This window comes from Brachyistius frenatus, unplaced genomic scaffold, assembly GCF_029030835.1.
Source record: "Brachyistius frenatus isolate BFR_SWC_R1_liver_20210118 unplaced genomic scaffold, ASM2903083v1 Contig_40, whole genome shotgun sequence".
Taxonomy (NCBI): domain Eukaryota; kingdom Metazoa; phylum Chordata; class Actinopteri; family Embiotocidae; genus Brachyistius; species Brachyistius frenatus.
In genome coordinates, this window is record NW_027210639.1 from 2283273 (window position 1) to 2401970 (window position 118698).

The window sequence follows — 118698 nt, forward strand, 5'->3', positions numbered from 1 at the left end:
GGCGATCGATCGATCGATCGATGGTTGACTGTCATCTCCAACTGTATCTTTGGGTTTTAGACCGTTGCACTGCGTAACTTATCTGTGCTTTTATATTTCAAATGAGTCAGTCGGTTTGGATTTGAAGCCTTTGTGTGTTTTCTCTGTATTTATGGAGCGTGTGTCAATTACAACAAACTGCTTTTACGTTGAGATTTTTCACAAATCCTCGTTTTTGTTGTTGTTGTTGTTGTTGAAAACATGCCGTCAGTGAATGCCTGGTGCACGGACAGCTAATGGTCTGTTTCTTTTCAGCACGAGATCCTTTTACAGTTTTCTAGCAACTCAAATCAACATGTAATACTTAAATTAAAGTTTGAAATGAGGCTGTCTTCAGTTCACTGCATGCAGTAAAGCTCCTTTGTTTTCACCTTTAAAGCTCCTTAAAACACGACAGCATCAAGTAGGATTTCTCATGTTTAAATCAAACTGCCAGATGCTGCCAGATGCCTTCGGTATGACCTTCATGGATTGTATTAAAGCAGCCCAATAATCTTCCACATTCTTACAAGGCACTGACCAAGGCCCTGATCTTTATCATGTGACTTTTCCAGTGAAGGTGTGTGTCGCACTTTATGTGTCCCTCTTTGTTTTCTTAACACAAATGCTGCTTTGTTTTCGTGTCTTGCATTTAGTCCCAAGGCATATTTCATTGCCGCGTGTTGTTTGGCAATTTAAATATCGTAGGTGGTGCTTCATATTCTGGGAGGATGTAGCAGCTTTACTGCAACGACCCTGATTTTAAGTGCCCACGAAATAACCCCCCCCCCCCCCTCCAAAAAAAAGCAAACCCTTCCACGCTCTTAAACCCTGGGATTCGGAGTCTGTAGTTATTTGTGTTCAGTCAGTTAATCCGAGAACCTCCTCACCCCGTCCCAGTGCTTTATGTACTGACTGCTGAAAGAAGATCTTGTCCGTGATACAGGCGAAAGCAGGTCTGCAATCTGCTCCAGCCTCTGACCTGCCTCTGAATCACTTTGGGGCAGTATCTGCTGACGAGCGCCTCGCTCCACCCGCCGCCTCTCGGCAGTGAGAAATGAGACGAGGCTGGGGTCACTGAGTGAAGCTTTTCTTGATGGCAACTTTGGGGAAGAGGCCGGAGAGCTCTTGGACGACCCGCATGTCTATCTGCGAGCAGAAGGAGACGTCCAGGAGGAGGAGCTTCGGACACGACTGGAGGAGTTTCTTCAGAGAGGCGGGACTCACCAACCGTGTACCTGACGAGACAATGTGAAAGCTGCTTTACAAAAACATAACAGAAACACAGAGAAATCAAATCATCCCAATCAGCAATTTAAAAACATCCTCTGCAACATGTAACTTAGTTATAATAATTACAAACTGATGCATCTCGCAGACTGCAGATGAATAACGGCCTGGTGTTTATTACTTGCTGCACATTATTAACAGTTCAGCATTCAAATGAACTGCAGAAGCATCTGAGACACGAATCAGCGCAGACTGTGTAGACTGTCAAACCCATCAACTTCCACAACTGGAGCTACACTGCTACTGCTGTCACAGCTGTGATGAGCTGCTGCAACTTTTCTTACTGGGCAATATTTTATTCATATCAATATTAAGCGGTTTCAGTATACAGTTAACTTGGGAGGTTTATCTTAGAAGTCTCAAATGCAAATTTAGGATTCGACTAAATCATAAATGTAGTGCCTGTTTACCACAGCAATACACACATCTCACATTTTAATGGTCAAATAATCAGCAGCTGGTGTGATTTAGGAACAATCAAACCAACATGCACCTTTCTCAGTGTTTATTCACAAGACTGAGACTAAATGTAGCAAAACACGGGGACGATGAGTGCGCTTGTGGCCATGCTGCTACGATGCAGTTCCTCATCCATGGCCGTGATGATGGTCGGGAGTACAGAGTAAAACAGAAGTGATGAAATAAAGCCGTTATTTTTGCGTGTCTCGGTTGCTCTGACATTGTCGTCTGTTGCGGTTTACAATGCAAGTGTGTAATACACCCGGCCGTCCACTAGAGGGAAGAGTATCAATGTGGCGTCTTTGCCTCGTGAGACGCATCAGTGTGACAAAACAAAACCATGTGGAAACTCACGTGTTCGGGGAAACAAACATTCGTTGGGAGTTCGAAAAAAAAAAAAAAAAAAAAAAGCACACGCTTACGGTTAAAAAAGAAAAAACTCCCTGAGAAAACGTCGTCACCTCCCGGACTGAAACGCCCTCTCAGGTAAACAACTTTCACCTGGTTGGGTGTTTGTCGCATGATCACCGTCATGTGACCTGCCTTTGTTTACATAAGTGTTCCTATGACATTTACATGATGCCAGACATGTCAAAGATTCCCCTTAGTGGACAGGAGGGTGTATTACACACTGGGTTTTGTTCATTAAGGTCATCCTGGTTCATGTTCCACTCAATGACAAATTTATATCAAAGACATTAGCATTTACAATTAAGTAAACTGATGATGACCATCATTAATGCATCATTTACAAATGATAAATGTTTTTGTCCACATATGCGTGAGGTCCGAACGTACCCAGTATGTCCAGATGCTGCAGCGAAGGGCAGCTGGATGCCAGCTCCTCTACGTCGGAGTCGCAGACGGTACGGTTGGCAGTGAGGAAGAGTTTGCGCAGTCGTGGGAGGCTGCGAGCGAGTTTCTGGAAACATCCGGTGCTGCTCTGCAGCGTGGGACACCAGCCCAGGTCCAGCTCCTCCAACATCCTGAGCAACAAACCACGGACCATTCAGGAAGACCGGGGACACTCAAACCACAAACATGTCTGCAGTATATTTCCATTACGTAGTGAAAGGTCTCGTGTCCTGGATTGTTTTACAGCACCGAGCCTGATTTAGTTGCCTACCTGCAGCCGGAGGCGAGCTCAGCCAGCCCTCGATCTGTCAGGTTTCTGCAGCGCCACAGATCCAGAGAGCGCAGCGAGCGGCAGCGAGCGGCCAGCATACTGGCCACAACATCATAGTCCTCGATCTGCAGGAGAGACGGGCAGCGTTTACTCACTTCAGCCTGCGCAGCGCCCGCCGCACAACGGCCGGTTTGAGACTTCACGAGGATCTCCGGAGCCGATTGAACGAACCCTCAAATATCCGACTCGACGCCAACCTCCTCACATGTAGCAGTTGACTCAGAGGTTATGATTTGTTGAGCGACAACATCAAGCAGCAGAGATTCTGGGACTTTTCATAATTTGCCTTCAGGATGTGAAACAGGGCTGAGAAATTGATGCTGTGTGCAGGAGTGAAGTAATGATCGAGGCAGTCGATAATCATTTTCCTCAAACTGTCCGTCTTGTGTGTTTTGAACAAACTTTTGAAATGTCGCAATAATACAAATCTGATTAGGTCTATCGGCTCGCTCGTGGCGCAGAACCTGGTTTCCTCCAGAGAGACAGACAACACAGAGAGAGAGAGAGAGAGAGAGAGAGAGAATACCTTCATAAGAAAAAACTAAAACAAAATCGTCTTTAGGGACTGATTTGTATTTGTGAGGCTGTTCGTGTTCTTTGGTGTCAGGTAATGTTGGCCATATTTCATCATTTCATCCAAAGATGAAAGTAAAGAAATGCAATTGAACAGCCAGAGATGCACCTGATGCACAGAAGAGACAGCAGGCCGGACATTTCTCAGAGCAGCAGTGGATATTCAAGCTCTGGCAGAAACAGTTGCTGTCTTTATACATTTTCCTTTGCAAAATGTTGCGTAACTTGATGACATCTATGCTTTAAGGAAGAGCACAAGAGGGAACTGTACAGAAATATTGACTTTCCTTTCAACCTTTTCTCACATGCTACATCAGAATTTGATGTAAATATCAATCGATTGTGTGGTTGAGTTACTGAGTCATTGTGAGGTTTATTTTCAGAAATATCTTTTGGAAATCTACACATACAGAGGTGCCAATGTATCACCATAACACACTATACATTTACCAAAATGGCTCATTTAATCATTTAATTCATGCTACTATTAAAAAAAAATGCTTTTATTTTAATGTCAATATACACATCTGTCCATAATTGCTTCATAGTGTTTCTGTTGCAGTGCTTCATAAAATGAATATTTTAACATTTTGGGGAAATAAAGAGCATTTACTCTCTGACAGACATTTAGATGAGAAGAACGTCTGTCTGCAGCCACCAGACAGTCAGCTAAGCAGAAAGACTGGAAACAGCCAGCACGGCTTCAAGCAACAATAAAACAATGCTCCTATCAGAGTGGGAGGAGGACCACCTTCTGTTTACTTTTATGCTGATACCATGACGATACGATGTGTTGAAGAGCACCTCCAGTGAAAATCTATTTTAAAATTTGTTGTCATGTGAGTGTGGGTTTTTTATATAGTAGAAGACATATCATAACCAAAATAAGCAGTCAATGCCACAACTGCAGCGACAGTCTGACAGCCTCAAAAACACAGATTAGGACAGTTGGAGTTTCATGTGTTATATACTGAAGCAACCAATCCTGTCAGTGTGGGGGCAGAGCTTTCCATGTCACTGAGCTGCAGGCAATGAATACAAGGGGGAGGAACTTTCGAAGTACTGGTTGGCAGATTTGAATACATTTGGACATTTCCTCTGGCTTCTAGTCTTTATGCTAAGCTAAAACACCCAGCTGATAGCTACAGCCTAGCCCAGAGCTTCCCAAACTCTTCAGACAATGCACCACTATGTACCAAACCTAATTTCCAAACCGAAGTATCACCTCTTACTGCAGGTACCAATATTTTTTTTCAAAAACTTAAATTAATTGATTTAAAGATGAAAATAGCCTCAGAAAGGTTCAATAACAACAACAAAGCACATATTCATGAATCAGAGAACTCATCAAAAATTACTCAAAGTCAGCAGAGCGAGGCACAAAGAAACAACGCTTTGCAGCTCTCTTGCATTTAAAAGTTTGTTGTCACTTGACTTTCTTAACAGTTGTTGGACCTTGTAGCCATTTTAAAATTCCACATACTACAATCAAAGAATGGGGGGTTCAAATCCAGCTTCAACATCAGCATCGTGCTACTACATCAGACACGACGTAACCTCTCCCTACGTGGCTAAGCCCAGGCAAACTTTAGCTCTGAAATATATAAATGATTAAGATCTCATTTTTACATCATGTAACGTGATGTGTTTAAGTAATAACGGTCGTCTGTAACAACATGAAACTAAATGACAATATTTTGGACTTGGGCCAGTTGTATTTCCATTAGCCGGCCTCCCCGCGGGGCTCATGTGTTCCACCTGGTGAAGCCTCGTGCACCATTGCTGGTTCCACAATCACTGGCCAAGACGAAACAGGAGACAACGACCAAGGAAGCACAACAAAAGTCCAACTATTCTTTAAGCACATGTAAATAAATAAAGTAAATCTGTTTATTTGGAAACGAAAGAGCTGGAAGAGCTTCCTAATTTGTATGAAGTCCAATGTCCAGCGGTATTTGCGTTCTTGTTTGTGTTTGTTCTGTGTATTTCATTGATGTTTCAGCTGTTGTGAAGTAAGACGGGAGACAAAATTCCAGCCAACAATGGAGAATAAAGGATTAACTTATATTTTGTTGATTTTCACTGACTTTGTCTCTTCTCCATCCAACAAGTTCATCGTTCACGTCTCAATTACTGCAAGACTTCATCTTTTGGACGAGCTGCTCTGCAGCGAGGCCAGGTGGAGGTTTGTGTCGACAGGCTGTGCTTTATATAGACTTCTGTGTGTGTGTGCTCATTCTCACCCTCACGCAGCTCCCCAGGTTGAGGTGTTTCAGCTCGATGCAGAAAGTCAGGATGCTCAAGATAGCCGTTTGCTGCAGAGAGAACAAGGAGGAAGAGGAGAAAGGTGAAGTTACCTTTACTTTTTAAAAAGCATTGTTCAGTCAAAAAATGTCCCCTCGGGGATTCATAAAGTAAGTAACTACCTAACCTAACCTAACCTAACCAGTCAAGTTTTGTATACAGATAATGTGGTTATATTTTTAGAGACCACTGGGACATCCAAAAAGGAAGCGCCATTGAAATACCCGCTGCATTGAGCCACGTGTTCAACAACAAACTAACCCTCTGACATCTTATCCGAGGGTAAATCTAAGAGGCATACATTAAAATAACAATATATGTTTAAATAACAGTAACAGGTCCAGTCATGTCATCCAGAACTCCTTCTAAGTGATTTCCTGTCTGCTGCCTGGCACAGTCAGGTAACACTTTCAGTGTTTAAGGGAATTTAATATTGTACAAGGGATTATTTTTACATCCCCTCAGAGTGAAGAGACAGACACCTTTCCAGTGGCACTGCAGCTACGATGGGAGATATGGGAATTCAACGCTGCGACTGCCAACACATGCACCTCGGTGGCAGGAGAAAGTGTGTGCTCGACTCAGTCTCTGGCATCTTTATAAACGCCTCTCTCCGGCGAGCTAGCCATTTAATTAGAGCGGTGACAGGGTAATGACAGCTGAGACGTCAGGGCCTCAAACAGACACACAGCTCGCTCTGTCTGTCCGGGCGTAAACAACCTGCAGCACGCTGCCTGGCTCCACCGCAGAAACTCTACACTGCCTATTGCCAACGACGGCGCTCTCAAACATGACAAACACTGGAGAAACGCTGACGTGCAGCACCAAAACACAACACAGTGGTTTTACATGCTCGACACGCCTGAACCTGAACGTGTGCAGGACGTGTCTTTAAGACCCTCTGGGCTTCGAGGTGACTCAGTTCATCTTTAAAGACAGCAACAGAGAATTAGCTGCACACGGCCCAAACATGAACCATCAAATAAGCAGCTTGCGGAGATCATTAGTGTCGTACATTATGACAGGGCTTCTGACAGTTTTATTAAAGTTGAACCTTTGACAAACATCTATTTTTTCTTCAGGGTGTACAGAACAAACTGCAGCCAAGAGCTAAAGCTGCGGTTCAGACACCCCAAGAGAGCCCGAGATAAATCTAAGGGGTCATGAGATGATTAAAAAAAAAAAAAAATAAACTTTCTGTTACACAAAAGGTTTATTTTTCGGAATTTTATAATCAGTTTTTATGTGACATAAAGCTGAAAGCTCTGGGAAAGAGATGCACCTTTTTGAGACTTTACAAACTGTGATAATGAAACGATCAAAGAAGTGGACATCACACTTTGCGGTTGAACTGCAACCTATGAAGAGGGGTCACGAGCAAGCACAAGAGTGGGTCAAAAGGTTTCAGGACTTCTCCTGTTGTGCTCAAATAGAGCGCAGCACCATGACGTGTAGATGTGTAGGCCGGAGCTATAACCTTCATGAGGAAGTCTTGTTGCTTGATCAACGTCAGCACCCGAGTTGTACATTTTTGCAGCCACATATATTGTTGTTAAAACAAGTTGAAAATCATATTCTACTATATTACCGTTACATTTGTGGACTTACATGTTATTTGATGACTCATCCATGTGTGGATTAAACCTCTCAGTATTCTGTGATATTCCCAAAAATACACCTAAGTGAAAAACTTGCATAATGCCGTCATCGTACTGTAACTTATTATTATTTAATGGTGGCAAATATTGGAAAAAATAAATAAAGATATATATTTTGTTACCCAAAAGTATCTGAGCAAACTGTAAACAACCAGGGCAACCAAGCTATCAGTAACCAGGCAACAGCTGACCAGCTGTTGATCACTATGATGCCTACCTCTATCTTAGTGCGGTAGAGCACCAGCCTGCGGAGGCGTGTAAGTTTGGAGATGTGCGTGAAGGCCTGTAGGTGGAGGCGATCGCAGGAGGACAGGTTGAGCTCCTGCAGACCGGGACACGTCTGAGAGATGACCTCCAGACAGCCTTCGTTCAGGAAGTGGCAGCACGACATTTCCAGGGAGACCAGGCTGAGACCGCAGGCCTTCATGAAACTGGGGAGGAAGATGGACAGAAATGAGTGGACAGAGGGAGAGAACACAAAAATACATCAACCTCACACACGAGCAATATTGTAGTCAGTCAGCAGTGCCTTTGTCAAACAATAAGGATAAAAGCTCTTTTCTTTTCTTTACAGGGGAACATTTACATTTTCTTTGTCTCGGTATGTTCCTCCTTCAAACTGCTTGTACTTGTGTGTGTTTTCTACTTTTCCAAGGTTATTCTGCAGTTTTACAGCACTTGCGGCCCGCTGATAGTCTGACCTGCTGAAGCCCGTCAGGGTGAGAGCTCCGCGGTTGCCGGTCCAGGACAGGTTGAGCCTCTGGAGGAGGGTGCAGCGGCTCTGCAGGTGTCCCAGGGAGGCGTCACTCAGCCGGGCCCAGTAGGGCTGCAGACTCAGCTGGGTGTACTGCAGCGGGTCGCAGCAGTGCTGGTGCAGCAGCTTACAGCTCTGGGCCAGACGGCAGAGGTCTGGCAGGGTCAGGTGGCTCAGTATCAGCTGGATGAGCTGTGGACAGAAGACAGGGAGGGCGGTGAGAGGGGAGGAGAAAGGAAGGGGTAAGACATGGGGGGAGGGCGACAAACAGAAAGAAGAGAGACAGGACGTGTTAGATCTGGCAGGAGAACATACTGTGGCAGAAAACAGAGCATAATACAGAGCATTAAAGAGCAGTGGAACCCGGTAGAGAACAGAAAACAGCTCAGAGGAGAGCAGAGAATGTTAATTGCGACCCCTCTGTCAAGCACATCTAAATAGTGGTTATCTGGAACACAAAGCACTGATAGCAGGATCAGTGGCGAGGTGAGCCGGCTTGTTTTGCACTGCGTTCGTGTGCCTCTCAAAGAGAAGGAACGACTGTGCTCGTGTGTGTGTGTGTGTGTGTGTGTGTGTGTGTGTGTGTGTGTGTGTGTGTGTGTGTGTGTGTGTGTGTGTGTGTGTGTGTGTGTGTGTGTGTGTGTGTGTGTGTGTGTGTGTGTGTGTGTGTGTGTGTGTGTGTGTGTGTGTCGCAGTGAATTAACAATACACTGTGTTCAAGCGGGTATCAGCTGACAGATAATAGCTATATTGTGTTTCTGAAACAAACACACAGCAGTTGTGAGGACCGATGTTAATGGCAGCGGTTTGGAGAGGAGATAAGAGAACTAATATCAAGAGTATTGCCGGTGTTTTGAAGCTCGCCTCAGACAACATGATACGTCTCTATGGCATGAAAATGACTCCGTGTCTGAGTGTACACAAGATCAAGAAAGTGTCAGAACGCGTCCAAGCCACAGCGTTCGTGTGTTTGTGGGGAACATTGGTAAACATGGTGTACAAATACACACATACCGCGCACAAATAATGATGAGCAGAAGACGGCAGGCTGGTAAACAATGGAGGGTTTTAAAACACTTAAAATAATCAGCTTTGCAATTTTCTATGAAGAGGAAAATGTATGCAGCATGTTTGCTAAAGCTCCAGGATGCTCACAAAACCCTTTGTAAGAAAACACAGGGTAATTTTAAAAGGTACAAAATGCAAGTGTTTGTGTTTAAAACATTCAGAAATTACCTTAAATTATCCACAACATGCGAGAAAATAACATCTTTGATGTTATGTCAAAGATGTCTATGTATTGTGTTGCAGCACAGGTTTCTCCTGAAGTGGGTTTACTAATCAGCTGTCCCATCCCGTAATACCACCCCGCACCTCCACAGGCGATAGTGAGTCACTGTAGTGTCCAGGCCGCTCAGTCCAACATGAGAGGCAGATAAACAGAGAAGAGTAAAATGCAACAAAAGCTGAAACTCTCGGCAACACAGAACAAAATGGTGAGTTAACATTGGTGTTGCTCTCCACCGCTGAAGACAAAGCTTAGTAAGTTTAATGCTGAATGTGCAACAGGCTGGTGAGTAAACAGCTGTTAATGCCAACGTTGGTTATGTAGCAACAGCTTATACATTTTTTTTTTTTTTTTTTAAATAGCTAATTGCATAATGTTTTATTTGCCATTGAGGTAATGAAACAAATCACGATTGGCCACCAAATCAGTGGGCCGGGGGATTGTAAATAAAATCCTTGAGATTTTACCAACCCGTCCGTGTCTTTGCAGACCAGTTACAACAGCTTTCTGAGACTACATCAATCCAGCCAAATTGAGGTCATTTTATGTCCAAAACAAACCAGGTGTACTGACCTTGTTTGGACAATTCAAAATAGATCTTTAGTGCAGCTAATGACAACACAAACGGCACCACAAGACATTATAGTGGCTTCGATATATATGGTTTGCTGTTGCAGTTTTCTTGCTACTAAGGTCCTGCTAAAAATTGAGATAAGCAAGATGTGATAAGAAACTGTGGCCTTAACCAGTAACCATTGTTTTGTTTAACAGCTACTGGGTGCATACAACTTAACTTAAATCCTACTACACTGCCAAATTGTTGAGAACTGGTGTTACACTGAAATCTGTCCCCCATTAGATTCTGTGACCTGCCCTGATATTTTTACCCTCGTTCTTTGTGCATAAATCTAACAAACACTGTCAGTCAAAGAGTTTGATAGATCACAGATTTGTGTGTAAAACCAGACTGAGGGCAGACTTCCTGGATGACTCAGTATCACCTCCAAACATGCTAAGTGATATTACAAGATGTGGCTTCATTTTTACTAATTGCACCTTAACATAGTCGTGGTAGCGAGGTGGGTGCCGGTAGAATGGGTCAGGTTGGACCTCCACACTTATAAAACACAGAGAAACAATCATTGGGGGAACAACTTAATAATAAATTAGCTTGTATCAGTAATATTTCGATCCCTAACCTTAACCCTACATGATCTGAATATTAAAACATGTTATTTCCTTGTCATGGCGTGCAGCTACTCTTTGCCTCCGGCCTGAGTGATGCAGCGTACACAGCGTGTCCGGTATGTGATCACCTCATATGGCAGTTTGTCAAAGTAGCCGTTGCCTGTCCTCTGGTGCTTGCCGTCTCCTCCTTGCCTAAAAGAACCTCCCACGTCAGACAGCTCCTCCTCGCTGTCACTCAGGTCACTGATGTCGATGATGGGCATCTTATAGAGCGCCAGCATGGGCCTCTCTTTCACCCCGCGCAGGATGACGGCGTCCAGCTCGGTGTAGTAGTCCAGCAGAGAGCTGTTGATCTCCAGACGCAGCAGGTTGGTGGGGAAGCCGATATGCTTGATTTTAGGGGAAAACTGGCGTGCCTGCGGTGTGAGCATCTTGGTGGGCTCCCCAGACCACAACACCTCCCACCTGGTCAACAGTGTACACAACCGTTGTATTACAAAGCCAAAACACCATCCTTCATGCTACATACAGCTATACAGACATACTGGGGTTCCCCTTTCAAACATGCCAAGAAAGCATGTTTGTTATGAGGGACATCAAGTGGGCATCTTGGATCGCACTTTTGTTTTCAGAAAACAGGCCCATAACACTGCTGATCCATGAGCTCTTGTCCACCTGCAGGTTTGTGCACAACGTTTGGATCTGTACACTCGTATATCACTAAACTAAATTAACTTCTTTTAATGGCCGATAACACCTGACCTCATTCACAGTTCAGCAGCACAGCGTACCTTGAACTCTGTCTCGCATCTACAGCTGCTGGTTCTGTGTTTCTAAACTGGTTTTGAATGTGTCTGAATCCAAAGCACAATGACTTCTTTCAAAAAAGCCGTAGCGTTGAACAACACCATGCCTCATTCACGACTTCTCCGATTTCTGATTTGACACCAAAAAAAAACACCACCAATGACTCATGAAGTACGATTGGTAGGCAGTGATGAATTACTGCTGCTCTTTCCTGATGTTCATACAGTTGGCTGACAGAGGACTGATACTGTATTGTGCATTTCCCAAAATTCTGTAAGATATCTAAATTTTTTTGCAACTGGTTAAAAGTTTCATGAAGTATTCTTTTGATAATAATGTTAGATTCAAGTGTAGAGTGTGATAATGGAAGAATTTCTACCCATCCGAGTGCTGCTTAAATCTTTACATTACATCTGCTTGGAATTGTTTAGATTGTATCATCAACAGTCATCAACACTGCTTTACTATATTGATCTTGTATTTTGCTATCTGAAATTGATACCATAAAAGTAATACACGTGATTAGCTTATTCCGTGTACTACCATATCTATTAAGATTAATAGTTATTTGTAGCCATTAACTGACAAAATATTTTGTGTGGCCCCACAAGCCCCCAGTTAGCCCTGGAGCTACTGGATTTGAATTGCCCTGCTATAGACCAATGTGTTATGTTGTCATCTTGTTATAGTGAGTTTGCTAAAGGCTGGGAGAGCTCTGTAAGTGTGATCACTCTCTAACAATCACTATACTAAAAATAAAAATGATAAACATCCATTTGTGACATATAACTTGGTAATAAACACCAACCAACTCTAGTACTGACATGCCACCGGGGCTAATTTTAATTAACCAGGGTCAAAGTACTTGGCATGTACTTGCAAATTGTGCTGCTCCCTTGCCGATGTTGTGTGGTTTAGGAGAGTTAAAGGACTTAACATCTAGTGTGGAGTGACTGAGGACGGTTTTCCAGGACAGTTGTTACCTGACATCAGTGGGTGGGTTCTGGGAGAAAGGGTTGTGAGAGCAGGCCAGGATCTGAACGATGGCTCCGGGGTAATAGGTCTCAAACACCTCCACTGCTGTAGGGTAGACAGGCTCCTCAAAGCCCAACTCAATATAATCCCGGCTGTGGAAGACTTTAGGGGTGCGACGAAAAGGTGGCGGAGCGCTGGCACACTGTTCCCACCATGTTCCATAAGCTCTGAATACAGCTGTCTGGGTGAAGTCGCCTGAGCTGGGGTAGACGTTGGGCACCCCAGCCAGGTTCCACATAGTGTAGGACATGCTGTTCTCACTGCCATAGTGGGAGCTGAAATCCAGAACCTCCTTGGCGTACTGCTCCACCTCCACACTCACTGGCAGCACCGCTCGTTGCCCAGACTCCACGGCCCGCCGACTGGTCAGAGCCTCGCCTCGAGTCCCACTCCTGGAGCGCCGCCGCAGACAGATATAGTAAAACATGCTCAAGAGGGTTAACATAGGGAACTCTGGGACCGATGGGGGCAGTGGGGAGAAACGGAGGCAAGAAGGAGGACGAGCCTCCACCTACTGGTAGCACATTGTCTCAGGGCTCGGGATGTACAAAACGCAGGCTAGAAGCCCAGCTGCATGCATGACCTGTGGGTTAGGCAGAAACAAACACATACAAGAGTGAAAACGGCAACACAGCAGGTCTGAGACATCACACAGTACAACTTCTGCTTGGTCCTGACATATACCAGATCCTTTTCAATACGTATCCCCGTCTAGAACAAAGGAAGATAAAGGCAAAGAGTCTGTGGCAACTTCATTTTTGTCTAAACACAAATGAAAGCTTTGCAAAATATACAATTGCATCCACATCTAAAAAAAAATAATGTTTCTTGTGAATTTTGAACACTTACAGAAAACTTTTAAGAGGCCAAAACTTAAAAATGTAAAGGCTATGTGTGCTGATAGGAAGTAAAGCCTTCAAAGTATACTTGTAACAACACTGGAAAACCTACTGAGCAAACAAACCAAGTAATAACGTCATTCATAGTGATGCTGTCTGTCTACAGTTGCCATAACTACCCCGTCAACCAAATCTACCCTTGTACCGCTGCTAGTGCACGACGCACATATCTATTAAGGACCAGTCTTCATAACAACATGCAGGCAGGTAGTTATTGTTAACATGACAGCATATTTATCAAGTCCAAATGCAAACTGAAAAAGTCTCAACCAACGTTAACAACCCAAAACACCAAAAAGCTTTGGCCTAAGGGTTGTTGTTTTTGTTTTTTTTCCAAGTCCTCACTCACTACTATCCTGCAGGTTTATGACATTTAATGGATAAAGTAAGAGTGTCTCAGCAGAGGTTCACCAGTAGAAACCTCCTACCAGGGTTTTAGTCTCCCTTAATTCACTTCTTCTTCTTTTTATTTAAGTTTATTCACACTTCAAACTACGCTTTCTGCACAGCTTCAGGCTGCAGAGAGCAAAGGACATGATCTTAAAGGACTTCAAGGGACAACCTGCGAGTCCAATGTCAACAAAACAGCTGTCTTCTTCTGAACGGGACCGGACCTGCTGCTGGTCATCAGCTGTTTGTTATAAACTTATACACAAGGGAGAAATACAAGCTGTTCTGGCTGCTTGAAAGTAAGTTAGTTTTATGGATATAATAAATCAAACCGGTTCAGTCCGTCTTATGAAACGTCACCTCTGCAGCTCAAGACGACAACAACAACAACAACAACAACGGCTCACTTCAAAGGCTTTCCTAGTTGCACCTACATTAACGTGAGTGTACGTGAAGCCAGCTGCCACGAAAAGAAACGTCTCTCTGAAGACAGTAGTTCAGTAAAAAAAAAAAAAAAAACAACAACAACAACAACACTAAAACGAGTCGAAGTAAAAATCACCCAGAAACGCCAGCTAATGTTGCATCATGTTAAAGAGCTGACGTTAGCTAGCTCAGCTGTCACAACACGAGCCGTCAGCTTCCGTGATGTCGATTTACAAAACCGAGCAATGAAACAGGAAGGAAGACCGGCTGAATTTACGGTAACCGAAGGTCGATGCATCCATTCATGAGGATCGATCCTCTTCTTTTCTTTACGCTTTATAAGGATTTTTCAACACCCAAACCACATTCAGCCGTTTACCTCGTGGTGCCTTCCGGGACCGTCGGATACTTCAGTTGCTCAGTGAGCACACACGCGCACACATATGCGCGCGCACACACACACACACACACACACACACACACGTGCGCGCGCGCACACACACACACACAGCCAGCCGTATATTTTGGAAAATATAGCAGGAAGTTGCAAAGCTTTGTATGTTTGTATGTAAGATTTTGAGACGTTTTTACGTTATTGATTGGGGATAAATAAAAAAAAATTAAAAACCCGCTTCATAGCAGCACCGCCGCGATAAAACTCACTGTTGCTATTCTTTTTATATTTTGTAGTATAATAAAAGTTACGACTTGTCATTTTTTTAGTTTGGTTAGAAAGTGGTGAGTCATTAGGTGTCGACTGTGAAACTGGAAGCTACGTATGAACTTGAACACCACATCACTGCCGTACAACAAATGATCAACATCCGGTCAGTACTCTTTTGAAGCAAAGGATTGTGGGAACAGTAGTTCTTTACTTGTACACCGTCTAATTTATGAAGCACAGAGTTCCTGTATCGTGTCTTTATGTTACAGTTTTATGAATTCAAAGTAAATGAACAACTGAAGGAAACAGACGATCATCGCTATGGAATAAGTGGAATCATTTTTACAGTTGGATTATTTATTCTATGTCTGGGTCATTTTCATCATCATCAGTTGCACCTTAACTTCTCTTTGCAGAAGTACAACTTATACTCACAGTGTGAATGAACCCGATATCAGAAGTGAACATGAGTAACAACTCCTGCCGGTTGTGGTGTTGAAGGAGTCCTCCATCTTCACCCATTGTTCTGTGATGATCAGCTCATCCTGCGTTGCAGTGACGGCAGGAGACTCATCATTGGCTGACGGCAGATGGCTGCAGGCGATGTAGCAGGAAAAGGGGGTCAGAGGAGCAGGTGGTGGAGAAATGACAGCAGTAACTGATTCTGGCTGATCACTATCTGTTCCTCTGCTTCATCCAGACTGTTGTTCAAGTCAGTTTGGACGGCGGTGGTGGCCAAAGGCGTTTTACTGCGCTGATGACTGGAGGGTCAGCAGGACGCGGTGGAGATGACGCCGTAGCAGAATCTGGTTCTGCTCGGTGGTTCTGTCAAGCTGTGTTTTAAACCATTCTGGATGGAAATGCCAAGAGCTTCTGCACTGGTGGTCAGAGGAGCTAATCAGGACCATGTAGGCTCTGATGGAGCCGGAGAAGGTGACTGGATGGAGCATGATGGACAGAGCAGCAGAGACCCAGTCCTCTACGGTATCCGTGACTCCAACAGCCTTTATTCACTGAGCTGCTGGGACGGCGTCTTGAAGGAGGTGCTTGCACTGTAAGTCCTGCAGGACTTCTGGATCCACCACCATCACCACCTCCTGTCAGGCTCCTGAGTATTTGTGAGCCAGGCTGATGTTCTTGTGTTCCTTCAGAACACTAAGACCTCACAACGAGAGTATTTTACTGATAATAAATGTGAGCTTCACTATCCGTCACACTTCAATTTATTACAGGAAACATTTCTTACCTGCCAAATAAACCATTAAACATTGTGCCAAATTCCTCAGTCCGTTGCTAGCTTTCATTAATGGCACTTTATGTTTTAACAAATAGCTGCAAAAGTTGATTGACTGTCATGAAATCACAATTTTTTTTAAATTTTTTATGAATACTGAATGTGCACTTTAATTTCAAGTGGCGTTTTAACTTTAAGAGCTGTAAACTTGATCACAGTTATTTTTGTTTTGTTGCTGGCAGCGAGTGAAGGTTTTCCACATGCTAAAAGCCTTTTGTCAACAGAAGAGAAGCCTCTAACTCTGTGCCATCCAAACGCTCAAACCACAGTCGACGAAGAAATCATGACATCTTTTCAATTTCAGCTTTACAACAGAAATCTATCCAGTGTTCACAACAGCAAACTCTCAGTTTACTTGCATAATTCCCAAATCTTGGTGATATGTTTCTGTTTCAGGTGGAGCCAGCAAATAGAAATGGTTATAAAGGAAACATATTATACTTTCTACACGACAAACCTCCAATTAAGTGCGTGAGATAATAAAAGTCTTCGCTGTCACTGGGAAACACTCCGAGGCCAATAAATACAAAAAGCTGAAGTCACAGTTGTGTCCTGCCAAGGTTGAAGCAATATGGTGAGTTTGAGAAGTATTTCACGTTTCCTCGGCCTGAACTGTGTTCCAAATATGAACATCCTTTGTCTTATGGATGTTTAAGCATACAGATCATGGCTTTCACGAATCTTAAACTCAACCCAACAAGTCCTTTTGGTGTGGATCGTTAGCTAGGTATGGAGATGGAGAACTCTGAGTCTTGTTTTTGATTGGTTCATCAAACCAATGTGCATTGCTCTGTGCAACCACGGCAAGACAGCTGTCCATGTTGTTGGACAAGAGCACCTTTCACTGCTTAAAAACAAAGAATATTTTCATTCTGGATTCAGAGAAGGGCTCCAACATTACTGTACAGCCTAAAGCTTGTTTATAAGATAAGAAGCTGCTGCTAACATCAAAATGCTCGATGTCAAACCTGAGGAAGGTAAGTTAATGTGACTGCAGTCAGTCACATAAAATAACTTCCAGTCCCATTATGTCACAGTGTTCAAAATGTTGGGAAAGTAATTTAAAAAGTATGATAAGTTACTTTGATGAAGTGAATGAAACAGTCACATTACTTATTCCACGTTTAACAGGGTAACTTTGTTTGACTTCCATTTTCAAAAGTAACCTCCCCACCACAGATCCATGCACACAATCTCTTACTAATTCTTTCTCACACATTCCACCCTGTACCCCCGATAATTAAGAGCCTAATGGACCTCGGGTACGAGGTGGTCACATTTTGGCTGGCATTTGCATAGATGAATGATTTGTCCGGTCGCTCTGTGTCTCTGCAGTGCACCCAGCCTCTATTGTCGAAACCAAAAGAGCCGAGCGTCTCCACAGAGCAGCGGGCAAACAATCACAAGTCCAGCTCTCATTAGCGGGCGTCCATTGTGGGCGACAAGAAGAGATAATTACCTTTGACTACAAGAACTCTTGCTCTCTTTCTCCCAGTGCTTGGCCCATCATAGAGACTGTGGGCCACTTTACAGATACAAATAAATCCAGTGTTACTAAATCTGTATCTTTTTTGATCAGAGACATGTATATGACTCGCAAGCAAGGTGCTTTGAATATAATACTTAATCGATCTTGAGTGTGTCGAATAGTCTTACTTTGACATCAATGAGTTGTATCTGCTGCTGCTTGGACACTTTTCAACAAGATGGGATTAACTCTCACAGCATGACATGTTTCTTAGCAAACCCCGAACCAGATTTTCATCACTTTGTCTTGATTGATCGCTGCCTGAAACGTGTCCATAAGAGCGTAACACGGAGGCACATCAGAGGAAAGGATGTAACCCCCCCCTAGAGTCTATAAACAGTATGCAGCCAGATTTAGAGTTAACAAGATAGGATGATGTGAATAGGGGGTTAGTGGGCATGCTCGGTGATTGACAGGCCGGGCTGCTGTCAGCTCCTCCAGGCAAGCATCAGCGAGCAGCAGTCCTGCTACTGTCAGAGCTCTGTTCTGGTCCACTGTGCCACACATACATATGCACATGGCCAAGCACACACAAATGCAAATGGGGTTGGACACACACATAAGCGCATGCACAGATACATGTGTATGTATATACACACACACACACACACACACACACACACACACACACACACACTTTTTTTTCCCCGTGTGTGTCACTCGCGCACATCCATGCACTGATACACTCTCTGTCCCTCTGCTATGCCCCAGCTGTCAAAAGCCAGTTAAATAATGAGTCTGCTGCTCTCCCTCCTTTTTGCATAGAAGCAGAGAAGCTGCTTGTCTGGAACAGTTTACAGTTTGTGTTCTTCTCTTCCAGCTACAGTGTGGTCAGCCCACATGGGGGAACGTCTCATGGGGCTGTGAGAATATCCGGGCACGCCTGCTCATCCCTGTTTAGATTGAGGCAGTGATATGCAGCCTTGCACTGCAGCTAACCTCCTTTTTTAATGCACTTCCCAGGAATAAAAACACCATCCTGACGTGTTATACAGCAACGCATCACATGGTACTGCCCTGGCTTACACTGAGCCTACACTAAGGAGTTGTAGAAGCTTGTGATGTACAAATGGATCTCCGTAAGTTACAGCATCATTTACCCCCGACAGGTCTGTTTTCAGTGCTATTGTAAACACGACTTCCAGGTGGCAGGACATATCACCTGCATGCATTTCAGTTTATCTGACAGTCCAACATGTTTTATGCATTTAAGCATGTTAGCAGTACAAAACCTGCCTGGGGTGTGAAAGTGTGATTTACCCTGGAACTGAAAGGCTGCTTACGACTGGCAACAGACAGTGGAGTTGGCACAGAGGGTGCAATGCTGGTGTTAAAATTCACTTTGCTGTTAATCAGTTGGAGGACATGGCAGCATTGAGTATAATTGTAACAGATTAGGGAGATAAAGAACAGTTTGTTGTAAAGATATGTTGTGAGATGAAGAATGCCAGGCGCTTAGTGAGGCAGTATTAAGAAGAGTGGTGCTTTGAGTGAAATCCTGATGATTAAGCAGATATTTTTACCATTTTAACTGAGTGTGTTAACAAGATGAAATGTGCTCAGTAATCCTGTGAACAAAGTAAAACTGCAGGGAAAAAACACATGAGTTTCCCATGTTTTCCACATGTGTTTACCACATGTTGCAACATACAATGTGGAAAATATGTGGTAACGTTTTCACATTGGAATCTACATGGGCTTTCACACATCACACCATGAAAATGTTCCAAAACCACATGGGCAAAAGACATGTTTCACATGATCACATGAGTTTCTGTGCATGTGAAATGCATGTGGTTTTTCTGTAAGGGGAATTAAAGGATGACAAATAACAGTTTATCTTGGTGGCTGTTTGTACCAAATCTCATATAAGTCCATCCAATAGTTTCACTCAGAATTTTACTCAGAACCACAAGTTTCAGTCTGGCTGACCACTGATAATGTTTTCTCTGGAGCTGCTAGCAGGCCTTTAAAATATATATATTTTTCAACTACAAACAGGAAGTTATCCCAAAGATGAATCTTCCAGCTGAAACACTTTATTTCAGCCTTTACCATTTAGAATCCATAAACGGTATACAAACAACAATGATACATCATTTATAATAACTAGCCTATATTTCCACCAACACATCGCAAAATAATGTTCATGCTATCATGAATAATGATAATAATTTAGGTTATTTAATTTAAAAAGCACCAAGACTGTGTGAGCTGATGAAACTGCCTTTCAAATCCGATTGTGGGATCTGTTCTCCATCACAACGCACCATCAGCAGGAAAGACCCTAAACCCCTTTATAAGATTCCCTTTTGTCCCCTCAGACCATGAAATGTTGATTACTGTCTGTATTATTACACACACCAAAAACATTGACCATAACCATGATTCTAAATCACAATACAGCTCCATCATTGAGCCTGGTGTTGTACTCATCACTTCAGTTTTCACACAGGTCTGACTTTCAGTCAGAATATTTGTCACAAGACATTCGGCTGCTAAATACTGATAACATCAGAGCGTTTTGAATGTTTCCGACTGATTGCAAAACTTCTCCGGCTTTTTAGTCTTAATGACAGAATCTGCAAATATAATTACTGGTGCAAGAAAACCCAGCCGGAGATAGCGCAGAGACGCTGTCATCTGCTATTGTTTTGCAGTCCGTGTCCTCCAACTGAACTTCACCGACCGACAGTTTAATTGGTTTCAGGGAATCGAGTGTGAAGAGGAGTCATGACCTTGATCTTTCTCCCTGATAAATGATTTTTTTTTTTTTTACCAACTATACATGCAAATATGCAGGGAATGTGTGTATGTGTGTTAGGGAGTTGGGAGGGAGGTAAACAGATACAGATTGTCTCATTTTATTGTGTGTTTAGTGGCTGATTAGAGGCCTAATTAAATACAGTGTTAGTGAGCTCAGAGGCAAACAGAGGAGACACTGACCCTGCGACTTCTAATGCACCCCGGGGATCATCTGAACAAAGAGAGTAGATGCACGCAGGCTGATAGAGAACATGCATTGATAGACTTTGAACAAACAAGCATCATCAGACCTTTATCACCAGAACCTGTCCTTAATTCACTCTTCACCTCCTGTGATAAATATTAATGGGAGGGCATCGGGAAATTAAGTAAAGCTAAACATTACCTCCGGATGACTTTGGCTTTAGTTCAGACCTGTGAGGTAAAAAGCAAAACACTCAGTATATAAGTACTAGTAAGAATGTCATAACCTGGACATATACCCAAGACTAGCATAGCATGCAGTGCAATATATATCCGTTGGTTTCTGTACAGACACCTGAGTGTCAAAGTATTTTGGGCTCAGTGGCCATTGACCATCAACAGCCAATCACATCATCGGCTTTTGTCCTTGTAGTGATGTGGATGTTCATTACAGAGAATATACATGTGTATGTTATGACTATACAGCAGTTAATGCGAGAATGCTGAGGTACTTATAAATTCAAGTTTGCACTATAATAGTATTATATTTCTGTGCTTTATGTAAAACACTACTTTTTTCACTAATGACTCACACATTTGACATCTCAGTGTCTCTTTTTTGTCATTTTAAGGTTATACATTTCTAAGTAAGGCTATAAACTGCAAAGTGGACGATCTAAAGATAACATCACAAGTTGATGATAAAGTCAGTGTATCAGTGAAAGTCGTACACATCTAGGTATGCTCATGGACACATCATCAGTAATAGTACCTGGGGTCATTGGATGTTCCAGGTTATCTAACTTCAGACACCCAACTGGGAATGATCAGTTCCCGGCCTGTGTCCAAGCTTGTCACTCTTGAAGCTTTCTCTGCTGCCTTTCAAGGTCTACTGATGGCTTGTTGTTCACATTTATCAGTGATTCCCTGGGGGCAGTGTGTGCCACACACACGCACCCCCCCACCCTCCTCTCCCCCCGACTTCAACGAGCATTCACTGAGCTTGGCATCCCCGTCAGCTCCACTTAATTCTCCTTTTTGTCTTGTTAACCTCCTCCATCCACTCCTCTAAGGGCACCGTAAGCTTCAGCATCCACATGATTGGATGTTTCAGAGACCAGCACCATATCTGATCTTAGGGTGGTCTCCATGGTCTCTTTGGGGAATCAGAGTTGCTTTCCCAAGTCCACTCTTATCTGCCGGTCCTGTGAGGTTCCAAGGAGTCCTGCCTGGGGTTTAGGGCGGGGAATTTGGAGATTCTCCGGCTCTTACGAATGTGATTCAACTTCTTGGTTGTCGGAGACGCTGTAATCACTTTCAGCACTTGATCAGGGCATCAGCAATAGTGAAAGTCCCCCAGGGCTTAAGGACAGCTAAACATTGTACACATTTTGGGTGATAAATTTAATGCCGATGGTTCAGCATTCAGCCTTCAGCCGGTTGCTGGAATGCTGCCTAAACCTGCTCTGTCAAATTTTAAGCGACAGAGATCTCAATACCAAAACTAGCATTTGTCAAAAATGCCGGATCCTCCATTTCCTGTAACACCAACCAAAACCTTTTTTTTTTGTCCACATCTTTCATGATTTCATCTTTCTGCCAACTCTAAATTGACAACCTTGATGACATCATTTTTTTTTTCTCAGACTTGTTTTCTCAAAGACACACTGTTTCCACAGGCTGAGTACAGAGTTGCAAAGTTACTGAGCTTATTTTGGTTACAGAAGTAAAAGTTTGACTTTGGTGGCAGGACACTGACTGAGTCAGATGATCTATGCAAATGATTCTGGTTATATCTGGGAATATCTGGTTCACTGGCAGGTTCGAGCTATATAGAAAAATTTCAGGGGAGAAGTTTAACCATGCATCTTAAGATGCATTTTTTTTTAATTTCATCATGTAAGTCACTAATTCTGAGCAACAGCTTAAGATTACAGTGTCAAAAAGACTGAAACCAGAATCTGCAGTTTAAATCATTTCAGTTTAAATTCTGCGTAGGTTTTGGATCCAATCCAGCAGCTAAACCGCTGAACTTTGAAACAACAATGTAGATTTAATTCACTGTTGTTCCAATTTTTTGCCTTTGACAGACTTCTTTACTGTAGCAATGGTGGTCAGGGCTCGTGGGCACAATTAAAACTGGTGGCTATGACATGAACCATATGGGTTGTAACAATACCTAGGACAGTCTCTGTGTCAAGTAACATTAACTACTGTATACAGAAAATACAGCTGAAGCCTCTACAACAACACAGTGCAAACCTCATATCAACTGCAGGGAAAAGTGTCTACTTTATAGAAAGGAAAAACAACACTTGTCTTCAGATCGCGTTCACACTGCAGGACAGTGTCAGTCTCGCTTGCTGAACAGCGCACCACAAACACCCTCATCTGAAAACAAAGTGCTTCCCTAAATACTGAGGGAGATTTATATTTGTTTGTTGGGGCTGGACAGTGATATCAAATATACATCCAGATGAGATGAAACTTTGATTTTACCTGAGGGTGCCTGTGCAGATTTAATCAGATGTACAGCAAACCTGAACATGTCAGAATGTACTAACAATGTGACAAGTCGGAAATATATAAATATTCTGTGAACAATATCAGCTCGTCTTATTGGCTGTTAACATAATTTGCTGTCACATAAGCTTACCTGTTGACAATACAAAAATAAATATTAGCACTGACAATTGAATGGATATTTTTATGTACGTCTCTCACATCGTTATCTTCTTCAACACACAAACACTAATACCATAAGGTTCTCTACCTTACATCATGTACAGTAAATCTTCATATACATGGCTAATCTCCAAACATAAACTTTGCAAACTCAATCAACTTAAACTTTGTTGCAGGTTTTGTCATCACGTGTGGTACCGTCTGGTCTGTTGGACCATAGCTCAAACTTGTTTTTCCATCATTCACAGTTAAACTTACAAAGTGATATAAAATGACATTTTTTATTTTTAAACCACCACTACAGGATCTCAAAACACCATATATCACACCATGTTCACTTCACAGGTGTAATATAAATGCATGCAGATAGTATGAATAATACAGGTGTGTCATGCATACAATTGAAGGAATTCATTTTACTGAAGAAGACAATGTACAAACTGTGATGTAGAGTCAATGTGACTGTAGCTGTCTAAATATCAGTGCTACGTAAAGTCCATAGAAGCACTCCGAGTGCAAAGTGTGTCTGCGCTGTTGTCAGTGTCATTATCAGTAATCTAAGACAAGGGAGGAAATTGTTCAAAATGAGCCCAAATATCACTACAGTGGCCAAACCTTTGATTTCCATTTAGCTCATGTTCCTCCTGAGGCTTGTGAAGGCTATTTCACATGCAAACCCCCTCCAGTGCTGCACCCCCCCGACTCCCCTTTTTATCCCCCCAACCCTCTCATCCCCTCTCCACCCCATTGGCGCCAACAATACCCCTCTCACCGCACCGCCCCACTCTCAACAGGCTTCTGTGGAATTTATTCAAATATTTTGACATTTCGCCTCCCCTCACTTCCCGAGCAGAAATGATTTGTGACAGCTGGAGATGGGCTCGGTCGGAGGAGCTTCCTCTAACACCCTGCCTTCTTTTTTCCCTGTCCTTCTTTGTAGAAGGGCAGATTTTTCTCTTTCGACTCCCATCTTTTTTTCCCTCCTCCTTTATCCGCCGCTGCTCCTCCTGTCAGATGGTGCAGGCCTTTAAAGCTCCTCTCCTCGTTTTATTTTTTTTCCTGCGACTCCACAGTGTGATAGACAAACTGGGTGATATTCTTCTATTTGTTGACATTTTGTGTTTGCTGTCTCTTTTGTGCCTTTTGCTCAGTGCCCACCTACTGTTTGATCCTGGGCTGACATCATGTACTGGCATCACAGAGGGTAATCCTCCTGTGAAACGCCTTTCATCTGACTCCTCTGAGGATACAGAGCAACTAAATCCTTCCTTGTATAGCTTTTAGAGGAATATTAATGGCATGATCACTTCTATAGAGCAGGATCACCTGCAGGATGCTGCACATACAGCACAGCAGGTGAAACCCACCAGCAGTTTCAAGGTGCCTTATTTCCCCACATGCATTTCAATAGGCGATAAACTGATAGAGCATCAAAATGAAGAAGCGGTGCATCAGGCAACGCTGCCTGTGACAGCAGAGTGCGGACTACGGCGCAGTGCACTGACAACAAAGACTGCTTTGAATAATGCTGCTCATTAGTTGGGGGACAGGGCCTTTTTCTGTTGGCGCCTGTCCCTGGTCACTTTGCACCGCTGCGATAGACAAACACACACACTCAACACCAAGGTTGTCATCCATCACCGCACTGAGAGAAAGGTACAAGATGCCCAAGACAAATGCTTCTTTCTGTTTTTTATTTCCTCCGCTATGATTAGACATTTTCTCTTGAGGAGTATCACAACATCCTCGGAGAATAAAGCGATGCCAGCTCCATCGTGTTGTACATGCCGCTGACTGAAGAGAGCTATTTGAAGAAAGATCTGAGAATCCAGTGGAGACTTGAGCTGCTGGAAATCCTTCATCAGCCCTTTTATCACAGTATGAAAGAACAATGAACTTCGTGACACACCAGACACACAAATAATCATCGTCGTTACAATTTAGCATCTGAACAGGTTTCTTGCGAGTTTGAGTCAGATACTGGACTCTCAGTTTGTTAAGTTGTTGGGTTTTCTGTATGTTTAAAGAGCGGTTCAACATAACGGGAAATACACCGATTCACTTTGCTGTCTGTCGGGTATTTATGACCCAGTCAGCTTAGCTAGCATCGAGAGGGGAAACACCTAGCCTTGCTCTGTTCAAAGGAAACAAAACCATAATAGAAGAAGCTAGTTAAGTTGTTTTATCTTATCTGGTTAGTGCTCGTTCCTAAAGTTTTATCGTAACCGTGCAAGGGGCCGAGGCCTGTGCAGCCGTTTACATTCAGACTGAGCCAGGCTAGCAGTTTCCCTGTTTCCCGACATGTGCTAAGCTCAGGTAAGCTAAGCTAACTGGCTGCTGATGGTAGTTTTAAATTGTTCGGCCTGTGAATAAACTCTCCATAAGGTGGAACCTTTTCTTTACCTTTTCAACATTGAAATGCTCAAGACGATGCTTATAATCACTATCTGGCAACAACTCTTATTATCAGGAAAATCCATCTGCAAGAATGGAAAAATGTAATTAAACAGATGTTAATCCGTCATGCAAATGCAAATGACGAAAACAAAATCATTTGATTTGAAAAGAATACAGAAACATTGTGATTGTTCAAATAGACCTGCAGAAGATCCAACTGTAGCTCCATAAAAGGGGAGAATCCGTCATCCGCCAAGGACAGCCGTGGCTAATAAGTGTGTAACATGATAGAAAAGAAAATTAGTTCATAGCTGTCATCTTCTTGATGAAGAGGCAATCAAAATCAAAGTGAATCATTCCGTGAGGAGGATTGTGTTTTGGAATTCAAACGGGCAATGCTTCAATATGACAAATCAGCCGGTCTGGTGCATGTTGATTGATTCCGTCCATGAAAACCTAATAGATTTAGCCCTCTGTGAATTTGGCTCTCATTAACCTCGCAGCGTTTTCATACGAGAATGTATTGGAGCCATTTTATCCACCACTCAAAGGCAATTCAGTGGGTGATAAATCCTTTGGCTTATCTGGCTGCAGGTGACAGCACAGCAGAGCACGGAGGCTGACTGGGGCACAAACACACACAAACACACAGAAATGCATCCACACATATTCGCATTCCACATAAAACGTGCACAGACACACGTTCGGCGGGAGGACGCACACACATTTTCTCGATGGGGTCGCCATGGTGACCCGTGTGCGGAAAAACCTTGTGATCCGACCGGAACCGAAGACATGCTCTTCGACCCGAGCGGCCAGCCGCAGCAGAAAAATCTTCCTCTCAGCTCCCGGAAAAGAAGAGGAAGAAGAAGGAGGAGGAGGGGGGAAAAAACTGAATTCAATTACACAGTCGAAACCCACTCCTTGCCCTCCGGGAGTGATATCAGCACCATTTAAAAGTCTGATTACTCACAAAACCAATAACATTTTGACTCCTTGGTAATGGACCAGTAGATTAGAAAATTTAGATTACATTTAACTGCCTGTAGATTCTCATTAAAACGCCACCAACTAGTTAGAAACAATAGGTAATTAAGAGTGTAATGAAGCGCAGTAGCGTTAGCGCACGTCGGCTGTATGCTACTCTTGTGGGACCCAGCCTTACTTTGCACTTATCCTGCAGCAAAGCCATACCAGTGTCTCATTTGGGCAATACGACATATTTAATTAGATTAATGAATTTCGGTGGTGTCTCCGCGGGGCTGGTTGTGCTCGTTGTGGTGACAGTATAACAACAGATTATATATTGGGGGAGGCCTTGGAGCTGCAGGCAGGCCGGTGCAGGTTGGTCCCTCGACAGAGGCGCAACGTGTGACAGTGAGGGTGGAACCTGTCTCAGGTTAACTCCTGCTAAATTGTCAAATGCAAATAATCATAAGTAAATGTGTTGCACCAGTAAGCACAAACTCTTATCCAAAACTCCAGGTTTGATTTAGCAAAGTGAGGCCTATTGAATTAAACATGATTGATTGTAACTCTGAGGGAATACAAACAGAGGCCCAGGGTGATAAATGGGTTAGTGCCCGTGTTTGGCTTTAAGCTAGGCTCTGTGGCTCTGGCCAGCCACGAGTAAATGCTTCGACAAGTAAAGACTAAAGGAAATGAAATCACGCGTGGGTCTCTGAGGCTGTAAGTCGAACATGTTTGAGATACTCTGAGAGTGTTTCAGCCGTCTGCAGCAGTCAGTTCTTACTTTTTGTGAAATCTGAATGAACTCAGAAATGCATATAACACAGAAACCACTTGAATAACGTGAAAATAACACAAGTAATGCTAAGTTACATTATCATGATATCTTGATTTACACTGGAACAGGCCAGCTAACAGCTTTAAAGGTGCTATGCATAAGCACTGCCCAAGTTCCTTCTTCATTGTACAGTCTCTCCCAATGGGTTCGAGCTTCACTGGATCAGCCACAAGGGACGCATGCTGTAAACTCTACGATGCGGTGATTAATGTAAAATATGCGCTCTTGTGGTTGTTTTCACTGTCAGTCCCTAAACCTAACCTTAACCGTCCCAAACATAACAACCAATCACAGGCAGAGCGTCAATATGAATCTATCGCCAACCCTCCTGTCAGGGAAACTATTGTTCGGGCCTGACATACTGTGAGACTCCTCTCAGTGCCTGGATGTGGGGTAAAGGTCCCATAGGGGACACCTCAAATGCATGAGCTAACTGTCCGAGATGATTGTTGATTCTGCTCACACTAGAGACGGCCTGGCAGACTCTCTGTTAGGCAGAATCGAGCCGAGGACACATTCTCATCCTTATCCAAGAATGTGTTCCTTATAACTGAGCCCGGGTTCAGGCGGAGAGCTACAGCGACCGGGCACGGCCACATCTCCTCGCACGAGATGCTGTCAATAAACATCCCGGCGTTGTCACCCAGACGGGTCACCTTTAACTTCTCCACTTCATCTCCACGATTTCCATCACACCTCCCAACCATCTTCTTCTATCATCTTTACCTGCATTATGTTCAGTAAAAAAAGTTTTCATATTGAAGCATATTGGCCATTACTGATAAATCTGCGATAGGCCAATATCGGCCGATAAAATCAGATGGACAATATATTGGCCAGGTTTTTTAATTGCTACATCGCCAACGTTTGCGTTAACAGTTGTTTACTTACCAGTCTAGAAGAAATGTTCCAAGTTCAGCATCAAACTTTATTTCTTTACTCAGCAAGAAGTGTCTCTCGTGTTGGACTGAAGGCCAACTGGACGCGACATCAACTCGCCTCTTTGTTGGAAATGAGACGGGATGTCGCTGGTCAACTTCAACAGAAATATCTGCAACACAATGACACAACAAATGTATCTTACATGATTTCATAACTGTTATTTCTTCACATTCTGTTGATAATTTTTGTTCATTTCTGACTGTTTTAAAGTAGTTTATAGTTTATAATCCAGTTGTTCAAGCAATGTTTAATAATAAGGGGGTGTGGTTTATCGGCAGTGTTTTAGGTTGAACATCTCATATAATTTTCCATAAGCATCAGGATTAGGACTTTTTTTTTTCTTTAGTGACGCATGAATAAGTCTTACTGGAATCGAACTGTATTCACATTTTCTCCTCCACAACATTTTGGGTGGACAGACAATAATTTAGAGTTTTCAGAAGAAGGACAGAAGACGGCTTATTTCACTGCAGGTGACCTGGTTTTGCCGTCTGCCTAAAACTGTTTAACATTTGCACAGAATTAGCAACATTAGCAGGTTTAGAAGTTTAAAGTTTTGGTCATGGCTTTTAGATTTACAGCAGATATTTAAAAATATCTTTATTTTCAGCTTTACCTAGCCAGTAGTTCAGAGCTGAAACTTTCAATGTAGTCTAACTACACTTAGATTTAGCTGCAGTTTTGTTTTAAATTAAGTGTTAGTTCCAGATTTAAGATTAAATTTACATTTGATTTAAAAATTACACAACAACAACATTACATTTGGTCATAACTGCACACAAGACACATTCGATAAACGATTTTCACACTTTACAAAAAGAGAAAAATACAATTTAAATGTGTGGGAGAGTGAGAGGGGGGGGGAACTGTAATGTTTTAGCTATGGAGTTAGTAATTTAGAGCCGAAAGCTTTAGCTGCAGCTTTGTTTTAAGTTAAGGTGTTCACATTTTAGATTTAAGATCAAATTTGCATTCAGTTTCAAAATGTGGCTTTTGCTGTTATTTGAACTTTCACTACTTTTATTATTTAGCTTGATTTAGAAAACATTAAGTTTGGGCCTAACTGCACACAAGACAAAATTAATAAAAGATTTTCACACTTTACAAAAAGAGAAAAGAAATACAACTTAAATGTGTAGGAGAGTGAGGGAAAAAAGTACAACCTACAACTGGTCCTCACAAACAACTGTACACTTTGACACCTTTGTACTCTGACTGTGAAATCATGTTTAGTATCGGTTTCCTTTTGTAGTATCCCACTGCCCTCTGTAGGGCTGCATCCTAACTGCACTGTGCTAATCCTCAGCACTGAGATGTGTATTTCAGTGGTATACTCTCCCCAGCTGTTTTCACACACTCTACAAGATCCGTATTTCACCACTGAGAGAAGTACATTTTGCCAAGAAGCTTTATAGCAACATTTTCCTCAGCTGGGCTTTATTCAGTGTCTACTATAAATGGCTTGCTGTATTACAACTTTTGCACAGATTTTGGTGACAGGCACAGATTTTGTAGTCTCTATGTATATAGACACAAGCTGTATGTGAATCGCAAGGGGAATATGTCTAGAAAACATGTACACACTCACACACCTCCAACCTGGCAGAGTGTTTGTGCTCGTAAGCACTTGAATAATGGAGCCAGATTCAAATGCACCGTCTCTCTGAAAGGAGTCATTGAGGACGAGGAGGAGGAGGAAGAGGAGAGAGAAGGAGAGCAGATGGCTCAGTGCAGATAGACTCGGAGACCGGGAGCAAGGAGTGTTCTCTGAAGGACGAGGTCTTGCATTGTTGTGGCTGCGAGGGCCGCTCTGTCACATGGCGTACCAGTGGTCCCCAAAGAGCCGGGGTCTTATGGTGTCAGTGTCCCCCCCTGCCCTCATCCCCCAACCCTGGCCTATTGTGATTCCTGTTTTTTAATTTCTCGAACGCAATCAAGTGTGACACAAACTGTTTACCTAGCGTGTCTGCCACAACCAGGAAGAGGGAGGGGTGGGGGGATGGGGGCAGACACACAAGCCAGGATCTCGGCACAGAATAATCCTCTATAATACCAGAGAGTTGAAAGAGGCTTTGCCAACACCTCCCCGAATCCCCCCTCCACCTCTCTTAGCTCTTATGAAAAAAAGGAGGGGGAGATAAAGAGGAAAAAAGCGAGGAAAAAACACATCAGAAGAAAGCTGTTAAATTCGCCCCTCAGTCTCGTTTGGGTTTGTTAATTATTGTTTTTAGAGCACAACAATTGAGGTATTAGGGCATAAGCGGCTGAAGATAACATCCAGAGGAAGGTGCGGGCAGGGAAAGGAGGGAGAAGGGAAGAAGAGCACGGGGGAGACAGATAATGGGTCGACAGAAGGGGAGCTATGATAGGGTCTGGTCCATGGTGCTGTCTCTGTCTCTGTGCTACAACACAGCACAACATCAGGAGGCTCACTGACTCACACTGTCTTCAAGGATCATGAGAAGTCAAGGAAACTTGACAAGGAAAAGTTTCCAATGTTCGACGGTTTACGAATCAACTGAGATCAGAGAAAGTGAAGGTGAACCTGTGGCCTGTGAACATAATCCAGCATGTACTTTTGTTTCCAGCACAATATAATTAGGAAAACTAGTGATATATTAACATGACTTCTAGAAGATATCTAGGAGACGGGGTTGCATTAGAGCAAAGAGGAAAAAAAGATGGGTTTTAAACCTAGACTGGATAATAACAACAGCACCTGCCTCCTGAATTTGCAGTGAGAGTTTGTTCAAGACAAGGTGAGCTTGTCGGGTAAAGACCAGCCCTGTAAAATTACTGATGGAGGACAATATATGGAGTAATAAGACTGGACCATCCATTTTTAGTCTTGCAAGTCAGACAGAGGATTTTGAAGTAAGTTCTGGATTGAAAATGCAAAGACACAGGTATAGTTGTAATGTAATGTAAACTTCTGAAATCTTGATATTAATATGAAAACCACAACAAAAACGATTTTGTAATCTTTGTAAATGAAATAAAGGTTGTTTTATTCTGGCATTCTTGATATATGGCTGAATATAAGAGAGGGATCAAAAATAGATATAGGAACATAGATTTGTGTTTATAAAAAAAAAAAAGTGGTCCAAGTACTGATTCTTGTTGAACACCATATTTTAAATGTTATTACTATTAACAGTTTCTGTCCTGTCACTCAATTATCTGTAAACATACTGGCTTCCTGTAAGTTTATTTTTGAGTCATTGGCTTGTGAGATGGCACTGGTAGACAAAGAGATGATACAATATCTTAAATAATTTAATTACTTGTGTTCCAGGACAGAAAATATTCACATGAAGTACATATGAAAACACAAAAAATATTGGAAAAGTATGAAGGTAGGTGAGAGCTTCTGCCCCACGAGAGAAGAATCCTGGAAAAACATACACTCACTCACACACACACACACACACACACACACACACACACACACACACACACACACACACACACACACACACACACACACACACACACACACACACACACACGCTCTGGCTTTTATCCTATGAATGAGCAGGCCAGCCAAAGTCATCTGGAAGCATCTACATGCCAATGAATAAATAAAGCTGTAATTAGTAAAGAAAACAGCGCCACCTGTTGGTGTCCCACCCCTGTGAACTCAGACCATTATCGGGGGCTGTGGGAAACATCTGAGCCTGCAGAGGCTGTGTGTTAAAAACTTGGCACACACACACGGCGTGTGTTGGTGTGTGAGAAGAGGTTTTTTTCATGTGGGCCACCCATGTAACCGTGTGTGTTGCAGGGCTTCCATTTGTAAAGAGGCTTACTGAACATATGTGTTGGTATTGTGAGAGTGTGCACGTGTTTGTGTGTTCATTCGTGTATGTGTGTGCATATGAAGGGATCCAACTGCATGTCCTGGGGCCCACCTGGCAGTGCTGTGCAGATTCAGGGGCCTGAGCAGCTGGCCTGGGGGCTGGTGAGGGTGGTTGGTGCGGGGGAGAGTTGAGAGGGGCGCGGGGGGTCTTACATGGCCCTTATCCCACCAGACCCAGGCAGTAGGAGGCAGATGGACAGGCCACAGCCACTGCCAGAGGGCCAGAGGGGCCACGGGGCCGAGGGAGAGGGCCGGCCAAGACCAACTGAGTTCACACGCAGAAAAAGAAGAAAAAAATTACACACAACGTAACAGAAGAAATACATCTGACTTACAAAACTTAATGCATTAACAGCGAGATATTGATGTTACTTTGTGAACAATGACTAATTAATTCAATAATCGATAATTAATATCAGGGGGTCACCGATGTTATTGTAATCAATCTTGACGGAGTACAACAATGAATGTAATAAAAGTCTCAGAAATCCATCTAACAATTGTTTTCAGTCTGAAGCAAAGTGGTCAATAACCATCCCGAACAAAAGTTGTATCAGTGTCTCTTCAACAAATTACGTATTTTTATGATTGTTGACCCCCAGCAAAAAAAAAAAAAAAGGTTGATTTTAAAAGGTCGCTGTTCCCAATGCTCATTATTACATGATAATGTTTTCATGTAGCTGAATTGTGGCACAGTCATATCGTCCAAAAATACAGAAATGTATTAATCTTAGAGTGGATGAAAGACAGAACAACCGAGAAAACTGAAACTACTGACTACTGTACATATATTTACATCTGACACAGGATGCTCATGAAAATACATTTTCAATCAACATGTCAAACCCTCTGCAGCTCCTTCAAAATAAGACAAAGTGCATGCCCACAACAGCACCATACAGAGGATGAGTGATTTGAAATGAGTATTTTGAGTGTGCGGGACTGACACAGAGTTTGTTGTGAACATGTACTATACGTTGGTGGTGGTGGTGGTGGTGGTGGTGATGGTGGTGTGGGAGGTAGCCACCGGCTCCAGTAGTCCAGAGAGCCACAGATGCTCCACTGTTTGTGTGTTGACTCTCTGTAATTTGTTTGCTCTAATTTGTTTTGCCGTGCCAGGGGAGTTCCGATTTTAATTTTGCTCTGTGTGTTTACCCCTCTTTGTGGATCGCTGATCTGTTAAGCATAGAGAGAGGGAGAGATAGTCGGTGTGGAGGGTGGGCTGTTCACAGAGCCAAATTAAAAAAGGAGCAGTGCAGATTGTTTTAAGCTCTGGCAGCCCCTTCAGGCCCAAAGGCCTCGCTCACAGCCTGCACCTGCTCCGTCCCCCGGGAGCTTGGTTCCTGATCCGTGGCCCTTGCTTCTCCTCCCCGGGCCCTTAGCCCAGCCGCCTCATCCTCTCCTCTCCTCTCCTCTCCTCTCCTCTCCTCTCCTCTCCTCTCCTCTCCTCTCCTCTCCTCTCCTCTCCTCTCCTCTCCTCTCCTCTCCTCTCCTCTCCTCTCCACTCCAACTTCTCTTTCTCTCTTCAGTCTATTCCTTCCCTTCTACCTCTTTCTGCTCCATTCCTGCTCCTCCAAAAACTCCTGATGCCCCTCTCTGCTCTCCTCCTCCCCAGTGACTTCCCAGTATCCCTTCACTCCTCAGTCCTGGCCTCTTCACCCCTTCTCTCCTCTCCACCACCTGCTCCACCCCTCCTCTTCCTCATCCCTCCTTCTCCTTTTTCGCTCCTGGTTACGTCCCTCTTTGCCCTGGCTCAACTTTCTCTTTTCACCCCCTGATTTTTTTGGCCTCACCCTCCCACCCAAGTCTTCTTCTTCCAGCTCCTGCTCCTCTCTCCTCCTCCTGTCTTGCCTCCAGCAGCTGGCAGACTCTTAATCAGCCCCCCTCCGCACCTGAATGATTGCGACTTGTTAGCCTGATTGAAAGCACAAAACCACACACATAAAATACAGTCAGACACATGGCAAGATAACACGCTAAAATACAGTGTGCGGCTCACTAAAGCCACGTCACCTTTTTATTAACCCAAGACACATGATAAAGATGCAGATTGAACTCATAACGACAACGCGTTCAAAATTGTCACAGCTATTCTTTATTGAAATCATCCGGTCGCTCCAGTTATTATGACTGCACAGCCAAAGGTAGTTTGATCCGTCAGTCAGCTCTACATACAGTATGGTACACTTTGTCACACATACAATATTTACAGTACACCAGCAGTAATGCTATGACATGGTTCCAATAACAAGACATCTAGTTTTAATATGGCTTGATTAAAGCAGTCCAACTGTACTGTATATGACGCCCAGACTGGATGAGACGACTGGAAAGAGCACCACCCGGGCCGAGGGCGGGTCAGGTTGGGATGCAAACCACAGGACAACATGATGGACCAAGGTTGTTTGTACTGAGTCCCAGTATCTGGATCAAAATCATTAACTCACCTTTCAAGACTTTGATCTTTGAAGCGTTTTCTTCCCCCAAACGTCAAGAAATCAAATCTACTCAGATACCTCAAACAGTATAGACATGCAGATAGTCTTGGTTCTCTTCGTTCAGGTTTTGAGATTTCTGGTACAATGGGAGTGAATGGAATATATATATATATCTTTTTTTTTTCTGACTACTTGGGGGCTTTACAATAGACTGTAAACCCAACGCTGCCATGTTATTACCTTGTTAGCAAACACTCAGTCAGATACGGAGCAATGTAAACATTCTGATAAAGTCCAATATTTACTTTAAAAAGCTCACAATTGGTTCGGAAAATGACACTTGCACTGAGATTGAACTAAAACAACAAGCTGGAAGATAATTCACTTTGGGTTCGTTACTACTCCTTTCACATACCAAGTCATTTGACCCATTGTTAATAAGAATAATATTAATAGCAACTTTAAAATAATTCTTTCGAAACAGCTTGTTCAATATCCCTAGTAGTTTTATAAACATTTTGCTAAGATGGGCAGTCACGTTTTATTTATTTAAACTACGGTAAAAAATTTATTCAAATATGTCATATTTAACATGTTCAAATCAGAATTCAGTGAATGTTTGACAAAGTTGTCTAAAATGCAAATGTCAGCTTACAAATTTTTCGTAGAAATCAAATTTCACATCAACATGTGTTCAAATTCATGATTTACATGTATATTTACTGCCCCAATCGAAATAAACTGATGAAACAGGGGATATAAAACCTGTTGACAATGTGTTCCCTGGATTTATTCAGAGTTTGGAAAAAATGTGTAATAATGAAACTCCATTCACCTCCACTGTACTGAAGAGAGGCAGAAGCCATAGAGACGGATATGGCTAAAATCCTGCGTAAATAAAAACAAAACCATCTGCACGACTCGATACCCAAGATGTATGTGAGAAAATGTATTTTGTAATTTGGGTGAACTGACTCTTTACCATAAGTTTCTCCTCTATTTGTTTTTCACAGCTATCACAATTCCACCAACAGACAAAAGCAAACATTTTCGGAGACATTTTGGTCCCCGTTTTCACTGTAGCGACACTCAGTTCAGTTTGATTTGGTATTCTGACTCAGTCTGCACAAGCCTTTCCATCAACTGCTTCATTAATGACATTCACACCTAGTAACATTCACGTACACGCAGCCAGCATGAGCAGCACGGTCCCCCTCGCAGCATTAATCATGATGAGAACTCTGAGCGTCCTGCATTACATCTGTGTTTCCCATTCATTTGGCCTATTGTGTGCCTCCGCAGCCGACCTCTCCCACCGAAATAAGGTGAAAAGAAATTTCCACTAGTGCAAAATAACATCTCTCTTTGAGAGCAATAAGAAAAGAAAGGTCAACAAAAAATATATATAAATATTTGACACGTAAGAAAGAATAATAATTAAGTGGCACTGACAATAAATGATATCACAACAGAAGTTTCATCCATTTCTTTAGACACTGAGCACCAAGGCTGATTTGTTGCTGCGCTCAGCTGCAGTATGCAAGTATGCATGCACTCGTACATGACACCTACACACACACCCACAGGTCACCGATGAATGGGAACCACATTATTGAAGTTTAGGGATGAAGTAAAAGTCATTTGTTTGCGTTAAATGAACTGCAGGTTCTCGGACTGGAATGACTTTGACATTACAGAACGGGAGACGTCATGCCGACTGCCGACTCCATCTAGTGGCCACATTTAAGAACTACAGCTCTTTAATAAGACCAAAAGGATGATGAAATTAATTACCAAAAACTCCAAGCTAAACTATGACAAAGTGCAAGCAGAGAATTACTTTCTGGGAAGAAATAGTTGAGACAGCCCGGTAAATGAAACAGGCACGAATATGCTCATCTTTCCTCCTGATTTCTACTCAATAGGCCAACAAGCAGCTCGAGGGTTGTAGTCTGATGGAGACTCCTATCATTTTGTTTTTATACAGATTCCTCCCACACACATACAGGAAATGACATGAGGATTGATCTCGGGCATGGACTGGCACTCATTGTCATCTGTGTTTACACTTCCCCACATGGATGGTTAACAGCAGAGACACAGCAGCTGTTCCCTTTTTAGCCACATGATCAGTCTCCACCTGTTAGAACGGGTTTGTGCGTTTTGACGCATGGCAGAGTGGTGATTAGTTTCACCATTTCATAGGAAGTGAAGTGCCACCTGTCTTGTCTGCAATGCTGCTCCGCCGTCGCCGCACTTCTTTTCCCCACCAGATGAGACGTTTCCTTTGTGTTAACCTTCCACACCAGCTTCTGCATCTTAGGACGAGACAAATAAGGCAAAGAGGAACTGCCGCGGGGACAGTTCAGACGTTACAGGAGGGGACACACCGTACAGTAGCATGTGTATTATTATGAGGTTTCAGTTTGCATCCCCTGCTTCTAAATACCCAGTCTGTCCATCAGGACACGCTGTAACATGCTGGGTACTGCAGGTGGAGGAGCTGGAAGAGTTTCTTCAGCCGTCGTCTGGACAGGTTGTTCCAGTCAGATTCGTGAAATATAACCTAAACAGCAGCCTGTAGCGCCGACTGTCAGTCTCAGTCTGGAAGCCAGTCGCAGGTCAAACCTCCAGGTCGGGCATTAACTCCTCTTTAAGCTGAATGTCATTTTCCGACCCCGTGCCCACGTCCGAGTCAAAGAGCGAGTGGTCGGGTGAGTGTGAGTGTGTGTGTGTGTGCGTGTGCGCGGCTGAGTGGCTGCTGCCGTCGCTGTCTTCCAGAGTGTCAGTCCTGGAGAAGAGGCCAAAGTCCAGCGGGCCTGTCGGGGAGCCGTCGCCGCTGCTCTCACTGTCTCCGTCGTAGTAAAGATCATCCACCTCCACAAACCACTCGGGCCAGAACCGCCTCCGCATGCGCTCGCAGAACATGGCCAGGTTGATCAGCTCTCCTGTGGAGACATCGCATGGGAGAGCTTTTACAGACACAGCTAAAAACCAGCAGGAGGTATCACAGAGGCTTACTGCTAATGTGTGTCTAATACAGTCCTGATGACAGCCTTTCTGTCGTGTCCCATTACCAAGAGCACTTTGATCACGAATCATGTATTAAAACACAGAATGCTAATTTGTAACATTACAAGCTCTGATACTGTTCTCTGAAAAGATAAGAGAATGAAGTGTTCCCGGTTCTCACAACGCCGACGTTGAAGCAGCCTTCAAAGCCTGTCAGCGACACCGCAGTGGAGCATCGCTGCCATCTAGTGGCTACAACAGAATAATACGCCCACAACAAAGCAGCAGGGAAACTGAGTGCTCATGGAAAATACGCCAACACACTGCGTGTGAAAGGGAATAATAGCTCTCATGCTGAACAAGAGTGTAACACCGCCATGACTGAGTGTGGATCTGAACCGATCCGCTGACCTTTGATGAGCTGCTCTGGTCGTGTTCCAGGAAGAGTCCACATGGCCTGAGCCAGATGTCCGAACACTGTCGCATCTAAAGTCGACATCTTGGAGCCCATGAAGTATTTCTTATCCCCTACAGGACAGAGAGCAAACACACCGGTTTACATTTTTTTAAATTCCACATCAATATGAAAATATGCTAAAAATGGTTAACTGGCAATAAAAAAAATTAAAAAAACAAAAACATAATTTGACAAAACCCAGGCCTGATGTATCCCCACAGCTGTCAGATGAACTCAGATACTTCATATCAAGCAGTTCATTTTGAACTGGATGTTAAATAACAGCAAAGCGTATTATTAAGTCTTTACATACAACTGAATTTCATACCACTATCACCCTCTGGAAAGGGCAGAAGCTGAATCTTTCAACCATGTTCAGTAATAAAACCTCCTCCGATCATTAATAATCATGAACACACCTTTGATTCTCCGGCATGACACGACAACATGTCTGTCGGGAAACCAGCTTCATCAGCTTGAGCAGCCTGGTCAACCAACTAAACCTGCCAACGATGACTTTTAGCTTTATTAATCTATTACTGTCATCTTATTTTGTACAACTATGTGTCTATTAGCTTTAGTTACCATTTGAGTCATTGATCTCCACGCTAACGATCTCACCTCTTCATCCGGTGTTTTTAGGTCATTATTTCAACTGCTCATCTATTAAATACCCATTTGGCTGGTGAACAGTAAATGTACCCATTACTATTTAACGAGCTACTTTTGCTGATTTTGCTAAATATTTGGCAGCTTCTCTTCGAGGCTGATAATTAACTTCCATGCTCTCTCACGTTGATGTTAGGTTAGCCAGCTGTTAGCGTCAGGCCAGTTTGTATTGTTGTATTTGGAAAGTTATTTTCTTCTGAATAAAATATGATGATATTTATGTTCATTATGTGCACCTTTTTAAATTAATGGAACGAGTCTACAATCTTTGATTTCCTGCTTTAACACAGTACTCTTAACAAAGACCACTATCACAGATTTATTTATTTTTTTGTAATTTGTAATCATAATCAATAAGGAAAAGCAAAACTCTACAGTGAGGCCAAGTACGCGTAGTTGGATTTGTTAAGTGCTTCCCTGCACTTTCAGAGAACACACTTTATAGTAAACTAATTTCACCCTCAAGATGGAAAAGTTTTAGATGTACATTTCTGCTCCTTGGTGTAGCAGATATTAAAAGGAAAAGCTGAACAGGGTGTATGTACTGATCCTTTCACACTGGGAATTACTTTCCATTTTACAAGTGATCCTTTGTTGAAATGGCACAAACAGATCGATACAAAGCGCTCGTCTTTCCTCCATCTGACTTTCTGTTTCCACCTGAACAGTCCGGTACATCATCCCAGTGGCTGATGTCCAGAAATGTCCCTGTTTTCATTAACGTCTGTGTGAAATTCAAGTGCAAACAGGGAGGTGGTGAGTTTATATTTTGAAGCCACATATACAACTAAATCTTTGGTCTGTTGTCTGTGAGGAACGTGAACAAGTTGTATAAAATTTATTTTCAGGCCACATTAGCCTGACATAAAACAATTTCCCCTGTTAATTTTATGGTCTGTTTTCTTCTTCTCTAATATCAACATGAACATTCTGGTGCTGGAATTTATTAAAACTGATTTAAATCCGATTTTTTTTTTTTAATTTTGTTTTTTATTATTATTATTTCCACATCTGTCCCTCCATCAAACTGATTCTGTGAGTACATCTGAGACTGCCCTGTGTTTCTAGAAAACAAAATAAATAAATAAAAATCCTCCTTTTAATGGCTGCAGATTTGTTGTGAGAATGAACGTAATTCTATTATCCCCAATAAAGAAAATCAGCTTCCTCTGTTAACAGAGTTAGGCTGGTCCTTCAGACATGACATTTTGATGTGGAATAGGTATCGACACATGCAGTCGTCCTCCTACCCAGCAGAGTGGCCAGCGTCCTCATGTCCTTCTCCATCAGCGCGTAGACCTCCTCCTTGGAGAAGCGTCCGATGCCGTGGCCGTACATCTCCCTACGCACCATGCTGCCGTTCAGGTGGCTCAGCAGCCACTTCAGTGTTTCACTCAGAGGCCCGCTCATCGCCAGCAGCTTCTGTGTTTCCTCCAGATTGTCCACCCACTGGCAGTATGCTATCGTCCTTGAAGGAACACACAATGCAGTTAACTTCAGGTTCACGTTAGATGAATCAAATGGGTCGGGGACGGGAGCTGCTGCGACTTTAAGCTACTTCTTTCAACCAACAATGAGTCACAGCAACACCTGGAGTCAGTTCCTGCTGGACTTTCCCAGGTCTCGATTAAAAACTGTCCCAAATGTTGACCGGCAGCCATTAGAATGAATCATGTTTGTAAATGAGGCTTTTAGCCACCAATTCAAGCACATCTTAAGATGGAGCACTTTCTAAGAGTTTCACCAACCCCCCCTAGGTTGTACATCACCAGCAGCAGCATCTCCACGACACAGATACAGTGTGATCAACCTGGAAGCCACTGGAGTGATGCTGTGCACGGTGCTGATGGTGGAGTTTCCTGACATTAACATCAGCAGACAGAAATAAGATGACCTCACATCGGGGGGACTTCAGGGTCTGTGAGCCAGAGAACGTTCCCCGGACGTGAAGTGCATCACTCCCTTTAGTGGCTATTGTTTTTTTCTTTTGACCAGATTTAAAAACTATAAATTAATTTCTATTAAAAAAAAATATTTCTTGCAGTTCATTCGGTGTGATAGAAATACTCTGCAGCAAAAATATAGAACCTGGTTGTGGTTAGATAAAGTGCAGCTGATGTTAACCTGTTGAAGAAGCTCAAGTTAATGGCATTACTTTAAAACCATGTGAAACACATCTGGAATAAAACTCAAAATATGAACTTCTCATTGTGTGATCGAAGAGAATTATGGGTGCCTGAACTCATAACGCCATCAAAAAGAAACAAAAAATAAATAAATACATGAAATATAGAGATGAAAAACATGTTATATAAAATGATATAACTAGAGTCACTGCATTTTAACAAAAACAAATTGCCATATACAACCAACGTTAAACATGCACTGATTAGCTGATTAACGCTAACGTTAGCATTAGGTTAGATCCCACTGCTACTTACAAACGTCTTTATCGAACACTGAAGATGAACACCTATCTGTCCAGTAACTTGTGAAGGTATTGGGGTTTTATTTCACTTCTGACAAGTTCCTTTTACAGAAATATCATTTTATTCTGAGCCAAAAGGAGTAAAACTAATAAAAGTTGTAGTCGCAGCCCATTTGGTTTTGACACTCTGACACACCGTACATCTGAAAACCCTGCTCTCCTTCCATTGAATTGCAAACCTGGATTCTCCAAATGTGAGGTCAGCAGTTAGACCCTTCTCGACTAAAACTGCACCAGCGAGGCAAAAATCTATATCGACGTTTTTGGATCCTGAAATTTCACGTGTGCAGCGTTTCCAGAATTTTGGTCCTGTTAACAGACATTAGTAATATGTCCCATTATAAACCATACGCCTCCAGTTTTTTTAAATCAAACATTGGTATCCTTTAAAAAAAAAAAAAAAAATCTAAATTTCTAAAAGTAAAACTAAAAACTCCAGTAAGAGAAGTGTCATAACTTCACCAAAGTGAAAATGCTGGTGTACAACACGTTGAACAGGATATAATGATTGACTCTTCTCATATCGTCTTTTAATAAATTATGGTCCTCACAGACGTTCCAATTCTTTAAAAAAAAATACCTCTACATGATATGTACGCACTTCATGAATCTAAGCTATAGTGACTGATTTAGAGTCGTGTCAACAATAAGGTTGATCAGACGTTCGGCCTGTGCATCATATTACCAGCAAAGCTTTATGTCTATTGACAATTAACCTCATCCTAATCAATAAAAGTGCACCAGCACTTCTGTCCCACTGCTCGTCTATCAGCTCCCCGGCTCTCTGAGCAGAGCATCACAGCATCATATATTCAGCCCCTCAAACTGTCAGCGTCTTGTTATGTACACGAGTGAATGCTGGGAGTCCGTCCCTGCCTCTCACACACGAACAGGCTGAAGGAGAACAGGTGACAGGCCAGAAGATTCAACCGCAAATCTGGATTAATAACTAATTACCAAAAGCGTACATTTATTGGTGCGCTGGAACTCAGTCAGTCATGACACATAAACACGGTGAAGAGAAACAGCAGTTTGTAGATTCCCTCTGGCTAAACTAACATAAGGAAACCTGGCCCGCTCCTGACGTCAACAACAGATTTGTCTTAGCGGTGGACTCACAGATCCATGAGGTTTATTTTGGTTTATGTGCAAACAAGTGCTGCTCAAAGCCTTAAAATCCCTCTTCTACTCTGCTCATGCTCATCTGAATCTCCTCCACTGTGACCACTTCAGGTTTAATAAAGAAAAAACAATAACAGACTAATGTTTTACGAGGATTGACCTCATAAATAAACAGGATAAAGTGAATAACGCTCCCTGATATTTGGTGCAGTCGCTGATGTCTCTGCTGTGTTTTTGCAGCCAAGCTCCCGGTGCGTGTAGATACTAACAAGATTAAGCTGCTGCATCCTCGCACACTGTCTCACACCAGACTGAGTTTCTCCCTCTTAGCTTATCTGAAAACCTGGAAGTCTGATGCCATATTTCTGCTGTTAGTGACTAACCCACGATCCATGATGAGACAGTAAAGAAGTCTTTGCGTATGACCGGTCGATCGATAGATATTGAATTCAAGCATCTGGCCTACATTACATCTGGGAGTGTCCACTGGCCACTCACTGCTTCCTGGTAGATCATGTGACATCCCAAGAGGATATACAGTACTGTCCTTTGTTTCCAGAGCAGAAAAAATAAACCTCATGACTTTGACAGAGCTGGTGGTCAGAGGGGAGAGAGATATGGTGGAGTCAAGCTTAAAGTCGTGAACAGGAGATGTTTAATGTCAGCTTTGGGAGGACACACTCACGATCAGATTCCTTGAGAGCAAATCAGGATGATAAAATGTTACTGTGACTTTATAGATCTTTATGTAAGATCCAGTTTTACCTCAATGTTGTAGAAGATTTAAGCAAAACTGGATCTTCCCACTCATTGATTTCAATAGAAAAACTGAGGAAAATATTCAAAAGAAATATATGAAGATGTGAAAGAAGTTTCAAACGACTGAAGGAGTGCGTGTTTATAGAGCTTCAAAGACAATAGGAAGAAGCTGACTGTTGGATTTAGTCAGACTTCTTCTTTCAGATTTCTTCTTTCAGATCAAAACTAAAAAGTGATTTGAGAGTCAACACTTGAAATAGTCAGCAGTGGTGGAATGTAACTAAGTACATTTACTCAAGTACTGTACTTAAGTACAAATTCAAGGCACTTGTACTTTACTATTTGAAATATTATTTCAAAAACATTATTATAACATTAAAACAGTGACAGGCAGCATTTACTGCATAATATCTACTTTTATTTGTGATCATTTAAATACACTTTGTTGCTAATACTTACATACTTTTACTTCAGTAAGCTTCTGAATGCAGGACTTTAACTTGTAGAAAAGTATTTTGACAGCGTGGTATTAGTACTTTTAATGAAGTAAAGGACCTGAATACTTCTTCAACCTCTGATGATGAAGTGATGTTAGAGTCTAAACTGAGGCTAAAAAGGTATGCAGTAAAGATACCATAAAATAAGTTTAACAAGCTGATAATATGAAAATCACAAGCAGTAGTGGTTGTTTCTTGGGTAACAGTTAAACCTAATATAACTACTGTTTAGGTAAAAATGATAAAGGAGCAAGTTCAAACGTGATAACTCATTTGTAAACATTTACAGCATCATTAACTGATAACAGCAGCTTCATGGCTCTCGTGTGTATTTCATAACCAGTGTTGGTATTTTTTCATTTAAAGCAGTAATCTAAATCCGGCCAGATAGTGGCGGTGCAACAAGCTGCAAACACAAAACCTCCATGTCATCACCTTATAATGATCTTATGGCTAATGTGCACATTTAAACATCCTGAATTAGCAGTTGTTTTTTGTTTTGTTTTTTGGGAATGTTTGCCTTCCACTAACTCCTGAGGGAAACATCGGCCTCTCCAGCAGCTCAATGCCAGTCACTAACTGCTGCCCGCTCGGCTCCAGACAGCAGACAGTTGGGATGCTTCAGTGAAAGCAGCTGCCAGCTGCTGCCAGAAACAAGGTTCTGCTGACAGCAGGGTTTGTGGTCAAAAACGTACTCCCATATCAGTCTTTATGTTCATGCTTGCAAACTAATTTATTGACCAGTTATTAGGCTGATTGTGTTCTTATATAAATATTGATTAGCGCAGCTGTAAGAAGAGTTATTGATCATGTAATACACTTTGAAAAGATATTTCCTCTGTTGACCACCAAAGAACTAATTCAATAAACTGCTCAGACAGAAATGGTCAGAAAGCATCAGAGCTCAGCTGCCACAGTTTCCTCTCTTCTTTTTTTGTATAGCCAGATCGATCAGGAGGACTCGTGTGCATGACGTAAACATATCTGGCAAGCTGCTGCTTGCTGTTGTCTCACCCCACAAAGAGCAGGAAGCTGCCACATCGCCCTTCCCCGACATAAATAATGCAATCAATTGGTCTACATGTGTGTCTAACTATGGCAGCAGGGTGCAGCAGAGGAAGGAGAGCCAGGGGGAGGGGGAGGGGGAGGGATAATGTAGGTTACATGAGTGACCTTCAGCTGCTTTGGAGGAACCTGATGGAGTTCCCCGTTTACAACACACTAAAATAATACAGTGATGTTACATGTTACATAATCACTGTCAAGTGTTTTCTGACCGTCAGGTTTCTATGTGACGACAAAAACCTAAAGGTTTAGTTCAAAGATTAAATAGAGGACAATGGGCCACATACACTGGATCAAACAAAGTTAGATCAGAGTGTGTGTGTGTGTGTGTGTGTGTGTGTGTGTGTGTGTGTGTGTGTGTGTGTGTGTGTGTGTGTGTGTGTGTGTGTGTGTGTGTGTGTGTGTGTGTGTGTGTGTGTGAGAGAGAGGGAGGAGGAGATGGGGGAGGGGGAGGGGGGATAGAGGAAGACGGATAGAGCTTTTAGGTAATGGAAAACACTCTCAGCCTGTTGGAGGAGTGGTGAAAAACAATTTCCTAGCAGCAGCATGTTTCTCGCCCAGAGGTACAGGAGTGACTCACCACTGCGAAGGACGGCGGCTAACACAGCAGCAGTGGGGGGTCAGTGTCAGCTTAGGTTTCAAGGCTGCGTATATAATACTTAAATAAAAAAATAGAATGAAGATTTTAAGACTCAGCGTCTCTTTTTCAGCCGTTCAAATGACTGAGACATTATTGTTTGTTAAGGAGATGAGTGTAGGCGGTTCCTGATACGGTTTAAAGCTAAGCTTGGGTATTCAAATATGTATTCAAATATGGATATGGACATATAAACTTACATAATCAGGTCAGCAAATGCAGAATTTTAGCCCTACAGTTCAACCTTTACATCAAATTATAGAAAAAACCCGAATGTTCAGCCTTTACAATCATCTAAACGTGCCTTCAGAACTGTGTTTATCTATTTAAAGCACCAGGATCACACAGGCTGTAACTGACACGGCTGTAGCTCGTGCACCGCCGTTGGAGTTGACGTGAGATGAGTCCCTTACCAGTAGAGGTGCTCCTCGACCATTTTGGTGACGGCTCGGGACACGGCTCTCTCCTGCGGGGTGAGGTTCATGTTCAGGTTGACCCCCAGCTTCTCCTCCAGGAAGTCCACGATGAACTCGGACCCGGACGCCTCCTCGTAGTTGTACTCGATCCAGGGCATCTTTCCCTGCGGTGACAGCTTCCCATCGAAGTAGTTCTGCAGGGGGAAACAACTCCATGTGAGAAGATGTTGGACTCTGTGTACTTTTACTGAACTAAACAAAAAGAACACATTATTTTAGGGTTATGTTACAAATGTTGTTGTGTTTTGCCTTTTGCTCAGTCTCCCACCCAATTTAAGGGCCATAATTTCTTGAATGAAATTAATGATTTTACACAAAAGGTTTACTTTACTCGACATCAGCCTGTTGTTCGATGTCATCGTACACATTTCCAATAGGAATCCTGAACATGTGGTTGTCTGCCAGGCAGGGTGAAGCTAACAAAAGATTCTACTGACTTATATAATAGGAGATTTGGGAACCAGCAGCTCTGGGTGTTGATCTTCCAACAGCAACTGAAAGTCAGAATATATGGGCCTTTGTTGCTTGGATTTTGGCCTTTCTTTCTTAAACTGTCACTTGTAAATCAGGTTTACAGTAAAAAAAAAAAAAAAAAAAAAAAAATAATTTCCCATGTTTAACACATGATGGAACATATGATAAAATGGGAAAAAAAAATACATGGAAATGACTTAATCTGAAGAAGGACAAATAATACTCATTAATTAAACAGCAAATCTGCACAACCAGTGACAAAGAATCACAAGTGGACAGAGCTCCGTTTCAAGGCTGCTGTACAAACGTTTTGATATGCTGTGGATGGTCAGTAACAAATATCTCTCTGGGTTTTTGTAATGGAAGATCAAACAAGTAATTCTCTGCGAATTTCATATTTCAGCAGCCATGAACTGCAGTGAAGAAGACTGTGTGTTTTCCAACTTGTCATTAGTCCAGAGCTTTTTTAAGATTTTTGTCACTCAGATAAATGTGTTATACATTCCTGGCAGGAGCATCAGTGTTCCTTTGAAAAAATACTACCAGAGCTGGTTTTGATGGCTGAGGAGACAAACGACCAACTGACAGAAACTCTAGTTCAACCAGGAGAAGAGAATGACCTGTGCAGAATCACCATAGCAATGAGTCTTTAAGCCCCGCCCACTGTTATCACCTGGTAGGGCAGGTCCACCATGCGCAGGTACGTCTCTATTTTGAGGCAGAAGGGTGAGAGGCTGGGAACGCCGTTCTTTGGCCTGGAGAACTGATGGAGGATGATGGCATCTTTGGAGTCCAACTCCTGCTCCTTCCTACACGGAGCACAGATGGAGAAAACACAACCGTTAGTAAATAAACAATGCTGTGTTGTACTGTAGTTTATATCTAATCACAGATCATTTCCCAAGGTCTGTGATATACGATGTAACTCAATGGCTGAACAGTGGTGCCAGCACTGCAAATGAGAAGGTCTGTCACTGACTGAGGCTGTTTCTTACATGTTGTACACTCACTTGGTGTGTGAATGTCAACAGGGCAGTGTTGTCTCAAATCGCACGCTGTTTACCGAACAGCGACTGTAACATTTGAACGCATCACCCATCAGCATATCTGCTGGCTTTCTTTGGGTATTTTACTTAAAACCGAACATGCTTTCATTCCCTCTGTTTCATGCACACGATAAATATACTGATGTCTTCTGTTCAACGGCAGCACAGCGGTACTTAGTGAAAACTAAACACTTTCATGTGAACGTCTACAATTTGTATTTGGAGGTAAAATAAGTGGTCTGCAACATCCCACTTTGAAAACAGGTTGGTGGTCCGTCCCTTTCTGTGATGCAGCCATAACGGCGACCCGTGAGGAGGAGAAATGGCCAACATCCATACTTCATTTTTTGATCGTTATGAGTGACCCATAGTGCACAGCATGTTTCCATACATGACAGTGTGAACACACTTGTGCACTCACAAGTCTAAGTATGTGAATTAGGACATAGCTTGAGTGACTAAATGATAACGTTACACCGTCGGTTAGCCGACTGCTGTGACTTCCTGTATCCACATCAAATTAAAATCTCATGTTTCAAATTAAAAGCCATCTAAGGTTTCATACATAGATCAGACAAATACTAGGTTTTGACCTAGTATTGTTTTAACATAAATCATATAAATGTAAAATGCATCTCTCTGCTGTCCAAGCTAATAAAAACACAGTGGAAATGATGTTTCCTCAATGGGAATTATTTGATCATCACTAAACTATAAAACAGTGGCATAAGGATGCAAAAATAAATTCTGTCATGTCACAAAACAAGTTTAAATCTGCTAAAGTAGATGTTCTCACTGTGGGTGTCATGCTTCCACTGTTAGCTGCAGCATCGCTGCGATGCCTTCAACCCTACCAGCGGTGTTTAGACAGACACCAGCAGCGGTAACAAGAGTAAATAGAAGAGAGCATTGATGCTAACTTAAGAGACAGCGGCAGTATCCTTTCCTGAAAGAGTTCAATTGTAAACCAGTCTGACAGAGAGAGGCCGGCGTTACACCCGTTTTCTAGGTCAGTCGGTCTTAAATACTAAACGTAACTCAATATCTGAATAGAAAACAGGCCCTGCTGCTCTCTAACAAACCTTCCTGGGAGGAACAGGTCACACCTGTACTTCATTACAGCACGGTGACACAGCAGTAAGTCCCCGTGTCCCTGAGCTCTGTTTTCTTTAAACAAATACCACCCACCAACATGCACATTGTTTTATTAGCAGTGACTCATTTGGCTCACAAAGCTTTACAGAATTAATTTGTCCCGACCTACATTTTGTTGTACAGGTTGAAAAAAAAAAATCAACCAAGTCAATCTGTGATGTTCAGCAAAGTAAAGGGTGTTTTGTGATTTCAGTAAATGTCATTTTATCGCTCTTTTTGTCTCCCTGACCAGGTTCAGTTTAGGTAACCAAAATTATTCCAGACTCCCAATATATTATTACCATATTGATTCTAATTGTTGTTAAGGAAAATGGTCTTTTCAAATTAGAAAAAGATGGGCTATGTAGGAGTTTGAAATCTGTGAGTGTGAAGAATATTCTTGATACTGCTCCTCTGCATCAGCAGGTCAGTATCACCAGCTTCTGTTGGGACTGAAATTATTGACTTAATGAGTCATCACGCTGCTCCAGTTTGAAGCAAACACAAAGGTGGACATTTCCCCTCCTACAGTACTGTGCTGCCTGCTGCCTGAAAACTCTTAATGAGGAGTTAGAGTGCACTTACGAAAAGAGTTGTCAACACATCCCGGTATAGTTATTATTACCAGGCCAAAAATGTACTAAACAAGAGTGAATTAATGACATCTAATATGACAATTATGATGAAAGCCCTCATTTGAAACAAGAAAAGGAGTAACGCATCAAGAAGGGTATTAAATGGCATAAAAATCCAATTTGATTTCCTCCACTGTTTTCCCGACGTTCATTTGTGCATTTATTTCCATTTCCTGACAATAAAACAGGAATAAACTGCATGTCTAAGCAGCTAAATGAAATTAAGGAGTAATAGAGGTTTTGTCTATAATGTAAAAACTGTAGTCAGCAGATGAGAGGCCTCATTTTCCAGGCAGACACACAGACTTGTTTGGGATGTGGAGACTCTCTTTTATCATTTATATGTGAATAACTTCATGTAGCTGTACAGCAGTCTGGACACATCTGCCCTCCTTTTTACTGAACATTATTTTATGAATAATATATAGGCCAAGTAACCACACTGGCAAGCCTCGACTCAATGTTCAAAAGCAATTTAGCACCAAGACTGCCTTTTGATTTAGTAAATGAGTCACTTTATTACACCATCTGCTGCTCTTGATGCCATATTGTGGTGATTAATGCAACAGAAGTTGTTTCCATTTATTCAAAGTAAATCCAGTAATGCTATTTACTTGACCCCCAACAAGCAGAAAAACACCTACATACTGGATTTGTGTGTGTGTGTGTGTGTGTGTGTGTGTGTGTGTGTGTGTGTGTGTGTGTGTGTGTGTGTGTGTGTGTGTGTGTGTGTGTGTGTGTGTGTGTGTGTGTGTGTGTGTGTGTGTGTGTGTGTGTGTGTGTGTGGAGGGGGGGGGTCATAAAGACCCTGAACATTATTTTAACAGCTCCTAATAATAATAAACACTGTTTGATACTTCAGGATTTATCCAGTTTTGGAGAATTGCTTAAAATAAAGTGAAGACATGTCTTCAGAAGTCTGCTGCAAAAAGTGACACTTTACTTCTCTTTGAGGTCTCTGAGACTTAAGGACCACAATAAGTTTAAATATAGATTTTTATAAAGAGATTAGTGTTTACAGTGTTTTGTACACAGATTTACACCTTTCAAATCCCAGAGTCTGTTTGTATTCCTGTTAGTTTTCTTATAATAGGCTTTATTATGGGGTTTTAGCTCTCTGGGGCGTAAATGAGCACTAACACAAGTAAATCTTGAAGTATAATAGATGGCACATTTCTCTGTGAATGTAATGAAGCCTACTTCCTTCATTCATATTATGACTCTATGTTGGTATTAATGCTGACAAGGAGGTGCACATTCCTCTTGCTCATTTAATCAACATTTATATGAGCCGAGCACGTGACGTTTTAGAAACACTTGTTCACTTGTGTTTCTGCTCACACGGGATTTCTGTAGGAGGATTTTAATTCCTTGACCTGCCTGACCCTTTAAGGAAGGTGTTTACTTTCCCCTTTAGGACGTCTGTCTGGGGGATTAACATTACTCACATCCAAAGAAGGTGTATTTGTTTATCAAATTCACAAACAACATGTTTATCTTGATTCTGCCTCTTGAGAAGTAAATATGATTCATATTTCCGTAAAACAACAACTAAGGATTGAGAGTCGCTCTAAATGAGGACTGACTGATTCCAGCTGGGTCAAAAAGACACAAACTCCCTGATTTGTCCGAGATAGCAGGTGCAGGTTCCCTGACTTTTCCCTGACATTCACTGACTTAAAAGTTGGATTTCCATGAACTACAATGAAAAGAAAACAGTCCGCCTTTGTGCTGATCAGAAAAAAAACACAGCCACATTATTTTTATTCCCATCAATTTGAGAGCTTTATTTATTATTTGAAGTTAGCAGGCTATTTTAGTACAAAACAAAAATGTTTTTAACTGCCTAAACAACAAACTAAGCAAAATAGTCGATGCTTATTCGACCATTTCTGCCCCACTAGGCTGCAGTAGAGACGTGATGGGGACTTGACTCCAAGCTCATGCTCCTGTCGGCTTCATGCTTCCTACCGTTGGTGTGGCTGCAGAGGATCCCTTCTCTGATAAATCAATAGTATTTTTATAAACTTTACTTTTAGCTTTTCTGTTGTCTACTCTAAACACATACTCTTTGAAGTCATTGTTTTGTAGACAAAGCTCTTGAAATGTGCATTTCCCTGGCATGTTTACCTTCATTAGCAGCGACAGGAGCATCTCGACTGAAGTTATTGTTGATGAGCAGGAGAATAAAACCACTCAGGATATAAAAAGAATACTTCATGGAAAATATTACATTTTGATGAATGGCAACTAAAAATTTAACATGCCACAAACTCCATTCCCTGATATTGTCTGAAGGGCTTTGCTTTGTTTCGTTTAGTTTTGGTGGCTGGTCTGAATACATTTGATTTATCCAGAAAAATAATCAACCGCTGCATGCTGCTCCATCCTGCTCAGTTTACTTTACCTTCCATCCTCATCCAAAACAGTGAATGACATAACTTGCATCATTAAGCATAAAATGTTTCCTTTTTAGTGAAATAGCATACTTTATTGTAACTTCTGCTTTTTGTCACCTTCATCAAATGTCCAAACACAGTCTGTGGCAAAGGTCTGTGTTACTGGCTTTATGGGAATTATTTCAATAAGGTCAGAAGAAGAAAAAAATGATTGATTTGATTTTTTTACAGTGATAAAATGTTTTTCCTCATAATGGTCAGCTAATAGTTACAAGACAGCCCCCCAGTATACATCATGTACACAGAAGGTACTCGCTAAGTCGCTGTCCACCGTGATGTGGTGCTGAAACCTTTCCAAAGTGCCGTCGCAAGAGAAACGTACACGTTACCATTATCCCTGATCTGCCCTGTGCATCCCATCCCTCTATCGTTCATGTCTGTCTTTGTCAAATAAAATATGGTGCTTAAATCTCCCTGAAGAACCCCCCTGCACATGACCGATCTCTCACTGAGAGCAATAGCAGACTACAGCGGCAGAGCTGCTGCCAGTGCCAGCAACGCATCACATGGCAGGAACAGATGAGGCCGGCAGGCTGCGGGTCCGGCCTCAGTAGCCTGCACGTGATCCATCAGCAGCGCTCCTGCACGAAATGCAAGGTTACGCAGCTTATCGTGGGGGAGGGGGAGGGGGCGAGTGAAAGCGCAAAACTACCAGGCCACTGTAACAGGATGTACTTCCTCCCCGGCACTGGCCTGGTCCAAAAATAATCCCTCCTTTGACAGGCACGCATTCTTTGCTCTGACAATAGCCCTGTGTTCCGACTGCATCTTATTCATTAGAAGATGGAGCCGCAAATGAAGTCGTATATTCTTCTGGTGTTTGTTGACAGCTGCTGCGTGTCTCACCGCAGAGTTCGTTAAAGGTCGGACTGACGCCGCAGCGCCCGAGGAGCGCTTCGTTCACACACGCTCAGGTGCCGACGGAGCTGGCACACGGGCAGACGCGTGACTCCGTTTCTTTATTTATTTAATCTCCACCTAGTGTCATGTCCTTGGAAGGAGGAAAACAGGGAGTGAAATCTCAGCAACCACCGCGAGATCTGCGGAGAAACGACATCCTATGGACCCACTCCTCTATCCATTCAAGGGTTTTTAGCGCAGCCGGCTGCAACGACACTTCTCAGACACTGTCTGCAGGTGGGATGACAAATTACACCCGCAGATCTGGAGGCGAAATCAAATGAACCTGGAGGGGGTAAACAGACGGGCAGGGCGTGTTCCTACCTGATGGCGAGCAGCTCATGCAGTAGGTAGGCTGCAGCAGCCAGCAGGGCCCCCCCGGTGATGTACAGGGTCTTCTTCCACCAGGAGTCCGAGCCCAGAACCGACATCATGCCTCCGTAGTCCTGTAGAGGAAAGGCGATGATATAGCCATACAAAGACTGCTGCTGCTCGGAGCCGCACAGCCCGAGCGGCAGGCTGTGATTCCGCCCGAGTTCAACTACACACGGCCGGGAGGAGGCGAAGCCAGCAGCCCAGTACATCCTCCCTCCCTCGGTTACAGCCACCCGGCTTCCTCCCTGCTGCGGTCCCCGTTAGGCTTCATCGAAACGCCCGGCGGTGTGTCTACGGCATGGCGGTAGTGTGGCTAATAATTCTCCAGAAAACAAGAAGGAGTAAACATATCGGATCCCTCCCCTCGCCGGGATGATGCTTCGCTTTCCTTTGCAGGTTTCAGACATTATCAAGCGCAGCAGACACGCAGCACCGTGACTTCCGGTTTCACATTTCAAAATAAATGTCAACGCTAAGGTTTGTGCAGTGTTTTTTGAGGATTGTACACGGTTTCACGCTTTCAATAAATATATATAAATAAATATATAAGTTATTTATATATATTATATATATAAATATATATATACTATATATAGTATATAAAATTATATATATATATATTATATATTATATTATTATTATTATATATTATTATTATTATTATTATATTATATATTATTATTATTATATATATAATATATATATATTATATATATATATATATATATATATATAATATATTATTATATCTTATTATTATTATATATATATATATATATAATATATATATATATTATATATATATATATATATATATATTATATATATAATATATATATTTATATATATATTATATATATATTATATATATAATATATATATTATATATATAGTGACTGTAATCTTCTTTAATGTTGTTTAACCTCCAAGTACTTTCATTTTCACCTAATGAGACAATAATATTCTCCATGAACAGTTTTGTTCATAAATAGGCATTTCTGAAGTAAAAGCCAACACTGACATCATCAAATGGCTTTTTTTTGTCTGACCAAACAAATGTTTTACCTCCAAGAAAAAAAAGCGGCGGATCATCACATCTCGAAAGCTGCCTTTTTGCTAAGAAAATGACTAGAAAAAAAAGCTAAATTTGTCATTAAGGCAGTTGTTTTTTTAAAGTTTTGATCATCTAGTTAATTTACTGACAAATCCTTTGCCACTGCAATAGTTATTAATGTCCTTTGTCTCTTCTCTCATTCATTTTGTCCAAATGGCTGAAAGATGCTGTTTCAGTTGTTCTGACATCCTAAACACCCAGGCTCAGTGCTATGTTTATCATTTCCAAACTAATCTAAATGTTTTGTTATCTTACATCATATACTTTGTATCATCCTGTCCTATTCAGTTTTTTTGAGTCCAATACAAATTTGGTCAAATATACTTGGCCTCTAAAAACACCTCTTTCATACTTGGCTGTGGAAATGGTAGTTTAATTAGATACAAGTAAATAAACTAAAACAGGGTCTGTCAAGAGCTATTAAACGGTCCTTGATTTAAGATTCTTTTACTTGCACTTTACCAGATATTTAAAGATTTTACTTTATATGTTTATATTTGCATATATTATATGTAAAACATATCGCCTAACAGCCAATAGACCAAAGTAAAATGGTCCGTCGGTTGGAACAAAAAAGAAGACCGTGCTTTTATTTCTAAGGCACATTTCTGCAACTTCCGGTGTTGATGTGGAAAAACTCTGACGTATTGACGCAACCGGCCTTTTGTCTTTCTCCGGTGGAGGAGTCACCCCCCCCCCCCGACGAGCCCCTGCATCCCAGTGAAACCAGTGGCTCGCGGTGATGAACTCGCAGCCGATTGGCCAATAAGCCATGACGACAAATCCCCCTGAGCTTCACGCCGGACATTAAAAGTGTCTGGAGGCGAATTAGGGGAGTCTGACATTGATCACTCTGGTCGTCTGATTATCTCTGCAGCTTTGACTTGTTTACCTTCACGAGTTCAACACAGCACACAACTAATAACATCTATAAAGTTACTTTTTCTGTGATGCATTCATGTAAAATAACTGTAATCGGAATGAAATGCATCGGTGACGCGGAAGAGAAAGTTATGCCCGTCGGTGCCAATTTCATGAAGTTAAATTAAGGGAACAGGTCTCTTGTGCTGTAGGTGTAGACTGAAATGTATTTACTTGCACGTGAATAAGAAGTTAATGTAATCAAAGGCGGACAGGAAAGTACTCACTCCGGAACAACTTCGGAAGTGTAAAAAGAAATTCATCCTGACGCGTTAATCCAGCAGGTGAGTTTGGGATGTGTTGGTCGAGCATGCCGAGGGCCGGATGGAAACAAGCTGAAGAACGAGGAGATCCTGGAGCTTACAGGCACGTCTCCGGCGGCGGCGGCCTGCTCTGCTCACTCACTGACCGACGCTGGATTTAAGAGGACTTGATGAACTAACGATGTCCATTTAATCTCCTTCCCGGTGATGTGTACCACAGCCCTCCCCGCAGCCATGGCTACTGCAATTTAGGTGCGCAATCCCGCGGCTTCAGGGAGCGCGCATTGGTGCAGGAGTTGTCGTTATTAAGGGCAGGTGAGGCAACGGGGGAATATGACACGGGCAGGAGGTCAAAGTTGAACCACGTCCCTGGATTATTTGAACTTTAAACATTGGTCATAATCTTCGGTTTTATAGACCGTAATCATTTCTGGAAGTGAAATAAGTGATGCTCAGTATTGAGGAATCCCAGATTGCTGCTGCAGTATCAAAGAAAAAGAGGATTTTACTACCATGTCATTGGTCTCTTTAAGAACACCATGGAAGCGTGACTTATTCCTGCCATGAGCAGAGATTTGTATTATATAATACTTCCACATGAGACCCATTATAATCCCAGAGGAAGCGGCTGCCCCCTCCCCTGCGTGGACTCAACTTATACAGGCTTTAGCGTCTAAAAATGGAAAACAGGAAAATTTTATTTTTGTTAGCAGCAAGGGCCAAATGAGGGAGATTTTTTTTCCACTGTCCTACATTCAGCCTTCAGAAATGCAGCTGGTGAAAGGTGAAATTTAATGGCGGACGTGACAAACTGAAAAATATTCAGCGTAAAAGTACCAAGCTGATGCAGAACACATGCTGAAACCACAGACCCGATACCATCGGAGGGTGAACACGCACGTCGCTGCACACAGCTCATCAAACACCAGACATTTATTAAACACCCAAATAGCATAGTGCAGTGTGACTGTGAGGTTCAGCAGCTTCAGTACCGCTCTATTTCTGTCTCCAGGCTGTTTGTCCCTTTCCTTGAATAAACTCCGTGTCTAGGCTGCGTCACAGCGGGCCAATGGGACGTCAGGACTCCACGTGTCGGAACTGCGATTTGATTTTCTGACTTGTTGTGTCGTGGCGCGGTTCAGCCGTGTGCGGCCGCAGCGGGCTCCTCTGGGCCGGGGCGGCTGTCCTCGCTCTGCTCTCTCAGTTTGACAGCGTGGAGGGCGTAGTTGATGGCGGTGCTGTTCGTCCAGCTCCAGGCTCCCGACACTGGGTTGTACAGCATCCCTTGGACAGACTGCACTGAGAAACCATCTGATAAAGGAGAGAGGGCAAACTCTTGTTTTTTGTTTTTTTTTTTATTTTGGAGGAGATTTTTTGGGGGGGATAAAAATAGAACAACAGGTTTAAATACTGAACTCTGAAGCTCAATTGTGTAAAGAACTGAAACTTGTGTATAGAGAAACATTTCCCACAAATTTGCCACGGTTCAGCTAAAATGAGGGGAGCTAAATTCAACCAAAATTTAGAGCCAGAGACGGTCCACATAAATGATGACATTCCCTCACGATACTCACACTTGATCCTCTGAAGCCAACAAACCACCAGCAGGTTTGAAAGACATGACAAAGACTCCATTCATGAGCCAGAAACAGTACAAATAGAAATTATTGTGGGTTGTTCCAATTTTAGACCGTCCTTGAACTAATCATGTGCACTGAACACTTCTGTCAGGAAAAATAATCAAATCTAAGTTTAAAATCGTGATTTCATCATAACTCCTTTTTTCTTCATGTGTAATTTAAAATTTCACCCGCAAAATTAAAAAGTGTTTACATGATCCAAAAATCTGCATAACACCCAAAACCCGGCTACACTTCTCATTGCAACTGGGAAGCCTTGAACCACTCAGCTGACACCAACAGTCATATGACAACCATTCAGAGAATCTTCCACTGAACTGCCGGCTGGAGGACGGACGAGAGGACGGACGAGAGGACGGAGAGCACAGACGGGTTGTAAGAAGGTAAATAGTTCAATACAGCATGTAAAGTGGTCATTTTAGTCAAACTTGTGGGAACTTAGAAAAATCTTTTACTTATAAATTCCATCTTTTTCAATTTCTGTAAAAAAAAAATATATAAAAAATATACGTTTTTTTTTTTTTTTTATTCTTTTGTGACATTACAAGTGTTTTACTGCACAAAGGACAACTTGATATGATGGTGCAGGATTTCCTGCTGAAGTGAAACATGAGCTCACGGTGAGGGAAAATGTTACAGAAGCAAAAAGCTCAGAGGAGCTCAGAAACCGCTCGAGGTTGCGAGAGTGAACCTGGACGTCTCGACTGGCGAAAACAATTCTTCAAAATGAACATTTTAACAAATTGTTCTTTGACTTCTTTCAATAATCTGTTGTAATATGAAAAGTGTAGGTTTTATGTCCGTCACTTTTGAAACAAAGCCTTACAAACCAAAGAAAAGGATGTAAGGATATGATTGTGCTGTTTATCATTCACATGACAAAGCATTATCTGTGTGAACGTGTGAACTTACTGGACTCCAGGAGGCGCTCCAGCTCCTCTGGGCTGATGAACTTTTCCCAGTCGTGCGTCCCGCTGGGAACGATGTGCAGCAGCTGCTCGGCTACGATGATCCCCAGCGCGTACGACAGGTTGGTTTTATTTATAGTGGTGATGAAGAGCGAGCCGCCCGGCTGCACGTGGAAACAAACGGTAAAGGTTTAGTTTGTGAAATATAAAAGATCTGCCGTATAAGTTGTCCTGGATTATACTACTTCTGTCAACGTGTTTTATGCAGGCGCTTTACACAAGTGAAGTGCACCGCTTCCGGAGTCTCGAGGGTATTTGTGGTATTAAAGCCTTTAGTGGACAGAGTCCAGTGCACGAAACCAGGAAGCAACGGAGCCAAACCTCGAGGTTCACAGGAGGGGAGGGAGAGGGACAGAAAATAAAAGCATGAGAGTGCAGCTCTTCTACAGAGTGAATCCAAACGAGAAGAAAGACTTGGCAGAAATACCTCCCTCCACGTGTCCCCTGCAGCAACGCACATTTAAAAGGAGTTTTTAAGTAAAAGAGCAGCATGTGGGACAGAGAGAGACGGTCCGGTCGTCCCTCATCCAAAAGCAGAGGCGGTTAGTGAAGATTAGGCCCGTGTTTGTTTCCTGTCCTCTCCGCTCCTCTGGCCCACTGACCCAGGAGATTACCATCCTGACCGCAGTGTTGATGCACAACTTTCCCTGAAGCCTTTCCACGCTCACTGCCAACGGCCCACATGCTAACTGACTCCCTGTGACGCACCACAGATGCAAACACAACCAAGTCCCCGTCTGCACATCCGGAGCCGCTCAGATGAACTCTCACTGTGCTGATACAGAAATATCTGAGCAAACAGCTGGAGGGAAAGAAAACCGACACACACTGTAAGGAGACACACCTTCAGCACGTGGCTGCAGCAGAAGGCGAACGTTTCCAGGTCGGCCAGATGCTCCACGACCTCGGACGCCACGACCGCGTCGAACAGGGCGGCTCTCTGCCCCCCCGGCTCTCCCTCGCCCTCCGCTGAGAGCTCCTCCAGGGTGACGGTCCGGTAGGACACCCGGTCACGGAGGTCCGGATCGTAGGAGCAATGCAGCTGGGCGGTGCCGATGCTGTCCTCTACCGGATCTACGCCCAACATGTTAGCTCCCAGCCGACCCAGAGGCTGGAGACGGAGGAGGAGGACAGTCAGGACTGGATCGGCTGCACAGCACATCAAACGCTTTTAAACAACACAGATCAATACAGTATTATTATTCACGTTATCACATCACATTGGTTAGATTGCGTTTAACAAATAAGACAGCAGTCATCACAGACTACATTACCCATAAACCCTTCTGCTCTCTGTAACAAAGAGGTTGTTTGCAACCTTTGACTCTCCCAGTTCAACATTTTACTCCTTTACTCAATGTAATCATGTCAAAACACAACAGTTCATCTCACATCCAAGATGCATCTCAGGATCAACTCTTGGACCAAAGCACTGGCAGCATTTGTCTCCCAATGAGAAAAAAAAACACCGGTAACATGCTGACTTCAGTATATTATTTAAGAATAAACCACATTTGTGTGTATGAGACGGCTGTCTACTTGTGTTTGAGATGCACTTTAATGATTATATTTGTTGGAACAAAGTCATGTTGACTGGGATCTTTACAAGACTTGTATTAAAGTCATTGGGGTGCAATTAGTGCAGATTTGGGCCCCCAAAGTTGGGTCACTATTGTCTTCGAAGTAGCTTTCATTTACTTCTGTTTATTGCCTTCACCAATAGTCCATGACAACAAAGTCAAATCACCTCTTCACTGGTTTACGCCACCTTGCAGAACATAAATGTTGAAGACTGCATCAAAAATGTTCCAATGTGCTGCGAGAGATTTTCCCAAAATAACTTCATCCCAGTAATGAAATACAAAACAAGCATTTATATCTCCACTGTACATATCTGTATGAGACAGATATAAACACACAGCAGTACTAGTCAACCCTGCGTCCCAAACCATCCCTGACAATGGTCTGCAGATACGACCCGACCTCCATCATTCACCGCCGTAACATCTCAGCAGAAACTTCACTCCTTACAAATTGCACTAAACATTGCTTTTAGTCTCGTGCCGTGCTAGACTTTCAAAATAATGTGTAAAGGTACTAAATAGGCTGTGAATATACAACGTTTTGATGACGGTTGATTAATGAAACATTAATCGAACTATGGCGCCCTCCTCTGGACAAAAGCTAAACATACACGCCTGTTTGGAGAGCTGCATTTCTTTGCCCAGAGGGGGACATCCGTCCTCCCACAGATGATCCCTTCTGATGGAAGGACTTATAAAGACAAGCCGCGCAGACACACAACAACAGTCCCGATCCCAACAGACACGTTCTGGCGGTTTTACTGTGACTGTCTGTGTCTCGGTGCGACAGCCTGTGTGACAGAGCCACATAAGTACAGGACCCGATTTTGTCTTCCCAGATCACGTAGTGCAGCTGGTATGTCCTCAGTTCAAATGAAAGGTCCGTCCCGGCTGCCCACCTATCAACGCTAACAAACACATAAACAAGTGTAAACGACCGACTGTCCGATCCACCCCGCTGCGACCAGTCACGTCAAAGCAGACCGAGAACCGGGCTGACGGTCAAATGTTTGTTCGGGCACCGTGATGTGTGCATGCGAGAGGACTGAAAACGCACTGAAAGCACAAATGTACAAATCTGAAACGGGAAAGAAAAGATCAATGTGAAGTGAAAGGTGGCAATTCAAACAATTGGGACCGGACGGATAATATATAGCAGGCAAGACACTGTTGAACGTCTGACCTTGTTCGCCCTGTTTGTATCTTTCTCACGCACATGCACACATTCACCTCTGTGAGCAGGCCTCCTCCACAGCCGACATCCAGGATTCTCAGTCCTGCCAGTGGTTTCCCGGGATGCCGCGCTCTGTGCACGTTCAGCAGATTATCCCTGTGCAGGTAAATGAGCAGTCAAAATTTCAAATTAAAATGTCTTCCTGATACTCTCCAGCATTCATCCGTGCTGCCACAGTCACAGGCTTAACTCTTACCAAGAAAAGACCGCGGGCAGATACGAGGCCGTAAACCTCCACAGTTCGACATAAAGAGCAGTTTGGGAGTCTCCACGTTTTCTTAGAGCATCCACTGTCACAACGTGCCCCAAATCACCCCGAGCTACAGTGTCAGCCTGCTCACAACCATGAATTATCCTCCATTCCTTCCATCCCTCCCTCACACGCTGCCTGACAGCCGCCCGCCTCGGGCAGGAAACATGCAGAACAGGAGAAGATCTGGTTATGCGTCATCCTCATTAAAAGCTCTGCAGCGGTGCGCGAGCATTCATGCGTCCACCTAACTACCTCCTCACGCCCCCACGATGCAGAAACAGGCCGACAAAAGCTACTTAAGCGTCATCAGAGTCAAAGATTCAGCCATCAGCACGTGACCTTCGTTATCACGGATTTAACTATCAGGCCGCTGGTTTGGTTGAAAAAAAAAAAAAAAAAAAAAAGGAAGAAATTCTCTTTCATTTAAAATTATATTTGGCAAAAACAAAATCAAAACAAAAAATTTCTGATGGCAAGCTCAGTGTATTTTACATTGTATTAAGATTTGGATCTGTTTCTTCAAATGTCGCCTTTTTTGATTGTATGATCTTAAAATCATACTCTGGTAAATCTAAATGTTAAATTTAAAAAAAAATTGATTTCAGTAGTCCAAAAAGTCTAAAAATGTTTGGCTCATTTCAATTTATATGTTCTTATAAATAAAAAAAAAAAAAAAAAAGGACATGATAATTGCATATCCTGTTTAGATTAAAAATTAAAAATAGTAACTGATAATGAGCATTTTAATATGCAACAAAGAACATTTACGATGATGATGCTCTGACTAGCTTACTGTCCGAGTTTCATCTAATTTAAGACACATTCTCATGTTGTTGTATTGTGTTATATCTTCAGGCCAAATCAGGAATACAGCATTTTAAGTTTTGATCATTTAAACTGTGAAAATGAAGATAAATCAGAAATGATCTATTGTATCACTCGTCTTGCACACAAAGCATCTGTCGACTGACAAATCAAAAGTCTGTGTGCTGCATTTAAATATCATTGAACTGAAGTGCATCAGAGATGAACTGAAACAATAAAGGAAATAAATCACCACAGCAGGATTCAGTGTATCCCAGCAACAGCGGCGGCGCTGCTGCGTCTCATTTAGACGCTGCCTGAGGGCAGAGACTTATCAGGCGAATCAGCCTCACTCAGACATCCAGTGGCACTCGATCTGTCACACTGTCACCACAGACACACATCACCATCATCACCATCATCATCATCATCACCACCACCACCACCACCAACAGGACCACAGAGGAGGGAGGGGGAGGGGAGAGCAGCAGCGACGGGCCCTTGGCTGGATGGGCGCTGTCCTGATTACAGCGGAGGGCCCCAACAACAGATCTCATCAATCAAAACAGCTGCAGCCCCGAGAACGTGCAGATATGCAGCGCCGCGGCCGCTGAGACGCTGTCGGCTGCAAACGGGCTGATGTACGGAGGAAACCTTTCACTCTCTGTTTCCGTTACTTCGGTGTACCTCTGATGTGTTCGCTGCTCGACAACGCCACACAGCCGCGTCTCCTGCGGGTCATTTGTTGACGCCTCAGCTGATCAATCAGCTTCGTCGACAGCGACTCAGGCGTCACATCTTGGCTTTGCAAAAACACGACCGAGACGCACGTGCTGCACAAACACTCACCGTATAAAAGGCACCCTCAGGTCGTTCATGGCGTGAAGAGCTGCAAATTCTCCCTGCTCATCCCACCACTTGCCGGCCAGCGACTGGAACCTCCTCACCTCATCGGGGTCCACTGTGGACTGGGAGGCTGACCGTGCACTGCACGTGGAAAGAGATTCAAATATTTACAACAATAAATGAAAATAAATTCCAACATAAGCAGCCATGCCTAACTGACAAGCTTTAACAAAGGGGACAAACTACGCACAGTGAAACTGGTTGTTTAACTGCTGCACGCATTTTAAAGTCCATTCAGTAAATATAATGACATAGTTAATTAACAGAGCATTTACAACCATTTTAATTTAATCAGTCAAATATATCACTCTATTGTGCATTTTTTACTCTTTTATATTCAATTTTTGAAATTGAATTGTATTCATGTCGCGCGAAATCGCGACAAAAGCCGACTGAGGGAATTTAACATTGCGAGATCCTTTCAACAGAAGCGTATGATATTGTAGAGCAGAAACCCACGAGCGACAGTTGGAGGGAAAAATCCTGCTGAATTCAAGCGTTTGTTGAAGCAGGTCTGCTGTCTGTCTTTGGACATGAGACTGAAAACTCATTCACATGGTTAGACTCAGTCAATTCATTAAAAATGAAATCAACAAAATGTCTCCATTACTGACATTTGAATGGGACTTTTGGAAGAAATGTGTGAAGTTATTTGATTTTCACTCAGTTCCTAGTTCATAGGAAACAGCTCGCTCAAACGAATGCAGTTTAACGCAACAGTCCTGCTTTAAATCCTCCTTCCATCAAGGTGAAACTGTGTTAGAGTGGATTCTGTTGGGTGAGTTTGGAGGATGGAGTTTGCGCTGCTTTTGAATTTTACTGACAGGTGAAAAAATGTTTTATGATGTTGGTTAGATTTTTTTTTGTACTTATCCATAAGGGACGCCAACTGAAGTTCTTCACTGAAGTAGTTTCTTTAAATACTGTTTAAAATATATCTATAACTTGTTTAGAATAGATTATAGTTTGATACATACATCGATCAGCCACGACATTAAACCCACTGACAGGTGACGCGTTGAGTGAAATGCAACAGTCCAGCAACTGATCCTCCCTTCATAAAGATGATACTGTTCAGTTGTTATTTTATGTTATTGAGAGGTGTTAATTTATTTAAATTGTCATTCAGAATCATTTGTCACCCAATTCACTGAAATGGAAAGGGACAAAATAGTCAGAACATCTCTCAGCATGTCCCAGTGCAGTTCAAGAGCAACACAGATTAGTCTCCAACATGTCCATTAATATAAATCAGCACCTTGATTTATGATTCTCATCATTTTCATACTGCAACCATTCAGTGCCCCTTCACACCCTACGGATAGATGCACTGTCATCAGGATGGACATGTTTCATCACAGGATAAAAGCGATCAGTCAGAACACTTTTGGATTGATTTGCATTGATCCCTCCTTCTAAGGGGACCAGAACAATGGCAGAAAAACACCTCTTACAGCGTAACAGAGACCAGATCCTCTCACTGAAGGGGTCATCCAGGCCTGTGCCGTCCTCTTGGTGTACACCCGACATGCAACCGCCCACTTGTCGAGAATATGGTGAAGGAAGACTCATCTGATCATATAACTTTTTCTCCGCATCTCTTCAGTACAGTGTCTTTGCCTTAATTTGGTTTTTGCACCAGTAAACGCTAAACGCACGTTCATCCTGAGGGGTTGAAGTGTGATCCTGACATCTCAGTCCCCTGAGGAAGTGTTGCACCTTTACTTTCCCTCACATCTGGTTCCAAAGCATCACGATCACCAAATATAAGAATGTCTTTCCCAAAGATATGTAAATGCTCCTACGGAAACACTGCAGACCTTTTTCACAACAGAGTTTTTGACCTGAATTTGTAGGTAAAGCGCGTGTGTGTGTATTAATGGAGGCTGCATCCCATTTAGAGGAGGTCCTGCTTCTGTGCATATTAGTTCACTGAGACACTTAATGGGGCCGAGCCATCATTAATAGACCTGTGCTTTTTTTAACTGTGTGTGTGTGTGTGTGTGTGTGTGTGTGTGTGTGTGTGTGTGTGTGTGTGTGTGTGTGTGTGTGTGTGTGTGTTACCAAGGTTTTTCTTTAGTTTGTCACTTGTCTGTACAGGGATCTTGTTTATAATTCATCTGTATGTGGTCTTCGACATGTTAACAACAACAGATGTTCTCAATCAGAACAGCTGCATCCACATGTGCATGTTCTGATTGAGAACATCTGTTGTTGGGGCCGTTCACTGTAACATATGTCAAAGCATGTTTATTTGACCAATTCGGGTTTAAACTTTGATAAATGCCGCCTTCTGACGCCCGCAGTAACCCCGCGGCTCCCAGACCCTGTCAACCCCGCCACAGGGCGCTGAGGGCCGGGCGGGTACCGCCACCCGAGGGGCTCCTTGCTCGTGTAGCTACCCGTGTCGTCGCTCCACCTCCGGACCGGCGCTCCTCCGCAGTGTCCGCTGTTTACGCACCGCAGTCCAGCTGGACCCGCTCCGACCCGCCGCCCTCTGGACCACACCGTAGACTGCGGCCGGGTTACGGCAGCACAGCCCGAACATGAGGCGGCCAAACTTGTTGGAGTACATGTCGCAGCGCCGCTCCGCTGCGGGACAGCGGCCTGTTTGACCCACACGGTTTTCTTCTTCTACGACGAAACCGGTGGTTCTTCTTCTTCTTCTTCTTCTTCTTCTTCTTCTTCTTCTTCTCCGGGTTGTTCAGCTGCAGCCGTCGTTCTTTAGAGTCGCTCTGCTGCCACCTACCGGACATAGAGAACTCCTACAGAACCAGCTCGATCAGGGTTTATTCTAATGGTCTATTTATTTCCATTCTTGTATGTCCTGAAACTAACAAGCACTAACTCGACAGTTTCTGATAAAAAAAAAAAAAAAAAAATTTTTTTAAATTCCTCCTGTAAAAAGTGAACTGTACTGTTCTCTAGTATTTAAAACCTGCTCTTGTTTATTTCCTCCCTTAATTCTCCCATCCACCCACTCCATAGTTAATCTTCCCTCGTGACCCCTTTGCTGCAGCTATTGATTTTCATCTGTATTTTGCCAGTTTGTTATTTAGGACGCGCTCGTGCGTTTCTCCATCACTCTTCATTTTGAAAGGCAGGTGTTGGATGCAAGGTGAAGTGTCACAAACCACAACTTTCATCTTTTCATTTAATTTGTGCAATTTTTGTTTTCACCTTCTCCTGTAACACTTTGAGCTTCATTGTATGTATTAAAGGTGCTGTACACAAAGTTTATTCTTATTAACAACCAATTTCTAAGACATCAAAGTGACATTATACCCAATAGTAGCCTTGTTACACTAAAGACTCACTTCTTGGTGGATGAGTATCGGTTACCTCTAATTAATCCAGCAGTTAAGTTATATAATGTTCACTCACTTGTTTTTTTATTTACTCATTTGATTTCATCGGTGTTTGTGGCTGTCGTGTACTCAGTTATTGCAGGCTAATAACTTTGAGGCATATTAAACAGAACTTTTCTTTTTCAATAAATAAAAAATAATCATAATAATAATTATGTTTCCTTTAAGTATTAAGAAACACTGTGCTGATACCTTGGGCAATAAAATCAGAGAGCTAGTGAGGCCTTGCAAGGAACAAACAGTTTTATTGGACATCTTACAATAATATTTGGAAAAAAAATGTTAATCCTGTTACGATTTAAAATGATACAACTGGAGCTTTTAGTGTCTTATTAAACTTTGGATAATGATACAAATGAAAACTCCTACCATTCAAAAATGCCTTGTTCTTCAGTCACACTTTAAAAATAACATCATATTTACAATGACAGAAATGTGTATGAGGGGGTGGAGGAGGGTGTGTGTGGGGGGGGTTGGGGTTGGGGGGTGGGGGAAGTGGGGGGTGGGCGCTTTCACCTACACAACTGCCTCTATAATGAGACAAGCCTGTTCAACTCATGGAATTTAAAATGGTAAAGTGCACAGATCGGGACGTTAACTGTGCTCCTCAGCGTCTGCTACGACGGGAGGGGGACGTTGACCTGAAAGAGAGGCGTGGACACGACATTAACACGGCACTGATCACTCTCCACTGCAGACTGCACAACACAAACATGCAGAAACACCCCCCCTCCCTCCCTCCCCCCCTCCCACCCTCCCACCAAACACACTGCCCCATTAGAAAATACTGAACATGACTTTCATAAAAAAAACTCTACAGAAGCAAATCTACACTGAGGAGCAAAGTGCAAAGCCACAAATGCATTTGTTTGTTTCACTGAGACATTTTCTCCTCCTACTTTTGGCAGGAAGCAGTTTCACATTTTAACAAGGTGCTACAAAGCAGAAGCTGAAGATCTATTCAGGCAGCGGGTGGCAACATGAAGACTAAATGAAACTCGTCAGAAATCCATTCGTGGTAAATTTGCATTAGACAGGTAGAACCGTCATGAAGGATTAAAGCTCTTTATTGCGTCAGAGTTAAGCACGTGTGGCTGCATTACAACACTCAGTCAACATGTTTCCCTCAGTTACTGAAAAGAGATCAATTCAAAAGACTCCAGAGAAATCACAATGAGACAGACAATGAGAACATTCAGTAGGTAAAAGAAGAGGAAAAAAACGAATACTACCTTGATCGCGACTTAGACTTGTGTTTGCGGCTTGCCTTCTTACCAGACTTGTGAGATTTTTCCGTCGACCTTGAGCGACTACGTTTGGATTTCTTAGATTTCTTTTCCTTGCTAACTTCGGGGGAGGGGGACCTACTGGAGTCAGAGTCGGAGCGCTTCTTGCTAGCTTTGGCGGAGCCCCTTCTGCTGGCTTTGCTATCCTGTCGAGAGCGTCTGTCGCTCTGGGAGTCTGTGCACGAGTCGCTCTCTTTCCTCCTCTTTGATTTGCCGTTCTCCTCTGTAACTACAGAGCTTCCTTTGTCCTTCTCCTTCTCCTTCTCTTTGGCCTTTGGCTTCTCTTTCTTTTTATCTAAATCTTTCTCTCTCTCCTTATCCCGGTCTCTATCCTTCTTTTTCTTATCTTTCTCGTGGCTTCGACTCCTCTCCCTCCTCCTCTCTCTGTCTTTGCTGGAGGCCTTTTGCTTGTGTTTGCCGCTGCGACCGTGGCTGCTGTCCCTTCGCTCTCGGCTCCTTTTCCTCTCCTTGTCCCTGTCCTTGTCCCTCTCTCTGTCTCTGCTGCGACTGCGGCTGTCTCGGGCTCTGGCCCTGTCTCTGTCTCTCTCTCGGGATCTGGATCTGCTCCTGCGACTCCTGTGCTCCCTGGAATCACTGCGCTCTTTCTTGTGGCGGCCCGTTCGCTCTGCGCTGCTCCTCCTCCTGTCCCTGCCCTTCTCGCTGCGGTGCCTGTGGGAGCTGTGGCTGCGGCTGCGGCGCCGGGCCTTATGGGACGTCGAGCGGCTGCGCCTCCTCTTCCTTCGCGGGGAAGAAGACCGAGAGGAACTACGAGAAGAGGCCGAGGAGGACGAGGACGAGGACGAGGAACGACTGCTGCTGTGGCTGGAGGTGGAGCGGGAGCTGCTGCTGTGACCGTTGGCGGGTGAATCGCTGCCGCCTCTCCCTGAACGCTCCTTCCCTCTGGCCGAGTGCTTGACCTCACTGCCCTCCCTGTCGCTACGGGACCTACGCCTGTCTACCACGGGCTCGGCCTCCCTCTCTTTCACTTCCTGTTTGTGTGGATTTTCTAACTGAGCCTCATCATATTCCCCCCTTTCTCTGCTCAATCTCTCCTTCGCCATCTCCTCTGTACAAACAGACAACAAGACTCGGGTTAAAAGTAGAAACAGGAAACGTCCGGTGCTTTCAACACACTGAAGAACTTTCATACTAACACTGAAATTTGAGCGTTTTTAGATCAGACTTTGGAAATTAAAAGTGTTTTCCGGGTTTTGAAAGGTCATTGACGGAAGTCTTACCGCGTGCAAGCAGAGCCTCTTGTGCTTGTTTTTCTTGCAGCTGCTGCATCTCCCGCTCTTTGCGGCGGAAGGCGTCCTGCTTCTCGCGGATGCGGTGGCGCAGCTCTTCCTCGTCCGTGTCGGAGGATTCAGATCCTCGGACGCTGCGGCCGTCCTCATCCTCGCTCTCATCTGAACCATAGTCACCGAGCCCGCCTGCCACAACAGAGCCCACGGGTTGTTGAGAGTTGGAAGGGACCAAGATCCGTTCTCACAATCAGGTTCCACTCATGAAACCACTCAACCCCAAACCCAAGGTCCCCAAGAAAGGCCCTTCATCCTCTATAACTACTGTACTTCACACTAATAAACCTCTTAAAAACAGAGAGAATACAAACAGCCCTTAAACACTTGAAACACTCATGTAAATACTTAGTATTCCAGAGCATGCTTCTAATATCAAAATCAGATGCCACTTTTGCTTTAAATCAAATATATCTGGGTCTCATGTCTTGTGCCAACGGCTTTCCCCACGTTCCCACTAAAATTCAAAGTATTCCCGTCCCCTCCCCCCCAGTGACAGAAAAAGGGATACTCACTGAGACCAGTCAGAGAAGCCAGTGCACTTGACTGTGCCAGCTGTTTTGCAGGAGCTTTGATTCACATCAACAACAGGAACAACATGTTAAAACACATACTGCCATTTTCTCAAAGGCAAGAGAGTCGCTAGAGAAGGGGTCACAGAAAAAGCACTATTCACGAGATCTGCCAGTGTGAACAAAAAAAAATAAAAATAAAAAAACAAAAGAAATAGAGAAGAGAGAGAGGGTTAACAAACAAACTTCTGTCACACAATCCAAGTTAAACAGTCGGACACGAGGGAAAGAACCAATCTGTACTAATGCACAGTCACTTGAATGGAGGAGTCGCTGACTCTGCAGGTGAGTGCTGGTCAGCGTCAATGCAGAGACTTCATTCAGTCATAAAGCCATTCAGCAGGACCCTCAATACCAAATACGGTTTGTGAAAAGCATCGCTCTGCTCTTTCCTTCTGATGCATTAGCAGAGAATGGTTGAAAACTCATATCAGACATACTCCCACGTTTGCTGCTCAATCGCCCTTGGTTACGGGGCATAAGTGAGTAATTCAGAGATTACGATGGATTCTCTCCGGATTTAAATATAATGTCTTGGTGACAGGCATGGATGGTGCATAAACTGGATAAAAAACAAGAGCAGACCTCGAGTGGCTTTCCTGTGAGTCTCTCTGGCCACATGCAGGATCTCTTCATTAGTGACCTCCAGCAGGATCTCGGTCAGAAGCGTTTTTGTGATGATCATCTAAAAACGGGAAAAAATAACCCCAAACATCCAAATGTTTCCATGAGTCCTACTGAGAAACATCCACATCTACTCAGTCTGTTTGCAGGGGACATAACATGAATAATAAAACTGACCAGCTGGAAGTCTTTCTCCTCCTCCGTCATTTCGGGTTCACTGTCTTCTGCAGGAGGTGACGGACTCCGGACAGAAAACTCCTTCTTCACCGAAACCTTTTCTTCTTCGTCATTGTCCTCATTCCCCTCATCATCACTGTCCTGATGCAGACAGAAGCGTAGACTGAGTTTCAATCATCAAAACAGCACAATGTGCATCTGTCGAGGCAATCGCTGCCACAAACCTGACTGTAAACGTCCTTTCATCAGTAACACGGCACACAAAGTGCAACCTGTCTCTCAAAGGGAACTATTCTGCAGTCAAGGTCAGGAATTGATGCTTACAAATTTGCTCTTGCGGGGCACTCGCGGCCCGTCACCCTCCTCGTCCGCCTCGTGCTCTTTGCGGTCGTCTTTTGCCATTTCGGCGCGCTCCTTCTCCATTCGCTCTCGCTCCAGCTTCTTCTGCTTCTCCCTGTCCATCTTTTCAAGGCCCTCGCGGATCCATGCGGGTAGCGTGCGTCTTTTCACCGCATCTGAAGTTGAAATCCAGGATCAAAATGATCAAATCAAAAGAATACATTTAATACTTTTCAAGACCTTTTAAATACCACATAAAATAAAATGTCATGACTTTTATAGCAGGAACATGAAGGCTACAATTATCTATTATGTACATTGATTTATTGAAATATATCGTGTCTACAGTTTCCACATGCTTCCTGTCGGGTTCACCACGTTAAACTTAAAGTTCTTCTCCTGGCATTGATTAAACCTTTAAAAAAAGACAAATGCCTCAAACTGGTGTAAATGTTCAACTTTGCCTTCATTCAGTACATTCAGGTCTTTAAATGTACAAATAGTTCCCGCCTCTATCTCCGCCCACCTAGACCGGTAACAATTATTACATAATCACCTGATCGCAAATATTCTGCATAATTGTTTCAATCATTTCCATTTATCAGTTGGATGAAAGTAATAGGAAAGCCATATTTCCATTTATTCTCCACGTCATTTGAGGTTTGACTCCTTTAATGATGTCATCTCGTGCCGCCTCCTTCGTCTACTATGGAATACGGGTGGTGAATTTTTAGCACCGTCATACACTGTTTATTTTGATTGCTGGTTCCTGTCATTGTCAGTAAGTTCTTTGTATCTTTCAATGATGGGCTTTGTAAATGTAAGTGGTTACCTATGTTACACCTGCACAAAACCTAAAGGGAGAACACAGATTTTTTTTTTTTTATAAACTCCAAATTAGCTTATGTTATAATAGTGGCATAAAATGAACCGTAAAAGACAATGAAATCACTGTGATGGTGACGGACCTGCAGCTCAATGACAAGGAGAGCTCATTATATATTTTCTAGCACATCAAAAACATCACACAGACATGTTAACAGTTAAACTGGGTGTTCATTAGAGGGGTTTTTTTTTAAGACATTTTAATGCTTTATTTAAGGCCCTCTCAGCCTTTAGAGACCTGCAGGTGTGGTGACTCACCGAGTGGTGCCGGGGCCTCGGGTTTGACAGGGAGCTGGATGGGAGATCTGGGCCGTTCTCTGAAGCCCGGCGGTCTGGTATCTCGTCTGTTCTGAGGGGGACCCTGCCAGTATTGGGAGTGGAAGCTGGTGGGTGAGGGGCCGAAGGATGAAGCAGCTCCATGCTGTGGAGAGACAGCACAGAATGAAAATTAAAGGTCGTCCAAAGTACAGAAGGTTTGTGGCAATCACTGAGCGTGGGGATGTTGCCGTCTCTCCCCAGAGCATTTTAGCTGACATTCATCCATCACTCCTGACTGGGCTAATAAAATAAGGAAAAAAATATAAAAATCAAATCAGCTAATAAAGTAATACCAAACCATGCTGGATCCTCAATAAGCCAACACTTTCCTCTGCACAGCATCAAGAAAGCAATGACTGAAGCACCTAGATGCTGGGACCCGGCACAGTTTCTATGGATTGGTCCTTCTTGTGTTACTTGGTTGTCACACTAAAACCGAAACACTTCAACAGTTTTTACTGTAGCATCTGCATACCTGATAATCAAACTGGTTCATGGCCATGGGGGCCATGGCGTAGCTGTCGGGCTGTGCCCCATACCCATGGCTGTTCTGGGGGTAAACCCCATGGTGGGCTTCAGAGTTGAACTCCACGCTGTCCTGGCTGTTGCTGTCCTCGCTGGGGTTCACCACGTCCATTGGTCCGGACCCTGGAGGTATCCAGGCCGGGTCGGGGGGTGGAGGGGGAGGGGGCTGTCCGTGCATTCCCCATTCTGTTAATGACATAAAAATTAAACAAAAAGCAAAGCAATATGGACTTTAACCCACCGACGATAAGCCCGGTGTCTCCAGACCCAAACTCACTGCACGATATACGAGTTCGCTCCTTCGGTACTTGTCTGCAGTCATTACATCCTACTGAGCGTAACGTCGGGTTCGTCCTGAAACTACCGGAGCAGCTTGAACCAGCACGACCAACGGGACTACTTTTAGGAAGAAATGGTCGACTTTAACGTCATCACAATTAACCGGTCCCCGATCAGCAGTACGCCCTGCAGAGCGGCCGAGTGAACATTGAAGTGTCCGACGTATAATCACAGCAGAAAACTGAAGCTGTGACCGGGCAGAATAAAGATATCCTGGATCCTTGAAAGAGCAGAAATGAGGTGAAAACAGAATCGCTTGGGGAAAAAGTGTGTGTGGGGGGGAAGGGGGCAAAGGCATGCGATGGTTTCAGGCTTTGGTTTCAGGCTTTGGTTTCAGGGCTTTGGTTTCAGGGCTTTGGTTTCAGGCTTTGGTCGGTACCTACCTGGCTGCCACATTCTGCCAAATGCTGGTTCTCCCTGGAAGTTGCCATGGTTACTCTGTCCAACCGGCTCAAGGCCCGGGATGTCCTGGCCATTGGGCTGCAAGTTCTGCTGCTCTGCTCCCGTCGATTCCTTTTGGGCTATCCACGCCTGGGCCAGGGCCGCCCAGTCCACTTGACCTGTCCGAGAGATCGTCAAGAGTCACACTCCGGTTACCGGCCCTGTCCCGGGCAGCACGTTTATTTAAGAGGACGGTTGTTTTAGCGGTGCGGCGTTCACTGACCTGGATCCTGCTGGTGCTGGAAGGACTGCATCCACTGCTGCTGGCTCAGGGGCCACTGCGGCCAGGGCTGTCCTCCCTGGTCCCACATCACTCCTCAGTTCACGCCTAGAATACCCACACCAGCACATTTAATTTCACTTTGCACCATCAGCGCGTCCCGAGCCGACCCGACGCGTCTCCGCGCAAGAAGACGCCGCCGCCGCTGAATGTTTGCAGCCGGAGGCCGTTTCTTCCGTTAATAATGGACGCAGACGGACATGTACGTAAACGCGGGGCTTTGTGCCAATACTGACGTATGCGACCGAAATAACTCCGGGGCCGGTGAAACCGTAACCGCCGAGGCCGCCGCGGGTCACGCGTTGACGAGCAAAGGAAGCTCCGCCGAGCTAACGCGAGCTAAGCTAAACGTGAAAGCTGGAAGATACGCAGCTCAGATTATCTCAGATTACGGAACGATCACGTCTTTACGTGTAAAGTTTACGTGCCGAGGAGGTTGGTGGTGGGCGGTGGGGGGAGGAAGCGCGACAGGAATTCACATCGAGGCTGTGCTTTGAGTAACATCGTGCCCACCTTTCACAAGACAGTTTCTCTCCGGCGATGCGGTCCCAAATCAAAATGGCTGCTGGAGGAGGAAGTGAGAGCGAGGCGGCGCTGCCTTCACGGCGCGTCGGAAACGTCGCGATTCAGACCCCTTGTTGTTTGGTTCCTGATGGAGCTGCAGGTTCGTGAAATGGAGAACCACCACGTCGTCCGACTTGGAGTTAAAATATGTGGACACCGCATTCACATGTTGGATTCGTGGTCCTCGTTTTTTACACTGAAACGAACCGTCAATGTTTTAAGGCTTAAAACGAAATTAATAAAGCATCAATATTAAACCTGCTTGTTGTAAACACGTTGATTGCTTATACCGCCAGCAGATACACAGGTAGTATTTAATAGAGCAAAGTATTTATATTACCTGATCTTGCTCAGTTTTCAGTCCATCACATTTTTTTTAAACCTTTATTTAAATCAAATTGGTCGCATACAAAATTTCAGGTAGAAACAATAGACTACATTATAAAAGTATCTACTGAGCTATTGCATTTTTTTTTTTAAATACAAGTCAGAATCAACTGAAAATAAATATCCTAAATTAAAAGAACAACAACAATAATAATTACATTTTGAAAAATAACAAAAGACGTCAGAGGTGTATTCAGGAAGCCGTGTCTGCATGTTTGCCTGCTGGTTTATCTGAATTTCAAAGCTTTCTTCAAATTAACTCATTCATTAAGAAGAGTGGTCTGACATGAATGAATCTGGGAATTAATTGTTTAGCTGTCATTATTAGGCTATTAGGTTATACAGCATAACATAACTCCAAATTTAACCTCATTAGATATGAATTTGGGTAATTCAGAGTCCTTTTTATCTATCCGGTTAAAAAAGATTCCCAAAAGGATCTGGTATAATGGCAAACAAATAACAAATGCTCTTAAGTTTCAATATCAGAATCACAAAATATGCTGTTATTTTTTTTTCAATGTTGAAACTTTGTCTCATGAACTCATTACAAAGGATTGCTGCCATTTATCATTTTAAATTGAGTTTCCTTAGCTTTTGGTGAAATAGGGAGATTGAAGAATATGGTTCTCAGTCTGGTCTTGATCTCTTTAGGATAATCTGGTAAAAGATTTCTCGTTTTCAAAGTAAGCGGGAAGAGTTTAGATGTCAGGGCACATCTTCAACCTTTTGTTAGTGCACCTTTTCTCCTTTTTCAGATCATAAATACAAAGTGAAGTAATTTGTGGAGCTAACACACCATAAATTAGCACGCCTTTCACTATAATCAGCATCGCTGGTGGAATTGCCTTGATAACTACTGGGTATTGTTTTTCTGTACACTTCACATTGAATTTATCCTGAATTGTACTCCAGAACATTCCCTCTTGAACCCATCAAATGTAAAATGGACCAGACTCCTCTCTCCATCCACTCATGATAGAACAAAGATTTTCCTTTCAACAAAATCCATCTGTTGTTCCAGATCGGTGAGCTGTGTGGAGCAAAACTGTGCTTCTCAGTTTCCAGTACAGGAGGACGTGTTGATGGATGTTCGATTTCAATCCACCACTTTTATTAAATATTGAGGAAGGAATATGAAACCAGAATCCATTGTTATTTTGTATGAATTGTTGCATAATAATAACAACGTGTCTGTGGACGTGGAGCACCGTGCACAAGGACATGCATGTCTTCTGCTAGTGTGTGTCAACCACAGGTGTCAACAGAACTACAAACACTTAAGTATGTCTACTGTCTCAGTCAATCTGTGTCAGCATTATATAGGATTTTAACACAAGGAACACAGCAGCAGAAGTTGCTACAGAGAAATACATTTTTGCAACTCACACATGGTTCCTACAGAGAAAAACTAATTAAAGAATTGAAATAAAATACTGAAATACATAATTTAAAAAACTATAATAATAATAAAGAAAAGTACTTTATTAGAATTAAAAGAATAATAAAGTGTTAACATATTTCATTTGTGTCATTATAGTCTAAGCCTTTATAATAATCACCTGTAACAACCAAATCACAGTATTTGCATTGTGTTGCTTGGTATCAAATGACACAAGTGTATTTAAATGCTTACTGAATAGTGGTTTAGAATAAGATAGATAGACAGACAGACAGACACTTTATTAATCCTGAAAACTAGTTTGGAGTTTGTCACATCCAGTCTGCTCACCACACATCACTCCTTGTTTCAGGTGTGGGCGGTGTACACCAGCGTGAAAATGAGGGATGTTGAGTTTGAGGCCAGAAGTCCATCCCTCCTCAGTCTATGTGAGTTATATCTGACACATTTATAATCAGTTAAAGTCCTTTGGTTGAGATGTCACACTGTCGTTCTAAGGTGTTTTAAAACAAACTCTGACTGACTGTAACCAACAGACATCCAAAGATCATCGGCCAGGCTGAGAAATGTGCCAGGAGCCTGACGGCGCAGCAGCAGGAGGCCCCCGGCTTCAAACTGCTCGGCCCACGGGAGGTGGTGATGGAGGTGGTTCCCAAAGTCCTGCAGGACGTCTGGTTGCCTCCTCCAAACACCTCCTTCGACATGCCCTCCACGCTCCATCAGGTCACCTTCTCCCGCTCCACCAGAGACAACATGGTCCTGTCCATCTGGGAACAGGTCAGACTGTAGAGAAGACATCCTGGTGGAGAAGCTCAACTGCTTTGCAGCAGAGATCCTGAACGCCTTCGCTGACGTTGCAGGGAGAGAAATCTGTGTGTTGTTTGAGCCTCCGACTCACACAGAACCAAACAGCAGCGAGCAGCCGGACAGTTCTGCTGCGGCTGCAACTCCAGCGCCTTCTGATGTCATCACAGAGCAGCCAGTGGAGGCGGAGGATTCCCTCAACACCACAGCAGGTAGGCTACACAGTGTTATTGGAATTTACCTGTGCCTGAGGCGTCAGGTCCATTCCTACTGTGAGTGACTGTTACTTCTGCTGTGGTGAGTTCAGGCTCTCCTCTTTTTCTTTTTACAGAGGTGATGGAGTGGATTCTGCTGCTGCTTCAGTTGTCTGCAGAAAAACATCCGCTTCTGCTTCCTACCTGAACAGGACACACAATGAAATCTTGTCCTTTTCCATCATTCTTCTTTCTGTAAAACATAATTTGTACAGATATATATATTAGACCATGGGTTCCATCAGGGGCCAGATTAAAAGAAGAACCGGGGCCCCTTTTCAGCCCGTCGGTCTTACCCAGCTCAGTAAGTTCATCAAGACAAATATAGAATATGCAATTTAGCAGATTGTAACAAACTTCAAAATTTGGCCTTGGGGGCAAGATTCTGTTGTTGGGCCTCCAAATGACCCCAATATACTGTGTGCTACGAGGCAGTTTCATTATTTCCCAGTAACCTAGTGCAGAACAGAGTAACAAAGTGTTTAACAAAGGACGTGTGAGACAGATTCTGTTGATCAGTTAGTTGGTTGACTTTTCAATAAATGTATGTTATTTTCCAAAAGTATTTCTAGGAGAGTAAATTCAACATTTGTGTGTTTTCAGACAAGAAAATGAATTATAAGTTGGTCTTCATCCAGGTGTTGAGGACTACACTGTGTATGTGAAGACATTGTAAAAAGCCTTTTTTTTGTAGCTCCACTGGAAGTTGTGTAACGCCTGATAAACGTCCGCTGATGATGAAAGTATTTCCTACAGTGAACTTGGGCCTTTCGGGACACATAAGGTGCATCTGCCATTTACCAAGCATGAACATGTGTCGACGTGCGAATTAAGACAAAATTTAAGACAAAAACATCTTTATTGGGGGCCAGAAATGACACAAACTACAATCAGTGATAGTCCAGTATTATATCGTGATGGGTGAGACTTCTGCCAAAAGGCCGCTGCTTCTTTTATATTATGAGCTGAAGTACCAGGTGTCCAGTGGCTTTATACGTCTCACCAGTTGTCCCCATTTTCCTAAAGCCTGTCTGAAATATATTTAGAACGCATATCTCTCTTTGATAAAAGGTTATGTGCAGGTGCTGTTCATGTGCTATGTTGGTGTTGGACTGTACTGCTGATGTGTACACACCGTGAAAAGGTTCCACCGTGGAGACATGAGAAAATGTGTTGTGTATTAATGAGTGTGGTGTGGAAGTAGGTGAGGCTGACAGCGACAGCAGCTCGCATGATGAGAGCAGGAAGATTTAACCTCCACTGCTGGTAGATGAGCATTCCAGCAGCACCTTATTACTTTCTTACAACGGTCTCATTCGGGGAGGAGGGGGGGAGGGTGCCTTTCATTAAGTGAGATTAAATCACATCAAAGGCTGCAGCAGCATGTCCTCCAGCCAAACGCCATCCCCCACCCTTCCCACTTTAAAAATAGACAAATCCACTTCAGAAAAGATTTGCTCTTTTCGTTGGTGGCGGCTTGACAACCTGTTTTAACGTTGCAGCCCACGACCGGGATGTCACTGCGCGTGGGAACGAGAGGACGTGGACGGCGATGGTTTTGGACGTTGCCCTTTTCCTGATTCCACACCCACCTCCTCTTCACCAGCTCGCGACATGTTCTGAAGCAGCGCTGCTTTGCACCCGTCAGGGCCGATAACGGGCCAGGATGGGTTGAATATGGCACCGTTGGATCCGCGGTGACAGCCGAGGGAGACGGTCGACGGCGACGTCTCCCTCCGAGTAAAAACAGGATGACATCAGTTCCAACGCAGAAAACACTAAACCCATTGTGATTTCTCTTCTACGAGTAGAGAGGCCAAAAAATAAAGATAAGACTCCTGTGGAACATACAGTTCATAAATTAGATTTATTTTGATACAGTATGTTTTATTTTCATCTCAACTTTTTATTTGTGCATAACTGAAATTAAATGTCAATTTCTGGGAACAAAAATCCATCTAGAGGAAAAAAAACAAAACCCCTGCACGCCTGAAGCACCATGAGTTTGTATTGTGTCTACTATGTACAATTACATAAGTTCTATATTGTTTTCCTTACAGTAACTTGTACTGTATATAAATAAACCCCACACATCCCTCTTTACATTTGTCTCTGCATATGTTTCCTTCTAACCACATTTCTGACTCCCAAAGCAGAGGCACTGGATTTGTCCTAGTTTCAAAAGAAAGTAATAAACCTCTGGTCTCTGATGCATAATGTTAAACATCTTCTTTCTACTGTTTTGGCAAATGTCCAACAAGCAGGAAAAATGAAAATAGATTCATCTAAAATACCTTAATAGAAAAAAAGACAAATAGCTCATCTGGAGTAGGCGATACATTCATTAGAACATTAACCCATGCATGTTACAGCAAAGATGGTTCTCTCTATAGGCATAAAGACTTTTAGTTTTTTTGAATATCGTTTTTTTGCTCGACCTTACTGATGGCATCAGAGATTTAAAAGTAAGTCTGCTGCGGTGGGGACTCTTTGTCGGACATGGTAACGGGTCTGTGTTGGCCTGCAGTTACGGTAGAGCCGAAATACAATGAAGGCAGACGAGGTGCTTTGTTGATTCGATAAACATGGAGTCGGTCTGTTTGCGCGACGACACTGTAAAACTAAAACTTGAGAGAACGCATGGTAAAGAAGCTCTAGACGAAGTCAACTCTGCTCGGACTCGCAGCTGCAAAACTCTTCTTTGGCAAATACATTTCACTGATAGTCAGACATTTATACATTCTGATGTGAAGAAAACAATCCATTTGAAAGTAGGCTGTAAAATAAGGGTTGTTCTACTCCTTAAAAGGTGCTTTGTGCAGCAGTTTCAATCAGTATGGAAATATCAACCACCGGGTTTTACTACAGTATTGTCATAAAGAAATGGGGCCAAGTCTGAAACAGCTAGTGGCCACTGGTTTTATGACGGCGTGTACAAACATGTACGACATAATTCTGATAAACTCCGAATTATATTCTTCTCGTCTTCATGATCAGTGTCCATCTCTTTATGTGGACGATGAACACGTGCAAATTCATTTTTCTCTTCAAATCTATCATCAACAACACGCTCACCAAATCTGAATCATTGCATCAAAATGTTAAATCTTTAGTGAGGGGTCTGATTTCATGATGGTCCAGAGTGTTAACTGATACAACTATGTGACAAACTCTGTGGTTTACTGATGTGAAAATGGTCCACATAGCACCTCCAAACTACATTCGCCTGTCTCTCACGCACTCCTTCTCTCATACATGTGTGCGCACACACTCATACACACAATTGACATCAACTCTTCAGTGCATGGTGCAGTTCAGCATGCGATAATTCTTCTCGTTTCCATTTAGTTATTGTTCAAACTCCATCATGCAGTTTATGTCTCGGGCACGTGACCGAGATCGACTGTAAATCTTCAACAGCTCGTGTTCAGTAACACTCTTTCCTCCTGATTTCTTTTTAAAGGAGAGGATTTTAAAAATGGGAAAAATAAACTAAATCTGGGCTGTAAAGCAGAAAATACATTTAAAATCTTTTAGATATCCAAGATATTTAGAGGGGCCAGTTTAAGTAATACAAGTACGTAATGAAGTCGTTCCCTTTTCTTGCCAGCAGCCACTCGGGTACAGTTAGAGGAGGCGTACAGGCTTCGTCAAAAACAACACTAAGCAAAACAGATGTGTCGGGAAAAGTACTTTCGCTGGTCACATTACAACATCTCCTCGTAGAAGAGCAGGTATGCCTGAGAGTTGAGTACCCTTGACTCCGGTACCGTCTGAACGGTGGTATCACTGATGTACACCCACTGGCCCTGGCAGCTGCTGCTGGCCTCCCTCGCACCTAAAAACACACACAGTCGGCATCATGAGGCACAAAGTTCATCCTGTGCGGGCGTCATGAAAAAGTATTGAAATAAAGAACAGGCAAGAGGAAAGCATCGTTCTGTACTCATCTACTGGGGACTGGCTACTGTAACACCTACTGTAGGCAAACATGTCCAAGAGCTGGACATACCTGATCTGATTAAACTAAGAATGTTGCACTTAACCAAGTAACTTAGAAAGGACTTTAATCTAACGTAGATGTTAAAAAGGCAAAATAGTAGTCACATGCTCGAAGTATTCTATCAGATGTCATTATAACGATGTGGTATCGTAATCATGTCCATGTCTCACATAAGCTTGTCAGCACCAAGGACAACCGCTTCCTTGAGTTTTTCAACTACATTTCAGTCATGTTCTGTAAATGTGGACCCTCTCCTTGAAAAGAGGAGAAAAAGAAAAAGAGGAAACAGGGCTCTATAGAACACAAAGAGCTCTATTCATCCTGTCCTTTGCAAAGAACATCTTCAAGGTTACAGGGAGTCCGGCCTTTATTGCTCAAATACCAACCGCCCTCATGAACCTCACAAACACAGAGACACACACACACACACACAAAAAAGAAAATCAATAAATGGTCTTAAAAGAGCGCAAGACAGCCGACCCCTGACCTGACAGGTTCTTGTGGTGCTGTTCTGTTTTCCTTTGGGGAGTGCGCACTTTTACATACGCGGTGTAGTGGCCCCCGCGCATTGAGCCGCTGTGTTCGACAATCCCATAAAGGCTGTAGAGGACACGCTCGTCGGCTGCCAGGTTCTAGCAAAACATGAGGAGAAAAAGACTAACAAAAAGGGAAACTAGCCAAGGAAGTACGGAGATGCAGGTCGACAAGACAAGTACCAACCGACATTCATAACAAAGTCAAATATCAGTAAATGCAGGAAAGTTGTTAAAAACCCAAAGACGGAATATTTTTCACTTGAGTTCACTTTGGTTGATTTTGATCCCAGCAGAAGAAGTGATGACATGATACCTTGCAAGATGCAGAACAGAACGGCGCCAGATCCAGGATCAGAGGGAAGTCAACATGACGGTTCACTTTTCGTAGGTTCATCCCCGCCTTAACGTACAGAAACAAAAGAACATAAGTATACTCAGCATTAAGGCTGACAAACCTCATCGTGTCACTGATTGAGATACATATTCAATCGCTAAATATGACAAGTGAATGTTTGTTTCATTAGGTGGAGGCTGTGGCTGCCTACCTGGTGGAAGCGTTTCAGATGCAACGTGATGACAGGAGGCAGCAAAGAGATCAGTATCTGCTTCCTGGCGCTGGTGTAAATCTTCTCCACCTTCTTGTCTACGCATGCGAACAAAAGAAAACACAGAAATATCAGGTTTAAACGTTCATTCTGCTACATTCATACGATCAAAGTCATGAATTCTGGTCATAAGAAAAGTTTGAGCAATTTAGACTAAAACAGATGAAAAATGGCTTCATAACTTCGGTGCCCCTGTGTGCTTGGAGAAAAAAAAAAAAAAAAGACACCAGCAAGAAGTTTGTGAGAGCTGATGAAGTGTGCAGGGTCAGGTCTCCGTCAAGGACTGAGATGCTCGCTGTATATGGAAACCATACCAGCAGCAATATGACTGCTGAGCATTGAGAGAACATTCAGAGAGCAGACGAGCGGACACGGCTGCAACAGCAGACCAAGACGTTTCTATGGATGTTTTGATCCTCCCCCCCCCCCCAGAAAATAAACGGCTGTTTGTTCACATATATTGTAACTGGGATGAATTGAAGCTGCCGACATCCAAGGTGTTTTATGTAGTACAAAACTAGTGACTTTGTAAAGCCAACCGTGAAGCCATCAACAGATGTTGGAAAATGAAAAGGTGGATTTTGTGTGTAGAATCTCTGCAAGGCTTTCCTTTAGTCAACCTGTGATCTAATAATAAAATGTACATTAAAAGGTGAAAAACCCAGAGATAATATCTCTTTTTCATTGTTAACTTGGCTAAGAAGGCAGTTAAGATACACTTTAAGTGCATGTCGCTTACATATATACTATATAATACAGCACAAGACATTACAAGCTGTACAGAGTAATAACAGATGTCACAGAGGAGGTTGAATGTACACAGAAAGTGTGACAAACTTAACTAGCATTGTATCATGTTTAAAACTTGTCGGAGAGATGAGAGACACCGCATTGCCTGTTGATTATTCCATGACCATAATCACTGATGAATTAGACCCACTTTTCCAGCCTCAGGCTGCACAGGTGCCTTTCAGTGTTGCCAGAGATCGTAGGTATTTTGTACAAATACAAATTAACAGCATGTGATGGGCAGTCTGCCAGAATGGGCTCCTGTATTAATGGATACATAAATGGAGTTTGCATGTTCTCCCTGTGCTTGCGTGGGTTCTCTCCGGGTTCTCCGGCTTCCTCCCATCATCCAAAAACATGCACCTCAGGTCAGGTTACCTGGCGCCGCGCTAGTGGCAGCCTGTTGCAGCAGCTCCCCCCTGAGAGCCCCCCTGCTGTAGCGAAGAAATTTCCCCTTGGGGATTAATAAAGTGAAATTAAAAATAAAAAAAATAAAAAATACTAGTGCTGCAGCCTGCACACAGCAAGTGAGGACCATCTGACCAAAGTGTACAATGTGCAGGGATGAAATGTATCTCAAAGCAGCATGAAACAGTGGATGGAGTTAGTAAAGGGACAAACACATTCGCAAATGGCACCAGATTCTAATCACCAGAGTGAAGCTGAAAGAGGGTAAAAGCCTGGAACCAGACGTAACCAGAGTTTCTGAGTTTTAACGTAGAGGAATGTGCAGACTCAATACCAACACCTTCAAGGTGTTCAGTGGTTTCAAATTATTATTATTATTATTTTTTAACGTTTTTCTACATTGTTACTACAAGTCTACCTGTCTGTCTTATTATTGGCCTGTCAATCATCTGTTAAGCACTTTGAACTGCACTAACCTGTTTGAAAAGTGCTATATGAATAAAGTTTGATTGATTGATTGATTGAAGGGTGTTAATAGAGAGAAGGAACCTTGGTATTACTGGGTGCAAACAGTATAGCCATAGTTTTGTTTGCATTTAAAAGCAATTGCCAATCAGAGAGGGCATGCTGCAGTGAGCTGCTAAGAGGACTGTATCATCAGCATACATATAGTACACTTGAGCATTTCATCACAACTTTGTAATGAAAGCGCACCATCTTAATCATTAGCAGGTAGACAGCACCGGTTTGTTCCTCGAAGCTTTCTGCTCCGTGGTTCCAGATGTTCTTTTGTCTCACCTGCTGAGCTGCTCTTGCGCAGCTGCTTCTGCCTGCGCTCGGTGCAGCTCTCACACAGCAGCTTGTTGTTGCCCATCAGCAGCTCCACAGAGGTGAACTGGTGCAGGCAGGACTGGATGGAGCACTCTTTGGAGCTGGGTGTGTAGCTGTGGGACAGGGCCTGGAACGCCCCCTGGTGGTGTTGGTGGTGGAGATTATCTCGGGTTTGTGTGTCTCCCTGCTCCTCTTGAGAACAGTGTATGGAGGCGGAGCAGTCCCCGGAGCTGAAGCCCAGGTTGACTTTAGATACTGCAGTAACTAGCTGCTCTACAGCGCCACCTTGCCTGTTGGAGGATGATGACGAGGGAGAGGAGGTGGAGACGGGCGTAGGGGAAGGAGTGAGGGTGGAGGCGGACGACGGGTTGGACATGTGGCCGTGGCTGGAGGAGGAGGTGCGTGGGGCCCACTCGCTCTCGGAGGCCTCACTGTCAGCGTCGTTACTGCTGTCTTGAGCAGTCGAGTCTCTTTCGCTGCCATCCGAGAGGCTGCCGGCAGCCGCCATCTTACAAACTGAGACGCCTCGCGCTGATCCACCGGCGACGCCCTCATCCTCCGGTCGCTCCGGACCACAGCCTGCTCCCTTCTCCTCCACGGAGCTGGAGGACCTCCTGCTCTGCTGCTTCTGTGGAAAAGACCGACAAGCACATTTCATCTCCCTTCAGAGATGCAGACTGCCAGTTTTACCTGTCGGACCTTGACCCTGACGTTCTTCTAACTCTTTTTTTGCATATCTTAAAATGTGAATAAAAGCCCTCCCAATACCACAGTTGTGTATTCACTACATTTATGACCTCACATGATACTTTAACCCTCCGTGCCTTTAAACCCACAGCACTATATGCATGTATAAGCCATAATCATTTGTTTACAGTATTGCTTACCTAAATATCTTGTGCACATTGATTTTCAGACTTCTTCTGATACAAGACTGCTGCTCTTTAATTTAATACTGTGTCACGTTTACACTTGTGATCTTTCAAAAATGACATTACTTTGCTTGTTGCCTTTACTGTCTTTAAATTTCTATTCTATCAGCACTGTGGTCAATGATTGAGGAATGACATTTTGTTTTCATACACAGAGCATTTCAATATGTCAGTAAAACTAAACTCTAATTTAAATACTGTGTTTAGAGAGACCATGTTTAAGTGGCACATTGGATTGTAGGAAGCTTTTTGCAGGCTAAAAGAGCGACACTAGCTCTGTAAGTAAAGCAGGAGTCTGACACTGGAATAGAAATGTTATTGTTCACCGCCCACACTAATGTAAGACAAAGACAGACAGACAGTTTGGTGACACACTGCAGTAAACAGTCCTTCACATTATAAACTGTATAAAATAAACTGTGGACCTTAACGCAGACCGCCACAGGCCAAATGCTGTGTGAGCTTTGGTGCTCGATCTATGAGGGTACAGCTTTAACTTGAACAGAGTCAAAACTGGCTTGGACGTGTCATCTACATGAAATATTTTAGGGGTTGAATTAGAGCTGCAAATATTATTCAATTAATAAATGACCTGATTGAAAAAGAATCCCCAACTATTTTTATTTAGTCATTTTTTGATGTAAACATGCTAAAATTATTTGATTCCAGCTTCTTAAATGTGAATATTTTCAGGTTCCTTTAGGTCTCCAGGATGATATTTATTATTTTCACACCATGTTGAATTTGACATTACGGACTACATTGCATTGATCTTTATAGAATCTAAAGAGCCCGACTTTGTCTTCTTCTGAATTTGCACAAAGGAGGAGAAAAACAGAAACTGATGTGAAATGAATGCATGTGTGGCTGGGGGTTTGCAGATACGTGTTTATGTGAATCAGTTTTCAGACAAAGAAGACTAATAGAAAACTATAACAACAGAAAATTATGTTCAGCAAAAAGCATAAACAGTTAAAAGAATATTACTTTCTTATGACACAGCTCTCTTACCTGTCCGCTCAGCTTTCTGGTGTTTCTGTTGGTGGACTGAGCAGCTGAGAGGACCTGGTCATTGTGAGCTGTATGGGTGTCCTGCTCCCGGCTGCCCTTCCCCAGCCTACCAGGGTTGGAAGGTTTCGATATCTGAGCAGAACAAAAACAAAGCATCATCAGTGGACTCGTATAAAGCTCCGGGTCAAGTGCTGATCGACTTAATCTGCTGAAACAATTCAACATGCAAACAAATGTAACACCGCCTTGGCAATCGATGAAAAAAACTGCAGTATTCGTTTAACTGTATCAAAGAATGAATCATTATCTCAACATTTTTCACAGTGATTGTATTTTGGAGCAGCTCACCCTCTCTTCTATGATCGGTAATGAGATGTCTATAAAGGCCTCCTTTACTGTGGAGATCTGAAAGAGAATTAACAAACACGTCAGTGTCATAATATACATCTTCATCCTCTTCCTCAGTCGTCAAAATCTACCACAGATTTTCTGCAAGTGCAGGAGAGGAGATCTGTGAAATGACTGCGTCTCTGTGCTTTTTCCTCTGCAGCTTCACACCTGGTGCCTTCCTCCTTCAAGGATATTCCTTTAGTGGTATTTACTTTGTTAAACTGAGCGCCCACATTATACTGTAAATGCCGGCTGTGAGCAGTTGGTGTTTGAGCTGGTCCTTGAAGTGATTTTCATTTGTTTTTTTCTCCATTGACTTCTCTTCCATTATCTCTGGCCTATTTCTCAGTGCAGGATCATTCTTTGGTTGTGGCCATCAAAGTCAGACATTCAGCTTAGTGACAAATATCTGCCAGTTTAAGACTGCAATGAAAAATACCAGTGCTGCTGGAAACTGTGCTACAATCTGCTGTGTTTTAATCAATAAAATGAAACAATAATAGTGGAAAGTATTTCACAACAGATCTTTACTGGGTTACATTATTAAAAAGAAACTTCTGTCTGGGTTGGTTGGTTGGTTGGTTGGTTGACGAAAGAGTAAATGTTTGACCTGTGATCAGTTTCACCGAGGACAACCCACGGAGCTACGCTTGGTTTGTTCACAATGACTATTCAGATCCTTTGGTTTAGTTCAGCCACACACACTTACATGCTCACACTCTTCACACATAATGGTGTTGGTGAGCTCGCCTACAAAGATGCGATCAACGAAGTTCATCTTCACACCTTCTTTTCCGTACGCTGAAGAGAAAAAGAGACAGTTTTCAATTAATCATACATGTGAATTATGTTCATTTATAAACTGAGTTTTACTTTAAAAATCTGATTATTAAACACTATAACTTAGCCATAAAATGGTGAGTGGTGTGATTTAAAATAATTTAGTGGAGCACATTGAGAGCTGTCAAAAAATGTCATTAACCACACCTCTCAGATGCAGGACTATTTTTTCTTAAACTGCAGTGATATTTGCTGTCAAGATGATCTAATTTCAAAGCGTAAAAGGCAAAACATGGACAAGTAAAATCAGGAAGTAGAGTCATCAACAGAATCAAATGATTAGCATTGATAATATTAAAATTTGTATGTGCAACGAGAGGGTTCATCCAACAAAGAGTTCACTGCTTTCTCCTCCTCTGGCTGATGACTGTCTGAGCTGTATTTCCATTAACTGCCACCAGATGGGACTATTGATCTTGGCTTTCTGCCTGGTGCAGTGTTCATACCAACCTTTGACTTGGCGTTTGGTCTCCTCATCGGCTGTCTTCTCTGTGGGATTGTTGAAAGACTTCAGAATTCCTGCTTTCACTCTCTGCACAAAAAAACCCACAAAATAATACAACAAATTAAATTTAAAGTGACATTCATTAATTCACATTAATTATATAAATTCTGTAACTAAAATTCACTTGTTTTTTTTTTCTTGTTATTTGTTTTTTTTTCTTTGTCTTTATTACATCCATTAGTGATATATCACAATCTAGCCTGCAGCTGAGTTTGACAGGTAGACAGGTAAGCATCATTAGTGTAAAATAATTATTGTGCTTGTCTAAAAATGTTAACACATGAAGCTCTTTAATTACGTGTGCATGTTTGTGTGTGTGTAGGTTTTTCATGGGGTGCTCTTATTGAAGGTGACATGGTTGGTGAGAGGGCTTTGAAGAGGCACAGTCACAGTAAAGCACCAATCAATAGATAATTGGCCATGGCCTATGTCTGAGTCGAGACCAGTCGGCCCCCATTGTCCCGGGACCCACGCACTGGACTGGCTATTTAGGTCAAAAAGCCCTGGTAATCCCAACCCGGCCAGTCTGCACCCCACTTAGTGAGCACAGTCAGACCTGGCTGTGGCTCTCTTACTAATTAATTACCAGTAGCCCCCCCATGCTCCCTCTCTCACCCCAAAGTAGCAATGTGCACTGTCCCACACGGGATGGGTCATGGGGAGGAGGGATCGGGGGGCGTGAAGCGGGTTGCTGGTACAAGTGTGCAGGGGTGGAAATTAAAATGAAGACAGGGTGAAGAAGGACAGTCCATGCCCTGAGAGAGTAATACCTACTGTCTCAGCTAATTGGTGATAATTGACTGGGGCCAAATTAGCATATTCAGATCTCTGATACTAATGGCCAATCAACACAAACACTTAAAGGCCTCTGAAAGGTTGGCCTCACCCATTGCAAAAATACCAGTCCCTCTCTGACACACACACACACACAAGTTAGTGTGTGTACACTATTTGTACTGCATGTATGTGCTTGTTCACACACAGTAAATATGAGATGAAAAGGTTTATTCCAGGTATGGATTAACCATAGCAGTGATGCTTTTCCTGTGTAAAAAGACAGATTAATAATACAAGTGTTTTTGTCTTTATAAGAAAAGTTAGTAAGTGGTATGATGTAAGTATTCATTTGAAAAATATTAAACAATGCCGGACTAAGATGCCACTGTATCTCTGAATGTGCTTTTATATGAGTTTCTGACTGAATGAACAGAGGAGGCTGTAACCCCTCCCTCTTTACCTCCTTGATTGGATTGGGAGACAGGCTGATGAGTGTGTGTGTGTGTGTGTGTGTGTGTGTGTGTGTGTGTGTGTGTGTGTGTGTGTGTGTGTGTGTGTGTGTGTGTGTGTGTGTGTGTGTGTGTGTGTGTGTGTGTGTGTGTGTGTGTGTGTGTGTGTGTGTGTGTGTGTGTGTGTGTGTGTTAGCACAGGAGGGGGCCGTGGGCGACCCTCAAGCACAAAGGGACGGCCCTGGAGCTCATTTAGCAGCTGTGGGTTTCCCAAGATCACACAATGATGCCGGTCGTGCCACTTGCAAGTTCCCTAAGTGGCACAACTGTCAGTGTTCACAAGTTTGAATGGGAGCCAGGAGCTCAGCCTGTGGCCCCTCCTGGGCCCGGGGCTGACCACTAAACACACCCGCTAACTTCTCCTCCTTGGTTCACGTTGCCACTGGTGGGGCCACGGGGGCCAGCTCGGCCCATCAAAGGGCTGCTGCGGGGTCTCCTAATTGCTCTGAGATGGGGTGGGGGTCACGATACTTGCCAAAAACATGGCACCATAAGGTTTAAACACGAAAACTGGATATCCAACATTAATATTGACATGGGGTTATGTGAGTGCACAGATCAACCCCAAAAACATGGCTAGCATTTCACATTATGACAGAGAATGTATTTCAAAATCTTAACTGGATTAAAACATTAAATATATTGTACAAGTGGAGGGTCGATATGACTGGCAACAAATGCCAGCGACAAAAATGCCTTCACCGTGTGCTCAGATCAATGGCTTTCAAGAAAAGCACAGAATTGCAAATATTTTTAGCATGCGTGAGTGAACCACCATCGTTGTTTCTTCATCATATTCAAGTGTTCAGTATAGTTCATAAAACCAAAAGGTATTCAGTTCAGTATTCAAGCAAAATTAAAAAACAAAATGCAATTTGTTAAATCAGATGCTATCGCAGCTCTGATAGTCTGCACTAAGGCTTGTGTGCTTCGAACTATATGCAGGAATATTGATGCTGAAATGCTGATCTTTAGTAGGTATTATATTCATCTTAGTTTAGAACATTAGCATATTGACATACTGTATAGTGATTAACATAAAACTATTGTGACGGTTAATGAAACTACCAGTATTATAAAAACTAAACCCATTGCCTCAAGCTTTACTATAGAGTGTCCCCAAGTTTTGCACAATTTCTTCTATTAAATGTTGGAAACGCATATATAGACACATCTAAAAAACACCAGAAGTATGAAGGAGTACTTTGTGGGTATTTAAAGTACCGTTCTGTTAAGAAAAACTAAAATTAAAACAATCTTTGAAAGAACTTGACAAAAGATCCGACAACAAATGTATTCTGGAGGTCTAACTGCTACGGACATACCATGAAAAAAAAATCTAAACGCTCGCCCATATTCAGCAACTTGGGTGTTTGCACTTTGGTAAGTTTGCGATGTCATAAACTAATGGTCATATCATAAGTCTGCCCTCAGCACAGCCCACAGTTCAACCTTTTATGTGAACGAAAACTCAGTCACGGAGCTAGAAAGCTACAAGACTGAAGAAAACCTGTGGTTGGCTGGAGCATGCATCGTTTAGGAAACAAAAATCAGCCAATCAGAAGAGAGTGTATTTGATATCAAAGTGCCTTAAAGACTTGAGTTTTTGGTAGTTAAAACCATAAAATTAATCTTTTTATGGATCTAAATACTTCACATAAAACACCAGAAAAATTCAAAATATGGGACCTTCAAACAACCGTCGAATACATGTGTGTAGGTGATGTACGTAAACTCACTTTAGTTTCCTCTACTCGTATGGAGTCCAGTAAGTAGTGCAGAAGCTCCTGACTGTCTTGTTGTTGATAGCCCTTGAAACGTGGAGCCCTGAGAAAAAAAAAGCACCATGAAAACACAGTTCACAATTTCATTGTTTTCATGTCTATTCGATTTGTTTTAATTCTATCTAAAGTTGTACAGAACCTTAATCAACTTTTGTTGTGTATAAATGCGTTAGATAAATAAACTTGACAGTCAAGAACAACAGTGAAAGAAACTTATGAAAAGAAAGTAAAAGAAAGGAGAATAGTCAAAGAACATTAAGGTCAGAGTGGATCTCTAACATAAAGAAAAAACACAAAACCACACAAACAAAGAAAAGCAGGACACAAAAAAACTGAAATCTATAGAGAAAGATGATGAAATGAGAAATCAACTTTTGTCTTTTGTCAACACCTTTTTGCAACTTCAGTGTCATCCTACAGTTTAGTGGTACATATAATATTTTTCATTCTCATATTTATATCACTTTTTATTCCTGATAAATCCATCTGCCCATCCATCATGTTGTAGACTTAACAAAGGCAAGTTAAACTATTGACTAAAGATACTGGGGTTAAGGCCGAGACACTCTGTACACTATACAACCTACTTTATTATACATGCAGCACCACTGGAGGCGACTGAAACAGCTACCAGTTTCACCTGCTTAAATTCTTATCAGGCAGAACATCAGTTTCCTGCTAAACTCCGAGTCAATGTGTGAAATCAACTTCACACAAGCTGCTTATTTAATGCATCTTTAGCCTCATAACCATCAAATCCTTTTCGCTGTCCGTGTCCTCATGGCTTAATTTACTCAACATATTGGTCTCCACTTACATAATTTGTTCATCTATTTATGAAGTCAGGTATAAAAAATACAGTTCATATATGAAATCAAACTATATTTTAACATTGCCTTTGCTAAAAGAAAACAAAATCTACAAACATCAGCTAATCTTGCATGCCAGCAAGTGTTCAATATTCTAACAATGTACAACGTGAGAAATATGGATATCGGATCCTGTCCATAAATATAGAAATTTAGTCTGTAACTATTTAATTTGATTAGAATGATTGCACAATCATTTATAATGTCAGGACATTATAAATAGTGAATTCACAATGAAAATGTATGCAATGTTTGTTCAGTTGGTTTTCCTTGTGGAATACAGAGGGAATTAAAATTTTAAAGCCAAAATGCTCCAAAGAAAATAAAAACACTCGTTATCCGTAGCCCAGTCGCCACTCTACCATGCTGGCTGACGGATCTCCACTTCTTGTTGAGCATTTTTTTGGCAAAGTAAGAGAGGACCTCCACCTCCTCCCTGGACATCAGTGCCAGAGCGGTTAGAGGGGAGTCTCTCCTTGAGTCCGTCCCCTGGCCGTTCACGGAGAGGCAGATGTGAGGACAGATGCCAGGGGCAGATGGGCAGCCGAGGCTGGAGCCACTGCAACCTGTTGGGCCGAGCCAGCCACATAACCAAAGGACAGGTTGGTCCGACAGGCATGACACGCACAGAGGCCACATTTCTGGTCAGAGGAGCTGTCCGACAAATACTGAGCATGTTCGTAGGGAGAGGGGTGGGGGGGCTAACTCCTATAATACAATAGTGTAGGACACTTGCTGGGGCTTAAAATCCTTATGGTCAAGTATAAACAGATTTCTGGTTATTTAAAATTTCATCTTTCTTGGTTTGACAAGCTAGAAAATACGAATACACTAATTCTTTGACACAGCAGACTGCTGGTTCCAATCCAATAATGATCAATAACATGGATACAGTTATATATTTATTTTTTTCAAGAATTAAAGTATAGACACAATCTGGACACAGTGGTCAATTGATACAATTAATTTCATTCATCACTCTAATTTGTGGAATGATCTCTGAGGCACACTTCACATGTGGCCAAGAGTGGATGTCCATGTCTGGGAGAAATGGTCAGACACCTGCCCTCAACACAGGTCCTAACCAGTAGGTCTATCACACTCCCCACACACACACACACACACACACACACACACACACACACACACACACACACACACACACACACACACACACGGTCTCTTATGCCTTTCTGTGCAGACATTCAGGGAAGGTTGGGGGGGGGGGGATGGTAGAGAGCACATATGTCATTTATTTGCCAGCCCACAAAGATAATAACAAGTAAAGGAATGTTTCCCTCTTGTTGCGCTTAACAGCCTGTCAATCAACTAAGAGAGAGAGAGAAATATAAAACAAAAGGGAGAGAAGGAACGGAGTGAGAAAAAGAAGAAGAGACCGAGCGGGACGGAGAAAAAGGGAAAAGCATGGATGGATCAGTGGGAATGAGGAGGTCTGGAAGCTCATCCCAGTGGAGAGAAGCAGAAGGGCCCTGTAGCGCTGCTCTCAATCTGGCCAATGCAAACAGCTGCGGTGCTAACACAATTAATAGCCGGATGAGTTAGTACCAGACACACACACACACACACACACACACACACACACACACACACACACACACACACACACACACACACACACACACACACACACACACACACACACGAGCAACACAATGCACCACAGTTCACATCATAAATTCATTAAGCCTTTACTCGCACACAACAATGAAACACAGAAATGTGACTCAATTATCGACAATATGTTCATAAAAATGTTTGTAGTATGAAAACAGGCCTGTGCTAGACATATCTGCCTTTAAAAAAAAATCTTTATGCGCAAAATACAGGAAACTCTGTCACTAATATTTTTGTTTAAATTAATAGAGGACAAAGAATTTGTATTTGGTGGCATCCAAACTGTATTTTCATTACTTTAACTATTGATGCAAGTAAAGCATTATTTATCTTTACCAACACTTAAAACACCTGTCACTCAGGTGGCACAGGTCTTTTGACATTAAGTGGTAAAGTGTGAGAATATTGCTGTTATATCGCATCTTCAGAAGCCAATAGATTTTCCTTAATATAATCCATTTACACCACAAGAAAACCAGGCAGCCCGAGTGTGCAGCCTCGCTAATGGTCACTAACATGTTGCTACAAGTACAGTATAAAAGAATAAATAAGATATATGGTGCTGTACTGACATATTTGGATGGCTCCATGTCAATCACAATTAGAAACACAGTTTCCAGATACTAACACAAGTCTGTTTTATAAAGTGAATGGATGTTCAATCCCTGAACTGTAGTCCTCAGAATATGTGCACATGCCAATATTTGTATTACTCTTTCATACCACCTATGAATATCTGCTTCTTCTTTTAATGTGCGTGTACTGTATGTGTGTAGGTGTGTGTGTGTGACTTGGATGCCAGCCTTAGATGGAATCCGTTGTTATCCTGTGCTGTTTCTATCAAGGATAAAAGGCTTCTCACACGGCTTATTTATGAACAATATTTGAAGAATGTGGGTATGTGGACATTTATACACAGTACATCGATGGAGAAAAAAGTCATCATACTTTTCATTTTTTTCCAGTACAAGTCCAGTGGCGATCCTGAAATGTGAGTCAGTCCTTGAAAGAAGCAGGTGTAGATGAATGCCTCAGCGTGGCCTTTTACTCCAAGCTTATGTATTGGATATGCATCGAGAGTGCATCGCATTACACTTGTACAAGTAATAATAATGATATACTGTCAGTGAAATGGTGCTTTCAAATCCATTTGACCCTCAGAGTCCAGGTGCCCAGAAAAAAGTAGATAAATATTAGAGCCTTTATTTTTCTCTGTCTTGCCACTGACTGCTGACTAGCCACTAACCGGCTTTGTAGTACACTGGGTACAAGCTGCGACCCTCTCTGGCACCAGATACACAGTGTGGTGCTGACCGTCCGACACGCACAGCTTGGCACTGGTCCGAGCACAGACCAGACCCCTTCCGTTGGCAGCAGGACGAGGAGGCAGGCTGTGGGGTACTCAGCTGGTTGAGGTCAAATGCATGTGAACACACACACACACGACACACAGTCAAAAGACAAATGGAAGAGCGCCGTCAGTCCTCGCAGGTCAAGGACAGACCGACTCTCTCTGAGGGTCGAGAGCTCCCAGTGACATATCTTGATTGGGTCTTCAATGCCAATCAGAATCCTTAAGTGTGGTCTCATGAAAAAGTTTCATCAAAATTGTACCAACAAGTGAGATTTAACAGCATCTTTAGAGAGACACAGTCAGCACCATTAGTCAAGGAGGAGACAATGTGTTTCTGTGTGTGGGTGTAAACGCATATCTATAACTATCATGTCCATACAGGCTACCATAAGCGAATATTTTAATTATCTATCTAAACTTTTTTTTTGATTGACTGATTAAATGTCAGTCCATGTATAGTTAGAAAATGGTTTAAAAAAGGACATCAAAAGCATCTAGAACCCAAAGTGACTTCTGAAAGATTGCTTCTTTTGTTGTATAAAAAGTTCACTCTCAAAGACATTCAATTTACAACGATATAAAACTCAGAAAAACATTTAAAAAAAATTTTTTAACAACCCGACTGGACCAGCGAAGTATTACTGACAGTTTTGCTTGTAACAAATCTGGTACTTTTATACTTATAAAGTAGGTTGTATGCTGTACATATACTGACCCCAAATTTTTGGTGTGAGAATTGTTTATAGAATTTGATATTGTCTGTATTTCTTCCTTCTTGGTGCTCAGCTCACTGCAAACCACTTATTGGAATCAGGAGCTCTTTTTAATAAATTAAAAAGGTCACAGAAAAGATTCAACACTTTTGAATTTTTGGCAAAACCTGTCAAGTGGTGTATGATGTGCTATTGACCTGACAATTGGTGTAACTGCAAAAACATTACGATTTAGTGTGTGCAGGATGTTTGTGTTCTTTCATGGCATATTTTCTCCAAAACTTATTTAACTAATCAATTATTAAATTGTTTCTAATTGATTGTATGTCTATCTGCTAATCCAAAGGTACAAAATCTTTTCAGACCATGTACCACTTTGTACTAAATCAAATTTCTTCAGCACAACTTTCCACTGCACGTCCCAACTACATTCCCTGATTTAACAATGCAACAAAACTCAGAAAGGTTAAATAACAACAACACAAGTTCATTGTACAAATTATTGCCGCTCTATACAGAAGGGGACTATCTTTTTAATAAGTCAGACATTTTAAAGAGAAAATGTTTCCTTTGTAACCATTCTGAAGCACTGAAAACCATGTTTAAATTTATATGAGCATGTCTGCATTTTTTTTCAAACAAGGACATAAAAAACAATGACTCAGTGGCCTTAATTGAAGTTGATTTACAAGCATTGTGTTTGGATAATGTGTACTGAAGCTTAAAGTCATAAACCTTTTTTGAAATGCGTGTCAGTGGAATAGATTAGCCCTATGTGAAATTAAACATGTATGAGTGCATAAAGGTGTGTGCATATACTTGCTGTCTGAATGCACAATTGCCTGCATGTGTGTTGCAGGCTGAGGAGGTGCCAGGTGAGGTGGCGCGTGCGCACACACACACACACACACACACACACACACACACACACACACACACACACACACACACACACACACACACACACACACACACACACACACACACACACACACACACACAAAGGCCTGTCTGATGAAAGCTGGGTACCAGAATAACTGTCAAAGACGCACCAGAGATGCAGCCAGTCATCCAACGTCAAATGCCCTGGTCACCCACCTGCACTACTAAGCAGTGAAAGACCCGCCCCAATACACACCAACAGGCTGGACCCAACCAGCAGTGTACCATGCTCAAACAAGAAGTCAGACAACCAAATATTCACACTGCTCATAAAAGGAAACTAAACAACTGTTCGGTTCACTGAAGTCAGCGTGTGTGTCGGCCTGTCACACAGTCTGTTCGACCTTGCTCTGGATCAAATACGACACAGGTGGCACAGCAGCGTAGCAAGTAGCAGAGGATGGCGAGCTGCTGCTCGACATTTGATGAGGAACAGTGCCTTTGGTGTATTTTGTGTATGTTGAGGATAGAGTGTGTGAAAGGCACTCAGCTGGGACCAGGTGCTACCTGGGTCTGGCTGGTTATGAGTGTTCACCACTGCAGTAAGGGGATGAAAGCACAGCTGAAAGCTGTGGCTCCTGCATTGTAAAGTGCTGCAGAGGTGATGGATAACTGCAATACTAAAAAAATGTTGCACAGTTTAGTGATTTCACTGAACCAGAGCTCAAATATTTGCAGGAGCCTGAAGTCTGAAAGCACACAAGAGTTAAAAAAATAAATAAATAGCTGTTCTAACTTCCTGGTGTTTATGAAATAGTCTACAGGGGGCAGTCAAACCGTGATGTGCACAGAGCAGGGGGTAATAATAACCTTCATGAGTAAGTATTCAAAGTTACGTCTCGTGATCAATATCAGTGTCTGAATTACACACTATTGTGACTACTGGTATTTGCAATTTCACCATGGACTTGAACAGAGAAATCGCATAACATTTTTGGTTAAACTTGGAAAATTGGCAACAGAGACTCTTAAAATGCCTCATAAAATCTACAACATTGGTTCATTCACGTTTAAAAAGGGGCAAAACTTCACTGTCCAAAACCGAAGAAGGCATTTCATGTCAGGAGCGCAACCAGGTGGGTTTTCTTTGACATTTTCAGGGTTGTGCAGGTGAATTTATCTCCACAGGGTCAGACTGTCAATACTTCTATCGACTTCTACTGTGATGTTCAGCGGCATCGGAGGGAAAACATTCCCCGCTAACGATCTGAACTGTGACGTAACAGCACTTTGGTTCTCCAACATGACAACACGCATGTTGACAGTGCTGCTCTACATTCATGCACAACAGGAGGAGTCTAAGAACTTTTTGATCGCTCCTCGTATGATCTCTATAGAGGTTTTCACAAAACAATGAGCAGTTTGCCGTTTTAAAACTGAAAATAGAAAAAAAAAAAAAAGTTTTGAACGCAAAAAATATTTTCTATTTAACTGAGAAATGTGCTGCTGGTATTATCCAACCTGTAATTTCTGTTTCAGTTCCACAACAACAACAGACTTAGTTTGCTTCCTCAGGTTTCTTTGAGCGACTCATTTTGATAGGTCTTAAACCAACCTCGTTCCCACATGTGAGCCCCCAAGGGGGAGGGCCGAGGTAGGGTGAAGGAAGTAACAGTTGGTATGAAGGGTGACATCTTACTTCTGGCAGAGCTGGTTGAAGAGGATTTTGGGATTGACGGGGCCTTTCCCGGGCTCTTTCATGCTCTGGAGGAAGACAAACATGGCCGCCGTCAGAGGGTCTGGACTGGGCAGCGCTACCGTCAGCTGACTCTGGAAGGTGAAAAGACAAAAAGGAAATAACTCTTGTTCCCAAACTTTAATTTCTGTCAGGAATCCTGGAAGTTAACACGATAACAAAGTAGGATTGAGGCTGATCTTCCTTTATGTGCCAACAAGGTATATAAAATAACTGACAAAGAACAATGTGGTTTATTTACTTATCTGAATTAGGATTCCAGTTGCTAAATCACACAAAAACATTCACACAACGGTTTCCACTTTAACGCCTGAAACATGCTGAAGCTCTAAAATTAGAATCCAAGATGTCTAAAATACCTAAGAAGGCATTTTACATTTGACCACTTTTCAGATCATTTATTCTGTTTTTTGATTTCTATTGTCAAATATCATTTATTTGATGCAACAGATATGAATATTTATTTCAAAAGCAAAAGGAATTTGTTGTTATTCGTTTGATTATCAGGAGCAGTATGGAGGATTTAGTGGCAGCCAGTGGTGAGGTTGCAAATTGCAACCAACTGAACACCCCTCCACTGCCCCTCTAAGCGGGTAAAAGAATCTACGGTGACCATGAAACTCCAACGCCACCGTTTGGTTTGACTATTCTGGGCTAATGTAGAAACGTGGTGGGTTTCGTTAAGGAAACCTATGAAGGGCTCATTGTAAGGTAACGAAAACACAACTATTCTTAGTTTCAGATGATTACACACTAATGAATGTTATATTTGATTTCTGTCAATAGATCCTCCTAAATCCCACACTGGTCCTTTCAGAAGACTCTCTGAAGGAGGAGAATAAACAGTACCAGATTGGTATCGACAGGAGGGCAGATCCTGAGCTTGTACCCTTTCTCCTTCACTTCCTGGATGAGGTCGATGAGCATGTGTGTCTGGGACAGGTTCTGTGTGGACAACAGAATTATTTGAGACCGTTTAATTATACTCATCTTTTCAATCCATCTATGAACTGAATGGTAATACGTAAAAGGTATTGATCAGACACATTAGATCATCTGATTTTAACCAGCTGAAATCCATTCATAAAACCAGAGGATCAAATTAATCACATGCACAGATATTACATTTCATCAAGGACAAACAACAATTTTGTGGACGAGAAAAAGACAGCAACCAAAGCGAAGATCTGTCAAAGATATGAAAATGTATCTACACTTAGCTTGTGGCAATTCAAAGCGGTCAATTAAAATACCCTTGTAAAATGTTATCTCCATTTTAGTAGGATTCGGGAAACTTGCGCTGAGTTCATTATACTGAAAGAGGCTTTCAAAATGATCTATGATCTGTGAGTTTGAAATGTGGAGAAGATCCTTGGCGTGGAGCTAGCCTGAAGCAGTCATTGTCCCTTCACGTTAGAGAAGCATCTTTCCCTTCCCTTTCAAGAGATATTTGTTTTGTCACATCCTGGCAATAAAGACTGTTGCTATGGAAAACACACAATGGAGCTGGCATTGTGAACGCAGACACAGCTCATCCTCTGACAATTATGTGTTTTCACCAGAAAGATTGCAATTTTCAAGGAGACAATACAAACAGACAGCGAGAGGGAGAGAAAAGCATGTAAAGCGCGCTCACTCGAATTTCAATCAGCGAGGAAGACCCTGAGGGTGATTAACAAAATGGCAGAAAAAAACAGCTTCATTGTTGAAGAGGCATGTCAGTTTGCAGTCACCATGACATGACCAGAGAAAGACTGAGGAGGCTCTATAGCTGTGTTGTGTTGTGAACATGCTCTGCACCAATTGAGTGCCACTCGTGTACGGGCAGGTGAATGTGTCCAAGCCAGCACTGCATTTACTGCTGCATTGAGTATAAGATACAAAATGACCTGTATATACCCACAGCCATTGTAAGACGGCAATCTGGTTTACTATAGGACAGACACATAAGAAGCAGCACTTGAGTATTTACACATGGTGATGACACACATATTTGTACTGTCATGTTAGAATAAACATCCTTGTGATTCATTAGGCTAACAAGGGTCTCTGGAGATAAAGCAAGGATTTGCAAGCAGGCTGTTTACATTGAGAAATCCAGCAACAAGTAATACATCATGTAAACAGTATATAATATACCACATGTCATGATGCACAATAAAAAAAAAAGTGGTGTTCTGTTCATGCAAACATTTTTTATTATTATTATTATTATTATTCTTGAACTCTGACCAGAAAATACACAAACACACCTTTGTGTAAGATTTAGAGAAAAAAAACTATTAACAGCAGTAATAGCAATACACACCTGCATTACAGCATTGAAGAAGCAAGTGTTACCAAGGTTATTGATTCCCTTAACAGGAACCAAAGTGCTGTTGATGACTGGATTCTTGCCTCTGGGCAGGTCAGCATAATCGGATGGCTCTTCTCGCAGCTTGATGATCTTGGGAGATGCTGCTGAAACACATAAAAAAGCAGGTAGATGTATGTTTGAAGAGATACAGCCTGTAAGTAAGTCAGAGTAACAATGTGTGGGTCTCTGAAACTGACAAAAAAAAAAAAAATCCCACTTCTAAACCCTGATTTGACTTTTACTTTGAGGTTGATACCAAGACTTGAAGCTGCAGCTGAGATGGTGGCAGGTCTGAGACAGAGAGTGGAAGTCAGCCTTGCTGCCGGACAAATTTCCGCAAGTCTTTAATTGGGATTGTATCAGAATACTGGGGGAAAAAAAAAAAGGGCTTAGCCTTGGAACAAGGCTGAGGCTGGGAGCAGGGTGCTGGGACAGCAGCTGGAAGGAGAGCTGGGTCATTTGGGGAAAGCAGATGACAGCTGTAGAAGTTTCCGCTGGTTAGTGAGGGAGGAGGGGGGGCTGGGGTTGGAGAGATGGCTCTCCAGAGCCAGCTGTTCCTCCTGATCACCAATGAAAACTAACCTTCAACAGAAACTAAGACACAGATGGTCACAATCTAACAGTATCATGCAGACTGCTGGGGACAGACTAGAGCTGTGCGAGCTGATGATGTGACAGCAGCTAACGAGGCTAACACTAACACCATGATGGACAAACAATAATACCGTGTTGCGAACTATTGATTTACTGTAAGACGACTCTACTGGACTGCCTCGTGCTAATAATCATAAATATATAAATATGTAATTGTGTGCCCAGAGGTGTTCGTTCAGGGTGATGTTTAAAAAGCCCATCGCTTCATAATGGATGACAGGCTCAGTATAGCGATGCATAATCTCTCTAATCTCAATGTCAAAATTAACAAGAACTCACTGATATTTTCAGAGATATCATCAACACAGAAAGAGACACAAGCAACTGGTAGGAGAAAGAAGATGGACAGAAGTAAAAACGTTCTACTCAACTGCTTTAGTGATTGGAAAAACAACAAGTGCTTTATCTCATTGGGTAGAAAAAGGTAAAAAAAAAAAAAAAAGTTCTTCCAACTGTCGCTCGTGTGGGAATTGTTGATCTGTCCGGATCATCTCTCTAATGTTGGAAGGTCCTTACTATAATACTTTCTCTGAGATGAGTTATGTTGTGATTTGGTGCTACATACTGTAAATAAAATTCATATTGAAGTAAAAGGTTGTGGGGCTGAACAGAGTAAACACAAGATGACTGAGCTGCTTTCCTGCTCCAGCAAGCCTGAAGCATTAATACTGTATTCATACACCTCTCACAACCATCTAATTGCTGTACCAAGAGCTAAATACTAAGTGGCACATGAATGGCTCAAATATATACCAAGGATATTACTTTTGATTTATATTTCCTGATTGGTTGGAAAGAATTGTGTTTTAATTAAGTATGCAATTCATCTTATCAAGTTATCTTATCAAGTTATCTTATCATTACTTTCAGCAATTGTATGACCTGTAAGAGTTTGTTTCTCTCTTATCATGTTTTTGCCTATTAAACAGATATTTGGGATTTGTTCTAAAGTCTGTCATGAAGGCTTTAGATTGAGTTTCTAACTTGAATTTCTACTTTTGATGCCGAGAAGAAAATAATTTTGCAGATATTTGGAGATAAGAGCTACTTTACAGCAGAACATTTTAGCATATTTGCTTGTTTTGCCAGATTAGAGTAGAAGTAAGCGGGAACATTTTTCCTGTGATGACGACGGCTGCACCAATATTTCAGCTGGGGTTCATAAACAGCCAAAACAGTGAATTTCTTCATGCCCGTTATGACAATTTGACATATGTCTTTCACATTATATTATGAAAGGCATCCATGTTCACAATTGGGAAATGAATTATTTTCAGCAGCAGTCAGTCTTGGCTGCTGAAGCATCCTTAAATAAACCAACATGCAGTCAATAGACTGTCACAACCACATGACCAAAAACATATACAAATAGATACAAGTTATAAATCAAAGGAAGAATTTTTTTTGTGTTGACAAAAAAATATTGTACATTTACAATTCTATCAATTTATTAAATAATTCAATGATTTTTGTCCTGCATAGAAAATAAAATTAGAGCTTCCTCTGTCACCAGCTGATAATAAGAAATGTCAGTAAAATGGTAAATTCTTGCAGCGACTGATGGGAGGGACCCTAAGGCCTGCAGACTGAAGAGAAATCCCATAAATGCTAGGAAACACAAAAAGAGTTTGGTCCATTAACACTTTCTCCACATAAGTCAGTCAAGAGAGCAGGCATGGAGTGAGGTCACGAGACTGAACCCACTTCTGTTCAAACCAAAGAAATTCAACGAAACCGCACACCTTTATAAGAACCAGCACCTTTACTGTCACCGTTCATTTCCTCAACACACAAATGGCCTTGCCTTCGCACATATTCAATTTATAGAACCACTCCTTGTGCACAACGCATTTATTGAAAAAGCTATTCAACCTACAGCGATGGGTAAGCACGCTGCTGGCCGCTACCCAGCGAGCATTTCCTCCTCGAGGCCAAGGACTGGTCAGAGTCGCTGGAATGTGAACCTTGGACTTCTTACCCATAGACTGATAATTAGCATTTTAAGCTAAATCAAATTCTAATAAAAAGGAGTTTAAGGAAAAGGGCAACTTCTCTTTTAATTTGAGAAGGAAAACACAACTCCTTGAACACACACGTAGTAAAAATTTCCCCTTGGGGATTAATAAAGTAACTACCTACCTACCTACATAGTCTCCTTTCCTCATATTTTCTTGGCTGCATTAACAGTGCTACTTTTAATAGATATTGCTTTAACAGAAAAGTGGCCAGTGCCGATATGAGAAATGAAATAATCATGTTAAAGCTTGTCCTGTGTCTTTGGGTTGAAGAAGGCCCGGCTGAGGTTCAGCTTGTTGGGACGACATGCTGTTGAGGCGCTCCACCCAGTGGTGCTAAATACATCTGGCCCTCCGTGCTGGCAACATCTGGAGGCCTATTTTCATCTTCGCTATGCAGCCATAAGGGAGCGCCCATATGTCAACACACACAATGCACGGAAAACAAGCGGAGATAGGCGAAGACTGCAGCCCCCATCGTGAAAAACAAACTGTGCTTTGGTGCGACGCTGGAAAGGTGTGAAAAGAAATGTTTACACAAGTGTGGACAACTAAGCGAAAGGAAAAGTAATTGAAAGACAGGAACAGTGTGTAAATAAGTGTGTCTCCTTGTTGTGGTGTTTGTGAATGGGAAGAAAAAAGAAAAAAAATCAACAGACTTCATGCAACTTGGGTGGAAGAGCTGCGACTGGCACTCGAGCTAAGAGAGAGCAGAGGAATGAGGAATCTAAACGGGCGGAACGGGGATGCCGATGGACACACTCTGCATCTGGGACCGTCACCCAAGGTAAACAATGTTCAGGGAGCCATCTGGTTGAGACTGGAGGGGCGGGGGGGCAGAAGAGGGCAGTGTGGGGGGAGCAGTGGGTGGAGGGAAGGGTTGCAACGAGCACAAGCATATGGAAAAGCAGATTTTTTCTCTCCCTGCAGCAGTCAGCGAAGGCAAATGTCAGCATGCGCTGCGTCCACGCTTGACTGTGCTGCACTCGGCACCACCACCTGGCCCTCCTTGCTCAGCCACCGAGTATGGGCAGCAGTGACACTGTGGAGTCTTTCCCCAGGGCAGAGGAAAGCATCACGGTGCTCAAGCTCGCCCACATGCACGCATGTACACCAACACCTCCTGCACTCCCTGCTCTTTTTCACACAAGAGATACACAAAGAAACATGGCACTTGTTTACTTTTACAGGGAGTGCACGAGTACGTGCGAAAGAAAGAGACATGCGAGCTTTAATGAAGTCTCTTGAAAACTAGATGGTTCTGTCACGCATGTGCTGCCTGGTTTTGACATTTTTATCAAGCTGAAGAAGGCTAACACCAGACTACGCAGGCGAATCCAAGCTCATGAAACAATTCAATGAACAAAACATATTCAAGTTTGTTTTACACTAATATTTTCTGCTTTCTTACACGTGCATCAAATCTACCACAATGGCGTTTTTCAGTCTGAGAGCTACTTAATGTAAAAATTACACCGATATAATTAAGACTAAAACAAATAGACTGCAAAACTAGATTTTCAAAAGGCCTTTTTAAGCCTTCTGAATGCGGTTCACAGTTGGGCTGAGAGACTGTCAAATCATATGGCCAGTGGACTTCCTCCATGCATCCATGTTCAGTTACAGTGCAGCAGTGTGGAGGGCCAAGGCCGGCTCACTTCATGCAGAGCAGGCAGTCAAGAGGAAGGCCGGGCAACACCAAATGTCTTATTAATTCACTAATTTGTTGTGACTGCAGGGCATGAAAAGCCTGTTTCCTTGCCATCTGAGGCCAAAAGAACCCAGTGCCACATTTTTTACACACACACACACACACACACACACACACACACACACACACACACACACACACACACACACACACACACACACACACACACACACACACACACACACACACACACACACACACACACACAATCTGGCCTACTTTCATGTGCGGTGGTGGGAATAAAGACAGAATCACTCTTGATTACCTCCATGAAAGCACCACCAGGGGACAAGCATCTTACTGGCTACTGACTCGGCAAAGCTAAACTGACAGTAAACTGAGGAACACGGTTCCCAAATTCTAGGATCAGGAGACCAAGTGAATAAAGGTGCAGTAATCCTACAACACTATGAGCCTGATTGACTGAAGGTCAAGTGTATAAAATCACGTGCAAACTCCACATCGCCCGCAAAAAAATGTCCAAGCAGATCTACGAACGACGTTCAGTGACAATTGCGTCTTTCAAATGTGCGATTTAACACACTTTGTCCATTTTGCGTATTTGCCTGAATGCATATGTAATATTGGGCGTTTCTGCTTGAAGGTGCAAAATACTGCAAATAATGCAACTGCATACACCCACAACGATATTTACTAAACCTGAAAGTAGAAACAGGAGAAGGGATTGTTGTGTTTTAGTACGACTGAAAGGAACGTATTAATCAGGTGCGCAAATCTGGAGAAACTGCTGCTCTTATTGTGGTGAGAAGGAGACGCAGAGAAACCAAAGAATATATGGAGAACGTGTTTTACACCTGTAAACATTTCTGAGGCTTAAATTATTCAATTTAAATTAAATTATTCAGACGTATCGTTTGTCCAGCGTTGACATTTCCGAGTTATTGAACGAACTGAATGATGATTTAAAGCCAACAACAAGGAGGAGCCACGAAATATCAGCAATTAAAAAACTTCTTCCGACTCAGCATTTTCCTGTCTCTGGGTCATTCCAGTGTATCGCTGCTTGGATATCCCACCAGTCCTGTTATTCAGGTGAGCTGTCACAGGTCCTGAATGTGTCCCGCAGAATTCACAGGTAGCTTCATAAAGTTCACGAGCACTCGCGAGACACTGAATGAAAAGTCACCTGCTCATCACAGAAAGATCTGAACCTGCTGATCGGTGTTTGTTAGAGGATCTCATCCACCGTCCCTCCTCTTTTATTTGCTGACATTTTAATGAGACCTTTTTTTTTTTTTTCCACACCTAATATCTGATAATGTTCTATATAGTGTTTTGTTCTTGTTATATTGATATTTATTAATTTCAGTGGGATCAGATTTCCTTTTCTTTTTGCGGTTGTTCTGTCAGAACGGCTAGAATCACTTTAACAAATATCTCATTTAAATGCAGCGATTTCCAACTGATATCAAAGACGCAATTACTTTTAGCAAATCACCCGCAAAACAGTGCAAAATAAATGTGCAAACTTTTAGAATAAACACGCAATTTAGTACCCTATATTTAATATCTTAGTAAATCAGGCTGTATATGTTCGACTTTAGCCTTTGCCCGAGCTCTCTCAAAGGAAGTCATGGGAGTTATCATTCTCAATGAAATGAGTCCAGGAAAAAAAAATGGACCAAAGTGGATGTCCTCATGGGCAAACAGCCATGGTACAAAAACAACGTAAATATTCCTCATGCAAGCATGTGATACAATTCCCAGGAATAAGTATTTGAAAAAATAAAAACTTCATGTTTGGTTTTTAACTTTTTCAAACATTTTCAAGGTCATTTCAGTCAAAACCCATATTTGCTTGTTTCGGTACTTTACTTTGATATGTAGTCGTACTAACAGAACTGGAACATTTAATGTGACCAACAAGCATTACTATAAACTGGTGACATAAAACTGCTTTGAGTTTCATTCTTTCACAATTTTAATTCAAATATCGATACATAGCAAGGTGAAATGACAGGCATGTAATTCCTGATGGAATTTTTTTCCAGCAGGATTCAAAAGTTGATGCAACTTTAATGTGCTGATTCTTTGCTGGTTGTGTTGTGGATGAGCACGGACTTACTGGAGGTGTTTGTGTGTGCGACACAGAGAAGAGATGCCGCCAAATTTATGCGACTTCACTCTGCACGTTGTTGTCGGAGAAGTGTGTTTATGACGATGTGTCATTGAGTTTTGTTGTTTTAGGACAGAGGTAACTGAGCAAAAGAATCATTCTACAAGTTAAGGTGGAAGCTGGAAAACAACGGATGTGCTTCATGCCGTGACTGACAGCTCACTTTCATTATTTCAAGTGTTAGTTATCCTGTACCAGTGCTTTGCACACTCATAAAAACATTTTGCCAGAACCCAGTTCTGCTTAATGGATATGGATATTGCATAAAATTGACATTATTAATTTTAACATTAAAGTCTTATTCTAATAAAAGAATGTTTATACCCATAAAGAAATGATGCAATGTAAGTTTGCATTGGGAAGTTCTTTTTTGTCGTTTCAATTCCCAGAATGTTCTTTGAATAAAATTTGCTAAAAACCTTCTAAATAAATCGTAAAAATATTTTAATTTACCAGAAAACATTTGTATAGTATTTTAAAAGCACTTTACTAAATAATCAGACTCTGGGAACATTAAAAAAAAAAAAAAAAAAAAAAAACTTTCTAATGAAAACATTTGGGCATAATATTCTGACTGTTATGAAAAACTTCTTTTTTTTTTTTAAATGTTAAAATATTTTTAGAACGTTTTTAGAAATTCTATCTTTAAAAACATCATTCTGCTGAAAACATGATGTGTTTAAAACAAGCCATCTGGGTCTGCTGTCATAAATCGATGTTCTAACTAAAAGAAAATTCTACACTCTTTGTAAAGACATTTAAGAGAATATGCAAAAATTATTTGTATATTTCAATGTTTAGAGCGCACATATTTTCAAAGAGCTTAAAATATTGAGATATATGTACAAGCTTTGCCACCCACTAATTTAGCTCAGGTGCTTTTTTAAATTTTCTTATCTATATCCCTCAGATATATTCAACAGAACATGAAAAGCATAGATAGAGCCTTTGTTTCAAATTGTTGGGTCTAAATATTAAAAGTGTCTGAATATAACAAAGACACTGGCAGTCAAACTTTATAATATACCCATAACAAAAAGCCAGACAAAATGTTTTGATTATGTTGCAGAAGAATGCAAAAAAAAAAAAGACAATACAAGAATACACTGAATACAATAACACACATATTTTAGCAACACAATTATATCGAGATAATGACGGATAACAATCACTACCATGAAACATGGTGGAATAGACAGACTCCAATGAGAAACAAGCCCTCATGCCTATTCAGAACCAACATTTAATTTTGCTCCACAAAGACTCCCCAGCTGTGTTACAAGCTGGAGTCTAGCTCCCTGAGGTCGATTCGTTTTTTGCTGGGACTCTGGCACTTGAGCTGAAGGCCTTGATGGTGAGAGAGCACAGTTAATCGACTTTCTTTCTTCCCTGAGCTGTTGTTGTACAAAATTATTATAGATTTTGAAAAAAATCCTTGCTGGGGCTCTTTTGTGCTTGAGGTCTATAGGAAAAACAGAGTACAACAGCAGCTTCTTGTGAAAACCTGACCTTCACACTGAAATGCAATTTCACAAGCTCCTCAACAGGCAACAACCATCTATTTTTGCTGCAACAATGGCTGCCTGCTTCCATACCCATTTGGCCAACCAGTGTGGAACAATTGAGTGGCGGGAAAGGTTGACAGGTCATTTAAAGAGTCAAAGCGGTAGGAAAGCTGCTGGAAACCACTGCCCAGCGTGGACAATCAATCCTCACCAACAATAGACTGCCGCCTGGCACCGTGCACACTAAAGGGCTCCTCCACAAACATGTAAACATATAGAACAACACACAAATTGCCCAACCACCGTCTTTGCTTAACTGGCTCATAAACACTGGAAAGCATGACTGTCTCTACAAGCACTGCATACTGAGATGAAGAAGCACCATCGCTGGGAGAACAAAAAATGAAAGGAAGAATAACAGTAAAATGGTGTAAATCTGTCAACCAACCGTCCGTCTAAGTTCTGAATACTTCTGTTCATTTCTTCTGGGCCCAAGTTTGTCCTAAAAACTCTGTATGACTGAGTGTAGCCGAGTAGCACAAAACTAAAAATCACTCTCAAAGTACTCAAAGAATGTGAAACTTCCCAGGTTTGTAATGTACTTGAAAAATAAAAGTCATTCAGATTCATTGTGTGACGAAGAGCTTGTGCTCTGTGCCGCAAAGAATACATTGTGCCATGAGACTTCAGCTAACTTTATGACTGAAACTATTTTTGCAAAAGACCAAGTGTTTAGTGCAGCCTGGAAGAAAATGGGGTATTTGCCTGACTTGAAAGTTATTTTCAACATTATGTGTCATGTGTGTGTGTGTGTGTGTGTGTGTGTGTGTGTGTGTGTGTGTGTGTGTGTGTGTGTGTGTGTGTGCGTGCGTGTGTCCTCTGAGAGTTAGTGCGCTCCAGCTGTTAGGATCCAGTCGCTCTGACTTGTTGAGGACCCTGGCTCCCACTAGTGCAGCACACAGGCCCAGAGGTGGTGAGACATACAGCGGCTTGACAGAGGAAGCAAGGGACAGAAACAGATAGCGATGGAAAAACAAAGAACGACAGAGCAGAGGCTGAACCCCACGCAGCTGCTCTTGTTCTTCAGGGAACCCAGCCGGGAAGCATCGCTCAAGCGCTTAATTCCTCTAATATGTGCAGTCATGCGATGTGCAAGGTGGGGGTGAGGGTGGGGGATTACTGCAGCATCATCCCCGCAACTCTGCAGCCACGGCCGAGATGGGGGACCAGTTTGCCTGGGCCGGGCCGGCTGGCCTCTGGCCACTAACAACTGGGCACCGGGCAGGGGGCTATGCTGTGACGGCCAGTGAAACCATACACGATGATCCCCCCCCCCCCTGATCAGCGACAGTCCGTCGGATGGGCTCTCGGCATGCCAGAGCAAAGCAGGAGAGGTGCGGGGAGGCAGGAACAGAAGGTGCATGTAAGTGTGGAGGTTGAATGTATATGGTTGACTGACTGTGTGAGCAGGGCTCAGGTGGCCTGAGTGAGGTGAAAGGACGCAAGACTGAAAGTAGGAAGTCAGGCTGTGCAATATCAGTATAAACATAATATACAGCGATACAACTCAAACTCTCGTCAAACTCCAGCTCTTGGCCCTTTTTCTGGTGAGTAGACTGAATTATACGTCATAGCGATAGTCAGACTTTCGTTCCATTTTGTGACCTACAGAAGCCATGAAACAATGAAGCCAAAGCAGGTCAGTAAAAAGCAGACATAGTTGCAAACATATGCATTTAAACACAGAGTGACTTCACCCGTTTCACTGCAGTGTTACCTAATAATGCTCATGTTTGGTGTCTATTCACTGAGACTAACAGGTGAATATTGAGGGCTTCAGAAGACCACGACCACCAGGGGGAGCAGCTGTACTGCAGTCGACTCCTGGAATGTCGGTGGATCACTGACAAGAACTCATTTGAACTTTTCTGACCAGGTCAGTCAATTCATCTGAATAACACTTTGTTGAACCGTTATGGGTCCGACAGCCACGAAAGAAGTTGTATTGATTCAAGGTCTAATTGTGCTTCCAGTGAAAAGTAGACTACACAATTCTCTCTGTGTTGTGTGCATGTCTGTTAAAACTCTGCTACAAAAGCACAAAAAACCTTGTTGGAGACTCACTCAGCGTAGCTCCTTAAACACAAATAAGTACCATTAATACATTAGTGGTTGTCTGCATTCAACTGAAGGAGGAGTTGCCAAATTAAACGAAGGCTGAATGCTGAATTGACTTCAGTTTTGTGAGAACTGAAACTGCAGCGAGTCTGTGTGGTTTTGTCTCCTTTAAGCTTAATTCAGCATCAGTAGGTCAGCGTGTTTCGAAACACTTTACCTGATGTTGCCTTGACAGAGTGCTTTTGTAAAAAGTCCAGGGTCTGCGCCAAAGCCTTCTTGTTGCAGTGAGGAGAGAGCTCCTCATTACATTCAAAACACCTGTCACAAAAACAAGAGCATCATAGACAGACACAGAAAAGCTTTACGTTACTTTTGAACATAAGAACTCTGAAGAAACTAATGCTGAAAGGAGACATTGTTTGGCAGCAGAAATACTTGCCAGAAGTGGAAAACCACCTATAAATTAGAACGGAGCAAAAAAGCATTTAAGATCAGGTCAGAAGAGCTTTAATTTATAAGCCTAAAATTATGAAAAAGAATGTGTAGATTTGGAAACAAACGGCCCAGAAAATTGTAGTCGCCAAGATCAGGGAGGCTGCCGCCGCCTATTGTTCTCTTGGTAAGATCACACACTTGCAGCATCTTGAGACATGTCATCGCACAGTGACAAACAGTAACCCACTGTGTGCAGTCCAAGCGTTTTTCACAACGGTTCACAATAAACTTCTGAGGTTTCTCACCAGGCCTTCCACGTGCTGAGGCTGATTGTGATGCAGTGCGACTCTTGGTGTAAAGCCTGGTGATGCTTGACAGCGTGCTGGATCCCTGACTGGTTGCATGCCTGGAAGACAGTTCAGTTAAACATCAGTGGTTCAAAATATTTGCTAACAGACATGAAGCACATTCAGGAAACACGTTTAAAGAGAGCGGCTCCTTCACACCTTAATGAAGCCAAATTTATGTGTCAGAGCTGCAAAATAATGTCTTAGTCATTTGTAAGAACGTTGACAATATAGAATACACTGTATATGTAGATATAGGTGAAGATAAAACAGTGGGGGCTGCTTTAAAACATGTCCAATTTTCATAAAACAACCTTTGAGAATTAAAAACATTTCAAATCATAAGAAGTTATGACAAGAGGAAGATTTTGCACTATTTCTAAAGGTAGTAATCTAATCTAAGCAAATTTGTGGCAAAAAATAAATAACAGACTTTATTCTAAATGCATTTGCTCTCTCTCAAACACACACAACCAGAACAGCAGTGTGAACGCTTTAGTTCTTTCAAATAAAAGAAACAAGATGTGCATTTGCCTGTTTGTAACGTTACTGATTAACATGTATTAGAAGGAGGGTGCCGCTAACATTCACACTAAATGTCTTGGTGTCTGATGCAGTGCTGAACTTTATTGATTCTTTTCACATGTACATGAAAGTAAATAAATGGCCAAGTTCATACACATAACAGAATTAAAATGGCTTGTCTATCAAAAAGGCTGTGGCTCCAAGTTATTAATTCAAGCGTCCCTGTGTGTCCATATTGTATTATTCAGTATACACAGCTCAGCCCCGGTGTGCGCTGTGCATCATGTTTGCTCTGTTTAACATTAGGAAAGAAAACCTCACCTGAAAACCACACTTCAGGCACACCAGGACGTCGTGGGATGCTGCCGGCTCTCCGTCGATCATGGTCCTCTCCTTCAGGCACTCGGAGCAGATCAGCCACACGCTGGAGAGGACTGACTTCTTCACTGAGCTCAGGTCAACTGCTTTACTCACATGCTGACAAGTCAGTCCTGGTCGAAAGACAGTGTATATTGTAATGACACCTTCCAAAGAAATCACTGTTCAGTTGAAATATGTTTTGTTTCCGATGATGGGAACAGCCAGTGGATGAACTGTATTACATGATGAATTCGGTGAATATCTTAAACTGCGAGCACCATAAATATGTCTCTTGCTTGTTGGGCACAACTACACAGTTAATCCCACTCACTATACTCTGTGCAGGACAGGACTTTACCAAATCAAAACCCACCAACTCAACGTTAACAGTCTGGTAACGTGTGCCGTTTCAGTCACTTACCACTGACTTCATCTGATGACTCCTCATCTCGAGGTTTCCTCGGTTTATTAGTCCGCTTGGTCATATCGGCGGCTTTCAAAGAGAAGGGGTCCTTTAGCCGCATCTGGAGCTCTGAAAGGGAGGATGGAGGACAAGTAGGCTGAAAGGTTTTCCTTCACGCAATCAAATCACAACATAACTTTGCTTGTCTCTGACTGCCATTATCATTTTACGTATTGTAGCACTTTGACAATTAGGTAGTGTAGTCCATAAATAGTTGTACAAAAACACATGTTTTGTGTTGCCTTTGTACTAGAGCGCAGCGGATCTAAAATGTCAGTCAGTTTAATGTGCTATCAGTGTGTTTACATGCACACCACATAACTGTGTAGAAACTGTAGCTCCTATAAACCGAAAACTACTTCTTCTTCTTTTTTTTTTTTTTTAGCAAATTTGATTAACCTACAGTCTATTTAAATAGTTCAAAGTTGTCCTGAAACTTCATTTTTAAGTCTATGCAATGCATGACTGCCTGAGGTCAACATCACATGAGCAGATACTTGATTGGTTACATGTTTTATTGGGAGGTCTGCACTCGTCGGTCTCGTCTTTTGGCCAGTTACGAAACATTCCCCTAGTTTGTCCTTTAAAACTAGTGGTGGAAAGTAACGAAGTACATTTACTTATGTACTTTTTTTTCATTTTATGTTACTTCAGGTTTCCGGTCCACGACGTGTCGGAGGGGAAGTTCTCTCTACTCCACGAGTTTAACACCTTGACGACATGTTGTTGATAATACTTTTGTATTTATTTTCATTTAAACAGGGTTTGTCATGCAATGTCTACATTGCTGTACAGGCACGTTTACAGGATCTGAATACTTCTTCCACCACTGCTCAAAACTCAACGCCCGGTTTAGATGATATCCCTTAAATGATGTGCCCCAAAACAGGGGCGTCGTTTTTGAAAACCGTTTCCACACTGTTCACTTTAAATCTGGTACTTAAACACGACCAAAAACTGAAAGTCTCTCATGACAAGACCAGACGATCATTTCTAAACCACCGCAAAGGAGAATTGAGCACAAATTATTTCAGCTGCGCGTCACAATACTTAAAAAGCGCAAAGTCTGTCAGTGAATACGAAACACAGCATTAAAGTGAAAGAGGCCATGAGAGCGACAGACGAGCAGCAACACGGCGACGAGGCCTCGCACCCCGACAGACCCGCTCAGGTGAGCACCAAAGGCCCGCGTGCTGTTTATGAACGACACCGTAACAACGGACGCGTGTTTTAAATGAAGGATCTGTCCAAACATAAAACAATACTCCGTTTGAACGCACCTCTTCGAGTCAGCTGGTGAGAAGCCAACAGTGAGATGTCAACTCTTCCTGGCTGGCAAACCAGCTAGCCACATTAGCGCGTCAGAATAAATACAACATAACAGGTGTGTTGTATCCGACAACGCACGCAGGTGTTAAAGGCGTTTCACAGAAAGAGGCGCAAGTCCCGGCAGCAAACGGAAAGAAGGATCTTGGTGAATCGACGGCGAAGCCTTTTGCCTTTCTAGAAATGTTTGTCAAGCTCTCGGTAGCATTAAGTAGCAACACCAGTCGACCTGTGACGCAGTACGGCAGCTCGGTTGGGCCTAATGCTGCGTTCACGTCCGACTGTAAATCTCAACGCTCGTTACACAGCGTCACCGGTGCTGAGACGTTCAAGAGCATTTTCGGGGTTTTAATGTAACACACGCAGCTACAAAGTGCTCACTTTGTTATTATATTCTGTATACAGAGACGACATATTGACGTTTTGGTCAAATGTCGAAGACGGAGAGCGGGTGCCAACAGATGTATCACGTGTCATCAACACTTTCAAATTTCATCCTTCACCGTCATTATACGACTCGTTAAATTGGATGGTATAGTTCAAAATATCTTCTTTTGGCCCACAGACAAACATAACTGAGGTAATAATCCAGATGTGTTGTGAGAACGCTCAATAAATCTGTGGCTCAACATCTGGCTCAACACCTGGCTTTCACCTTCGCGTCTTTCTTATGAACGCATCATAAATTGCGTTCTTGCCCGGTTTTTGCCAAAACGATGCCCTGCTACATTTGTTTGAGCGAATTAGGGAACATATCGCTTATTATATTGACAATTATTCAACCTCTGAAATATGAAGTTCATCATGTTTTGGGTTAGAAAAGAAGACGTTTGCGGAATAAGTATTTTTGCCCTTTAAGTTATCCGTACTTCTACGCATGCGCAGACGGCTATTGACGGCGAGGAACGTGACTTCTTCGAGCACTCGGTGTCGCTGCGTAATAATAATAATAATAATAATAATAACGGGCTTGTGTGGAAGGCGTCTTAATATAAAGTGTATTATAGTCACAAATGGCTCTCAGGAGGTGCTGGAGATTTACCGGTACTGTCCCGCGGCTCTTATGGGACAGCACTGTCCTTCCTGGGACTACCTTCCCGGGAGGACGCAGCCATGTGTCCACCTTTGTCAACATGAGCCCCGGTTGCCGAAGTCAGTTTTACTTTGAGCGACTTACTGTCATGTTTTTGAAACGGTTCATACCGGTTCAAACACACGTGTTTTTTGTTTTTGTTTTTCTTTCACAGACACAGAGTTGGTGCTCCGCAGGTTCAGTTCAGAGGCGCCGAGCACAGACGTGAGTTACGAGCAGCTGAAGCAGCTCCTGACTGCCCGGAAAGGCACAGTTATCGATGTCCGGGAGCCCTGGGAGCTCCGGGAGTACGGCGTCATCCCCGGCTCCATCAACGTGCCCTGTGAGTGGTGTCCTGCCCGGTGCGGAGTTGGATTTAGACCCTCTTGTTTCAATGTTACACTAACGTGGTGAACCGTAGTTGTTTTCCTTGATGACGAACACGCCTTAGGTGATCCTGCTTTTGTTGTCAAAATATTACACTACACAACTTTGACCACTTACAGCAGTTCCTTACAACCCATTCATGTTTTGTGTTTTATCTAATAGCACATATTTAGGTAGGTAGGTCGTTACTTTATTCATCTTTTCACTACAGCAGCATTTATAGATGCAGGAAAGCAATAAAATAACAGTAAAAATATATATATATTAAATATAAAAATGCACAGTACATACAGTACAGTATATATATATTTACCACTTGACCTGTGTGTTTCTTTGGCTTTTACAGTGGGACAAGTGGACACTGCCCTCCAGCTGTGTCCAGAGGACTTCAAAGAAAAGTACGACGGTGAAATGCCCCAGCAGACAGATAACATTGTGTTCACTTGTCTTGCGGGGATCAGGAGCAAGAACGCACTCAACACGGCCACCTCGCTGGGATACAAAGAGTGAGACATGTTTCCTTGGCGTATGTCTGTTAAAATGATTGGTGCTCATGTCACCATTAAAATCCACGAGTTACTCAAGCACTGAAAGTCATGTAAACTTTAATTCTTGAGCTGTTTCTTGCTAAAGTTAAAATTGTTTTAGTCTGGGTAAATATTAGATTAGCAGAACTCTGGTTCACTGAACCTCACATCTGACTTTTATAGTTCATCACGTGACAACCTTTAGTCTCTCCAACGTTACGTCGTTGCATTATGTCTCCCATCATGCATTGCTCTTTGGAAAGTAAACTACATTTTCCATATCTGACTGAAAAGTGTAAATAAAAATGCTGCCCAGCGTAGGATGCTAATGTTGTAACCGTGAAATAACTATATTTGTTCCTGTGTTTTTAGCAGCACAGTCGTATTGTATTATTTTCAAAAGTCTTAAAACATTAGTATTCTAATTTCATAGATGTACTTTTGTTTAAGCAACCATTCATTCACTTTCTTCCTTTTGTTCCTCATTTCAGTGTTCAGCATTACCCCGGTGGATGGCAAGACTGGGTGAAGAATGAACAGAACTGATTCAGGAATAATGGAACTGAGAGTATATATAAATACATATAAAGTTCTTTTTTTATCGCTTGAGATCAGATTGTGAAGTGAGAGTGCATAACAAACGGTCTTGTAAAGGGTTTTTAAAAAGATCCCACACTTGTTTTGTGGCTTCATGAGCTGTGATTTTAGTTTTGAGCTGTCCTCACATGTGAAACTGAAATAATGAAACCAGAGGGCTCAATAAACTCGTCCGCATACGTGTCAATTAGTTTCAGGATGACGACTATTTATAAAACATTTACAGCTTCTGAAAAAGCTAAAATATAACTAGTGATTCCTATAAACTCCCGAACAGAAAGTGCTGAAGATTTTGTTTCCACACTATCTATGCAAATGACTTCATAACTGTGCACGATTGTGAATGAATAAGTCCTCCATTGTATAATATCAACTGTTTAAACATTTCATGTTGATGTATTGTAAATATGAAATCGTTTAACAGTCAGGTCAGTTGTTGCCAACATCGTTTAATAAATAAATAGTAATAGTTTTGATTAACATTAATATTTAGTTTGTGTGGGTTTTTTTCAACTTGGGGAGAGTGTCAAGTGTAAAAAATTACAGCAAAGGATATTTGTTTGGATAATTAGAGCTATAAATAGGCATAGAGAGGCTTGCTGAGGCAACAGCCACTGGGACTGAGATGATTTACTGTATTGAAGGGACATGTCTAATTTGCCACCGACCCTCCAGGGAACATTAACAGGTCTCTTCATCATCTGTAAAAGTAAATGGGTTTTTTTCACCAGATAAGAATGCCTCTCCTACAGTATGTGCACGTTGTTACCTATTTAACTCCTGTTTTACAGCTTGAGCTGAAAGTCCAAACAGAATCAACAGATATTAATCTCTGTCTTGTTCAGTTTGGTCAAGATTTTTAGGAATGACTCAAGTTCATCCCAAAACTTAGAGACAGCTTGTTGATACTGAGTCACTGTCAATAAAAGGAAACTGACCTCTTGGAGAATTCTCAGATTGATGAGTACATAAACTGTATCAGAAGTGTTAACACTGTTTCTGCTCATATCAAACTGTATTCTCACAGTTGGTAAAAAAAAAAAAAGGGTTTCCTTCACACTCATATTTAATTATAAAAGCAGATTTGTGACTATAAAAGCACTCCATAGAAACATTGGTGGGATAAACAAGGCCCTGTTTAACACCTTTGAAAATATACCTGACATTGTTATTCATGACTTTAAATAAATCCTGAGACCAGTTTAAAACACGAGTTTGAACTGGTTGAATGTTTCATATGTTCACATACAATACGGGATTTCCATATTTAGGCCAACATAAATACTTTTGGTCATATCATCAAAATTTACAAGTAGTATTTGGAAAGCATTTCCTTTTGAGTATATGTCTATATCCTTTATTTTATGACTTTTTCTTAACCGGTGGTATTTCTGGTAATTGTAGAAATAATTTTGCCTTTTATATTTTATTTTAGGTATTATCATGTGTTATGTTTTATTTATTTGATTTTTATAAAGTCAAAAGAAGGGCCTAAGAAATGGTCCGAAAATATTTAAAGGACAAAAATGAGACAGAAGGGTCAGTAGTTACATGAGATGAAATATGGGAGGTGAGGGTGTTAGCTGTCTTATAATAGAAATGCCACAATGATGAGCAATGTTATTTGGTTGCAACATGAAAAGAGCTGGTTAGTGGAAAGATGATTGTTCGCATGACTGAGAAATTCCACCTCCTCCCTGACGTCCCACGCTGCTGCAAGATGAGGTCAATGGAAAGGAATAGATGCTTATTTAAGCCATTAAGACATGTTCTCAAAGGGAACGATAAATAAAAGAATTTTAAAAGCTGGATTTTACATTTTAAAAGTGCTAAAACATTTATCATCAGGACTTTGGACGGGTAGCAATCTATGTTTTGGTGGTATTCTTTGGTTTTCTGTGGAATCTGAGTATTTTTATGTAAAGATTAATGTTGCTGGTGGTCCCTATTAATAGTAAAGTGCAGCCCTGTCTGACCCCTGACCAAGTGACCCTGCAGGCGTCAATGAAGAATCGCCCTGAACAGGCCGGACCACTGCTTTGTGCCCTCTTATCACTGTGCCATATCAACCGTAAACTCCAGACTATAATCCCCCCTCCTTCTCTTCTGCCTCCTTATTTTCCCTCTGAAGCACTTAATTCCATTTTCTTTTCTCTGCATACTCCAGTTTTAATATGTTGAAAACAGACCAGACTAATAAGTACTAATTTATGTCAAATCTTGCCACGGCTCTTTGTTCCTCTGAGGCCGCGGCCTCATCAGGTCACCCTCCAGCTTCTGCTTAGCATTCAATTAAAGTCCTTCGTCCCATCAGAGCAGATCACATCACAGCTGCACCTACTGGCTGCACCGAATGACTGGATCCTGCCTCCTGCCTGCCTGCTTGTCTGTCTGCTGCCCAGTGCCGGACACTGAGGTGGTGGATGTGCTGTAACTTAG

At 42.4% G+C, this 118698-nt stretch overlaps 6 protein-coding genes and 2 long non-coding RNA genes across 14 annotated transcripts in view; 3 read left to right on the forward strand and 5 right to left on the reverse strand.

The window, feature by feature from the left end:
• fbxl4 (F-box and leucine-rich repeat protein 4) overlaps positions 1-14744 on the reverse strand; it is a 16660-nt gene extending 1916 nt beyond the window's left edge. The window contains exons 1-9 of one of the 3 annotated variants that reach the window (XM_069702135.1): positions 14655-14744; positions 12509-13143; positions 10847-11183; positions 8190-8434; positions 7706-7919; positions 5770-5841; positions 2894-3018; positions 2566-2753; positions 1-1256 (exon numbers count right to left, since the gene is read on the reverse strand). The exon at positions 1-1256 is cut by the window's left edge and continues 1916 nt beyond it. In XM_069702135.1, the coding sequence (XP_069558236.1) occupies positions 1093-1256; positions 2566-2753; positions 2894-3018; positions 5770-5841; positions 7706-7919; positions 8190-8434; positions 10847-11183; positions 12509-13005 (1842 nt within the window). In that variant the 5' untranslated portion in view covers positions 13006-13143; positions 14655-14744 and the 3' untranslated portion in view covers positions 1-1092. The other 2 variants (XM_069702133.1, XM_069702136.1) reach the window with 2 other exon arrangements.
• Positions 14745-35216: 20472 nt separating this feature from the next.
• Positions 35217-53504, reverse strand: faxcb (failed axon connections homolog, metaxin like GST domain containing b). Its single transcript, XM_069702104.1, has 6 exons — positions 52993-53504; positions 47168-47303; positions 45958-46154; positions 40227-40444; positions 38262-38378; positions 35217-37786 (listed from the first exon to the last, which is right to left on the reverse strand). Exons 1-6 carry the CDS (start codon positions 53250-53252, stop codon positions 37461-37463), a joined length of 1254 nt encoding a protein of 417 aa, XP_069558205.1. The 5' UTR covers positions 53253-53504; the 3' UTR covers positions 35217-37460.
• A 2755-nt stretch (positions 53505-56259) lies between these two features.
• Positions 56260-65401, reverse strand: coq3 (coenzyme Q3 methyltransferase). The gene is made up of 6 exons (XM_069702105.1): positions 65132-65401; positions 62673-62810; positions 60763-60862; positions 58794-59060; positions 57894-58053; positions 56260-56652 (listed from the first exon to the last, which is right to left on the reverse strand). Exons 1-6 carry the CDS (start codon positions 65302-65304, stop codon positions 56480-56482), a joined length of 1011 nt encoding a protein of 336 aa, XP_069558206.1. The 5' UTR covers positions 65305-65401; the 3' UTR covers positions 56260-56479.
• Positions 65402-66322: 921 nt separating this feature from the next.
• On the reverse strand, positions 66323-73215 carry pnisr (PNN-interacting serine/arginine-rich protein). Of its 3 annotated transcripts, XM_069702122.1 has the most exons (11): positions 73128-73215; positions 72847-73023; positions 72075-72310; positions 71540-71702; positions 70382-70572; positions 70058-70198; positions 69842-69941; positions 69200-69253; positions 68622-68816; positions 67330-68449; positions 66323-66738 (listed from the first exon to the last, which is right to left on the reverse strand). In XM_069702122.1, the coding sequence occupies exons 1-11, from the start codon at positions 73213-73215 to the stop codon at positions 66705-66707; spliced, it is 2499 nt and encodes an 832-aa protein (XP_069558223.1). In that variant the 3' UTR covers positions 66323-66704. The 3 variants fall into 3 exon arrangements, with proteins under 3 accessions (XP_069558223.1, XP_069558224.1, XP_069558225.1); XM_069702123.1 differs by lacking the exons at positions 66323-66738; positions 67330-68449; positions 68622-68816; ... (1 more) ...; positions 69842-69941; positions 70058-70198 and having other exon boundaries at positions 70478-70572; positions 72139-72310; XM_069702124.1 differs by lacking the exons at positions 66323-66738; positions 67330-68449; positions 68622-68816; ... (4 more) ...; positions 71540-71702; positions 72075-72310 and adding an exon at positions 72320-72787 and having other exon boundaries at positions 72829-73023.
• On the forward strand, positions 72759-76246 carry LOC138622962 (uncharacterized). Its single transcript, XR_011311053.1, has 4 exons — positions 72759-72787; positions 72829-73848; positions 75890-75965; positions 76074-76246. It is a non-coding gene; the product is annotated as an uncharacterized lncRNA (long non-coding RNA).
• Positions 76247-78827, forward strand: LOC138622963 (uncharacterized). The gene is made up of 3 exons (XR_011311054.1): positions 76247-76553; positions 76673-76899; positions 78098-78827. It is a non-coding gene; the product is annotated as an uncharacterized lncRNA (long non-coding RNA).
• A 680-nt stretch (positions 78828-79507) lies between these two features.
• Positions 79508-113923, reverse strand: usp45 (ubiquitin specific peptidase 45). Of its 3 annotated transcripts, none has more exons than XM_069702125.1 (18): positions 113631-113923; positions 112309-112419; positions 111849-112018; positions 110961-111061; positions 110438-110538; positions 100033-100184; positions 98574-98669; positions 97668-97798; positions 90471-90558; positions 87391-87472; positions 86810-86901; positions 86059-86115; positions 85711-85842; positions 83735-84395; positions 81680-81777; positions 81448-81534; positions 81086-81230; positions 79508-80433 (listed from the first exon to the last, which is right to left on the reverse strand). In XM_069702125.1, exons 2-18 carry the CDS (start codon positions 112409-112411, stop codon positions 80303-80305), a joined length of 2427 nt encoding a protein of 808 aa, XP_069558226.1. In that variant the 5' UTR covers positions 112412-112419; positions 113631-113923; the 3' UTR covers positions 79508-80302. The 3 variants fall into 3 exon arrangements, with proteins under 3 accessions (XP_069558226.1, XP_069558227.1, XP_069558228.1); XM_069702126.1 differs by having other exon boundaries at positions 100033-100181; positions 113631-113922; XM_069702127.1 differs by lacking the exons at positions 110961-111061; positions 111849-112018; positions 112309-112419; positions 113631-113923 and having other exon boundaries at positions 100122-100184; positions 110438-110956.
• A 645-nt stretch (positions 113924-114568) lies between these two features.
• On the forward strand, positions 114569-116745 carry tstd3 (thiosulfate sulfurtransferase like domain containing 3). The gene is made up of 4 exons (XM_069702157.1): positions 114569-114828; positions 114924-115091; positions 115482-115641; positions 116154-116745. The coding sequence occupies exons 1-4, from the start codon at positions 114690-114692 to the stop codon at positions 116206-116208; spliced, it is 522 nt and encodes a 173-aa protein (XP_069558258.1). The 5' UTR covers positions 114569-114689; the 3' UTR covers positions 116209-116745.
• Positions 116746-118698: the final 1953 nt, after the last annotated feature.

Bases quoted from the DNA above. Each gene is read 5' to 3' on its own strand.
- faxcb (XM_069702104.1), bottom strand. From the start codon at position 53,252: ATGTACTGGGCTGCTGGCTTCGCCTCCTCCCGGCCGTGTGTAGTTGAA. The intron at 46,155-47,167 runs GTGATAACAGTG...TTCCCCCTGCAG, and splicing joins TGGTGGACCTGCCCTACCAG to AACTACTTCGATGGGAAGCT. The intron at 40,445-45,957 runs GTAAGGGACTCA...TGTTCCTTCAAG, and splicing joins GTCGAGGAGCACCTCTACTG to GACGATAGCATACTGCCAGT.
- coq3 (XM_069702105.1), bottom strand. From the start codon at position 65,304: ATGTACTCCAACAAGTTTGGCCGCCTCATGTTCGGGCTGTGCTGCCGT. The intron at 62,811-65,131 runs GTAGCTACACGA...TTCCACGTGCAG, and splicing joins GAGGTGGAGCGACGACACGG to TGCACGGTCAGCCTCCCAGT. The intron at 60,863-62,672 runs GTGAGTGTTTGT...TTACCTGCACAG, and splicing joins CTGAGGGTGCCTTTTATACG to GGATAATCTGCTGAACGTGC.
- pnisr (XM_069702122.1), bottom strand. From the start codon at position 73,215: ATGTGGGACCAGGGAGGACAGCCCTGGCCGCAGTGGCCCCTGAGCCAG. The intron at 72,311-72,846 runs GTAGGTACCGAC...TGTCATTAACAG, and splicing joins TGGCAGAATGTGGCAGCCAG to AATGGGGAATGCACGGACAG. The intron at 68,817-69,199 runs GTGAGTATCCCT...CTGTTGTGGCAG, and splicing joins GGCTTCTCTGACTGGTCTCA to GCGGGCTCGGTGACTATGGT.
- usp45 (XM_069702125.1), bottom strand. From the start codon at position 112,411: ATGCGGCTAAAGGACCCCTTCTCTTTGAAAGCCGCCGATATGACCAAG. The intron at 86,902-87,390 runs GTTGGTATGAAC...TTTTCTCTTCAG, and splicing joins GACCAAACGCCAAGTCAAAG to CGTACGGAAAAGAAGGTGTG. The intron at 81,778-83,734 runs GTGAGACAAAAG...TCGCATGCGTAG, and splicing joins GCGCAAGAGCAGCTCAGCAG to ACAAGAAGGTGGAGAAGATT.
- tstd3 (XM_069702157.1), top strand. From the start codon at position 114,690: ATGGCTCTCAGGAGGTGCTGGAGATTTACCGGTACTGTCCCGCGGCTC. The intron at 114,829-114,923 runs GTCAGTTTTACT...TTTCTTTCACAG, and splicing joins CATGAGCCCCGGTTGCCGAA to ACACAGAGTTGGTGCTCCGC. The intron at 115,092-115,481 runs GTGAGTGGTGTC...TGGCTTTTACAG, and splicing joins CGGCTCCATCAACGTGCCCT to TGGGACAAGTGGACACTGCC.